Genomic DNA, 131321 nt, shown 5'->3' with positions numbered 1-131321 from the left:
TTTAAGAACTATGCTGTTGGCAGAAGAAAAGAATCAACAGTTTCAGTTAGCAGTTCACAATTTAGCCAAAGAAATTCATAGCAGAGGTCCCTTGCAAAAGCTTGTCCCTTTGGATGGAGGTAAGACTTCTGGATACATGCTCCTACAAAATACCAGCTCTTACCTATACAACACATTTGATTACTGCTTGGATTGAAAAAAAAAAAAAATCTTTTTCCTACTTTAGATGCTTTAGTTGAAAGGGATATGTAATTAGATACTTGATTTAATTGATTTAACAATCTTAGCTGTAGGGTGCAGCTCCCAACATTGAAGGTTTTTCTGAAGTGAATTCTCAAGAAGTGGGAAGCAAGGAATATGTTTTCCACACTTCTTTAACCACAGTTGTAGGCAGTTAATTCTTTATGAACTATTGTGTATCAGTTGGCTGCAGATATATGGAGTAATTAAGGTGCTTGCCTTATTAAAAATATTTTATTTTTGTCTTTTAAATGAAGTGAAATAGCTTGCTGATAAATTTGTGTAATAAATAGCTTTATGGAAATACAGAAAAAAGCCATCTTTGGAAGTATCAATGATTGAAAAGGCATGAAAATATATTCCTACCAGATGAAATCACGTGGCTGCGGGAGAAGGAGGTGACATTGCTGAGGTATGGATATTTTCCATTTTTTATATGCCATCTGAAGCCTACATGAAGCAGACTATAATTCAAAGTGGTAGAGATTTTACTCTAGCTGAAATCAGGAAGCCATTACCTCAAAGGTGTCCTAGCCCTTGTAAGCTATTTTATATTAAACATAAGAGCTACATAAGAGGAATTTGAGATTTTTTTTAATAATTTGATGATTCCCAGGAAATTTTCACAGAAACTTTGAAATTCTTGGTAAGACAGCATGTTCAGACACCTTCAGAAAATACACTAAAGTGATTAAACCATAAGTAGCACAGGCCAGCAAACTATTTTTGTTTTCTAACTTGAGGTTTCATCATTCTGTCCTAAGCAAAGTCTACCTTCCCACTTTCATTGAAAGGAGAAGCTATTTTCTCTTGTTATTTTTCTTTCAGAAGAGATTACTGGTCTTAATCATAAGTGTCTGATGCCATATTAGACTATTCAGCATATCCCATTTTTTTCCTGAAGGCTGGAGTTCTCCCAGTTTGTCCTTTGTCATACTGTAAACCCTGCCTTGATGAATCACACAGCCAGGATGTCTAAAATAATGTCATATGCCTTTATTTAAGGACTCATAGCCTTGATGTATTTGGTGATCTAGGAGGATGTGAATGAGCTTTGATGCTTGATCCTGCTGGGTCTGTAGAAACCAAGGACTCAGTCTTTGCATCAGTGTTTAACATTTTGAAACTCCATTTTTAAAGGCCTATGGAAGGAATTAAAAGACTCCTAGGGAGGGTCTAACTATCCCCTTGTTCAACTTAGGTTTTAAATAGAGCAGAACACAAACTACAATTACAATTAGAAATCAATTTTTTTTTCTCCAATCATCTGACTCTTTGGTAATGAAAAAAGAAAAAAGGAAGTAATTTTCTCCCCTAAGATCAATATTCTATTACTCTGATGAAAATTGTGCTTCAGCTTCAAGCCAGTTCCATAAATTGCAGAATCTGCTAGGCAGTTTGCTGCTAATTAATGAGTAATACTCCGTAAAAGCAATTGCGTGTGAACTCTTCCCTTTAAAAACACAACCCGCAATGGGAGTTGACTTCCTTACTCTCCTTTGAAAATTCCATCCCTGGTATTTCTTATTATATTAGTAAGCAGTTATTATTCAGAAATTGTTACTGGCTAATTACATTCAGTGGAGAAGGCAGATAAGAAGGAAACCTCATGACTAATTACAGTAAATAGCATGCATGTCTTCTTAATGATGGGGATACAGTGAGTTCTGCAAGAAACTGCTTAGGAGCTGAAGAGGATGCAGAAATAAGTAATTTCTTCAGAAGACACGTACCCTGCTGAAAGAGCTTTTCATTTTTCACATGATTGCACTTGCATTTTGTCTGAGGCTATTCACTGCCAAAGTCCTACACTATTGAGAGGCTGTGTCTTCTGAGTACATTGCTGCTCTGAGGTTGTCACAATGACCAAAAATGTCAAATTCATTCTCAGGATCTTGTTTATTACAGGAAGAAACAGTACTGCTTATATCACCCGGACATTGGAGTAAATGCTTTTCTCTACCAAAACAAACGTAACTGGTCAGAATTACAAGATACTAAACCATGGCAAATAGGCTCAGCCCAGTCAGGAGGACCTGAAATGTCTTAAAAAAGGTCTCTAAGTCCCATACAACACAACAAATGAGCGTGAATGGGCATTACACATCCTCAGAATATGCTTTAATGTTGTTGCTCCAAACCTCCGCTTGGATATTTTTCTGATAGTTTTTGGTAATTTGTCTTGGCATGGGATCATGATCTATGTTGAAATGATAAAGGAGACATTATTACAATGGAGTCAGTGGATCTGAATCATAACCTGCTGCATAATTATTTCTCTCTTTTACTGGAACTCACTAATACTTTTGCATGTTTATTCTCGGTTACCGGGGTATTTACCTTGTGGTAAGAATTCTCATGGAACAAAGTCTGAAAAAATGGTGTCTTTAAGGGACTTAACTTTGCTGTCTGGGGATAATAGACAGGTAAATTAATTCAATCTGCAAGTTGAAGTATGTCTACAAGCCAGTTAAGTGCTGTCATTCTATCTTTAAAAATAGTTCATGGCACTATTGATGAATGCTGAATTAGAATATGAGAACAACCATAGTAGGTCAGATCCAAGGCTTCTGCAGCTGAACATGCTCTTTCCTGTTGTGATAAATAACAAGTGATATTACTCAGAAATGTATGAAAGGGAAAATCATCAAATTTGAAGGTCTGGTGGGCATCATCCTGTATTGTGATAGGCAAACAGAAGAACATATTCTATATAAAAACCTTTATAATCCAGGTCATGTTGGAGCATGTGGCGTGTTCAGCAAAGTTTGAAAAAGAATGAAACTCAATATGGCATGACAGACCTGCATACCAAAAACGTATGTCTGACCTGGATTTGGGTCATAAGTTTAGATACACACTTAGGGGTTTTTTCCCTCCTTAATTATTTTCCAACCTGCCACAGGAATGTTAATTCACAGAAAATTAAGCTCAGAGCTTTAAATTTCCAGCATCTTTTTCTAATACATGGACAATTTTGCTCCTCACTGAAGGACTGTTAGCCTGGTCATTATACTAAGATAGGAGAAGGTAATGAACAGTCAGGCATGATATAAATTTATTGAAGGTGAATCCTTTCATGTGCTATCTCTTTGATATATAACTTTTAAAACATCTGGTTCATGCCAAAATCATTTAAAACTAAGAACAGAAAACCCTCCCTTCCACAGCAACCTTGTGCTCTCTGAAGGTATTCCCTAGTTGCTAAGAATACACAACATAACATGAATTGCAGGCATGAAGTGCATAAATGTTATGTTTGATTTACATTAAGAAATAATAGTCTAGGTTTTAAAATATATCAGCATTGTTGCGTAAACTTAAAACTTGATGCTTCCAAGGATAAACTAAACTTCCCCTACACAAAAGGAGGGGAAATAATTCCTTGCAAAATTAATTTTGATATGAACATTCATAAACACTATGGCTACAGAATTCTGTAGGGGAAAACAAGGGCTTGATACTGTAGTGATCAAACCTTTTGCTCTAATACATGAAGTTCTTTATCTAAATGGATTGCTACTCATTTAAGGATCAATGCATATGGATGAGTCTTTGTATCATCCTCAGGAGGTCTCCTTTCTTATACATGGAAAGTATAATTTATCCTATTCTTGAGCTATAACCTGCACAATGCAGCACCTACAAAGTTATTGAGCTTCCAGTGTTGTCAGAGATGAGAATACTTTTTACCTCACTGTAAATTTTGTGAAAGACAATGGAAAGCACTAGCCCAAAACACTTATCTCGATGAAGATATATCAGGGTAAAATTCTCACTTTGTTTTCTCTAAATAGGTATCAAAATATTCTACTGTTGTCTTTTGAGACCGAAAGTGTCACCCAGAATCTCTTAATAAAGGGTCAACATGTTACTTGCTTGATTCATAGTTTTTAACAATATGTTATGCATTGTGCACATCCAGAGAAATAATTTTATTTCAGCTACCACATATTACACCAGCAATTAACCCACTGTATTTTAGAGACATTTTAATCCCTCTCCGTTTTATCCACAATTTCTCAGCATTAAAGGTAGTATTTAATGTAAGTAAAATTAGCTAATAGCATTGAAGTTTGATTCATAGTAAGTTGAATTTGCAGGTGGATCTCACTCAATGAAAGTCAAAAACAGATTATAGAAATCCAACTGTCCGCTGAGGTAAACTGATAAAATTCTGACCAAATCTGTTTTTCTCCCTGCATATGCTCTCTGTTTACATGGAAGCACACGAATTTGAAATCAAAGGAATTATGTATGTGTAACTAAGAACAGAATTTAGCCCTTCAGCTGTCTCTGCACCTCTGTTGTAAAATTTTATTTTTCTTAGCAAATGATTTAAATATGTCCAGCTCTATAGTTGTCCAGCACAGATATCTGCTCATTAGGCATCTGTGTTGTGGGGTAAACTGTGGATCAGCAGTTAAACTTGAGGTTTTAAACAGTCTTATAAATCCTGCCTTGTTTTAAGTCCAGGGCAGATGTAGAGCTGTTCATCTTCATTTAATAGCTAGTATATCCATGAGGTTTTAGTATTTAAATGGCATAATTTTCCCTTCTATACCTCACAATCTTCATATTTCACCTCTTCATTAAATATTACTTCCAGGCCAGGATACTGAGCTTACTGTTGTTTAAATTTCCTTAATTTTTTTCCCACTACAACTCTTTCTTCAGAGCCCAAATTGGAGTGTTCTTACAGGCTTAGATCTTGGTGCAACTTGCACTGAAACTGGTGCGGCCAATGTTTGGTGCTCTGTTTTCAGAGCAAACTTCTTTTTATGGCACACATTTAGGAAAGCTTAAGGCACCCTTGGCCCCTATGTCAGTCACCCCAGTTAAGACAAGGAAAAGAACTCTGGGCTTGGCCCTCTGTGAGTATTTTGCTACTACTTTTTTTTGCTAAGCAAATTGCTCCAGATAAAAATTTTCTGCAAATGCTTTGTTAGCACTCTGTTTCCTCCCTTTTGGTTCAAATATGATGACGGGCTTACTTTTCAGAGCACCTTAAGCACAATATAAACAGTGCTTACATTACATATTTTCAAAACAACGTTAAATTCTCATGACATTTACCCAAACCACTGGTCTAGCACTTGTAAATTGTACATTCCATATGCAAAAAGAATGGACTTTATTACATTAGTGAAAATAGGCCGAGCTTTTAAAAGAAAGTAATACCTATTCCAATTCAAAGTAAACATATACAAAAAAACAAAATTAAAGATGGTAGTGTTTGGATCTTGGGGATTAGGTGGAGGGGAAAAACAACATGAATGTGAAAAAAAGAAGAAATTAACCTTAAATTTACTGCTGGCATCCTTAGCTTGCACATGTGTTTGGCAACCATGAAATACCTGAAATATGAGACCTGGCAGTGTCGTGGTGCCAGATATAGTTAGCATTCAAAATATTCTTCCAAATTATTAAAAAGTGCTCTGAAACTGCTGCAAAACCGATGTTCCTAATCCTGAAACATACTCCTTACACTGAGCATACATACGTATTACTGTCCTTTAACATTAAAATAAATTGAGGTACATTTACACACTCAGGACTGATTATCCTCCATCAAAAGCAAGTATGAATCGGCTCCAGGTTACAAAATCACTGACAATTTGGCTTTACAAAGCTTTCATTTTCCCTTGTGATGCCATCATATAGACAACTGCTAGGGGGGTAGTGGCCAATAAAGGCTCTCTTGTCACTCGACAAGTCATCTGTGCTTTCTCTTGCCAGAATTTCTTTTTTTTACATTGATCATAAGAGAGGGAGTGAGGTCACCATTCAATTTCCGTAATCTTATCAAGTTCTAAATGGTGCTGATAAATAAGGTATACTTCTTAAGTGATTAAAGTACCATAATTATTTTAAATTTATTTCAAGTTTAGATGATGTCAGTTCCTCTAGAATAAGTGTGTCTGTCCAGAATGTGGTGATTACATTGAAAGTCTGAAGGGCACTTAGAGATAAATTTCCCTCTCTTTGTGCAGGATTTATGTGTAAGTGCATTCCCATTTGCCTTCTGCAAGAATAATATGGTTTAAGGAAAACTACTGCTTAAATCAAGGAAAATCAAAAGGCTGGAAAAATGTACTGATTTGGATGAAAATTAAGTTTGTTTTAAAAAAATATAGGTTGGGTAATCCAAAAGTGACAAATTCGCTTTTTAGTAATATCAAAAAATAAGCTTCTCTGGCACCTTAATTGAATTATCCCTATTTTCCATTAAAATTACTATTTAAACTAAGAAAATTCAACCCTTTTAAAATATTAAAACTGGAAATATTTAAGATGTTCATAACTGGAATACAGTGCCTTATTTTTTAAAAAATCAGTTGCCTTAATATTGTGTGGGTTTTTTCCCTGGGGGCATTCCAGCACAGTTTATGTTCTCTTTCAGAAATCAACCAAATAGAAGAGTTTGTCAATGAAATGTGCAAGCTGGTTCCCACCCAGATTTATTGAAGTGTAACTAGAGATAGGCAAGCTGGGTGACTTCCAACCTTCCATTTACTGGTAATAGTCCACATGCACTTCAAGAATTCTTCAGCTAAGACAGGCTGTAGAGAGAGATCCATCATATACCTGTGCCACAAGATGCTCAACATATTCTACAAGAAGTTAGTACTAATAGCATTGAACAAATAGAAGCCTACACTAAACTAGGATGACAGTTTCCACAGTTATAAGATCTTCAGTATGAAAAAGTACTACGAGTTCCTGATATAAAGATTATTCAGTGTGAAATGGAAATTCCTTCCTTCCTTCCTTTGGTGCTTTCTGTAATTTTTAACCTGCCCCTCCTTTGGCTCGTTCACTGGGATTTGCCTGTGCTATGAATCCTCTGATGATTTTAGTCCACAGTCCTGCTCAGCTTGGTCATTTTCTGACAAATGACTGCAGCTGTTAACCTGTGTGATTCCTGCAAGGGAGGATGAGAACTGTGCACACTAGCAGCACTGCTACCTGCATGGCTACAATAACATGGTATTTTCATAAATCAAACTATGAACGTCCCTTGGGAATACAGGGACATCCAGCTTCAGGGAATACATAAGTACATGTTCACCTGCTGAGGTTACAATGGTAGAATTTTGTGGGTCTTTTACAGTTAGTCTGTTGGGATGCTGGCAAAACAATTCTCAGGTCAGTGGACCACTGTTTTGATGATTCTTCTTGTTCCCAGAGTATTAGTTATATCCTGAAGTTGTGATATTTTGGTGGTCTGTACAAGTTCCTTTAACATTCCTGTCATGATCTCCAGTACCCAATGCTTCATGTTGTGACATGTCATGTTTTCAGTTTCTTTGAGTAAGATTCTTCCCTGTTTATAATCCTCTTTCTCCTAGACCAATAACAAATATGGTAGGAAGAACTTATCAGCTGATAATGGATTCCCTACCGTGACTTTCTTTAGAAAACTGCTCAAGGTTCTGGCTGTCATGTGTCACTCTGTAGTGGTCCTGGTTAGCTATACCCTGGTTTTGAACATTCTTTTTCCCTAACTGACTTATTTTTAGAAAATTTGTTTGAGCAAGACATAGCCCAAGTTAACTGTGCACAAGCTGTCTGGAATGATGTACATGGAAAATGAAGATTAAATGCACAGTATAGTAATATAAAGCTTTTGAAGCATAGACAAGTAAGAGTGGGAGTAGCAGAATTAGAACTTTTAGGTACAGAGAAGTACTGGAAGGAGAGGACGAGATAAGAACACTGTTACACTACATCAACACCACAGAGTTGTCAGCCTAACTCACAGAAATTCCTACACTTCAGAAATCATCTTATCTGCTCTACCCAGTTCTATATACTTGTACAGCTGTGGGAACTGGTGACTGACAGACGTGGTCACTGAATGCCAGAATCAACAAAAGTCCAGATATAACCCAATTCTCACATATCCTTTCTGTTGAGAGACCAGCCTTCAAGTTTTCATTTCTGACAGGGGGATATGTTAGTGTCAGATTGGACACAGGTTGCAGGAGGAAAGACAGTATTCTTGAATGTTATATCTGGGGTCAATAATCAGCAATTACTCTATTCACAATTGATCACAAAAATAGAAGAGCAATTAACTCTATAAAAAGACATACAAAATAGCATCAGAAATTTCTTGTTCTGCATGTTTTGCATTTGTAAATCTCTCTAAGACTGTAAAGCACTTGTTGTATTTGTCTAAAATGTTGCTAATTTCACTGGCAAGAGGCCAGAACATAATCTGTGTAAAAGTAGTTGGTGGTCTCTTTAATTTCAAATTTATTACACCCCCCTTCTGGTATTTTTTCCCATACACCTTTCTTTTCTAGTTCCTCAGAGTGTGATTTTCAGCAGCCAGAATTTTAACTAAATCAGTCGGATTTAAATTGTTTGGGATAATGTACATCCTGAGAGTTGGAGGGACTTTTAAGACTCTTTTAGGCTTACCTAGAAACTTGGCACTGAGTTTTAAGGTCAGGTCCTCAGCAAAGACCTCATGAAATACATCTATTTCTTCATCTTAATTCAATGACAGACTCTTAGACTCCGTGGAAATTGTTAGCTTTTAAAGACCAGTCTGCCTTTAATTATGCCAATAAACTCTGTAGGTCTATCTGTCTATTAGGGAAAACATTGCTGGCATTGTTTTTAATACAGTGTTTTTAATTTACTCAAAGGATAGGAAAATAGAGTTAAAATCATTGTCCTCCAAGCAGGACTTGGAGGAGAATGAAAAATAAGTGCCGGGTTTGCCAGTGGCTGAGAATGGACTTTCAGCAGCCTGACACAATTTTTTACTTCTTTTTCTGCCAAAATAGTGTAACAAAAAGTAGATACATAAGTGAAACACATGTTAAAAGCAACAGGACATGGGCCACATCCTAGAATTCCTATTAGTACCTAACAAGTTCATAAAACTGGGAGATGCGATCATGGAGCGCTTGGATAGGAGCTCACTGCAACGTACAGGAAGACACAGGCAGGATTTGGGGCTTCAAACTGGAGAAAAACAAGCACAAAGGGCCCACCATGAGCAAATGCATAACATAGGTCTCCAAAGAAAACAGAAAGAGGTTTGTGTCATGTCTGTTGTCACCGTGTAGTAGTTGAGGAGCCCCTGATGGCTGGACACACATGGAGTTTGAGGGAGCCTTGTTCCCCTGCCTGTACCCTGAGGGAAGATAGGGACCATGTCCTCAGCTGCCCATCTCACTTTCCTACTGGGGACTTTCAGGGCTGGCTTGGGGCAGACCCAGGCTGTGTTTGTGCATGTGTGGCATGGATGGGTGATCAAAACGAGAGGAGGGGAGGGACGGGCAGGCACTTCCCAGGAGTCCACCATCCTATTAATGAATAGATTCCACCTCTTTCAGCATGGAGCAAGCCTTCTGCAGCCCAGCCTGCCCAGGAACCTGCCCTGCCCAGGAACCTGCTCTGCCCAGGCTTCATCCTAGAGAAATGAGCATTTGTCACTGAAGTTCATAAGGAACTGTGACCAGATGACTTACACCTATTTACAGGGCAAGAGGTAGGGTGCCCTGAGCACAATCTTTTACTCCTTGGCATTTTCATGATTTTTTTTTCTGTTCAAAACTTGGTTTGTCATTAATTCAGTAATTAATTCTCAAGAGTTTATACTTTTAGTGGGAGCAGAGTATGCAAATGATGTGTTGTACTAACAACACATCTTTTCTTTAATAAAAGATACAGTTACTAAAGAGAACATCTTGAAAATCGAGCCTCCTGGAAGCTTATTCTGTTTGACACTAGTAAAATACAAAAGTCCCAGTTAAAATAAAATGACAGTTGTTTATATAAGTAGATCCTAGTTACTTTAATTATTGTTTTTGGCAGGATCCTAGAAGTTTAATCTTTCTTAAATCCCACAGTAATGTCTGCTGGCTAAAGGATTTAGTTACCATGAAAAAATATTCAGCCACTACCTAACCTAAATAAAGCTATTCACTAGGGCAATATTACCCAAGGTACTTTCACTTGGATGAAATGGAAAGATTGTTCTCATATACTAATTCAGTTAGAAGACTGAGGAACATGAGATACATCTAAATCTAATTTCTTTAGCATAGTAATTTTAAAAGACTTTGGGTCTTTGAAGTTAAAAGATCTTATTTATATTTCCTGATGTTGGTCAGTCACTTCAGAGCAATTTGCTCAGTCACCGTTTCTTTTGTGAAGCCAGTTTTATAAGAACAAAAAAGAATGCATTCATAATATTGATACAGGAGTAAAAATGGTCTGTCAGGTGGGAAGGAACTATCCCAGGGTGCATCAAAGAAGATTTCACTACAATTGCAGTTCCACACCTTCAATTCGTTCTTGAAAACATCACAGAAAGCATCAGAAAGCTGCAGTGGGCTGTGATTTCTGGGGTTGCTGCCCAAGGGGTTCGGTTTCCTGATGGAGAGGGTAAAGTCATTCTTTGACTAGTGCTGTTCAAGCCGACTCCAACACCCGTAGTCAAAACCAGCACCAATCATGGCTAGGCTTCGCGAACAAAGATTTAGGAAGGCTCTATCCACGTTTGTTACAGCACCAATGGTCAAAAGAAAACTCCTGCTCACTTCAGTGAGATTTCTTTAAAGTTTTGACCTATTACTTTGAGAATTTATTTTCATTACAGAGGTAGCTGAAATAAGTTTTCTGTACAAGGGATGGCTTAAAGCTGTCATTTGATGGTACTTTTTCTTACAGTCCTTCAGCACTATCAGGCCTTAACAATCTTTCCTATTCTCCTGGTCTTGTGATTCAATACAGACCCACTAATTTAAAGAAAACTAGTGCCATGACACTTGTGTTAGCTGGTGATAAAATTCTCTTTTGTTTTTTTATAGCAACTCAAGGTGGAATAAATCTCTAATTCTAGTTCTCATAACCCAAATAAAATATTTCTTTGAGACTTTAATAAAGATTGCACATGTATTTCACTTCTATATATTATTTCTATTAGAGCAATATTTGTGTTTTGCAAAGATGATTGAAATATAAAGAGCAACTTAAGGTAGAGTTTCACCTGTTGTTAAAACGCAATGAAATTTTACATTGGACTTAAAAACATTATATCAAAATAAATTATGAGATAAAAAAATATAAGTATTTCTGGAAAGATAGAAATCTGCCTAATGGAAAATTTCACTTCTGGCAAGTCCTTATTTTTTCAGCCGAAGGTTTCAGTTAAAAAGAATCATCCAGATCCAGTGGTCACACTATCAGAGTATCCAATCATTCAACAGTGACTGTATGTGGCCAAGTCACATTCACAGGACAATTCTGTTATCAGTCAAAGGAGCTGGTCTGTATGCAGCTATGTTACACTGAGACCATGTATCACCAACAAACAAGCATTTAATTAGTTTAACATAAAGAAGGGGTGACATCAAGAGAAAACAAATGCCTGCAACATGTGACCCTCTGTGAACAGTAGTTTAATCCCAAAATGACTTAACCTACTGCCTTGCTATTACACTGCTGAGAATCTTTATTCTTGGAAGAGTTATTTTTCAGATAAGGTGTAATATTCATGCACTCAGCACTAGTGATAACTGAAGATTCCTTGATAAAAAAGGCAGAAAAATAGAGAAAAGCATTATTTGAAAGCACAGCAGTGTTTATCTATAGCTGTTGTCTAGAATGAGTAGGTGTAGCACACAGACAAAAGTATACATTGTTATGTATACAACATAAGGTACATTTTACAAAAGCAGTGATTTCAGATACATTCAGGAAAATATAACTCTTGGATCAAAATGTTAAGTGGTTCATAGCTACTAATTAGGGTTTCTTTGCATTTTTCTGTAATCTAGCATTGAGTAAAGCAGCCCATAAATATCTCCTTGTTCTAGTACATGTTTCCTTGAATTATTTTAGTGAGATCTGACATAAGAGAGTAAAGAAGTGCAAAGAAAATATATTCCACTCACAGTTCTATAACAAGAGCCCGTGTGCTCCAATGACATTAAAGATAGTGTTGAAGGTATTTTTGGTAACATAAGGCAAAAGGATAAACGGTATGGAGGTTAAATGAATTAATAAAACAGACTAAGCTATTTCTTTCACATTAAAAATGCTTTTTGGGCTATTGGATATAGATGTCCTGACAGCTGTAGATGTAGTCACAGCAGTATTACAAAAATAGAATTTTTTTTCCAAAGTTCAAGACCTGAGCACTGCCTAAAAAAGAAGACATGCCTTCAAGCATTGAACTTCTGATATTTTTCTGACTTTAATGCATACCAACACTTGGAGTTCAAAGCATGGATTTAATAACCCAAGGAAAAAAAAACACATTAATTTCAACTGTGATTACATAAGAACACACTATACAACAAAACTTTCACCTGGAAAACCCTGAAAATACCTGGCTGTTGTTTTGCTTTTCTTCTCCTTTTGGGGTGAAACTAGAGCAGGGAAAGAAAAGGGTGTTATTCAATTGTGTGAAAAATTTCAAAGTTAGCAAACATTTCTGATATATGTAAAAGCAGAGATCTGTAGTGGGTAGCAACACGAATGCCTTCAGCAACAATATTATTTAGTTCCAGGCTGTGAAAGATGGCTATCCACCCAGCAATCCAGACAAGCTATTTCATTTGGGCCCCAGCGGAAGTCAGAGGTGTTTTCTGACTGGGTGGCAGTCTGGAATATTGTAGGAAAGTTTTAAGGCCACTCTATGTTTCAGTGAATGCCAATTTTGCTACAATTGCACTCATAGAGTTGCTTTCATCCAGCCTCGGTGCAGGTTGCTGGATTTGTTTTGTCTTTGCTTTCACCAGATCAGTTTTCAAGCAGACTGAATCCGTGATCTAGTTCCTGCAAAAACCACATGAAGACTACAGCTGGCATGGAGAAGAGCTTCAGTCTTCCTCTCTGATTGTTGGTGCAGATTGTTGTTAAATTGACAAGGCTACAGGAGGAGAATCTAAAAGAATCTATTCCTGAAAATGAAGATTTGAGGACGCCAAGGGACCAAAGATAGACCTCTTTTTCAAGAAAAAAAAGGTCAGATGAAGAACTGCTGTGTCTCACTGCAGCCACCAGGTATTTCTATCGAACAGAAAAGTTACCAAAATTTTCAGATTCTTTATCCACCTTGCCCACCAAAAAATTTAGGCATAGAGAAGTGTATTAAAATATAATTGATGGCACCTTAATGTTAATCATGCATTTAAAATCTCTTAAACCTATGATCATTTTACAGAACTGAAACAAATGTCACATCATAGAGTTGTATATATAAATTGTCGTTAACTCAGAAAATTTTCCTTGGTCAGTCTGAAAGAAATATACTCTTTCATGTTTTTAAATTGGGCTTACAAAACTTGATGCTTTGAAAGTGGAAAAAACCCTAAGGCATTCTTTGTAGCAGTAACTGAAGGAAAGTTTCACAACAGGAATGTGTTGTTCAGCCTCCCTTCTGGGCATGAAAATATTATTGAGACAATTTGGAAGAGTGTGGTCTGTTCTCCCAAAAGTACTAGACCCAATATTATCCTTTTTTTTTTTTTTTTTTTTTCCATGGGTGAAAATACCTTCCTTCAGAAGAAATCAATGAGAAAAGTTTACAAGTAAACTGATGTCAAATGGAGTCCTTATCTAATGTAAGAAATGTTCTCAGGTCCTGGATCACAGTCAAATTCTCGTCTCACTGAAGTAAAAAAAAAATACTGTTGATTTCTAGTGAGCTAGTTAAAATTTAAAATTGTGTTAAAAAACAGTTACCATCTAAAATATACTTGACATTTGACACAAGAGGAGCTTCAAGGAAAGTGTAACATGAAGCTGGTAGAGCTTGGCTTCCAGCTCTGCCACTGACCCTGCTGGCCACATTCACAGTTATAATTAGGTTCCTTTTTCCTTGTTTGGCAATATAACGGTTCTTTGAAGTCTATATTTCCTTCCTACATTTCTCTCCGAATCACTAAAGACATGGGGCTCCCTTCTAACCTGGTCTCCACACCAAGCCATTGCTGATGTGTCACACACTCTCCTCTGGTTGTCAGCATCCACCCAGCTGAGGCCACAGGGTCCTGGACATGGCAGCAAAAGGTGGCTGAGAGCCACTGGCTCTCCATTCTTGCCACAGGTTCTTTAATCTACTCTGGGGATGGGCAAATCACCTGCTTTGCTTCAGTTTCCCGACAAGTTAAAAGAGAGTGTGCAGTAGACCATGGAAAGACAAGTCGGGGGAAGTGAAGTGTTCTGCGTCTGCATCCAGCTTCAGTCATTAGCCCTTACCCAGGCAGCTACGTACTGCAGTGAAAAAGTCAGTTAAAAAATATCTTCTGTCCCCAGATATAGACTATATTCCCTGAAAACTATAATGTGATCATCTTCTAATTCCTTCTCATGGTGCAGAGTCTAACAACAAATGTTAGTTTTACAGGGAAATTTTCTTTCTTATCTATCTACTCTTGCTTATTTTCTTAGTATCTGTTTGCCTATCACTTTGTTATTCATGATTATTACACCTTTTGTCTCAAGTGTATTTAAACACCAAAAAAGGTAGGAGATATTTATTTTCTCAGGTGGTAAACACTGACTGCAGAAGTCTTGAAATGTCTTGAAATGTCTTGAAACATTTTTTTGAAATCTCTTCTTATTTATTTCTGTGTATATATAGATGCATACAAAGATATGTATATGATTACAACCTACTTTTATTCACACAATTTCGGGAAGAGAGAAACAAACACCTCTGTCTTCACTTGGCCCTCATATTTGTATTTTCATATATCTAACAGTTGCAAATATGTACAGCTTCTTATTAACATGCAAATAGATTTTATAAATACCCGTATAGTTCTGTATACTTAGTTTTGATATTACAAAAAATATTGTATGATATGATATTAAAAAGAAAACTTACATAAAATGGAATTATACTCCATTTTCATAGTTCTTGTACCACAGAATTATTCTTTCCATAGGTCCTAGGCTTTGATAGACACCTAAGGATGTTTTAACTTTTAATTCTTGGGGAATTAGACGAACTATAAACAGAAAGTTCAAAATATATTTTTCCAGTTCTTTTCTATTTGTTTCTGACAAGTTAAACCAAAACAGTGTAACCTTAATTAATTCCTAGAACATATTACTCATGGTTATTTTGAATCATAACAGGGTGTTTGCTTTACAATATATTCTTGTTAAGTTCCTATCTTATTACATCCCTGATGTTAAAGGAACACTACATAATTAGCTGGAAGAATAAGATCTAAATCTTTCTTTAGAGTTAAGAATGTCAGTGCTTTTTTGGATGAAACCCACCATGTTTAACACTGAAATGGGTTTACCAAGACTTCTGCCAAAACACATCTTAGTATAAACCAAAAATTTTTGGTTTGGCAAAGAGAAATTAAAAAACTGTTAAGAAGAAGATGAATTTCTACTGAAAGTACACCACAAACATAGATTAACCTGGGGAGTAGGCTTTCCTCTTTTGCTAGAAGATGCAGGTTTTAACTGGAAAATATTTCTAACATTTAATGCTAATATTTATTTCTAATATTTAAATTGGAAATATTTTAATTAGAAAACTCTTCTCGTTGTCTTGAAGCAAAGATTTTGTCTTAGGTCACTCTGAATTAAAAAAGTATTGCCTTTCAGTGTAAAATTTCTAAGCCATAAGTTTGGAATGAGTGCCCTTCCTAGTAGGAAGTAGAGCTTTCTCCACCTTCCATACTTTTCTTGGATTCATTCTGTGTAGATACCAAAAGAGACAAATTTTCTGTGTGTGATGAGGGAATGTTCCCAATACATATCTATCCAGCAATTTGTAACACCCAGGCTTCAGTGAGAAAAGGATCACTGAAAGGCGAACTTCCAAAGAAACTTTGCAATACTGTGATAAGATAAATACTATGATACATAAAACACTGCTATTTAATTTTTTAAAAAAATGTATATTTTATTTTTTAATATTATTATTTTATTCTTCATTAAGAAACTGCTTTTCTTCAACCTTTCTTTTTCTTCTACAGTGATAGACAGAGAGCTGTCTGAGGAAGGCAAAGGAGATCACCAAGTGATTCCTCAGGTCAGTCTAAAGTATATGTGGGACTTTGTAAAGAATTTGGAAATATTTTCAGATAAACTGATTTAAAGACAGAAAATATAGGACAAGTATAAAATATCTTTAGCATACCAGGACATAAAATCTTCAGCAAGTCAAGTTGCTTTCTTTGGAGGTCAGTTCAAGCCTAAAAAATTTCAATTAAATATACTGGATGCCGCTTCAAATCCTTACCCTCAGTGCAGACATATCTGGTGACAAGAATGCCAGTCTCACTGGCAATGAATAGGGTAAGGAAAGTTTGCAGTTCATTGAAACTGTTGAAAAAGATTGATTTAATCTCTTTTGAATGTAAACCACATTAAAAATACAAAAAACCCAAACAAAAAACTAAACAAAACCCCCTAACAAATAAACAAAGCAAAAAGCCCCTCAAACCAAAACAAACCAAGAACATTTTTACAAAACAGCAAACCACTTTCAAGTATCTCCAGTTTTAGCTTATTTCTTGTTGAGATGGTTTCAGAAGTCAAGAAAATATTTCGGTAAAAAACCATCAACCTCCTTTCACAATGCAAGATTCAGAGCATGCTATAGTTCAAATGACATAGAACCAAATAAAAGTTTTGCAGAAGACAGTGGAAGCTGTATGTCTTGTCTTTCTTTCCTGATGTGATTTCTGGCTGTCCATTGCTAGCTCTAAGCTAAGAACTTAATGATGACATAAAGAAAACCTATCTTACACAGTCATTTTTTACAAGAAATTAGCATTTAGCAGTCATAAATAGAAACAAAACAATATTGTGGCTTGACATTCTTTTGATTGTAACGATGATGTGGTAGGAAGTGGGTGACAGGTTCCCTTGGCAACAAGTAGAGGATAATGAGACACTCTGAATCACCAATGAATCATTAACAGAGTTCTGCTTCTGATTTTTGGCTTTCATTTCCAGATTCTAAAATTACAACTGTTTTAAGGTGACATATAAAGGTGAACACTTCACAGCATTCACAAGTGTGTGGTAAGGGTTAGATTGCTATTAGAATTCCTAACACCATGAAAACAGCTGTAACAACCAGCATTTATTGTTTCTTTTGGCAAATGTCAGTTAGAGCTAAAGGGTGTCTGGGTTCTTTATAGAACAACAGAGAGGATGAGGGTAGAAGCATGAACTCTTCATGGCTAGCAGCAGAACCACTAAGTTCAACAGAGTTCAGGGAGGTCTGTATTTCTCTAACAAAGTTTACAAGAACTCATGTTCTTTAATCACACACTGTGCTGGAAAATGAACTACAGTAGATTTTACTATGAATAAATATACACATTTTGATAGCTAATAACAATAAAGTGGTAAACTATTCTAATTTGAGAAACTTGGAGCTCCCTCAAACTTAAGACATGATGCCACAAGTGAAAATAAGAAATAATAGGCTGTTAAAGGGAACAATAAGATTATCTACTTAGAGTATGTGTGCCTATGTGTGAGTGCATATACATGTACATACATGGGTTCATTATCACCAGTAGTAATGCTGAAATTATTTTAAACAGAAGTTACAAAAAGTATACCAGAGATCAGATTGTCAGTTCTGAATTGATTTAATTGCATAAATGAAAATATATACTATAAAGATACACATAGAGTTTATTCTGCATTGATTGTGAATTCCTGTGGGAGTTCAGTCTGTAGGATGTGGACCAACTGAAAGTCTAGGCTCTGGTGCCTTATCACACCAGATGGAACTGGATAGACACCGGATCTACCCTGTCAGAAACTTTTCCCCTGCACTTGTTTTGTCCATTCAGTACTATGTGACAAACTGTCTTCATTGAGCAGGCAGCACCAGAAAGAGCCTGAGAAAGTTTCAGAACAGCAAGGGAAGAAATTTATCCTGCAGGTTTGCCATCTGAACATTTCTGGCTATGAATATTTACAGCAATGTTTGGATTTTTATTGGCCATTTTATTGGCTGTAGTTTTGTTTTCTGTTACTAAGTGATAGCATTGAATTAGCAATAATCTAATAATACAATCTACCTCTGTCTCTGTGATGGTCGAGTTAAAATAAGCAAATGATGATCAAGAAAAAAAGCATTTGGATTATCTAGGACTATGACAAAGTGGCAGTGTAATGGCTATGATAAAAATGAAGTGTGCCTTTATAGACTTACAGCATTATATGCTCTGTATTAACGCTTGCATTTCTACCAAGAAAAATTTCTTCAGAATTGAAGCACTGTGCTGCATGTTGGTCTGATTTATTTTTTTTCATCAACTAAACTCTAATAAATGCTTTGTGAAACGTTTATCTCAGTTAAAAGAAAATTAACAAATTTGAAACTGACTGACATCCCAGGACAAAATAAAGAGTAGGTTTAAATCAATGTGTCAGGTAGTATTATCTTTGGAACACCACCACCACTACTTTTTTGATTTTTGAGTTTTCTGGTGCATGTTTTAAATTATAGAAGCACATTCAACTGTGAAAGATCTTGTTGGGCCATTTTCTAAGTTGAATTAAATCATAAAAGTTTGCTTCCAGCGAAAGCTTTCAAAGCAAGGACACAATGTTCTTAACTATTACTCTCTTTCTGTCTCATGAAATTGTACATACATCCTGCTAACTTGGAAAACAATGTTTTAGGGAAAATGAAAGGATTTTGATGTCTTTACTGGAGCTAAGTAGCTTCTTCTTCTATACCTGTTACATTGAATAGTGTCAATAAATCTCTCTGCAGAGGTGAAAATTGAAATACAAATCTTCCATAAATTTTTCCCAGCTGTAAATATGTACTTGAATGTTAAGGCTGTAGAGTCAAAAGCACAATGTAATCCACATCATGAAAGTTTGTGGTGTTGTCAGTAGCAAGTAGAAATTCTTATCATGAGAATAAGTGGCCCAATTAGACCAAGACTGACTCTGACTTGATACAAGGGTCTTGTCCACTTTGATTTTTGTAGTATCAGACTTCAGAATAAAGCCTCCTTTACCACATAGAAAACTGAAGCCCATAATTATTGGTAAAGGGCCAGACATCTCCGTGCTTGACGAAAGTGCAGTTGTGTTGACTCAAAGGTTGAGCAAGAAAGGCTGACTATGGTTAGCTGATGATAACTAACACTGATGCCTCATATATATCACCAGTTACTCAGCACAGCTTTATGTATGTTGTAGGTTATTCAGAGATTACTTCAATGCAGCTTCACCAGGTGGTTTTTATGGACTGCTGAGCTTAGTTCTACCAAGTGCAGGTAGTTCCTCCATGTGCTACAGTTACCTACTAAACCTTCACAGAGCAGAATCCTGGTAAAAAAATTAATGCTTGTGTATGTTACAGCCTCTGTTTTTCTTTCTATCAGTAGCAGTATCCCAGATGATCCAAAGTATTTAAAGTCTAAAAACTGTTTCACATTGACTGAGTCATATTAGAAGATAGATTTAGGCTTGTCAAGAGAAAACTAGGTTAGTTGTCTCATGAAGAGATTGATTTTTCTAACATTTTTCCTTATATCCTCAGTAGAAGAGCCAGATATCTATCTAAAATTAACAGGAGAAGATTTTATAAATTGCCTGTGCAACCAAAGAGGTAGAAAACACCTATGGTAAATGGTCTGTGTTTTACTCTCCTGGTCTCCAAATACATGTACATCTTTCTATTGACTGTACAGGAAATGAAGGACCTGTGTTAGTGGAGCACCCTCCACTACAGGTAAGTTCACCGCAGGTAAATAAAACTATAACAAGGAAGGACTAAAATGAGACTCTGAGTTAGGAGACTGATTCCCCATAAAGATATTTACTGAAACTGCACACAGTTTGTGGGGGTGATTGGCACCATCTATCTCACCGTGATAATAGGCCATCTGAACAAAGCTGGGGAGCCCATGGTTGCCCCAGTCCATATCAAGGTAAAGTTTCACTGATTCTGGATCAATAGTGAGAAAAATTCTGTGGTTTTGATGAACAAACCCAAACATGCATATTCAACATCTACATGTTTTCAAATATAATAAGTGCTTATACTGACATTTAAATTTCATGAGTACAAAGTTTCTGCTTTCACAGGCTGATCTGACCCCTCTCTAAACCAGACATAGTCTGTCCTTTGTGATGTTGTGCAATAATTTTTCTCAATTTTTTGGCTTCCACTTCCTTAGTTAAGGAGCAAAATAAACAGTATACCTTGGGAGTTTAGGAAGTTATTAAGAAGAGAAACTTATTCAGGAAAGGAACTTGTTTTTTCTCATAGATGCCAAACTCAGACAGAAGACATTTCTTTTTTATCTCCCCCTGCCCCCCCCAACTACAACATACACTGTTGCTATTTGACTCATATTCCTTTACAGGAATCATTACTGAGCACTGTCTTTTTGTTAATCTTGAAACAAAGTCCTGTGTCTCAATACACAGTCTTTTTCAGACAGATGCTTTTTTTTTACAGTTGCAACCTCTACAGTTTCACCTGGCCAGCTCCACCTCAGTATTTCATCAGGTGTCAGAGGTGGAGATCATTTGCTATGACTTCAAGGTTATTATTCTTTCTCTTGGCAAATGAGAGAGAGCAGATAAGCTATTATTGACCCTGAGGGGAAATTGTTTTCTCTTGTACTAGCAATGAGTCAACAACATGTTATGATGGATGTGATCATCTCATTGCATGAATTTTCAGGTAACTGTATACAGAGTGTGAGCTCGTTTTCTGTGCATTGCCTTTTTCTTATTGAGATATTGCATTCAGAGAGTCCTTCTGGGTTGAAACATACTGTGACCTATACTTTGGAGATAGAGAAACTTATCCATGGAAGAGTTTTTTTCTTCTTTCTACTTTCCTCTCAGATTGACATGCAAACTTTTAAACTAAGATCCTTCATCTGAAACCATGGGGTTATATACTTCACAGAGTGATCCTTTAATGTGCATTTTGAAGCTGTTTTTATTTGTCCATTTATGATCACATGAGAGTCAGACACACAGTGTAATTACACCAGCATGTCAAAGTAATGCAGAGCAAAGAGAGAAAAGCAGCAGAGGCAATGCAGGTATTTGTAGGAGAGCCATTAGCCTGTGATATGCATAAAGCAAAGGAACTTGGTGAAATTCTGTCAATGCTATATTGTACTTGCAAGCATTTACTCTCATCTTTTAAATGCTTGATGATAGATTTTGGGGGCAAAGGCTGTTCCAGATCACTCATGTAATAAAACAAAGCAGGGGTCATCTGCCTTATCTTCCTTTTTTTAATTTCACTGAAGAAAGAATGAAGAAAATATGTTTAGCCAACACTTTTTGAGGTATGCTTACGTTTTGAAAAGTTGTGATGTCTGACACAACTGTATTTCACATACCTGCTGTAGGATTTATAGCTAATAAGCATTAGTTTTCTGCAGTAAATATAGCCCTTGAACAACACTTACCATAACGCACCAGTGAGCCTTTGGATAACTGTAGGGCATACTGGCAGCAGTGGGATGTTAGGGTGAAAGAAGAGGGGCTGGAGAAGGAGATTTGGCTGGAAGGAGAGCTGTGGTAGCACATGGAGGGGATCCCCAAGAAGTCACCTGTTGATTATACTGTGCAGATGTTATGTTGTCTGGAATGCAAAAATTAAAAGAAATGACAGAAGAAAAAAAAAGGAGGAGGAGTGACATTTCCTTCAATGATGTGAACCAGAATAAGCAGAGTTACTTAGGCCATACTTTAATCTGTGAACAGGTCTAATGTGAACAGAATTACCTGTATTGATTGTCTCTGGAGTGAAAGAGCACAAAGGCAAAAAAAGTCGGGCAGCAGCAGCTGGTCCCAGCCAATGCCTGCACTCACTGTCAGTGGGAACATCCTGGGCTTCGCCAGGAGCTTCACGGAAAGTCTCCAATTGGTTTGCATAGTGAAATGGTAAATTTTATTTTTGCTACTTTTCTAAAGATCTTTCTTGTCTGACGGTTTTGGGGATTTGTTGGGGTGAATGATTAAGTTAAAACAACGTCACCTGTTATAGAGAGACTGCCATTGCTGACAATTTAGAAATATCTGGAAATAACCTTTTTTTTTTTTTAATTTCCCCTTGAGGCACTGTGTACTTGTGTCCCTTGGATACATTTGTAAAGTTTGTTGTCTTTTGATATCAGTTCCCATTCTTTATATTTCCCCCTTGGGGAAGAAAACTTCTCTTCAAATGAAGAGTCAGTCTTAAACCAACAGAAACAAAAAGCAGGTGGACTACCTATTTTAAATAAAAGGCATTATTCTTGAAAGTAATTTGGGTTGTCTGTTTCTTTTGCTCATGTCAGGACCCATTTAATTCACTTGCAGGAGTAAACCGACTTCAGTTATTTTAACACTTTGGGCTGAAATTCTATCAAAATACAAAAGTGCAGATGTGCCTACTGCAACTTGCACCTCAAACTTTGTAATAAGGTCAGCAAATCACTGTGTGGATGTGTTCACCTTTCAAAAAGTAAATTTTTATCTCTTTAAGAATAAATGTTCCAAATTTGCTTCCTAAATTAGGAAGAACATAATTACAAAATAGCTAATGAAAACAAAATACACTCATAAAGTTTCCTCTTAAGGATGAGGACTGGATACTTTTATTCTGGAAGATTACAAATACTTGGTTGTAATTTCTTGATTCTTATTCCCAAGCAAAATAAAAAAAAAATTCTATTTTTTTTGCCTTCAGTGGAAACATTCTCCTTTAATGTAAAATACAGACTGTTACTTTCTCATTGCAATACCCAAAATATATTACCTGATCAATGACAGATAATAATTGTGCCACTGAGAAACACATTTTTGGGATGTTTTCTTTAGTTGAGTGTGTATAGAACTTCCTCTGTGCATGAATCTCTTGCTTCTCATAATTCTGGAGACTCTAAAGACAAATTACTTGCCTTTCATCTCTCTGCTAGAAGGGGAAAAAAGGATTACTAGAGGAAAAAAAGGCTTAGTAAGAGTTTTTGTGTAATAGAGTTGGAATGCGAGACAAAGATAGATAACTATTTTGGGAAGAAAGACTTTTTAAAAAGCAGAAGAGAAAAGGAAGATGAGAAGATAACTTATGACTTCTTTTACATTTACCTTTAAACTTTCTATCTTACTTTATAAAAGTCTTTATGTTTTATTAATAAAAAGTACCATTTATTAAATGTGCATTTATTAAATGTACTAATGTTACTATTAATCTTCTAGTAGATGAACAAGTCTCAGGAAAGAATTGTAATTTTCCTGGAGAAGAAGGAAGGGAACATATTAATCTGTTTTTCTTTCTTTTGAAGTAAATTAGAGAAGTGTGAAATTATGGCATAGGATCTGGTTCCTCTTCTTCAATACAAGAAGGACTAGCCTTCGTATCAGATGTGATTAGATAAGGAATTTCACAATAAAGTAGAGCAGAATCTGCCTGAATGATACCCAAAAGAAGATCTGAAAACTTTAATTTTACTTCATTCATTTCAGGGACTGCTAGACCTTGAATATAACATTCCTAGATTAAAAGTTTTGGAATTTTCAGATCTTCTCCCCCTGCCCCCCCCACTCCCCCCATCATTTTCAGCTTTTCAGAACAGTGGCTGTACTGGAGAGAGCTGCTTTATCAAAGTCTTGCAGGAAAATCTGAGAAATTTGATGCGAAGTTAAGTCTGATGGGAGTTGATGCTTCCATAGGAAGTGGGTAGCACCAGACTCTTCAAACTGGAGAGAATTGAACCTGAGGTCTTCAGTGTCTCTGTCCTCACAACCAGGCTAAGTAGTAGCCTTAGTGAGGTGCTGCTCTGGTAGTTGAAACTGATTCATCTGTGCTGCTGAGAACTGAGGTGTTATGGGGTGAAAAGGAGAGCCTAGTCTAGGGGTTGAGTACCCTGTCATCGTGGGTTGACCGTGGCTCGATGCCAGTTGCCCACCAAACTGCTCTATCGCTCCCCTTCTCATTTGGACAGGCCAGGGAGAAAACAAGATGGAAAAAATCTTGTGGGTCAAGATAAAGGCAATTTAATAAAGCAAAAGCGAAGGTCATGCATGCAAAAGCAAAGGAAACCAAAATATTTTATTCTCTATTTCCCATCGGAAGTTGATGTCTTGCCACTTCCTGGGAAGCAGTGCTTCAGTACACGTAACAGTTGTATCAGATGAAAAATATCGTAAATAACAAATCACCCATATTAGAGAGACGCTGGTGATGCTCTGTGAGAACTGTTCAGCAGTAGCCAAAACACTGGTGTGTTATCAATACCTTCCTAGCTACCAATACAAAACACAGCACTGTGAGAGCTGCTATGGGGAAAATTAACTGCTTCTCAGACAAACCAAATACGCCCACTAAAGGGCACAACTAAAATGCCATGTATGCAATTATGTTAGATCATCACTGACTAAAATGAAACCATTCCTAGAAGCAGGAGCTACATCTGAAAGAAGCATATGAATTAAAACGATTTCCATTCACTACTGGATTCTCACTTGTGTTATTGGAAATCTTAAAGAAATGCTGCAAAAATGTAAATATGTATTTAAAGATGAATGAATAGAAAAGCAGTAATTTTCTTACCAGTGTCACATGCTAAACCGTTAAGTCTTCAACGGTTAAAAGATGAGACAGTCTAATTTCTCTGTGCTTTATACTTGCCTTACCTGCTCCAAGCTTTTTTGAGAAAACAATTGCCAGAAAGCTGTGATTTGTTTGTCTCAGATCTATATTGCTAGTTACTTGTATCATTTGGTGATGTTGTCAGATTCCAGCACTTACTTATGTGACTCATCTTTACTAAAAGAAATTACCAATTCCCCTCCAAATCTACTTAAAAATCACTTGCCTGGATGATTAAGAAATGCAGTTCCACACTACCACAGGAGGAGTTTAATGCTTTCTTTGCCTCTGTCTTCAACACAGATGACGGACCAAGGGGTCTCAGTGCCCTGAGCTGGAGGACCATGACTGCAAGAATGATCAGCTCCAAGTGCAGGATCTGCTGCTCCAGATGGATCCCTGCAAATCTATGGGTCCTGATGGGATTCATCCCAGAATCCTCAAAGAGCTGGCTGATGTCATCACAAAACCTCTCTCGATGACTTTTGAGAGGTCTTGGGAATCCAGAGAGGTCCCAGCTGACTGGAAGCTGCTGAATATTGCCCCGATTTTCAAGAGGGGCAAGAAGCGGGACCTCAGAAACTTCAGGCCTGTCAGTCTCACTTCAGTGCCTGATAAAGTTATGGAGAAGATTATTCTGGGAAGTACTGAAAAACACTTGAAAGGCAATGCTGTCATTGGTCACAGCCAACACTGCTTCATGAGAGAAAAGTCCTGCTTATCAAACCTGATCTTCTTTTATGACAAGGTAACCCATCTAGTTGATCAGGGGAAGCCAGTTGATGTAATCTTTTGGGATTTCAATAAAGCTTTTGATCCTGTCTCTCACAGGATCCTTCTGGACAAAGTATCCAGCCTGCAGCTGGATAAACACATCATGTGGTGGGTGAGCAATTGGCTCACAGGTTGAGCACAGAGAGTAACAGTGAATAAGGTAGCATCAGGCTGGGGACCTGTCACTAGTGGTGTTCCACAGGGCTCCATTTTGGGCCCTGTGCTCTTCAACATCTTTCTAAATGACTTGGACACAGGACTGGAAGGGATACTAAGCAAGTTTGCAGGTGACACAAAACTGGGAGGACCTTTTAACTCCTCCAGAGGCAGGGAGGCCCTGCAGAGAGTCTTCATCAAATTACAGAACTGGGCAATCACCAACCAGATGAAGTGCCAGATTCTGCACCTGGGATGGGCCATCCCTGGAAATATGTACAGACTGGGGAATGATATTCTGGAAAGCAGTGCCATGGAAAGAGAGCTGGTCGATGGCAAGTTGAATGTGAGTCAGCAGTGCCCTGGCAGTCAGGAGGGCCAACTGTGTCCTGGGGTCGTCACGCAAAGCATCACCAGCTGGGTGAGGGAGGGGATTGTCCCGCTCTGCTCTGCTCTGGTGTAGCCTCACCTTGAATATTGTGTACAGTTTTGGGCACTGCAATATAAGAAAGATATTAAGCTTTTAGAGAGCATCCAAAGGAGGTCAGTGAAGATGGTGAAGGGTCTTGAGGGGAAGCTGTATCAGGTATGGCTGAGGTCACTTGGTCGGTTCAGCCTGGAGAAGAAGAGACTAAGGGCAGACCTCATTGCAGTTAGAACTTCCTCATGAGAGGAAGAGGAGAGGCAGACGCTGATCTGTGGTGACCAGTGACAGGACCAAAGGGAATGGTCTGAAGTTGTGTCAGAGGCAGTTTAAAAAAAGGTTCTTCACCCAGAGGGTGGTTGGGCACTGGAACAGGCTCCCCAGGGAAGTGGTCACAGCATCAAGCCTGTCAGAGTTCAAGAAGCATTTGGATGATACTCTCAGGCACATGGTGTGAGTCTTGAGAATGATCTTGTGTAGGGTTAAGGGTTGGACTTGATCCCTGTGGGTCCCTTCCAACTCTGCACATTCTGTGATTCTATTCTGTGATTCACAAATTCTCTTTCTTCAAATACCATGTCCTGAAGTTCCTTTAATGCTGTTCCCAGAAAGTGACTCATGATTCTTTATTAATTATGAAATATGTTAACTTAATGACTGCACTAAAAATGTGTTTTTCTCTTCTCACCATAGCTTGAAGGAAATATCATTGCCAAGGCATTATCTCCAACACTGATCTCGTACTAGTAGCATACATGTAACTTTTTCATGATTGATTCTTTAAAACCTAGCCAATTTTTTTTTACCATGTTAGTGTAGACCTGATTTCATTTCTATAGACATGTTTAATTGCATGAATAATTGTAGACATATAAGGTTAAACATTAATTTCATTGAAAATGAGGACAAACGCTCTCCGACTGTAGGGTGGCCAGTATTTTGCTCTGTTCATGCATAAGTTTATTGCTGATATAGCACATTGCCTTTTTCTTATTATTGTTTTTTGCACTGCAATAATCTGAATTATAGTACGTTGAAAGGAACCCATTTTTGTGAGTTTTGATGGATAGGTTATCCCAGTGTCAGGAAGTAAATGGGAATATTCCAGTGTTAGCTTCAGATACATTCTCCTGGTATCATCAAGAGCATGTTTGGAGAAAAACCTTTTGTTTTTACAGAGATGGTAAGTGGAGCAGTTCATATTCTTAGTTATGTTGTGCCCTCTGGCAAGCCTGCCAGGAGAGTGCTGTGCTTGTTTTGTGAAGAGAAACCTCCTCCACATTCCAGCTTGAGCATATCTATTGTTTTCAGACATAAACAGATGTCTTCCTTACCTAAGGGAAGCTCTTAGAAATATGGAAGTAAAACAGAAGAAACTGTTGTGAAACCACAACAGTATTTGACCTGTCTGCGTCCATTAATAATCTCAACTTTAGCTGAAGGCACAGGTCTGTTGCATTCAGTTTTATTTATTTGCTTCATTTCTGCCCTGCTGTATGGAAGAACAATAAAGGGTATTAGTATTAAATTATTTTTTTTATTTCAGTTAGGACTTTTTTGAATTCATACATGCTTATTACATCATTTGTATTCTTTAAAATGCAGGATAATTCAGAATTGCTCAACGAGATCTGGGAAAAGGGGAGTAAACACATTTTTCTTCCTTGTGACAAAATGTCCTTTATTTCACAGGTCAAAATATCAAAAGTTTTCATGAGATTAAACTGTAAAACCAGAATAGAGCTTTTTCTAATATTTCTGATAGAGTGGATGAATTTTATTTGCGTGCATCTTGGCTGACTGCTAACAAAATGCATATATTTTAGATTCTTTTACTTTTACACATTTACTTTCTGTGACATGTTGATCTGTCTTTTCTAGCCTTAGATAAATGTCTGTAGGACATTCAGATGTGTTAGAGTTTAGCTTCTGAGGGAGGTAAAATGATAGCCCCCAAGTACGACAGGTTTGCAACTCCTTCATGAAGACAAGGCACACCAAATTTACGTAGGTACTTCATGTAGCTTCTTCTCCCTTGAGTGCTTCATCTCTCTTTTCTCTCATCACCCATCTGTGCTACAGTTACAACACAACCTTTATGATGAAATTAAAACTACTCTAGTATTGAGTAACTACTTCTAGTATTGAGAAAAAAATTCTGTGTATTCAAGGACTGCAGGATGAACATATCAGCGAAGGGGAAGAAAGGGAAGTGATGAACACAATACAAGTACAAAGGAGGTGGAGAACTTTTGGAGTGGGGTACAGTTCCCTCAGCAGAGCACTGTACTGGAGCCAGCTCTACACCTGCTGGGAAAGCTATACATCATAGCACAGCAATGGCCAATCCAGCATCTCTCCAGCAAACCATACTGAGTTGATACTGGTGCTACCTTCACTATCTGTGTCATAGTGCAGAGCAAACACAGCTGACCTGGGTTAGAGACCTCCCTGCAAGGTTATATTCATTTGCAGAACTAGCAGCTTGGATATAACAAACCTCATATAAAAGCAAAGATGCCCAGAAACTAAGATTTTTTAATTATCATTTTTTAGTCCACAGACACCAGATGGTTGTGACTCCTGAGTCCTGGAGTGATGAAACTCTAGGGCTACAAGAAGAAAACAAAGAGAATCTAAAACATGGTATGGCAAAAGAGTGATGGAAGGATTCAAGAAAAGGAAATCAACTTTATTTTAATTCTTGTAAAATTTAAGTGCAAATAGCATCTCACATCCACAAAGCTCAGTGAGACATAGTTTAAAATATGAGAATAAATATAAACTATAAATACCCAGAGACAGAAGAATTTAATTGCTCTCATTCATAAGTAAGCTGTAGTCTTTAATTTGTTCATAAAGCACACAAGATTTCCAGTAGAAATTCTTAAGAATTACAGTTATCACGATAGACTGCTATCTTTGATTTTGTTATTTCTGAATGTGCATCATATTCAGATCGTGGTTTCCACACTGCTGCAGTGTGATTCATATCTTGTGGTTAAAAAGACTGACTTTTTGTTTCCAAAATTTCTGCTTTGAGAAAACATCTGCTGAAATGTAGATAGGTTGTGGTCTGTGGATGAAATATATATTCTTTATAAACTCTTCTAGTAAGAACAGACTCATCACAAGACAAGTGACAACACTATTCACACAGCTGACTCGAGCTGGCACATTACCCACTAATTGCATGATCAAATATTTTTCTATTTAGAAAGAAAAGTTTTATGTGATATTTACATGTATATGATTTGCATAATTTCCAGGGTTTAGATGCATACATTTCTCTTACTGCAGGGCAGACTATTTCTATAATTTAAAATTTTGTAATCTAAATTATTATTCCATAAAATAAAATTATTTCTACTGCACAGACTAAAGCCTCCCTACAATACCAACAAACTCTTGTTCAATCAAGCTTTAAGTCCTAAGAGCAGAGAGATTTTCTTATTCAGTTGCAGTTTCTGAGGCTGTAATGGGAACTGTCTACCATGTTACAACAGAAGTACTCATTGACAGGAGCTCCCTATTGGTGGTGGCATCTCTCAAGATTTCTAGACCAGAGCTTTTGCATCCCTACACTTCTCCACCCCGTTTCACAACTGAGGACAGCTCCCAGAAGGAGTAGAAAATCTTCAACCTTTCTGTTACATGTTCCATGGCGGCTAACACATAGCCTCCTTACCTTCCTCAATACTCAATACTTGATGGGTAAGCAATTCTCTTGGATAAGAAATGAGACCTCTTTCTCACCAAATTAGAGGTGCACCTTTTATTTCCTATCTCAAAGCAGCCCAGGCCTGCACTGTTTGCAGATCACCTAGAAGTGCGCCCATGTTACCTAAGAGATACAGAAACAGCACTTCCTTGCTCTGTACATACAGAAAAATAAATTATTTCCTTTGCAAACAGAATTATTACTCGATTCAACACTATCTTTCTGGAGAAATAGTATTATTGTTCACACTACAGAGTGTGTATACAGATGGGCTTCCTGGAATCCCTCTGTGGCAAAGACAGTGTTGTCATTGTGTATTGTAATATGGAAGGAAACCGGAATTCCACAAAATTTTGCTGCAAAAAATTTCATAGAATCAAAGCATCATTTAGTTTGGAAAAGATCTTTCAGATCATTGAGTCCATCTGTTAACCCCACACTGACAAATCCACTACTAAGCCATGTCGGCCATGTCCCTAATAAAAGATAATATTTTGTGAGAGACAGAAAACTTTTGAGGTTTTTGAAGTTCAGGCTGCCTTAATTGGATCACTGTATTGAAATCATGAATACACTGTTGTCTAGCATTTTTTTAGCAGTTAGATGAGGAAGAATTTTAAAAAGACAAAACTTGTGGCTTTCTTTTGTGTGTCACAGTATTTGATATTAACAACTGTTCAAAAAGCTTCTATTATTTTCTCAGTTAAGGGCTTTGTCAGAATTTGGTTAAATCAGAAATAACTCCAAAATGTTTTTATTGTCTACTTCAGTACTAGTTTTGAGCTGCCAGAAAAAATTTGTCTAACAATTGCTATCATATAGGAAACAGGTTATATTTTACTTCTGTTTTCAGTGTATAAAGAGTACAGTACAGCCCTGACAGACCTACAGATAAAATGACCCCTTCTGTGTCTTTTTAGCTGTCATGCCAGCTGTAAAAGGTGGATGAACAGGGAAGAATGAGCTCTGTGTTCATCCACAAAAAAGTGCAAGCACCATGTAGAGAGGCATGTACCACTCTCATCTGTGTTAACACCTGTTATATAGACAAAGATGAGCCTCCATCTTTCATCGTGGTCAAGACGTACTGCTGGTGTACACTAGCCCTGATTGAAATCCTGATTGCAATGGTGCTGAAGAGGGTTTTCACTCTAGCAAAGAGAAACACAGAGAGTCATTACAAAATGCCAGTGTGACCACTTCTTACCCCCAGGTTTGTTTTGGCTGAGAAAGGTTGGACCTGATGATCCTTGAAGCCACCTTCCAACCTGGTATTCTATGATTCTACATACACATACAGTCCTTGGGGACATACATTGTTCCTCTAAATTATTGGTACTTTATTTTAATGGCACAGATATAAATAGATTGCCTGGCTATCACATGGGAGGGTATAAAGAATAATGAGTTTCTTTAAGATTATAATTTGTTCCAATGAAATCTGAGGGTTGTGACTTTGATGATAACTGCATTAGGGACTTTAACTGCATTAGGGAAAGCACCAGGTATGCAAACTGGTAATGAGGAGAGGAAAAGATTTGCTTCTCTGAAGTGGTTATAGTCTAAGAAAATCTGTCTGAGTTTTCTGGTATTATATACCTTTATTGGCTGTAGCTACTTAAGATGTTAAATAGCTATTAAGCTATGTAGTTTACTTATTTAATCAAAAGACATATAACATTAAAGAAATGTGCTTCTTGCATAGTGAAAGTGAAAAGAAAAATGGGAAAAGCTAAACATTTTTTTAAGGACCTTTATCTTCCTGCATAAAAAACCACAGCTAGCAGATGCTTAACCATTTCCTAACCATCTCACTCTAAGGGTAAAAATACCTCTCTACAGCCTTGAGCAGACAATAGTTAGATAAGCTGCCTACAGGAGATTGTGGTAGTCCCAGTCAGTAACAGTCAGTACTGTATAAATCCAGCCTTCTTCTGTGCCTTTTCCAAGTTTAAACAATACAAAAGCAAATCCATGTGAAATCCATCCTCATATTTAGGTGGCCCCCTTCAAACTCTTCATGTGATCTAGTCTGAGTGAATTCTCAGACAAAAGTTACTAGTGTGGTATCCCCTAGCACAGTTATAAATTTCCCTAAGTATTCCTCAGTTACTAAGGCCAGCATTTCATCTGCTTTGTTAGGTGTCCCAAGCAACTCCACCTCAGTTATCAAGAGCAGAGGGATAATGCTAAAATATTTGCAAAAGACTTCACTCTAGATAAATATGTACTCATCCAGTCAATGTACATACATGATTTCATACTCAGCCCTCTCTTTTTCCTGTTTCTTCATCCTTACACATTTAACAGAAATTTCACAGATCCTCTTCACAACCCTCACCCCCGAAAACCTCAGGTGCAGATGCTCTCCATGCTCCATGGAGATATATCATACAAAATACAATTGAAAATAAATTTTCCCCAGTATCATGTTAATGTTTTGCAACACAGGAAAAAATTACACTTCTTTTGCAAGAAAAGAGAAAAAAATAGGGTAGCTGAAAATAGCCCTTTACTCATATTTAAGTAAGTTTTAAAATCAACGTTACATATATATAGTATGCTCACTTGTCCATAGAAGAGCTCAACTTAATTTCTTAATTATTAAAATTAAACTGAAAACTGTTTGAAGAATATGAGAAATTAAATATGTGCTCATATATCCTGGCTGGTTCTTTAAAACACGTGAATATATATTCCCACAGCTAATAGTTAATGTAACAGATGTTTTACCTCCCCCTAGACTGATTTTTTCCTTTGGTTGCTTTCTACTACCAAAAGGTAGAGATATGTGTTATGTTTGACAAGCAGCATGATATTCAAAGGCGGATGCATTCACCTGTGATCCTAAGAAAAATTATTTCATCATTGGTTCAGTTTTCCTCGGTGGTGTTGTGCCATCATTTTCTCTCATTATTTTTCTTAGGATTTCTTTCTTTTCTTACAGTTTAAAATGGAGCACTTTTGCACAGTTTGTAGGCGTATCATATATGTTTTCTTGATATTAGCCAGCACTAAAAGAATGCTTTTGACTTGAGATGCTTGAAGAAAGTAGTCATGGAGTAAAGTGGGTGTTCCCCTGTTCTCTGACATTTTAATAAGCTGAGCTAAACTTTACAATCATATATTCCTCTTACCTCAATGGGATTGCTCTTGCATGGAAGTGACCAGATGCTCTTAAGAGGGAGCCTCCCTTGGATAGGGAACTGCTGGTCTGATCAGCACAACAATGTATGCTGTCTCTATATGCAACTGTGACCTCATTCAAAGTCCTTTATGGAACTTATGTCATTGGTGACTTTTTGAGAAGTCATGTTTCCTTGTTTGCCTGTCATTTTTATAAAAACCTGTCCTGGTTTCAGCCGGGATAGAGTTAATTTTCTTCCTAGTAACTGGTACTGCTGTGCTGTGCTTTTTCATTCAGTATGAGAATAACATTGATAACACACTATTTATTATTGATTTAGTTGTTGCTAAGTAGCGCTTACGCTCAGTCAAGAACTTTCAGTGTCTCATGCTCAGCCAGAAAGCAGGTGCACAAGAAGCTGGGGGGGAGCATAGCTAGGGGAGCTGTCCCAAACTGGCCAAAGGGTTCCATACCATAGAACATCAGTCCCAGAATATAAAAAGGGGGGAACTGGCTGAGAGGGGCTGATCGCTGCTCAGGAATGAGCTGGGCATCAGTCAGCAGTTACTGTGCATCACTTATCTTCCTTGGGTTTTATTTCTCTCTCTTTTATTGTTGTCTGCCTTTCCATGACTATTATTATTATTATTGTTGTTGTTGTTGTATTATAGTCTATTTTATTTCAATTATTGAACTATTCTTATCTCAACCCACAGGTTTTGTCTTTCCACCCCCTCCCACCATGGGTGGTGAGCAAGTGGCTGCATCATACCCCTTAAACCATGGCAACACGACATCTAACAGTCCAGTTATTGAATTTAAAAATATTTTCTTTTTTTCTTTTTTTTTTGGTAGATATGGGACAATGGGAAAATGACTCGTTAGTAGCTCTGTGTAGGTGTGTAAGCCTACAGATTAAAAATGCCGGAGGAGTACAGAAAAATACAGTGGGAGTAGAAATTGCACTGAAGATTTTGTCAGCTTTAGAAGCAATGGATGTAGTTTCAGATCTATATTTCACTATTTAGTTGTATCAGTGAGAACTTGGTATTAGAACAAACACATGAATTCTCAGTCACATTTGAATTTCTGTCATTTTATCTGATTAACTAGTAATGTCTTGTCTATCAAGTGGTTTAATATCTCTGTGGTATAAACATCAAGAAATGGCAAACGTTTTCATTTCTGAGCTGGCATGTCTGAGTATTTAACTCTGCTAAAAATCCCAAGAGGAAGCTGTAAAGCATTACTAGGCTGCTTTGGTCTGAAATATACCCAGACAAATGCACACTGTGCAGTGGTAGGGGGTGTACTAAAGGGAAATGAAGGGGGGGTGGTGTTTCAGCCACCATTTTAGAGACTTTGTAGATCCTACCAAAATGCAAAATTGAAATGTCAACACCAAAAAGAGTGCTTTTCTGCAGTACAGCAGACCCCAGTGTCAACATGGTGTCACTGAACACAAATCTGCCTTAAAACACTAATGTTTTCTGCTCACTATACATCCACTCAAGCATAATTTTTAAAGTAACAATAATGACCATCCTTCCACCCAAACATGTTTTTTTAAAGATGGGAACTTTAGAGACAAATGCTGCTCTCTCTTGCCAAGTCTGGCAAAACTGGGAGTAATTGGAGCTATTCCTGATCCTTGGCTCCATCAAGAGGTCAAGGAAGAATATCCTCAGTACTGAGGTAGGCTTCTGGCATAGGGAGTGAGGTCTGACCTTCCCCCTCAGGAAACAGATGATGCCCCCAGCAGGAACACCCTGGGAGCAAGGGCAGGTAAACCAGGTTCTTGTACTATGAAGGACTCTGGCTGCAGAAAACTTCTCATAAACATCAGCTAAGGGTAACTTCTTCTCTCTTTGAGGTGTAAACAGCTTCTTACCTTTCACTGGGGACTACAGTGCCTTTTAGCACAAACTAAACCTGACAACTTGAAAGTAGCAAAAACGCTCTGCGCTCTGAATCTTTTGACCTGGCTTTTTACACTGCAATGTCCCAAGGCAAAATTCTTTATTTCTTTGCCACTAGTAAATGTTTGCATTTCAGAGGTGTCTTGGAGGCCTTTCAACCTGTACAGAAGCTGTGGATTTGGAGAACGCCTGAAGAAGACTGTCTCCCCACACCATCATTCTGTTTTGGCTTTTATATTTCTTGTATATGCGAAGCCACACTCTTATAATCTGACAAAACAGCAATGACACCTTCTCTTCTTGTCAGACAGGTGGACTTCTGAGACGAACGTTAGCACCTATCCAGTACAAACGTGCAGGGCACTGTTCATGTGCTAATGCTCAGAGCCCACTGATGAGTGCAGTAAACATTTTCATGAGAAGCTGTACAGATAAAGAAAACAAGCGATCATTTGGTTAAAAGACTAACATTAAAATCAGAGACTGAGCTGAAGAAAAGCCTAGAAGGAAAGAGGGTAGAGAACTTCCTCCTGCTAAAGGCCAAAGGATCCTTGCAGACTCATTTGGTACGTCATAGGTACATGTGCATCACCTCTTACGGTGTGGCAGGGGAAGAAACCCCAAACCAATGTGGCCACAGGACTTAAAAAAGGGGATTGTGGACCCAGTCTCATGCCTGAGGTCAAGGGTTCTCTAACAGAGATTTAGGAGCTCACAATTATAAGCAGGTCAGGTTCTGTAAATTTTCAGTGCTTGCAGTTAGGGAAAATATAAGGTCATGTTTTCAATTTACGATTCGCTCCTGGCATTGTTGATGATACTTAAGTAATGGCTCTTAGAATAATTTAGTAATCAGGCTCAGATTTGTCTCAAGATTTCTTTTGCATTTTTATACATTTAGAGTCACCCACGACTAGGGTTTGTTAATTATAGTTTTTGAATCTGTTCTACCCAGAGTTACAGAGATCCTTTTATTTAAAATAACAGTAGGAACATAATAAACAAAGAGAGGAAAATAATCAAACATAATTGCCTTTAAGCTGATCCACATAATGCTATATTGAATACCCCAGCAAAGTAAAAAACATTTAGAAATGATTGATTACTTTATGGCAGTGAAAACCAAATGCTTCAGCTTCTTATTGGAAAGAATAATCAAATTGCATCATGTTGCTGCCTTAATCCCATTAGGGCTTAAAGAACATTAGTTTATTCACAGCCTTCTTTCATCTAACACTAGACAGAGCCCTGTATTAAATCATTATTCAGAGTTGCTTTAATATGGTACTTCCCAGTTCCATGTTTCTCACTCACACTGGAAATGGCTCATTTTAAGAACTGACAGATTAACATTAGTATTTCTAAAAAATTAAAAAGAACATTTCTTTAACTTGTCATGTAGTTAATTATGTATTAATAATCTCAGTTGTTTTCATTACTAAGAGAGACTTGGGTTTAGCTTATCTGCAGGCTGATATTTTAGAAAATGATATTTAGTTCTGTTCAGTCATATTCCTAGTTATGTCTCTTTTGTGGTTCACCCTTTTCCCAGGAGCCTCATATTTTAGCTTTTCCATATTGACATCAACATAGAATCTTTCTCAGTTCCTAGAAGGCTTCTTTTAAGCTACTTGTTTCCAGTAAGTTTCAAATCTTTTCCTACAATATCTTTTCATACAGAGGAACTATTCACCAGATGCATGAAGTACTCTTAAATTGGTTCCTTTCCTCAAAATTACTAATTTCTAAGTTTTTGACTTCATAGATGCTGATTGTGCTGTTTCCTCAAAGCAGTTATTGCTGGAAACAGTAAGGTTTCAGTGACTACTGTCACAAAACTTCCGAAAAATTTTCCTAAATAACATTCTTTCAGTATTTCCCCCCAGATATTAATTAAATGTATATGATAATGTAGATATATTCCATGGGAATTAATTTCTTTGGCTACCCTATCAAGCCCCCTTGGCATTTTATCTCAGAAGATGAAAAATGCATAAAACTACATCACCGCTGCAAATATTTTTCCATAGCTGAGGTGTCTTGCAGCTGACATCTTGAGGGCTGTCCCAAGCATTATGAGTTGTAGAATTGAAATACATGAAGATAGAACTGCTTAGTGTAAACTGCTACACACTCTTCAGTCTAGAGGACAAACTCTACAGTGCAGGAAAAGATACCAGTAGCTGCATTTGTATATACCTATTATAACACTGCCTTCAATTACATGATCATGTGCCATCTTATTCCATTGCATTCTATGTTTATTCTGATGTCTCAGGAATTATATAAAAAAGAAGTTGTTCCCCAAACGACTGTAAATCCTAGAATTTTTACTGCTTTCTTTACAGTAAGCTAAGATTTATTATATTTTTGTATGTAATAATGGTAGACATGGCAGAAGTGTGTTTGGTAGTTTACAAAACTACGTTCAAGTGTCATATTAATACTGCTTATCCATTTTCTAGGATTCATTTTCTCCCTTATTCTTCTTTGGGCCTATCAAAAGCCTCTTTTTTCTAACTACTTCATATCCTACAACAGATGTTTTGCTGATCCTTTTCTCAGAAAAAGAAGAGAACATAAAAGCAACTACTCCCCAGGAGCACAATCTGATCCCTTTAAGGGCTTACTTTAAGCCTCTGGTCTGAAGGATTTTGTGGGAAAGCACCTGAGGAGTGAATACTTCTGATTTGCAGGAAGCTTTCTCTTGAGAACTGATGATTACAGCAAGATGCTGGAGAGCCAGTCATCCCTCCCATTGTTCCAGTCACAGGAACAACACAGAAGGACAGAATAAATGCCAGAATATCATATTTGACAGTATTCATGTAGTGAAAAACCCACACAGAAGCCCCAGAGGTGATTTACATACACACGTGTGTTGGGTGAATCATTGAATAATCCCTAAAATAAGGATCAAGGTAGAAGTTGTCAAAATTACCATTGTTCATTTTCCTTTCTGCATTTCAATTCATTTTACAGGAGATACTCTTGATGTATTAAATGTATTTAGAGTTATTATAGATATCTTATTTTTTTTATCTGATACTATGCATTAACATGGAGTTGCATCATCTAATCTATAACCTTTCTGTTTCTAAACACTATGATCAAATAAAGTTCCTTTAGTTTATATGCTGACTATTCTGCTTTAGAGTCTAGTTTCCTCAGTGCTGATGGGACAGTTACAGCTGTTCAGTCTTCTCACTGGCAACTATATTCACTCTGAACATGGACAAGAAGAGAATTTATCCTCTTTGTATTGTTTCTTATCAAAATACAGAATGTTCTTGGGTGGTGGCTAAGGAAATAATGTTTTGGGTTTTACATATTCTCAGGAATGACAGACAAGTTAAATGCTAATTGAGACATTGCATCTGCTGGAGAAACTCCTGACAGTCTTCTGAAATCCATCCTCATTTAGGAGTGTAAGTCCAAATGTGGGTGTTGGGGTTTTTTAATTTTTTTTTTTCTGAAAGGTAAATATATGATCAGTATTGCTGAATGGAGGTGCTGTCTTCATCCACAGCTTTAGAAAGATCTCCTGCAAAACAAAAATGTTAATAATTTAGATTCTAAAACCTAAGATAAGGATAATTAAATTCAGATCTGCCTCAGCCATTTTGCATACCAGCTTTTTTGGTGTGAGTGTTTAGGTTTGGGCCAGTAGACATATAGATGTTTTCATACTTGGATTTGAATGTGTACAAATCCTGAGAGTGTTCGAATGGCAGGTTTGGATCTCAATCTTCAGTCTTTTCCCATCTTTCTAAGTAGTATTTTTAATCATGCTGCACCAAAAAAATAAAAAAAAAAAAAAAAAAAGAGGCCTTCTTGAACCACTGAAGCTATAGTACAAATCTTTTCAAAGTTTGGAGAAAACTATGACTATAATTTAAAATTGTATCGTTAACTTTATTTTATACAAACCAGTCACAGATATTTGTTAAATTTCTTGTGAAACTAGTGGCCTGGAACATCTTTGTTATTCTTGTTACCATTTTTATTATATTAAAGGGAAAAGGGAAGTAAACCTGAACTGAGTGGACTTGTCAGCACTATCACTGTGTTGCTGTGTAGATTCTATGTGAAAAAGACAAAGAAATTTTGAGAAAAAAGAAGTCTGATGAAGTTCAGGAAACACTTTTCCTCACTATTCTTCCTCTTTTTATTTTTTTTTCCAAATCTTTGTTTGGTTTCCCTTGTTCTGGTAAAAATAATAGAATGAGCAAATGTATCAAGTTGAATGAAGGAATGACTATTTATAGTCATGCTTTTTTTTTTTTTTATTTTTCTACTCTTCCTTGTTAAGTACAGCAGTTAAGAGGACTGTCTTAAAACAGTTAGCAGCATCTGTTGGACACTACAATCTCTGTATATGAAATACAGAAGTATTATGATGGCTAATAAAGTGAGGTAGGCAAAATTTTCCCTTTGAAAAAGAGGTAATACCCCAGTATAGTGCAAACCTTTGCTTCTTTTGCCTTAATCCTCAAGAGAGCTGACACCCTTATGCAGGACATTAGCCTTACACCCTTACACTGGCCTTAGGACTACATTTTGGTTCCTGCCTTCATTCAGTATCTTCCCAAGTGTATAATGCAAAAGAGGGATTAATTTCTCTGTTGCTCTGTCTGGAACAATCTTTAAGCTCAATATTTCCTCTGTACATTAGATTTAGTGTCCAGTTGTTACAATAGCAACAGAGACAACTGGTGGCTTGTTTGGAGATGGGAAGTGGTTGAAATTGGTCGCACCACCTAGTCAACTCAAAAGGTCTCCATGGGTTTCTTCTTTTGTGAACTGTGAGAATCCAGAAGTTTTCCCCAAAATCAGAGACAGTTTGAGTCACATGTATTTTTCAAATGTCAGTTCAGCAAGTTGCATAACCTTGAAAACCATATAAATGGGTTTCACTTTTCTGCAGAATAATTCACACACACAAACCCCTACACAATTACATCATGACACAAAATCCTGAAATGTTCAGGTCTGTTTACAGTTTTTCTGGTGTTTTTTCTTTTCTTTTTTTTTTTTTTTTGTTTTTTTTTTTTTTTGTTTGTTTTTTTTGTTTGTTTGTTTTTTAGGGTTTTTTTGGGTTTTTTTTGGTTTTTTTTGGGTTTGTTTTGTTTTGTTTTGTTTTCTTTTTTTGGTTTAGTTTGGTTTGGGGTTTTTTTGGGGGGTTTTTTTGTTTTGTGGGGGTTTTTTTTGGTTTGTTGTTTTTTGGGGGGATTTTGGTTTTGTTTGTTTGGGGTTTTTTGGTTTGTTGTTTTTTTTAAATTAAAAAAGCAAATAGCAAATACCACAGGAGGTGAACTGTGTACCTTTATTACTAATAATACAAATAACTGTGTCTATCTAGCAAAAATAGCAAATTTTTTTATTGCAATTTTAAATAGGTCTACCAGAACTGATCCTTTATAGTAGGAGAGGAGGTGGGACTCTCAATTTAAGGAAATTTAAGAAAAACTTTTACGAAAAGAAATTCAGATATAAAAGATATTGTAAGTGTATCTTAATAATAGTAGCTATACTCCAAAAGAAACTGCTAACTTAATCATATGATATCAATGCAAATATTGATTCTTATAGTTAAACAAGATTTTAAAAATATATTTATATGTAAAATATCTTTCTATATTTTAAATAAAAGGTTGGTTGCTTTTCCATAGGAGATTTGTCAGTATACTCAGTAGTCACATTGGGTTTAAAAAAAGGTAAACAGACCTCCTGATACTTTGTCTTTTTTTATATCGCATACCAGCTACAGACATAGCCTTCAGCATTACGATAAAAAGTGTCTATGAGCTGTCTTCCTTCTCCCATCTCGCTCCCAGAAAGCATTATTACTCAGAAATTTTCACAGCTGGTAGGAGAGTAAGGAAATGTTTGAGTGCAATTATTTTCAAGTCGTTGATAACTTTAATTAAAATATTTCTGAAACTGCATCTGAGTGTTTAGTGTGCGTAGAGTGCAACACTCCATACTGTGCTATGTTGTGGGGTCTTGCAAAATAAAAAGAAATGCACCCATAATTTGTAAATACATTTTTAGTGGCTGGAAAGTTGTCTTGCACAAATAGTTTTGTGTTGTTCCACGTACTGACACCTCTGAAATCTTGCTCGAAGTAGTTTATAGCTTTGTCTAAACTGGGGTAATTGCGCACGCTGGTTTATACAGTGACGAATTACTCTTCGCATTTACAGGACTCTGTACAGTTGTTGGGTTTAGCACTGCTATATAAAGCATTAAGCTTATTACGCCCAAAAGAATTAAATTATGCTGAGGCAATTTGATTAGTTGTGTCCAAAGGAAGACACAATGGTAATGAGCTAAAAGCTTGAAGTGAACACAGTTAACAGCAATACATCATAATTAAAGAAAAATATTCATGTAAGCATTTTCGTTTAATCTGTTTTCCCTTTTATTCAGTTCATTCACCATTCCTGTAAAAATGTTTTTTGACTTCCAGATGATTCAAAGCATTAAAGTTGATTGAGCTTTTTAATTTTAGTTCAATGTTTATACACACTACACGTAACCTTGTGTTCACAATCTGTATCAGAAATTCTGGATTTGTTGGATTTCTTTCAAAATGTTAAATGATAGGCATCTTAATTTAAATTTTTCTTGACACATCCAGGTCTGTTTATGAATTGTGATACAAAAAAGACAAGAGCACCTACTCATTTCAGTATGGCAAAATTAGACCAGTCATACATGGAATCTGGTTGATATTTCATTAGCATTATTTTTACTTGAAGCAAATGGAAAACCCAGGGGCCTCATAGTGGTCTGCTAAATGCTGGAGAAGAGAGAAGACTACTGTAGTAGTAAGGCAACATTCTGGGAAAATCAACAGATTCCTGCAGAAGCAGATCATTCAGCACCTTGCCTTCAGAAGCAGGTAGTGTGATTCAGTGATGGCAAGTGCTGTCTCATGGGCAGCCTTCACAGCACAGCTATTTTCAGCAATATATAATTTGATAAGCATTTTCAACTCAGCATAATTTAGCATATTTATTCCTTCATAAGTTTTAATTCCGCTTAAGAGGAATGATCCTATCAACATAAAGAGGTCATAAGGATTGCTGCATGATCAGATTAACCTCTCTTCGACTTCATTGCCTCAAAGCTTTAGATCAGTTCTCCTTGATTTTGGAAACAATTTTTGTGCTGTTTCCAGGTTAGTCTTTCCAATTTATTGACATGATATTATGTTTATTTAATACTATCTATTGCTTTATTTTTATTAATATTTATAGGCACATTCCCACCATGTAGCCTGATTCTATGAGGATAATATTACCTAAACACTGTATTCTAGGATTTTTCTCTCTCCTCATTTTCGTAACTTTTTTTGTAACTATTTAGTTGTACCATATATAAACATGAAATTACACTGATATTAATAATGACCTCTTTCCTTCTTCACAAACTGAGGTGAACAAGCACCTGTTAATAGCTGCTGCTTGCAATACCAGAGCCATTGGAACTTCACCTTAAGACTAAGGCCATATGGATTTGTGAGTCTCAGCTCACTCCTAGTGAAGTTGTTAAATGATTGCTACAGTGCTTGATAGGATAGATGTGAATTTTCTATTGCCCTCTGAAGTTGCTTAAAACAACCCTAAACCCCCCTGATTTCTTGCTACCTCTGTTGATCTTGAAACACTTGACTCCTGGAGGTTCTGTGGGGAGAACTGAGAGAGATGGTTGACTTTGTTTCCCTCCAGGATGAAAATATGGAATGAAAGAAAATAAGCTTGACTTAGGGTTTTGCCTAGTCAGGGTTTATGCAGTACTTTCATGGTTCAGAAACTTTTATGGTTTAATAGTTATTTAAATTAGTGTTTTGTTAACTGTATGTTTGCTTGCAACATAACCACATAAGAGCAATGATTCCTTTAAAACACTTCTCTGAAAAGTCTTCTTCTGCTTTTTATTGTTTTCCACACAGTAACAGCAGCTCTTCAGAAGATTTGGTGACTGGGCCTCAATAAATTGCTCCTGGGTTTTGGTTTTGATACTGCTATTACCTATATCATCTGTTAATTGTGTTATTTTATTTGTAATATGATATGTTAAGGAATGTAAGGTATTCCATAATTGTCAGATTTCAGGAAGGATATTCAATTTAATTCTGTTTTTTCAAGACTCAACTTCTCATGATAATTCAAATCTATGTATTAATTATTATGCAGAATATAACCTGATGCCTATTTCTTTACTCTTGATAGCTTGTGGAATAAGTAACGTGGGAAATGTGTCTGAGATTCCATTAGAAATCTGAGCCTGAATTGTGCTGGAGTCATTGTGCATGGTACTGTATACACTCATGGCAAAAAGCAAATTTGTATCCATTTTGAGTAGAGCTGGATCCAAGCAGTTTATTTATTGTATGTATGAGATCACATATTTCAGAGAATCCACTCAGCACTAATCCTGACTTTCTTTTCAGCTGACATTGAAAAAAGAATTTCAGTGCTTTTTAAAGTGTTTACTCCAAAGGTTCAAAATCTTGACCCATGCCCAAATGGAGGAATTTTCTTCTGTGAAAGAAGCTTGGAGATACGGAAATGTTCATTTTTCTAGCAAGTCTGAAACATTGCCACTTCGATTCAACCCAAATAAATGATTCTTCTGATTCTCTCCCATCTTTCTTTCTCATCTCTAGAAAAAAAGAAAGAGTCTATATTTTGGAATAAGCCTAAACTTACACACTACATCTGTAATTTTACATCATGTTTATAAATTAGAATTATTTATATCTTCTAATTTCAACCTCTGTGTTTGTTTCCTTATACAGTAAGTGTCACAGTGGGTAAAACTTCATGTAAGCATTTTCATAAGAACAATTACATTAAAAAGTACTTGTTTTCATTCCATGTAATATCAATTTCCATTTATTTAATTTAGACATATCAAACATTTTCTTGGAGAATATAGTTTAATTTCTGTAAGAAAGCAGTTAAATGGGATATTTCTACTTCTGGATTTTTTACTTGTTTTTCTCTTGTTGCTTGTTTTCCCAATGCCTTTAAAATAACCAAAGTTGTTTGTGATTTCATGAATGTGTCTGTGCAATATACAGCTGCAAAAGAAACAAAAGAGATTCTGATGAAGGGTGAGGGAGGTGCTTTCAATGACTAATGTGTTTGGCTTTGTCTTTTTGACTGTCTGCTAAACAGCAAGGCATTAGATAAGAGAAAGCAATAAAGAAAGAGTTTAAAAAGTGAGATAGAAAGGTACAATAATGATGCTGGCACAAACTTCCTCTATCTCTTCAAAACTATCGAGAAAAGTGTTTGAACATTGGGTAGGTTGGGATAAGGGTGTTTGGCAGGAATACAACCTAGGTAAATCAGTAATCCTTGGATCAGGGGAAACTACAAATATCAAAAATCCTTCAAATAGGTGGAAGTTTCAAAAGAAAGATGTTATCAAAAATATGCCATTGACATCTGTTCAAAAAAAACCAGGCTGATTTTTTGTTTGCTTTCTTTTAAGTGGTGGGATTTGCTCACAAAGAGGATTTATTCATTTATTACTTTTCCTAAAGGCTTTTTTATCTTGCAAAAAGTAATATAAATTACTTTGTTTTCTAAAGCCCTCTGTCAGCAGAAACACGCTGTGACAAGTTCCCTCAAGAAAAGTCCTGTAGGGTCAAATCCCAGCTGAAATTCCTTAGTGAGCCATGCTGAATATTTGCTACCTCACTGCTGGTCAGAGTGACTGGATTGCAGAATACTGACTTGAAAGGTAGAAAAGCCTGAGGATCTGTACATCTGGCAGTACAGGTGTCTGCTCATCAAACCAAAGAGCACCACTGGATGTTTTTTCCTATTCGAGTGAATCCTATTACTCCTTAAAAAAGTATGATCACTTCTTTAAAAAAGTATGATGAAATTGCAAAAGTAGTCATCATTGGTTATCTTCTGTTGATTTTATATTCAGTAATATCTCTTCCTGGATCACAGTTAGACTACCAAGCTCAAGTAGTTTGTAATTGATTCTGCAATTCAGGTACCTTGATGCACAGCACACACTGACTAACCTTCCTATTGATGTTTCTTCCAGTGTAAACTGGAGAATAGGAAATAAGGAAAGAGGAAGAGAGAAAACTATATAAAATTGCAGCTCACCTTATCCCAGCCAGCACCTGCACCCAGGCTCAGGGTCGAACAGCACCTGCAGTTTGGATGAACCACTAATTTTAACAGAAGCAGCATGATGCTCAGCGTTGAGTAGGACAGCCACTTCTTCTCTTGAACTGGATTCTCTTGATTCCTGGGAATGAGATAGGCTGAATATTAAGTAACACACACCGTAACCATAGTTTTCTAGAAAATAATATGCTTTTGCTTCCCATGTCACCATTGCAACAGTTTCAGTTACAAAGAAGACAAGGAATAGTGTCGCTAGCTTGCTGTCCTGATTATTTTCTTGAGCACCAAGCTTGAAAAGGACTGATTTGTTTCCATCTGTGTGCCTCTGTACATCTGTTAAGCTAAATAGATTGAAGGGATTGGGAAATATTATCAGACTAAACACCGTGATTTCTGTGCTTTTTATAGATGGAAATGACCTAGCTACTCAAAAATAATGTTTTATTTCATAAAGAAGACACAGGTGAGTTAGAATATGGAGTACTGTTCAAAGCTTATTCTGTAAGTTATGTTACTTTTATTGAGTATTTCAGAAAACATATATTACCTCTGCTGTTTGGATACATTCAAATATGTTATCAGTGTGAAAGAAGCTCAAGTAAATGAATATAATATATCAAATATTACCAATACTGGATGTTCTTATGCCATGTGAATACCACTCCATTAAAAGCTGACTGTTAATACTAGCAATTCAACAGCAAAAAAGATGTTATTTCTTTTCTCTCCCCCATAACACATCTCGGCTTAAACCAGAATCATTTATTCATTTGTGGAAAATTCGACTGTAGGTTTGCATATAACTTGATGTAAGAAATTATTGGTTTTCTGACTGTATGTAAGGCACATACAAATCATTGAATGAGAGTTTGATGCATATATATATATATATAATGCAGTTTTCACTGCTTATGGGCTGCAGCTGTAATAAACTTGGAAGGATCCTAGTAGGTGGTTCTAGCCACCACAAGCCTAAACTATCTACAGCATCATCATCACATTTAACCTCATCCATCATACCTGTGTGAAATTCCATTGTGGTAGCAACTATTTAGCTGCTTATGGATAGAATGTACATAGATGTTGAAGGAGCAAACTCTCAGAGTGTCAATAACCATAACAAGAATAGAATGGCACAAACATGTCTGAAATTCTTGTTATTCTTATTATTTTTGTCTTATAAAAGCAGCTCAGGTGACCCACAGCCATTATTTTAAGACAACCATATTTCCAACCACCAGGAACTGTACTATTTTAGGCTTAAAATCCTAAACTTGCAATTTTTTTTATTCTGCTCTGCCTACGATTAGAAAAATTTGAGATGAAGGGCAAAAAAACCCACTGAGCTGTGTTTCTTCCATCTGTATAGCTACAAAGGGAAGGAAAACAAGGGGAAAACACACATAAGGTAATTACCAGGTTCTGCCCTGATGAAGATAACTGCCTCATTGTGTCCATTATAAATGTTGTCATGACTTTAGTTCAAACTTTGGCCTTAAACAATGGAGACCACAAAATACATATTTGCTACATATTGAGAATGTTATGGGAATTACAAAAATATTTTATACAAGGGTAGCAATACTTCTTGAACAAACTTTATCTAGCCATAACATTCTGGCACATGGACTGCTGAAACAATTGTTGCTGGGGAGAGGTTCTGAGAGGAAGACTAATACCCCAAAGTAAATTTGTTTTCAGGTCTCCTTTTAGAAAGGCTTTCTCTTTTCAGTTTACTGCAGAAGGACTGCATGGTGGGGGAGCTGGAGGTTTTCCTGTGTATGCCCTTCCCTGAGGGCATACACTTCCAATACTGTAGAAGAATTATTGTAAATTCACAAGATGCTCTGTGGAGCCAAAAGACAAAAGTAGGCTCTATGGGAACAAGCTGAAGATTCTTCCTATATTGTTCCCTTTCTTTGTCCATTTTTTGGACTGGCTAATTCTAGAACGTGAGTGTAAGAGGCAACATCTATACAGGAAATTAAGTAGAGCTGAGATGTTGGCAATGACCCAGATACCGCAAACATACATATGCTGTTAAATTCGTAGAATTCCTTGTTTGGTTCTTTGCCACTTTAACTACCAGCATGAAAATCTCTAGAAAGTTCTTTTTAATGTTACAATATATTGATCACTAAATCCTGGGTTGACTTTCCTAAATGAATTATTACAAGATAATAGCTTCCATGGCTCTATGAGCTACTAGTGGAACTCTTTGGTTTTCTCTTTTGTTTCTTTTTATTTAATGTCTTCTTTTTGGTCACAAATTTCTCCTTAGCCATTGCCAGTTTTTCTTCAATAACCACCTCTTTTCAATAATCATCTCTTTTAGCTCTAGGCCTATTACTATTTCTGTATTTCCTTATCCATTGTGCTTATTCTCTTTCCTTTTCATCAGTTTTATCTTCCCATTCAATTCTGGTTGCATTTCTAGGAATGTACTGTATGAATTCCACTTTTAGAAAGTAAGACTTACACATTTCTGGGACTTTGATAAATTGTCACAAGACCTTTTTTATTGTTAAACATCTTAAGATTGTATAGAGATGCTTAATTACTTCTATCAGATAAAGAATTAATAATTGCACCAAAAAAAACTTGGTATTGTCTTATTTAACATGCACAAGATTATGCCAGATATTCTGATCTGATGGAAATAGGGAACTAGATGAAGCATAGACTCCATTCACTTCATATTATTATACTATTTATATTTTTGTAGGGATAGTAGGAATGTTTACTAGGAAATAAAAGAAAAAAGAAAATTTGACTGAGTTGCTGCATTTCATTCAATAAGTTAACTTCAATAACTGAAGTAATCTTCAACTGCAACGCCTGATTTTTTTAGGCTTGAGGTAGCAACAAGAGCAGGAATTACTCTTCCATCTCTGGAAAGCGTATCACACCGGTCTTGGGACATTATGCAGACCACAGGCCACCCTCAGCCAAGCCTGAAGGTCAGCCGAAAGGCTCATAGTCCAACATGCAGCTGTTTGTCTTTCTTAACATAGATCACCTCACCCAATTTCTGTTCTTACTGTTTGGTTTCTTTTCAAATCCCACTCTACTTCAAAATATTGTAATGTGTTCCTTGAAAGGACTAGCAATCACTTTTGAAGGATCATCTATCGCACTGCCCATTACTAGAGAAACTTCATCCTTAACTTTGTAAGCTGATAGAGCCCAGATTCAAATTTACCAAGTGTGGACTCAGGGAATTCTTATAAGAGGAATCCTGGATGAAAAATTCACGTTTGCTGGAGTTTTGCTGCCTCTAGAATATCTCTTTTAGTAAGTCTTCCCTATGAAAGAAGCTGTGAACTGGCTCTAGATATATGCCCTCAGAAATAACAAGCAATATTTTATAACTCTGAAATGAGCAACTTTTTTATCTCTGGCAGATAGTCTAGACAACAGCTCCATTGACTATTCAAGGAAAATGATAAACTTCTAAAGCTTGATGATTCAATCTATTGTAGCTGCAGGGACACAGTAAGAATATTTGTGCAAAACACTGAAGAACAGTTCTGAACACTAACGTGCTGAGATTACTAGAATTGCTAAGACCACTGACATAAACAACTGGCAATGTGCAGGTTTCAAAGCTGTTTTTTCTACTGTTTTTTATAAGATTAAAGACATACCTTAAAAATAAGCACTTCTAAAAATAAAATCTTCTATTGCAAAGAGTGTCCATGATATTTTTATCCACGCCAGTATTTTATTTGTCAGGGACATTAAAATGTTATATATATAATATAGAACACAAATTGTAAAGGAGGCAACATTCTTTAGAAGAAACAGAAGAACAGCTTTTTTTCACTGCACAGATAGCTTTCTAATTCAGTATCTTCATTATTCAGTATCTTTATTATTGTGAATAGAAAAATATTTAAAGGACATTCTGCACTGCAAAAGAACACTCTAGACATTGGTCTGTGGTTCTTCTATATGTCTATAGCACAAAAACATTTAAGAGACAGCTTCTGCATAGCTGAGATTGTTAAAATCTTACTTTTCAGACAACACCCGAGGCTCTACAGGGAAGCTGATGCTACGTAGCTAGTTGTGAAAAGTAACATGCCAGTTACTATAATTAAGGAGCAAAATATTTATATTGTATGCAGGGCACCTTGATTAGAAGGTTTTTAGAAGACTCACTACAGGCAAGTGTTAAATACTACAAGTTAGTTCTGTGAGCCAGACAGAATTCAGACAACCAGAGATAATGAGACTATAAAGATAATATGTAGCTAGCAACAGTTGTGGCTTGCTTAGGGATACATGTAAACAGTCTGGTTAGAACACTTAACAGCATAAATGTGGAAAAAAATAGAAAGGATAAAGCAAACAACACATCAAATGGTTTGTGGGCAGTTTTCAGTACATGCATGTTCTCTTTTAATGCTGAGAAGAAATAACATGCCATGACTACTATCTGCAGAATAAAAGCATTCAAGTTTTTCCCACAGAAAAGATATCCATTCCTGCTACTCTTTCTCCAGTGTTATTGTTTTCTCTATGTAATGTGGTAGCTGTCTGGGTTCATGCTGCCTTTAATTCTTCAGAGGCAGTTCCTTCCCTATTTTCCTGCCTTAAACAGAGTCACTGTCTTCTCTCCTCTCTTCACTTCCTCAGGTGTCTCAGTCAGAGTTGAAATCAAAGAAAATTAATTGTTGGAATGATGGAAAGTCGTAGTCAGTCTGGATGGGAAAATGTTAGACATCTAAATGACAAAAGCTATAAAAATTACAATTGCTCCATGAGAAACAGTCTCTAGGAGTAAGCCCTGAACAGGTTACCCAGGGAGGCTGCAGGTTCCTTGCGACAGAAGGCTCTAAATGATGGGTAGAGCAATTAGCCATCAGGGGTCACACAGGTACAGCACACCGTGCTTTCGAGAAGTATGAACTCAAGGAATGACTGCATTTTGTATCACGTCAATGAAAGTAATTTGAATGTAACTAACACAGTCCTCATTTTTATTTCCAAGCAGGCTATTTCCTGAGTAGGTATTAAAATCACTATGTTTGGACTTTCTTGTTTGCTTGTTTTAGTCTATTATTAATTATACATTATGTTTGTGGAAATCTCTCTGTGTAGTCATACAGATCTTGCGTTGGTTTTAGCCTTGGCCTTTGACATTTAGATATCAGTGTATCTATTTGTATTTTTGTCATATTCTTCTCTTCGTATACCTACTGGATTTGATAAGAAGTCCCACTAAAATGACAATTACAATCACAATTAATACAATACCTGTAGCTTTTCTTAGTCATGGAAAGGCTTCATAAGGCTAAATTAAAATTCATTAAAACTAGCTTTATTTATTAAAATTGGCTCAGGTTTGTTGGTACAGAAATTAAACTTTGGCATGGCAACTGCATTGTCACTTCTAATTTAGATAATTTTTTTAACTCATTAGTCTTACTTTGTGTATACCCTTTCCTCTTAATGAGAGCAGAAAGAAAATTTGCAGCCTACTGAGTTAGCCATCATAATTGTAAGCTTGTTTCAGGGCCTCTCAAACCACAGGTTTTGTTAAAATTATAAGCCAATTTAGCAACAAAGCCCTGTTAATAAATATAGTTCAGTAGTGTTTTTAAATCAGAAGTAAAATGATCAGCTCTTTATGTATTTGTTATGCATATAACAGAACAGAAGGTCTCAGTGCAGCAAGATCGTATCTTGGTGCAGCTGGATCATATGCTGCCCACATTTGCTGATTGTCATGGTGATTTATTGTTATTACCAAAACTTTCCTATTTCTGCATACTGGTAATTGTAGGCTATTTGTAACATTTATGGCCAAAAGTACTGGAAGTGTACTCTGAGGTTATATCTGTACTAGTAAATTGAAGAAGTAGAACTTTCAGGATGTTAAAACTCAGTTATTGGTAGTTTTAAATAGTTAGAATCAACCTTTAGACAGTTTGGGCATGTTTCCACATGATTATCAGGGGCAGTTCAGGCAAATGGCCATTGGCCATTTGCAGTTTGCGTGCGGACACCTTCATTTGGAATCTAAGAAAATATAATAGTCTGGATCTGATTCATTGTGTGCCAGTGAGCCTCAATGGCAGGGAAGAATCCTGGGAACATAACCTATTTGTCGATCCTGGTGGTTTGAGTATAGAAAATATCATACAAGATATGCAGAAGCAGTATTTTTCTTTAAATAGGTTTGTAGTTGTAGACATAACTCTTTGCATATTCATGTAGCAAATATAAACTTACTCCATCAACAAGGAAGGAGAGGAGAATGAAGGAGTGGCAGTTGGTCATACAGGTATCTAACTGCTGCTGTCTTGCTTAAGAGGCTCTGCCAGGTCATCCTGACTTGCCCTTGGAAAGGGATGACTTGTGACTGATTGCTTTATGTCTCCCAGTACTTGATTGGGAGTAGATTATGTTGGATTAAAATAAAGAGCGGCTCTTTATTTTACAGGACAAAAAAGAAGCTCATTGGGAATTATAATGTAAGACTATTTTAGCTATACGATAAAGTTTACTTTTAATTCTTGTGGGAAAAAAGGTTTCCTGAATGTTTTAGGCAGGCAAGGTTCATTCAAGTTTCTTGCTGTATCTGTATAGCTCTTCTGAACTTTTCAGTTTCAGATTAAAAAAGGGAGCTCTCTTGAACAGAGAGGCAATTTCTATATAAACTTGTTCTCTTCTGCTTGTTTCTGCACATGAGAAAAAAACTGAAAATAGTAAGCAATGTACTGACTTTTATACGTACTCCATAATAATATTGTTCCTTTATTCCTATGCTTACAGATAAAATATGCTTTTTGCTCTACATATCATAAGATCTGAGCAGAATCATGATACTGCCTTACAGATAATGCTTAGTAATTTCTCAAACTTTTTTCACATGAAAAAATCTTGAGCACAGTCTCTAAATGTGTTTTTTTGTCTCCTCAAGAATTTTTTCCTCGGCTCTGTTGGAACAATTAAGACTATAGATTTCATTGGATTAGTGCAAGTCAATGAATTTAAAATAATTAAAATACCATTATTAACAAAGACCTTTCAGCACTAACCATTATGTGAGGATTATAGTCTATTTGCCCAAATACTAATTATGCTTCATATTTTTCATCCTTTATATGGCTCTTCCACTTCTGGAAATGCTCCCCAAACTAAATACTCAATAGAAACCGGGTGTGATTTTAAAGCACCTGCAAAGGTAGTGGGAGTGGGGAGCCAGGTGCAGGGATGGGAGAAAAGAAAAAGAATATGCTGGTTCTGTCCTGTGTTGACAAAAATACAAATAGTGGGGTGGGGGAGGGGGAAGTTTCTTGTCAATCTGATTAAAACTGTACACAGTACAATTAGTACCTTCAAATGAGGCTTCTGTACTATTAGCCTCATTGCTGAATTTCTTTTTTCTCTGAATAATTATTTCTTCTTAAGTCTTAAAAATTGGGGTAGAATTTTCCTCAATAATCCTTGTTTCTCTCAGTGATATGTTTATGTGACCTTCCCAGTCAACAAAGAATAAGTATGTAGGCAATTCACTGACTCTGATTCAACTTCCATAGATGATTACTTCCCTGAAATGAGCAGGAAGAGTAGCAGCTCATCTGAATTGCCATAGATATTCTTTCTTAGCAGAACAAGGAAAATAACAGCTAAATCAACAGTAGTTCTGTATATCCCCAAAATCTGATATGCATAAATAACACCTTTAAATCACAATCTTCTTTCCTTGTCTCCAGAAGCAGAAAAGGAAGCAGAAAAGAAGTCACAGATAACCAAATGAGATTTCTTCTGTGTTATTTGCACTGCAAACATCTAGAAGTCAGCACATAGAATTAAGCTGAGGGAAGTAAAATTTTGGACACAGACAGAAAGAGTAGGATAAAAGCTAGAAATGAGTCAGAGATGACCCTAAGATAACAAGCAGTGTTTATAATTCTTATAAATTCCTCCCAAATGACAAGATTTTTGTTGGTCTCGTACTGACCCTGTGAAACTACAGCCCACTCAGGAATTTCTGTCCATTTAGTAAAAGTCCTCCCTCTTCCAAACAGTCCCTGCCTTGTGAAATGAGTGCAGAGCCAGGAAACAGATCTTAGGAGGGGACTTTTCAGGGCAGGAGAAGCAGAAATGGGACAGGACATGGAGTTGTGTGGAACAAAAGTGTATTGCTCATTTTGGAGTTAGGGCAGCAGGAGTGACTGCTGACAAGTAAGAGCTCTGGAAGCTTCAGAGGATAATAACCACAAAGGCTACTGGACCTCACACATGCTGGGGACAGGTAACACATTTTTCCTAAAAATCTCATCCTTGGATGGCATCATGATTCACGACTGGAAGGGAAAAAATGCTGGATTTGAGCATGAGGAGAAAAGTGATTGCTATCGGTTTGATAGAATTTATTTTATGTTCTTTAGACATAGTAAAACACCTGAATAGTAAAGTTAAACCTGACAAAATATTAGTTCAGAAAATATTAGTTCAGAAAAGAAGAAGTCCAACAAAAATCTTATACTGTAGCGAAGGTTCTAAGGTTGCAGTTTGTGCTTGTTTTACACTGAATATGAGGCAAGACATCTACTGTACCCAAATTACCAAATAGAAAATACTGAGACAATGCATTAGGCAAAGAGACAGCAAGAACATCAGATGAGGACAGATTTGCAAAAGTTGTGGATAATGTGATACAGAAATTTTTAGGTAAATGTCTAAAAGGCCCCAGTGACACATAAAGACATTCTCTGTGCATTCTGTGGTTCTTTGTGCACTGAACATCTGAAATCCCCTATTTGTTGTTAAAGGTGGCTGATCCATAGGAGTGGATTTCTAACAGCAGGCAGTGGATTGCAAATGCACAGAGGATGCAGTATCTGCCTAGCAGCATGAATTTACTTTACTCCCTATTTCCAAATCAGGGAGTTGAAGACTAACCACAGTACCTCACTGGCACCATGCAAGTCCCATGGCCCCAGAGGGGAACTGGGAGATGAAATCTATCATGGGAAGCTAAAGCCTACTGCCTTTTTCATGTAACCCCCAGTACATTTGGAGCTGGCAAATAAGACAGCATACATACAGGTGTTTTTCTGCTACCTAAGTAGCACAAAAGATCATGGAACAGTTGGGATCTTTAAGTCTAGTGAAGAATAAGAAGTCACTAGAGACTTTGTTCAATATCAAAGTGAGGAAATAAAAGACAGTGTGAAAGAAATTAGATTTAAAATTAGGAGAGGAGTCTTGAACAATGGCTGTAAGCTTTCAACACAAAGATAATGTGGGTGAAGAGAAGAACGAAAGTAGAGCAGGATTTTATGTTGTATGGAGTGATCACAACACACTTGTGATGACAGAGAAAGAAACCAGTGAGCAGGGAGAGGCTAGGGCTGAAAAGAGCACTGAAAGCAACAGGGAAGCGTAGGCTGGAAGAAACTAAGTGCTTGAATAGATGGATGTGTTTGGATTGAAAAAAGTGCGTGAATTTCCAGTTTCAGCCCTAAAGTCAAAAGAAGAAAGGGACTGGAGAAAAGAAGGAAGTAAGACATGTACAGTATTGCCTGCCTGATTTTCTAGGATGCTGGTAGGATCTTGTGAAGAGAATCAAGAGTGAAGAGGAAAGGGACTGAGGAGAGATAGCAGACAGCATAGAGTTGGCATCCTCTGCAAAGATGTTTGGCTGGGAATGTGGCAGGAATGTGACTGCAAAGCATTGACCTCATAAGGCATAAAGTTGTCTTACTATATTTTTTCAAAAGTTTTGTTTGCTGAAGACATATTTTTTCAAAACATAATTTGACGAACCCCTGGCACTTGACAAGTGCCCACTAGCATCGTTAAGGCTTAGGTAGTTTTAATTTTATCTGCATATTGTGACTTCAGAGTACTTCGCCTCTGGGATAGCATCCCAGGAGACTAAAACCGAACAATTAAGCTGGTAACGAAGCGCGCGTTGTGCTGCCTAATGCCCGCTGCGAGCGCCCGCGGAGGCGCCCGGCAGGACGGGATGGCCTGTCCCGAAGAGACCCCCGGGATTCCTGGACGCCGCCCCAAGGAAAGCCGCTGTGCCTGAGGGCCAGCTTTGCACACCCCCACGTTTTTACCGTACGGTAATACCGGGGCCTCAGTTATCGCCTCCGTCAGCAGAGCGGAGGAGAAACGCTTGTCTAATCGAGGCTCCACCAAACAGCGAGGGAAGGGGCAAGCCTCCTGCCGCTGGTGCGATGCTGACAGCCCGGCCAGACCCTGCGGACGGGCAGCCAGGCCAGCACCACGGACACTGCCCCAGCCTCCCGCCCGCTGGGCGCGGTGGCTGCAGGGGGGACCGAGCCCACAGCTGCGGTCGCGCTCCGGCGGCGGTGCAGGGCCGTCCCCGCGGGGCGGGGGTGCGTCGAAAGGGGAGGAAAAGGGGAGCTCCTCCCGGCTGTCGTCTCAGCCGTGACCGCGAACAGCCCGTGTTTACACAGGGCGACTCCCAGGCTCCCAAGTTTAGCGCTGAGACAAAATTTATTGCGGTTATTCCGGGCGAAGGAAGAGTTCTTATGCTTCTGCGGCGGCGGAGGCGAAAGAGACCGGAGGGAGAGAACGGGGCGGGGGGGAAGCGACGGCGGGTCAGAGCGGCACCGGGCTCTCCTCGGACGGTGTTCCTTGCCTGCAGTTCGGGAGTAACTCTTTACGATGCTGCTTCTTTCCTTTGGAACAAGTGTTTAGCCGAAAATGCCAGTGTAATAACCCAGGGATTCATCCCCTAATGAGAGATGAGCAGCGCCCTCGGTCAGCGAGCCCCGCCGGTCCTCCGGCGCTTGACGAGGGGCAGCCTTGCCCCCAATGACTCCCGTTCTGTCCCCAGGTGTCATGCTGTCCTTGTCCTCGGTGGAGCCCGGTGCCTTTCCGCTTCTCCCCAGCAACCCCCTGTTTTGGGCGGTCGCGAGTTATTTCGGGTTTATCTGCCGGGCGACCTGCGGCTATGACGGTGTCAGCCCCGGGGAGGTGAGGAGGGGGGAAAAAGGGGGCGGAGGAGTGACAGACATGGGCCTCGCCGTGCCGCTGAGCTGGTGTCATTTGTCTTTCAACCTGAACGCTGTGATTTCATTTTTTTTTTTTTTGCCACGATTATTTTCTGTTATTGGGGCTACGCGACCGCTCGGGGATGACCTTCCTTCTCACTGGAAGCGGGAGCCCCCCGCGCACCCCTCCCCGGCCACCAGAAGGTCGGGGGTTTTCCCTCTCCCCAGCCCATCCCCATCCTGGAGCCCTCCCAGGTCTCCCCCCGCTGCCGCGCCGGTGCTCCCTCTCCTCGCGTGACCTTCCCAACATGGCGGCTCGGCCGCCCCCTCCTCCCTCCGCCCCGCCGCCGCCGCGAGGGGCCTCCCCGGCGAGGGGGCGGTGGCGCTGTCAGCCGGGCGGGGCGGGACCCGGCCGGGAGCGGGCGCGGGGCAGGGCCGGGCCGGGCGGGGCGGTCCCGGCGCCGCGCACACTGACAGGCGCTCGGCCAGCAGACGGCGGCCGCGCTGGGGTGCAGAGCCGGCCGCGCACCCTCCCGCCGCCGCAGAGGGAACCAGCATCGCCTCGGCGAGGAGACGCGGGGCGAGCGGCGCTGGAAAGCCCCGACCGCCCCCGTACCTGTGCCCTCCGGGGGCGGTGAGTGGGTGTAGCCGCCGCCGATCACCTGGGATCCCGCCCCGCAGCGCCTCCGCCTCCCGTCCTCGCCCGGCCGGGGAAGGCGCCACCGCCACCGCGAGCGAGCGAGTGAGCGATCGCGCTCCGAGCGGCCGCGGGCAGCAGGACCGGGGCCCGCGGGCGAAGCGAGGCGACCGCTGCGGCGCCGGTGGGGCTCGCCCGCTCTCGGCAGCCGGGGCGAGGCGGGCGGGAGGGGCGGCGGCCCCCGGCCGGCGGTGCCCGCGGCGCGGGGCGCTACAGCCGCGGCAGGATGAACCCCAATGTCACCTACGCCAGTCGCAAGCGGCGGAAACCTGTGCAGAAAACGTAAGCGGCCCCGCGGGCGGGCGGGGGGCGAGGCGGGGAGGGCGGTGGGAGCGACGGGCTTCCCGGGGCCGCGCCGTCCTGCCGTGGAGGCCCGGCGGGGGCGGCCGGCGGCGCCGTGCGGGGCAGGGGCGCCCGGGAGAGGGATTGCCGCGAGGTGCTGGCGGGGTTGTTACTGTTTTTAGGGCTGTTCCCCCCCCCAAAAACCCAAGGGAGTGCCAGGGCGCAGAGGGTCGAGGCGGGGGAAGCAGGGAGCGGTGCCGGCAGCGCGGCGCAGCCGGCTGACCTAGATTGGGAGGCATCTGAGGTGACGGCTCCGCGCGGTGGCTGCTCTCGCCCCGCCGGAGCGGGTCCCGCGGGTGGTGCCGCGGTGGCTGCCCGCTCCCCCCTCACCGCTCCCGCACTGCTCAGGTGTCTCTGCGGGGAGCGAGTGGTCGGAGCCGGGAACGGCTTGGCCAGTTCCGATCGTTTAGGGCTGAACCCCCAGCTTTAACCCTCCGGTATTCCATGAGATGCGTTTATTTGCCAAAGAAACCCAAATGCTGTAGACCGGTCGAAAGAGGGGGGGAAAAAAAGTCTAGTGTATGTTGGCTTTTTGTTTGTTAATTTGTCACATTGAAACTGTGGGAACAGCTTACTGTCTGAGTAATTTTCTACGATGCACCTGCTTTAGGTTTGCATCCTATGCTTTGTATGCTCCACTAAAAGGCTGTTCTCATGAGAGGGGCATTTTCAGGCTAGAGGAGATGCTTAACTTGCACTTTCGACCGAAAGTCAAGAATCTATAGGTCATAAAAAGTAGCAAAGCTAAACTACTGAGTTGCAAGAAAAATAAGGAAAGCTAAAAAAATCTTTGTGAATTTCTGCGGGGTACTTCTGTAGATGTAAAATAACTGCCATAACTACAAAAGCATTAAAGGAGAGAATGACAAATATTTAATGAAATCCTATTGTGAATGATGTGTTTTTAGATTCACAGCAGAGAACTGTCTTGGGGGGGGAAGGGAATTAGCTTGAGCACTTGCTTCTTTGTGGTTGGAATTGTTAGAATGAATGCATGTAACCCTACAAGTTAGCACAGAAAGTCTAAAAATGTATCCTTTTCTTTTTTTTTTTAATTCCCTTACTAGAAAATGCTTTAATTATGAAAAGAGCAGTGCTTTCTTCTTTGACCTTTCTTTTCCAAATAAAAATGTAGAGGTACCTAGATAAATTTACACTGTAGATTTGGACTTTTAAGAATGAAATCAGTGTTTTTTCATGAGGAAATGACATGTATTTGTAGGCTATTAATAGCTAAAGGCAAATAGTTCTGGTTGTGAAAGGGCGAGGTATTCTGCCTTGCCTGGTAAGATAGCTTAATGTCTGGCTTACTATTAATTTCTGGTTAGCCTTGGCTAGAGGATGTGAAACCTTGTATTTTACCATACTGTAGTGTCTACATAAGTAATCCTTTTCCCTGTATCTACTCGTTATGTAAGTTGTCTGAGCTGCTGTGATTAGTTGAACTTGAAGCCTTTTTCTTTTTTTTTTATTACTAATAGGAACTATTTATCTATTGAGGGACTGTGCCCTTTAGGACCAGAGGGAAAAGTTTCTTCTCAAAATAAAAGTATTCATATTGAAATAGTATGCTCACCCATAATTGAAGCGGAGGCTGATTATTAACCTACCTTGCTTGGGTTACTGGAAATTATTTTTATGCAACACATCTCACATGTAACATTTACGTGTTTCTTTTCTTCTCAAAATGCCTATGCTCTTTGGCTGCTGCTTCTGTTAGGCCAGCCTTGCAGAACATTTTTAGTGGGTCAGAGTGCTCCAGTTTCTCACATAACTAGTTACAGACCACACCTTTAGGCCAAAAAAAAGTGAGACAGGTAATAAGTTTTTTTTTTTAACTGATTGATGGAGGGAGGTAAGATGTACTTGGTGCTGGTTAATAAAGCTTTGACACCACTGTCATTTTAATCTGTTTGAAGTTGATAATGATATTTCCTACCCTCAGTAGAATTCACAGCTCTTCAGAAAAAAAAAAAAGGTGATAAGTTACTGGAACTAGTATCTTTATAGAAGAGATTGTTTCTGTTGATAGTTCTAATGTTTTGTTTGCCATGTATGTAACTCTGAATGGCACATAATAATTGGTAACCTGTGGTGACAGGCAAATAGTCTTTAGAAATGGAAGAATATATTGCCATAGTTGCCATTGAAAAAAAAAATTAAATAGAAGAAATACTTCTTACTTCAGGTGTAAATAACTCATGAAAGCCATGGTGGTAACTCAAAACCAGTTTAAGAAACATGCCTCCTGCAACTACCCCTTTTTATTATCTGCCATGTAAAGAACTGAACTTGAAAGGGAATCACAGGCTATTGCCTGACAGTGCCAAGTGTTGAAATGCGCTTTTTTGATTCAGTAGGGAATTACAGTATCACAGCTGAAAAAGAAAAGCAATCATGGGGGAACATAATAGGCAACTGTTCCTGCAATTCATCTTATCTTGTCATGTAAGAAAGAAAAAAAAAAAGAGGATGCTAAACATGTGCACTCCAATTGCTTGTAATATGCTACAGAAATCACTTTCTTAATACCTTGGAGTCTTTCAATTTCCTCCCTATTTAGTGTTTGAGCCCTGCGAGTCCCCCTGGTGGTAGCAGGGCTGGGGGGTTCTTCACTCCCCACTGAGACTTCGGGAGCAGTGCGTGGCCCCTGCGTTTTACTTTGGTCTTTTTTTCAAGACTTAAATTTCTTTCATCTAGCGATCGTTAAGTGAATTAATATACTAGGATTGTAGTAGGAAGGATAAAATGCAAATTTTATGGAAGTGGGGCTTACTGCAGATAGATTCTGACATGAGGTGAAGGGTATTACATAAGTACAGATCCAACTTGCAGTTTTTATGTCTTTCTACTTACTAGCTCTGATTTGGTTTGTTTTTGTTTTTTTTTCAATGTTTGGATAGGAATTGTTTTGTATAACTGGATAAATGTAATAGACAAAGAATGGGGTGGGGAGTTCTAAATGTTTCATACTATGCAGATGCAAAAAGCATAATGTCTTGTTTTTTAGTAGACTGAATCAAAAATTATGATAGGATTTTGTTCTGTGTTTATCTTGAATATATTTATGACTTTAAGTACTTCACAGGTTTGACTCAATCCTTAATGATGAGTAGTCCTAATAATGTTAGAAAGCAGAGCAGAGATATTTTCATTTAAAACATTGAAACAGTTTATGTATTCTTTGAAGGCAAACAAACAAGAAGTGCCAAAACAAGCTTTCAGAAAGGAAGTTCATCAGAAAAGAAAAATAATCATTGAAATATTCCTTTGTGTAAAGCAGTATCGGCTACAAACAGCAGTTTGCACCTTTTATTTGAAATGGAGGCAATAAAGCTGTTATCATATGTAGAATAAACTTCTTATATTCACTGGCTTTAAGGTTTGATTTTGGTTCTTTTGGTTTGGTTTTGGTCAATGTTTCTTGCAAAAGCATACTTTTTAGAAAAGAATCTGCAACAAATGGAGATATAGGTATGTAGGTAACATGGTCAGTAGACAGGAACATAGTTTTTTGTTTGTTTTTTTCAAGTAACATTGGCTTGTTATCTTAAATAATAGTGAAATATTTTAAAACTGAGTGTTAAACTTTCATTCTCGATTGGTGTTCTGGATGTCTCTATTACTCTGGTTGAGTCCTTCATGCACCAAACAAACTAAAACTCTGTTTACTACTAGAGGACAAACAGTAGCCCAGCATTGGACAAGTAGCATGCAACTGCTTGAGTTTTTTTAGTAAAACAACGTTATCCCTTCAGCAGCCTGAATCTTTGCTGGTTTCAGTCTCTGCTGAAAGAGCCACTGGAAAGAATCTCTTGCCCCTTCAAGATTGGTTGATGACAACTTTAGTTTTTAAGAGCTTGATAGTCCATGTCATATCTGTTGCTTCCAAAGCAATCATCGGCTGAATTTTCAGTAATCATAAATTCGGTGTGGGAAATAAGAGTAAATGCTTAGAAGTATTTTTCAGTTGCTTAAGTAAATAGAGAATTTTTTAGGACTGTAATACTTGCTTAGTGATAACTGATGTATTTCATATACCTGAACTACACTGAATTAAATCATATGCGCATTTACTCTTAAATATGAGATGAAAAATATACATAGCTGAGAAGATTAAATCCATTAGCTAGGTGACTTGTATGTTCTTTCTTATGTCCTTTTTCCTCAGCAGTAAAACTGTTCTGATGAACTTCTAATTAGTTTTTCTTAGAAGAATTATGTTTCTTTTAAACGTGTCACTGTATCTTTAGTGCTCTTCTTGCACATTCTTTTATTCTCTTGAGTTCATTTCACAGTTCAGTCTTGTTAATAAGGTATCATGCTTTTCAGTGCTTAGTTGTTTGTTTTTTTCCTTTTTTTCCCAAAGTATATGTTGTCATATCATGAAGAAAATAAACTTGTGCTTTCTTTGCATTTTCTCAAAAACTGCTTCAACTTCCCTTTAAAATGATAAAATTAGCATGTAAATATTGAAACTTAATTTGGCCTTTTGATAATGATTAAGACTTGGGTATTTGTGCACTTTATAATAATTTATTGCTGTTAATGTCTGGGAAGGCACACATGATAAGCATGATGATGAAAATTTCTGATTGAGTAGGCTGTAGAAGACCAGTAAAAACAGTAGTTAGCTAGTGCTGTGGTGGCAAATTCTTTAAAATTGTTAAATTAAAAATTAAGTGTGCTTGCTTGTCTTGTAGCTGTTGGATGATAAGGGTTGTAGCTCAGTTCAGAGGTTCTGAGTGTACATGGACCTCTGGCCTTTGATTAGGGAAATCAGAAGGTAAAAGATTAAGAACTGAAAGATCAGCTTAAAATACATTACCTCCTTTAGTACTTTTTTCTTCTTTTAAATAAAACACATGCATGGATTTAATCTTGACATAGGACATAATTTGCCTTGGAGATAATTTTCTGCAGTGAAGCTAGGGCTGTCTTTAGCATCGAGGGTTTATATAAGTGGATGGAAAATGGTTTAGCTTGCTGCTTATGCCCCTGGCACTTCCGCCCTTATTCCCTTTGTCACTGAAGGATCCATTTTTATGTAATGGATTTTAGTTGGGTGACAAAGGGGAAAATTAGGGATAATCAGTGTTTGATTTGGAGGGAGAAAATATGGCAAGATTTATGCTGCAAATAGTAGTAACATAATATTAAAAAATGCTTTCAACGAGTTAAAAGTAAAAAAAATCATTAGAAAATCAGTGTAAATTAGAAAAACAATCAACAACTGATAACCTGATGAGATGACTGCACAGTTGCACATAATTTCAACTACTTTGTCAAATTGTGAGTTTAAAGTAAACCAGAGGGCATTTGTTAAAATAGAACAGTCTGCTATTTAGTTTGAAAAGTTTATGTGTGTTGAATGGTTTCTATGGAGTCCTCCACTTTTCAGGAGCAGACCAGTTTGATTTGATATTAGTTGGCCGTTCCCTGATTGTTATACAACTGATACCTGCTTATAGTTTGGAATTTATTATTCAGACACTTATGGCAGTCTAATATGTAAAAAAAATTAAGAAATAACTTTTAATTTACTGCTAATGTTTGGTGATTTTGAACTTTATTTTATTAGGGTTATATTTAAATTGTGTAATCCTATGGCTTGTACAAATTAGTATTCTGCCAGCATAAGAGAATATGAAGAAAGCTTTGCTAAATTATTCAAAGTTTAATATTCACTTGGGATTATGGTGAATTGACAGTGTCAAACTCAGGACTTGTGACCAAAGCACACGCATCTAACCAAATAGCTTGTCATCCATGGCCATTGATGATAAAGCTATGGGTTTTTTTCAAAGAGAAAGAATTTTCATATTTCTTGATTCATTTCTTTTTCCCACTTTTCCAATATTTTTACGATAAAGCTCTACTAAAACTGTGTCCTAGACAATATTTACCCTGCAGCAAGTTTAACTTTATCTGAGGAATAAGTAATTGCTGCTGCTATGTTATATTTTTGTCTATTAACAACATTTTATATTATGGCACCTTCACGTTTCCAGGCCCTACATAAGGCATGTGCCTCCTTTAATGTGCAAAAGTACAGTCATAGTGCTGGGGAGCAGGCAGCCAGACTTAAGTGCAAGTTTTTGACAGGTGACACTTGAATAAGCAATGGCTGTAAAAAAAAGGGCTTGAATTTAAACTAACAAGAAGTGTAATTGAAACATAAAGTAAAAATAAGCTAAAAATAAGAATGTCCATTCCAGCAGTACTTATTTGGCTGGAAACACAAGATGAAGTTATTTTACTGTATGGTTTACTTTAAGCAGTGGCAAAAATAACTATTGATGCTTTTGCATTTTCTCATTGTAAAATTGATATAAGTATGACAGTTGGAAGCAGACTAAACAAAATACTGAAGAAATTAGCTGCTGAATGTCTTTATGCTCAGTATTTTTGAGTGATGAATATTGCAGAACAAACATTCCTGGAGAGGAGCACGAACTGATAACTGATGCAGATCTCATGTAGAACCTCAATACTGGAAAAGTGAGAATGAATCACTCTTTAATTAGAAAACTGTTTAATAAAGATCATAAAATCTACTATGACTTGTGCAGATAAATTATTTTGTTTAAGTATTGGCTAATTGTAATTCAAAGGAGTAGGGGCTTAAACTTGTTCCCAGACTTCTGCGTGCATGGGGAGGTGTGAGTATCCAAATAGCTGGAATTGAAGCTCAGGGTGAATATGAATGGAAAATAGCAAGTTTATAAAAACTTCATTATGTAATTCATAACAAGAAAAGCTTTTGAAATGATTCTTTGTAAGGTACAAAGGCACCTCTTTGTCATGCTGTACTCAAATGAAATGCCTTCAGCTGAGAGGTGACTTAAAGGATGAGCTCAGTAGTGTTTGCTACAAAGATTTTACATGCAGACTAACTTTATCTCATGGGGATTTTTTGTGCAGTTTTGGATCCTTCATTATCTAGCACATTACTAAAACTTTTGTTATATTCAACTGAAAATAACCTAATCCAAACATTGACAAAAATTAGGGACATCTGTGAGAAATAATTATCGAAGCAAAAAAGTATACTCTCAAGTGTATTTGTACACAAATACCACTAAAAGTTACCAAACTATTTATTATAATAATTATTATTTATTATAATACAAACATTTGGAAGAATAAGTGACTGAAAATGTAGGAAGCTTTTTATAAAATTGCTGAATCTCAAAGATTTCAAATATTCGTTGCATGTTCAAATAGACATTGTAGCTCAAACTGCTTCATTTAACAGTGTGTGTGTGTGTTGGAGGGGAGGTTAAGCCATCTTAGGTTATTTCTTTTTTTTCTGATGGGAAACAAAATCACTTGGGAAAACATTTTGGTTGTTAAAGTTTGAGACAATTTGTAATCTTAGCCTTGGTGAGTATTTGCCTTCATTTTGGAGAGGAGCTTCCACTTACACTGTGTTTGTTTTATTGCCACAGAGTAAAGCCGTCCCCAGCTGAAGGAGTCAAGTCCAATCCATCCAAGAGACACAGGGACCGCTTGAATGCGGAGCTGGACCGCTTGGCTAGCCTCCTGCCTTTCCCTCAAGATGTTATCGCCAAATTGGATAAGCTGTCTGTGCTTAGGCTCAGTGTCAGTTACCTGAGAGCCAAAAGTTTTTTTGATGGTAAGTGTTGGAAATTTATTTGGTTTTGAACTGCTTGTAAAATTCAGTTTACACTCCATGTTGATTTCAGCTGTTCAAGTACTTAAAACTGTTACATTTATTTTAATGGAATAAAATTAAATGTATTTCAATGGAACCTCCAGTTTTGTGGATATATACAATGTAGCTGTATAAAGTAAGCTTTCCAGTTTCATGAAACCAAATGTAACTACTTATATTTCACTTAGGTCACCAGGCTTTCAAAGCTTTGCGTTTGGAATTGATATTGCCTTTAATGAGTCCTCCAGTCCTTTTCATCAGACTATCAAAAATACCCAAGAGATTTCTCTTTTTCCCCTCTGAAAATTGCCTTCATAAAACTATTACTATTCAAAACATGTCATGTGAGTTCCCATCAGCTATATGTTTTGCTTAATGATACATCAAAAATAACTTTGCTTTGATATAAAGTAATTGCTACTGCCTCTTCCTATAGTTTATTGCAAAGGTGATTTGTAAAGAATAGAGACAAAGTCTTTCCTGGGTCCAAGCCCTGATTAATGCAGGACATGAGGCATTAAGACGACATCTAAGGTTCTCCAGTTGTGTGGGCAGGTTTTCACTGACCCCAGCCCTGACACGGGTAATACAGCAGCACTTGGAGTAGTCATCAGGCCAGAAGTGGGTGTTCTTGGCCACCTCAGAGCTGGCCAAAGAGTCCTACCCCACTCTATCACTACCTGAGCTGTTCTGTAGGGTGAGACAGGCTGGCTGGCTTCATGCCAGTTTTTACATAGGCAGAAATATTCTTTTCATTGCTGGAATGAAGAAATGAACTTTTATTGAATTAATTGTCCTTTCTTGAACCAATCAGTCAGATTTTACAATATTATATTAAAGATTAAATTCTGTTGATCAACTGTAGCTAAGGAATCTTGATTACAATGGAGTTGATATTATAATTTTAAGCTGTTTTTTAACTAAGTTTTTTGGACATTAAAATAAACTCTGTCCTCATTAGTTTAAGATTTAGTGTTTCAGCCTTCATAACATGGATGAAAGAACTCAAGAAACCTAACTAAGATAGTTTCACTTTTTTCTGCAGGAATACAGAATTATTTTCATTTATTGTGTCAACTGGCTTCAATTTATTAATGCTCATAAATTCACATTCTGTGTTTTATTGCTTGAAGAATATATGCAAGTGTCTTGATTTCTGTGCTTGTTCAGGACAATTCTTAATATGGAATCCAGTCTAAGGCTAGAGTTGGGCAAATACTTCTGTCAGTGTTTTTTTCACATAAAAAAGTTTTCTCCCATCAAATGAGAGAAATCTTTTAGAATGTCAGTTTCATAAAAATCTTTGCAAGATATCTCAGGTAGGTTGCTTTAAAAGAAATTATTTTGCTTGTCTGTGTTCTCTTGCTGAACTAAAGTGTAGTTCTAGTCTCAATGAAATGTGTTTTGTTGTGGCTTTTAAAATGGTGTTTTCTGAAATAAGCCCAAGATTGCAAGGTTCTATTTTGCTTGGGATGAAGTGATAATAACAAATCTCAATTTCTCATGCAATGGAAATGCTTTTTATTCTTCCTGCCCCTTCCCTCCAATTTGCACTTGAAGGTCCTGTAATAAAGGGGTTTAAGACTATGATTTCTGTATAGGAAAAAAAATTAAAAATCATGCCTTTAGCTGTAAAGAGACAGTTGCTTGTTTTTAATTTGAACATATGGTAGCTTTCAGCCATTTAGAGTGGTGATGAATTAGATGTGCATTAGTGGCAGAGAAGTTATATTTGCATTTCAAGTTGCAGTTTAACTACTGTGGATCTGGAATTGAAGCAAACAACCTGTGTTTTTAACTTAGTTGCATAGCACTAGGTTTGTATCCATTTCAGGCAAAGGTTTGTAGCTAATGCTACCATACTGGACAACAGCTGTAGAATATAGAACATTTAATTGCATTATAATGAATTAAGGAGCAGAATTTTGATTTGCCTTGTAGGAAAGCAACAAGTGTGTATACTAGGGTGCATTACAAGAGAATATTTTTCCTTTAGACTCCATAATATAAAAAAGCCTGATAAATTTGAAAAGATAAAAGATCTGATGTTGCTTACCTTGTGCAAGACATTTTTAATAGTACAAAGTGAAGCGAGTTTAATTTATACCTTCAGACAGAATAGCTTCAGTAGAAGTAGTCTTAACACTTTTTTAGCAGAAACCTTTTTACTACTTCTTTTCAGGCCTTTGAACTGTAGGACTACAAGTCAGGTTAGTCATTAGTTTCCATCTCAAGGTGTTTAAAGACTAACATCAATGACTTCAGTAAGAGTGACCAATTTATGACCATGACAGAGACAATAGTGAAAACTTGATCTTTTATACTAATGTTCCTAAATAACATGGAAGCTATTTCAGTGAAATTCAGCTTCCAAAAGAAAAATTAGTGCTTTGAATGAACAAAAGATGAGAGAATGAACAAAAAACCCCTGAAAACCTCTAGTTTAGATTTGCACGATCAATCTATGCAGTACTTCTCAGGATGGCTTTTTTGAAGGCATATTTTGTGTAATTGAAGATATGCGGAAAACCCTGTAGAATAAATCTGACAAATGCAAGAGTGAGCACTGATTGTCACCTTGAGTGCCTAGACTGAGCCAACTGCTCCACTTTATTAACACAGCATGCTGAAGTAAAGGGAAACGCTAAATGAATAACAGGATGCAAATGGGGGGTGTGTAAATTCCTGCGGAAAGTAAAATATAAATGCGTAATCATATGATCTTGCTTGAAAGGAAACCCAAGTTTTTTCTGTAACAATAGATATTTTTTTCAAAGAAAACACTTGCATTTTTCCAAGTTTAAATAATCTAGAGTGAATGTCTGTTTACTGAAGGCGGAAGTCTGGGGTGAAAAAAAGAACCGTTTTGTGAAAGGCATTTCTAAAAGTTACATCAATTTGAATAAATGTGCCTCACTTAAGACACATTTTTTTTGTCATTACTTTAAAAGCTAAGGGGTCTGTGTGTGTGTATATGCACACATATATGTGTATATATACATATATATCCCCACCAGTAAAAAAAGCATATTCCCCTGACCCTACTAATTAAAATGGTACAGAATGTTCTCCAGAGCTAAAGACAGGTGAGTGTTTCTCTAGCGTCTACTGAAATGTGGTAGACTTCTGCATGCTTGACATATTTCAGGTTGTAGGAAGTAGGTGCACGTATTTTTTTCTTCCACAACTTCAAAACATCTTATTTTCTTGTGTTGGTGATTGTATTCTGTTAAGCAGTTGCTTTTGATTGTTGTCATTTGTTAGTAAAGTTACTGTGCTGTGAAGGGACCCTTTAGATACATTAGTTTTGTGTGGTCAGGTTATTCTCAAGTCCACATGGTGTCAGAAGCCTTTCTGTATCCCCTGTCAAGCATTCAGGCATGCTTTTATATGTATGAATTTGACCTTGTACTCAAAAAGGAAGTTTCAGTAATGGCTTAAAATAATATATCTCAAGTCTGTTTCTTTATAAAGTCTTATGTGGTGAGTCAAAGCTAAGAAGTGATTTAGAGTGGTGTTGCTTCTCGGCAGTGCAGTACTACCTGCCTGTACTCAAGTGGATTAACAATCCTCAAAGTCAAGCAGGTTAGCTTAAATCACCGCTGGAGTGTTTATTTTGTGCATGTAAGATACTTTCTGAAAGTGGCTTAGGGGAAGCTTTTTATTTTTAAGAGACTAGGATAAATCAGTCAGGTGTCTGCTGACAATCAGTAAAGACTTTGTGTTGTCCTGGTATTATTTCAGTCCATTTTGATGCTAAGTGCCCATGCATGTGTGCATTCAGCAGTGAAAAACATAAAGTGGAATATGGGACAACAGCTCTTTGTGCAGATGCAGGTTAGTGTGAGCTCAGCATATGGAGCACAACTGGACAATCATTTAGGCATAGCCTGTGTTCCCCATGCATATGAAGGGAAAAAGCCCTTTTGCTTCTAGCTTTGGTCCTTATATGAGAACTGATAATCGCTTAAATACTTTACTGCAGTAAGGAAAAACATCTATAAATATTTTTCTTGGGGTTTTGGCGAAACAGATTAAAGGGCTAAAAGTAGAGTTTGCATGACTAATCACTTTTTTAGTGTTAGGGGCATGATTTTTCTTTTTAAAGGTAAATTGAGAATAAAGGAGAGGCTTGCAGAATCAAAAATGAAGTAGCTGTGCTATGTGTGCATATCAATACATTAGAAACAAAATTCAACATGTTGCTTGTTAATTATCCTTTCATCCATTTCACTAAGAATTCCTGTGGTTTAAAGTATGGAGTTTTTTTCCATCTTGCTTATTGGGCAGTATTCTGCATTTATAGAAGAAAGTTTCTGTTCAAAATTAGTTTACAATTAGTTTCTCATGTTGTATGCAAGTGATTCTGGCAAGCACAACAATAACAAAATAATTTTTTTCCCCCAATAAGTTTGCATTGCCTTTTTTTACTTTCTAGTATAATTAACACACATTCTTTGGCATAGCATATCTCAAATTTGCAATGCAGCCATTGTCATCACATAAAATATATTCCTTGACAGTGTATTTTTCCTGTGCTGCCCACTGTTCTATCACTCTATACTGGAGAAAACAGACTGCATGTAGTTCCTGCTCTGCAAAGCATGGCTAAGGTGTACAAATGGGAAAGACAGGCAAAGTGGGAGACAATGTATTTATTCTGTCACGTTGAGAAGGCCAGCAACATATCTCCAAACTAGCAGATATAGATAGCCTTTTTGCCAAGTGTTAGGTGGACAATTGATTTGAATCTTATCTGAGAGCTGGAGGAAAAAAAATTGGGGGAAAAAAACCAAAACAACCCAAACAAATTAATGTTTCCTTCTGCACTGGCTTTGCCCCTGGCCCCAATCCAGAGTTATTACAAAATGTGAACCTTGGAATTGTATAGTTATTTCAGATTCAGACTACCATATTATTCAAGTTATTTCCTAATCTATGCTTGTTTTGCTACTTGTGTTTTTTTTGATGTGTTTTGTTGTTGTTGTTGGGTTTTTTGTTTGATTGGTTGGTTTTTTTCCTCCAGACCTCCCCCACTGCCCACAATCCCCCAAGATTCATACTGAGCATTTCTGGCTGTCTGCTACAGGCTATTTTAGCCTGTATTTTACGTAACAGAAGATAAACAGGGATTTAGGCTTTGAAGTCCTAAATTCTGATCTTCAAAAATTATGATTAAAACCATGTAGCTATGACATCACCTTAAATCTAAAAATGTGTATGTTTTCGCTATTACATGCTCATTCTTAGCTTGCTCAGAAAAATTTTATTTTTAGGAGTGCTGTGTCACTAGGCATCTGGTGCAGCTGGGGCAGCCCTGTACCCCTAGGGATTGATGCAACTGAGATTTAATATATCCCAAACTGAACATCTAAAATTGAAAATTCTGTTTATATCACTAGGAGCCTAACATGTCAATGCATTTGTCAGATAAAGAGGAGAAACTAGGTACAAATGTTAATAGTGAATGTGTTCTTTGGATTTTCTTTTCCTGTTACACTGTAGTATTTTAGCGATGGATGTTAAACATTCTTAGAAGTCCCTTTGCAAGGAAAAGAATTGAAAAGTTATCTCTTCTTCTCTCCCCTATGTGTATTATTTAATCAAAGGCATATGGAAAGTCAGTGTAGGAACCTCTTATGTTTCACAAAGCTGTTGTAAAACTTGTTGAAAACCCTGTCCCAGTATGCAGAGCATTTGTTTTTTTCTCTATAGCCCTTGTTAATAGGGAGATTAGTTTTAAGCATATGGTTCTGGGTTTTTCTCTATATTCCTGACTCTCTTGTTTGCAAGATCAGACCCTAAAATACAAACTAGCCTATTCTAACAACGTCTGTTTTGGAGTTTGGCACTGTTAGTGTTAGACATTCAGACCCAGAACAGGTAGCAAGATAAAAGCCTAGCCTCAGGAAGTGCCGCTGCTTCTCCTGCATACTGTATTCCGAGTCTTGTAATCTTTGCTAAGATTTTTATTACTATACTGTAGCACCTAAAGATAATGAGATTTGGAGCTTTTTTGGTTTTGTTTTACAAATCACTGTAACTGTTGATCCCTTCTCCAAAGACAGTTTGAGTGGAAAAGTATAATTAGAGGTAGCACCAGGCTCTCAACATCTGTCTTCCATGGACCTCATGATTCATCCATCTGAAGTTGTAGAAGTATAGTTTGCTTGGCCTTAAAAGTTATTTAAGGCTTCAGTGTGAATGCACATTAGAAATGTGTACAAATAATCTATTAATACTGGTATAGCTTTTACTGCTGTCTATGCCCTTATGACTCAGCAGTTTTCCTCCTGTACGGGCTTTTCAATAGGAGACATGCCTAAGTTTTTCTTTATTGGAATACAGATAAAGTCAAACAGGAAATAAGACATGCTTGTATGATTAGGCTCTGTAGATGTTTACAGTTCTAACCAGTTATAACGCTGTTCATTTTTCCTGAGTAAACAAAAACTTCAACTCTATTAAAACAGTTTCTGTTCCATACATACTTTGATAGAGCACTGACTGCTTAAGAATGATTACTTTGTGAATTGTCTTGGAACTCTAGCTAGATAATTAGAAGCTAATTCTAGTTACCAGAGCTTGGTTGTTGTAATTGATTAATTTATGAATTACTTTTCTTTTTAAGAGAATCTGGAAAGGTAAAAAATTACTAATTTCAAAATACTCTTCAAAATTTCAGGTAATATATTGATAAATGTTTCCTTGGAGTTCCTGCTCCTCAGTGCAGTGATGGGCTGTCCTAATTGTATGTTAGTGATAAAACTTACCATAGTTATTCTAGAAACTTAACTCTGTTCTAGTTCTTACAGTTTACTTCATTTATCTGAAACTGCCTTAAGAAAATGTAGGTTTGCTGCCTGCCAGCTGTGAACATTAAAGGGGACCTACAAATAGGAATTAGTCGCCCTCAGTGATGCATGCTAAACTCTGTTTTTAATTGAACAAAGATATGCTTGGTTTTTTCCACTGAATAATTGCCTCTTGAAATTCAACCCATGTGCCTTTTGAATTGCACAGTACTGCACACTTTATGCGTGGCATTGTATAATATCTTATAAGCTGAAAGACATACATACTTGGCCCCTCAAGACAAATTCTAACTGATCACATAAAGTAGGAATTTACTGGAGTAAGTCCATGGCCTGACTGGTCAAATATTTTGGCTTCCCCATCAGACTCCATTGTCACATCTTCAGCAGTACAATTTCTATGGCCCAGCACAAGACACTAGCTTTTTGTACTGAAGTATTCAGTTGTAGTGAATTCTTTTTTCCCTCTTGGTGTCTACGTCTGAGTTACAAATCAAAGGATGATGTCTTTCCTTTATTGATTATTTTTTTCAATGTGCCATATTTTGCATTTTTGGAGGAAAAGATCAGGGTAGCTCTGTCTCCTCCTTGCTTATACCATTTGTTGTTTGGTGTACTTTTATCAGACAATGGTAAGAGATGTGCCTAGAGAAAACAATTCCAGTATTTCCTTCTTGTCCTCACAGCTGCTCTTAATTTTGCTTTGATATCATTACGCTCTGTATGGTCCTATATGTAGTGTCTTACCAGAGACCAGGCTGTTGATTTGATCACATTAAAGGATGTTGAAATGCTTCTGATATAATACAGCACACTGATACTGAAGGCTTTTGTTAATATGCTTTCTTGACCTGTTTAATGGGAAACTTTTTAGACAGGTGGAGCCTAATATATATATATATATATATATATATATATATATATATAATTTTGTGGTTTGTAGCTGATCCTTCAGAAGGATAGCAATGCAAATATGAATTCCTGGTCCATAAGCTATCAGGTGGCATAAATGCTAATAAGTTATACCTAGGGATATGAAAGGAAAAAAGGTTGCCCTTCTTCATGTACCCTATCAGCATTTGAAGGTAGAACGCAAGGTTTATGGTCTTCTGCAGGAAGGGTTTGAGCCCCATAACTGTAAGAGTTTTTGGGAATGTACTAGCCTGTGTATTTCCAGAGTGTCCACCTTCCCTCTGCTTGTCTCGAGCTGTATTAGCTGACTGAGAGCCCTGTGCTGGAATCCTTGCAGTTCATTACCCTCAGCATTAGGAGCGTCAGCTACACTGGATCCCTCAGTGTTTCTTGTAACATGGATTTACTACTCTGAAATGGCTACTGTCTTAGTTAAGTGAATAAGTTCTTACTTGGCTTTCATCCTGTGCGAATACCTGTCTTATTCATCTGTAGACAAATCATGCCTGACAAACAACTGCCTTTTGTGAAGCGTGGCTGGGTTTGTGGACAGTGGGAGAGCAGTTAATATTGTTTCCTTCGACTTTAACAGTCTTCAATGTTGACTCTTGTAGTTTCTGTAAACACCAAGCTGGTGAGTTAGGGTATCTCCAGAGCATCCTTCAGGTTCTGTCCCAAGCAATCTTCCCTCTCTCTAGTACAGCTGAGGTCTAACTGTCAACCTCAATGGCTGACAACACACTCAGGGGCTGACGAGGTTTCTTCAAGGGACAAGGAAGGAATCATCTTCCAGACTGAGGACATGCATGTGGCTTTTAAGAGGATAAGTCCATGGGCTTTGACAGTGAAATAAGCTTGGAATAAATCCCATATCCCAAGCACAGAAGAGACAATCTTGGTCTTGAAAGGCAACAAGCCTCCAGAAGCCCACTTGACTCCCTTGCTATACTTCAATCATTGCAGAAAGTTTTCTGTTAAATTGCTGAAAAGTTTTGAGTTGGTATAAAAAGTAGGGCTTCATGTCTTTTGGTGGAATGTGTGTCTTTTCCCCCTCAATATAAATAAGAGATTTCTGTAGGAAAGTACGTATTCATTAATACCTTTACATAGATAACAAGGGTTGGACTTGAATGGTCTTATAAAGAAACCTTCTAAACCCATCTCCATACCCTTTTAATACAATAGTGGCAAAACTCTACGTTTCATTTTACTGGTAAAATAAACTGTCCTGTTACATACATGGAATGTAATTGACCATTTCCCTTTCTTCCAGTTAAAATTGTAGGGAAATTCCCCAGGCAAAAAAATTTTATGAAGCTGCTGTTGAGCCATCAGTTTAGTGAAGAGAAAGTTAAGGCATCATTTCAAAAAAAGGATTTGAGTTAATTATTGAGTACGAGGTCCATGTTTGAGTGAGATGAGTTTGTCAATGAAAATGAAGGGCAAGAAAAAAACTGTGAGCTGTAAAGGGGATTTAAAAATCACTTTAGATTCCTAGACTTTATAATAAAAACTATGATCAATGTATAAACCAGATGGAACAGTTATTTCAGAATGATTGATTTTAGTGAAGAGTTTAACCCATTTCAGAATTGGTGATTTAATTAAAAAAAAAATTAACTCTCATTTTTTACTCATTATTGACCTGTCTTTCCTACGAATCAAAAGCATAACAAGCAACTGATGATTTTTAAATGATATATAATGTCTGATTAGCTTTATGCATATAAATGTTTTTCTTTGTTCTAACATATGGAAAAAGTATGTTATAGGAAAACTCTGGTTTAGGAACCAAAGCTTCAAAAGTAGGTAACTGTGAATCTAGGCTTAACTTCCCATAGATCTTGTTCCACAAGGAAATAAATTGCTTTACTTTTTTTTAATTTTTTTTCATCGCTCAGCTCAAAAAAAATTTAAAAGATTTTCTTTCCCCTCCCTTTTTTGTGGCTAAAGCAGTATCATATCAATAGGTCTGAGAGTAAGTTACAATTTACAAACATGCATCTCTTGCTGACTCTTCCTCTGTAGAAGCAAGGAAAATGCATCCAGACAAGCAACTGAATGGGAAATAGAAGAAATGTCTGTGTGCTGAGATATGGTTTTGGTAATTCAGCAGGTGACTGTTGTCTCTGTGATAGTTAGGGAATGAGAGTTCATTGCCTCTAAGTCTTGAAACCACAAACAGTATATGGTTTGGTATGTGGTTGTTGAGCTTCAAAGCCCAAATGAGAGTTTAGAAATTTGAACAACTGCATGTTTCCTGAGATTTACTTTTCTTTTTTAAAGTACAAGATAAAAGCAAAAGTAAAGTTTTATTCCTTATCTATGTTTCAAAAAAAGAATTTAAAAATCCTGAACTAAAATTCTGTTGTCAGGTGAATAGGTACAATTGGCTAACCATAAAAGCACTGCACACTAACTGCTGTTCTTCTGCATTATATATTTGTCATGTGCAGTCATTCTTCAGGGTTGTTTTTTCTCAACTCCGGGCTCTGCTTTAAGTTGAACAGAACTGTCACTGATGTATTGGAAGCTCAGAAATTGCCACCCAGCATATAGATACCATTGACCCTCTCTGACAAAGACATAATAGTTTATTGCTGGTTCTACACTTCATGGTCCTGTAACCTTCTGCCTACTTTTTGCTCTCAAAAATGGCTACTTGCCTTTCAACTCTCATATAAATCTCATTTTGTATTCCTTTTACATTCTCTAAATCTGGGAGCCTGATGGGGATATTCTGAGCAATAAGCACACACATGCTTGTAGGCTTTAAGGGAATGAGCATTTAGTGTGTAGTGGTTGCAACTGCTTCTGACTCTTTTTTATTTTTCTTTCTTTTTTTTTTTTCCTTTTCTCTCTTTCCCACCCCCAGCTCAGGAGGGGTGGCTCCTAATGCCTACCACACACATAAAATGACTTTAAAGTGCCTTGAATAGCACAGTTTGGGAACATCTGCTTTAAGGAGTGCAACTGTTTGTGTGAACAAAGACTTGAGTCTTCCAAATGCAGTCTCTGAACTCCTGGTTTTGTAGGTTGGCGCATGTTGGCTTACTGTGGTGTTTCTAGACTGATTAATTATCATGCTGTGAAATAAGTTCAGCATCACTCAGTCACTTAAGAAAAAAAATAAACAACTTGGTTGTTGGTTTTTCCTTCTACTTAAGAAAACATAGCAATGTGTTAAGTACCACTTTGTGGCAACTGAGGATATGTCCCCCATTTAACGGAGACTACTGCATAAACACTTAACATTCCACACTTAATAATGCTGCTAACTCTTTCTTTAAAGAGCAACATTAAAAAGAATAAAAACATATACAAAATTCTGAGCTCAGCTTATCTGTGTAGCAGAGCTTGGGTTTGTTTTAATCAGTGTTGTGGAAAATACAGTGGTGTATAATGTTTTTTCAACTCTTTAAAAACAGGTATTTTATTTGCTTTAATCTTTTAATGGTCTTATATGAAACACCGATCCGCTTCAACAACCAGTTCAGGGCTTGCTGAGCTGCATTTTGGGAATGGCTCAAAAGAAAGTATACTATGAAAATTGAGGTAAAATTCCATACACAACCTGGTTAAACTTCAAGTTTTTGGATTATGTACATGTTTTAAAGCAGGGTATGGTATACATGTTAGGCAAATCTAGTAAAATCTAATGTCTTCATTCTGTAAAATTTTATTAAAACCAGTAAGTGTATTACTTCAATGTTATAACTTCAGCCAAGTTTAAGAATGTCATAGCTACTGTTAATGCTCTTAAAAGTGGGTGTGATACTACAGGTAAGAGTTCAATTACTCTGTAAGTAATATTTTGCTCTAAGCACGCGGCAGGCATGTTTTTATTCATTACTTTTATTCATAATTTTTCTGTAGTTGCTAATGCAAATTTACTGTTTTGTAGTAGTAAATTTTATAGACAGCAGGGGCCATGACTTCAGGAGTGGGATTTAGCCAACAATTTATACATTTGTCGGGGTGGGAGTAGAAAACGGCAGTAAGAGCTCAGGCATTTAACTGCTGATATTCATGCTAGTTTTCCATTTTAGTGGGTCTAGCACCAGAATACTAGATGTTAGGTGTGGCATTTTGAGTAAGTCAAAAGTCAAGAGATCTCTGTCAGGAATTTTTTTGAGGATAGACTGCTAATGTTATCAGATTTGTGTATTTGACCTGAGTTAGGAAAGGTTTAACAGAATACTGTCAGCAGGCTTTCCCATTGCATTTAGCCTGATTTGTATATTTTGAAAACATTTTAAAACCAGCTTACATATTTAACTCGCTTCAGAATTCAAGAGGCTAATGGACATTTGCTTCTCTCAAACCATATCAGAAGAAAAGGTTGCTAGACAGTTTCAGTTCTTGGTCAGTTATGATGTTTCTATTGTTTTAACATTTTCACATTAGTAATACAGAAAGGAACATTGATTCAGAAAATGTTTTTAGTAGAAAAGGTGGTTAATTGCCTGGACTTCAGAGTATTATGTTGTGCAAGGTGATTTCCTTCTCAGACACAACTGCTTGTTTAATTGAAAGTGCTTGCAGTAGTGGAAACAACCCTAAAAAAATAAATTATGTTTTGCAGGACAGGCCAAGTAATTAGGTTAACTTTTGTAAACAATAAAAAGACTCAGTTTAGAAAAAAAATATTTCTGAGAGTGCGTCTGTGTGTTCAAGCAGATCACCCTTCACCAAATGGATCTCAGCTGCCTGCTTGTGAAATCTGAGTTAAGGTGTGTTCAGAATCAAAAGTTGGGGCAAAATTTCAAGAAGTGATGAATGCATGACATGGATCAGTTTAGTGTTTTTGACCTTTTCATAAAATGCTTTTCCAGTAAAATATAGACTGTAAAAAAATATGAAATTGAATCCAAGACTGGATGAAAGTAGAGAACACTTACAAAGTCATTAGGTTACATAGTCGGAGAATTAAATAAGACAGACACCTGATAAGAGAAAGCTATAAAATGTGTACACAAATGAGAAGTTTAAAAGCAAAGTTAGACCAACAAAAAGGAACATTTTACATTAAGCAATAAGGAAGCCTGAAACAAGATGAAATGGTGGAATATTGTAATAACTGTTATAAGCTATATAGGGAAAAATAATCAAGAACTGGATTACTAGTAATGTAAAAAAATTAGTGAGCCTTACACTGCCTGTTCTAACTTAAGAAAGTATTGGAGATAATAATGACAGAAGAGGAAGTGCTTGAGCAGGCAAACTTTAAAAAATAACATGACATTAGGCTCTACCTGTTGAGTGCAAGAGCACAGGTGGAATCTTCTAAGCTTGTTTCTTCCAGGATTTGAATTCATCTGAATTACGCCAAAACAGAAGAATGTGACAAAAAGCTTGCCTGAAATTGAGAAACACGGCTGTGTTTGAGAGGAACCTTAGCAAGTGTTTTCATTTCATGCCTTGCAACTTCAAATTACTTTGCCAGCATTGTATGTCACCAGCAACTTCCATTCCACTCTGCAAAGGAGATGTTTCTTGTGCTACTATTTACTTATGTTTCCATTATGTTTCCATTCATCAGATCAAGTAGCAGTCGTGCCGGGCAGCTCATGTTGTGAAATGCATCTCCTCTCTGAATAGTATAGCTCAAATAAGTTGCTTCATCTGTATGCAAAGATATGTTTTTGGGAGGGCTATTATATTTTAGAGATTGCTACAGCATCACCTTTTCTACATACATGTCTGAAAATAAAAGTTGCTGTCTACTTTCTCAATATGATAATGGACTACATGTTTCTCAAATTGAACTTAAAGATTGCCACCTCACTTGGAGCTTCTGTATAAGAAAGTTATGTGCATAAGATAAATGGAACTAAGAGATGCAAATAATAAATTATTTTATAGAGACTGGTTATTTTTGTATGTTTATGCCATGCAACAATGAAAGTTGTAATCAGTTGTGATTTTTTTTGTTTTATGGGCTGGATGAATTGTTTGTAGCAAAAGTTTTTGCTGGTGTACTTGCAGAGTAAGTTGCTTCCAGGTTGGATGTGAAGTATTTGTCAATTGAATTTATTCTGCAAGTCTGGCAGCTCTATGTTTATGTATGCATTGTGTAATACTGCTAAATGTTTGGAATGAAAGAGTAGATTTTTTTGGCTCTAGGATCTAAGGATGGAAATACCATTTGGTACATAAAAGCAGAAAGCTGTAAATTACTACAGTACTAAGTAGACTAAACACCCATTCCTTTCATAAGAAAGGAATTCCCTATAGTTTATTTATGGCAGTTATCCTTGAGGAAAGAGACAAGTATTAATAGTTTTCACAGCCTTCCATGCATAGAGCAGGAAAACAAATCTGATATACTGTAGACACTATTTTTTAATAACTTCTTTGGTTGCTAAAAATAGAAGTAGGCTAGGAAAGTTCATAGCAATATAACTTTTTGTCTTCCTTGGAAAGCCAAGCTGTCCTGAAGGAGAAGCGCCTGACGATTTTGTCTATCTTTTGTAACAGTGAACAAGATCAGTTCCATTTCAGAGATTATGTGTATGCTTTGTGCAAAACAGACCATTTTTATCGCACCTGCTATTTTATCTTTGTACATGTCAGTACCATGCTCTGCTCACACACTAGTATAGTCATTACTAGTGATATGCCGCCTTAATTTCCTTTCTGCACTTGAATTTTTGTGTTTAAACATACCTGAGAGACCAGTCATGCTTTTAGCAGGGTCAATTTAAAATTATTTTGCTCAGTAGATGATATACATATATACCACAAAACTGGAAACACTACAGGCTCGTTTCACTTTTCCTAAATTGGTAAAATAGCATAAATCATGAGCTTTTCAAACGGCCTTGCACAGCCTAGTTGTTTTGTTTGAATATTTCTTTCCATCTTATTACTTGTATTTTGCTATAAGAATGAGAGTCATTCAGCTTAATATTCATTTGGAATGCAGATATCTGAAGCTGCAGAATTAATAAACTGTATCAAAAATTTATTTGTTTGTGTGATCAAGCTCTTCTCCAACAGAGATGAAAACTGCTTAGAAATGGAAACATACTTCTATTTCCTTTTATAAATTTATGTGATTTATTAAATCCTTAAGTTGTGATTTGCAGTTGTGTTACAGAAATGGTGATGTGCAAGGCAGTAATGTTGATGCATCTAAACTTTTGCCAAAAATTCTCCCGTTGCTGTTCCTCCTTTAGTACTGTAAGGTTATGACAATTAGGATGAAACTGTGCCTGGAATCAATCAGTACTCATTTGTACAAAACACTTCATAGTGGCAATATATTTGAAAAAAAAATATTATCAGAATACGCTGTAATTTACAACCACTAATTAAAAAAGTCTTGATGAGTTCAGAATCCTCCTGCATAAAGGGCTGGGATGCAGGAAGGAAGTGGTGTTCCTCTCAGTAACCGTCACCATCTGAATCCCACAGAGAGCTCTGTGTCATCTCGTAATCTGTCCTATATTCATCTCCCTCACTAACATGTTAAAGCTAATAATAGATTCTCATTCTGTTTTATCAAAGCTAGTCTTTAATTAGATGGATTAATTTTAGAACTAAAACAAATGTCTTAAACATGGAGGCAAAATTTAGTTTCTATTAAAAGATTAAACAAATATGGTGAATAGCTGGAACCGGATTATTTTATATAAAAACATATATTTTCATTAATGACAGTTGTCAAAGGGATATATTTGTAAATGTTATTAATAATTCAAATGACCTAGTAAAGCAGATGGAGTGAATTGAATGAAATTGTCAACAACGTATTTCAAAGTATTTTTGCACTGGTTTTGCTTAAATTTTACATTGTTAAGGTGTAAATGCTTATATTTCTGTAACTATGTATCGGGGGTTTTTTCTGGTGAACATAGTAAGCAGAAACAGTTAATGTAAATCTTTTTACCTAAGAATCAATTGTACAAAGATAAGTTGATGCATATTTTAGGGGGGAGCTGCTTAACTACCAGAAGTGCTTTTGCTTTTCTTCAAGACTACATCACAAATATTCTAAGCATATGGAACAATTTAGCAGAAAATACATAATTATTAAACAGATCTGTCTTTGCCACCTTGAACATTATTTCTTGTGGCAGGGTAAATGAAACCTCATGTTTAGATTTTATTTCATTTGATCTTCCGCTGCTTTGGCAGCAGAATACAAAAAAAATGACAGATGGCACCATTAAAGTATGAGTTAATTTGTGCTTACTCTAATATGAATCTTGATAAAGGCATGGCACAAACTTCTAACTGAAATTTTGAAGCAAAGTACATTTATCTTGGTAAGAATGTGAAAAATCTGTGTAACTGTAAAAACAAATTTAATATCACGCAGGTGTTCATAAGCAAATATATGCATATTATTCCATTCATTATAAATAACACTGCAATCAAATTTTGGCTCTAAGCTTGTTTCTGTTTGTTTTTTCTATGTGGAAGCCAATATCAGTGATTGCCAATTCTCTGTTGCAGTGTCCACTTTGAGGGCAGATATCCTTACTGGTGTTGTAGCCTTACCTATAAAAACCACCTTTTACAACATAAGAAATATGCTGTCAAGATTAATTCAGTATGCTGCCTTTTATATGATTTCTGATTTCTCTTTATTACCTTACTAGATCTAAAGTCTTTTGGAAACTGAATGTTCTAGACAAGGTTATGCATTTCCCATGAAACATCCATGCCATAACAGAGTGGAATGGCTGTTTCAACAAGGACTGGATCAGGAATTGACCTTGTATTTTGTAGTCAGTGCCCCAGATGTGAACCTGCTTTCTGATTTTTAACTTTCAGACTTGAGAGATGGTTTTGGTTTTTTGGGGGTTTTTTTAGGGTTTTTAAATTCTTTTCTGTATGATAGTTAATTTTCAACAGGAAGAATAGTTATTACCTGTAACCCCAGCTTTAAGACTTCTCCTACAGTGGAAAAGAAAGGAGTGGGAACCACCTGTAGCAGAGGAATGAATAAAACCTGGGGTTAAATCCCAATACTGTAAAAAAGAGCTATGTAATTTTCTCCAGACTTATAAAAGAATCAGTGGCTGCCAGCTGTCAGAAGAACCTGGATTTATGCCATATGGGGGGAGAGTCATGAGAAATCCAGTTTCTGCACAGTGCTTGGGGTCAGAATGAGGGGGGTGCCAAGCCATTCCTTACCATCCAGAGAGAGTTATGGCAGCTATGCATGGTGGGGCTTACAGTGGAACTTAGGAAACTGAAGTACGTATGGTATTTAGATTGTGATTATACTGGGTATAGTACCCCAAATTTCATATATCAGATCCTTCATGCGGATCTGGCCTTCTGTCGTTGTTGTACAGTACTCTGGCCTATAGCCATATCCATCTCCACTGCAATTGTCCATGTTAAAACAGTATTTCCTATTATGTAACTGTTTTCAGAAGTCTGGGAGCCAGACAATAACTGGCTAAACTAAAATGTTATGAATGTTTTTCACTTCAGTAGCTACAGTTAATAAATACCGATAAAAGTATTTTTGTAAACTTGTAATTGTTCTTGTTTCAGCTTTTCTGGTGGGACTAAAATACGGTGATAGGGAGGATTTTTCATTAAGTAGGACTTAGCTGTCTTTTGTTTCTCCCTTCTGAAGATTTTGGTAGATTTTTTTAAGCAATCTTGGAGATAGTGTTGACTGGTACATTCCTGTAAAGCATGGTTACTCCATTTATTAAATTCAGTTTCAAAAAAAGAGATTTCCGGAAGATTTGAGAGAGAGATGTCATTCAGTTTGAAAAATCAAGTTAGAGTCTTATGTATATAATTCTAACAGGTAGAAAGAAGACCCAGAGAGTGTATATTACAGGAGAGGACTCTGAGTTTCTCACAGTTAGCATGGCCTAATGCAGGCCAGGGATTATTATTCCTGCCTGTGAATATACCAGGTAGGTTAACACTCAGAAGAGAGAAGAGCTGTTGAAGTTAATGGGCAGTGTTGCCACAGGAGGACATAGGAATAAGCTGGACACAATAAAATGATCACTGGAAATGTGAAGATTTCTATTATCAAAATAAGCCCTACTAGAGTTTCAGGGAGGGGTTAAAGAAAAAGGAGGAACTAAACATTCTTGAGATTTAACTAAATATTTACTGTGGTGATGTGGTCCCTCTTAAGTATAACAGGAGTTATTGTCTGAAAATGTTGCATCTTCCAGCTTAGCTTTCTAATGGCATTTCAGATGTGGTGAAGGTTGAATATACTTAAAAAAACATTTTGAAAGGAAATGGTAATTACTTCTGTACTACCTTTCAAATATCAGTTGATTTAGAAATAAGAATATATGGAATTCCTAGACAAGAAAGGAACGTATGTAAAATCAAGAATCAGTGAAATGGGCCATTCGTTCTATGCATCTAGCAAAGTATCATATTTTCTGTAAAACTGTGGAATCAAGTTATGTGGAAACAGATGGAAATCCCTTTTAAATTGTGGTGATACAAGGTACTGCAACAACACATCATCGATCCCCTATGAGCTCCATGGCTAGGTAGTGTCACAACTCTAGAAAGGTCCCTTGTGCTACCACAGTCTCAGAAAAAGTTGTATTTATAAATAGTTTAAAAACAAACAAAAATACCCCACCACAGGAAAAAAAACCCTAAACCCTCGACACCCCCGAACTCCTCCTCTCCCCAACCAAAAAAATTCTGCAAGTCCACACGAGTCACATAGTCACTTCTGGTATCTGTCTTGATTTCTGAGGCAGTTTATTAAAAGTAGAATGGAAGTATTAAAAACATTAAGACAATATTATGTAGCTTTTGGTTTACTAAAAAGCTCATGCTATGAAAAGAACATATAGTTTCTGTATTATTGGGAGTAGAGCCTTGACTAGAGTGATTATTTAAATACTAAGTAAAACTGTATTTTAGAATCTTAAAAAAATAAAATATGTTAAAATACTTTTGTGATATTGAAAAAATGTTCTGTCTGTGAGAGCTGATAGATGACCCTGGTAATGCATTAATCAAAATAATAGCCTTTTGCTTTATGTTTACTGTGTCTGTCTTCATACATGTCCAACTCAGTTAAGCAATTATGTTTCTGAAAGATGAGTAAAAGAGTTGTCCCAGTATCAGGCTTGTGTTAGTACTCGTTGTATCTAAGGTACATTTTCGTAGTTAGTATAAAATCCTCTAATATTAGAATTAATGGAATAAAATTTGTAAAACTTAAACCCATGATTTGTCTGTGGTTTTATCAGACCACCTATGTCAGGTTCACTTGTGGACAGACTAAAACAGGCCCTCTGTGAAATGAATCCCTATGGGGGAGAGCAAATGATAGGGGCAGAGGTTCCTGTTTCCCCCCAAGTCCTCTTCTTCTAGTTTAGTCTATTTGCTCCAGTTTCCTTTCTTTGCAGCATTCCTTGCCTGTCTCTTTCCCTCCTCCTAGGGGTCATAATGAATAAAATATAGTTTTCCTTTGCGTCACAGTCTAACCCTTAGCAACATAAGTTATATAATGCTTGCTGTTGCTATTTCTGTTTTCTGATGCTTGATCAGAAATACAGACCTCTGTCCTGTGCGACCTCCTAAGCACAGTGTTCAGTAAAAGTGCCAGTCCAACCTTTTTTCCGTTTTTTTGGCTCCCTGTGCAGAAATCCATTGAAATTTTTACCTTGTTTATTATATTGAGACTATAAACATTCATAGGTCTTGAATTCATAAACTTTACAGCTCAGCATAGCAAACCAAAACTGTCAGGAAAGATGATATTGAAATACTGTGCAATTGTAAGCTTTAAACTATTGGTTATCTAATATGATTTTCAGAGGGGGCACTAAAATCTCTTCCAAACTGAGAATCTGAACTTCTAAATCTTAATTTATCCTTGCAGTGCTGCTGGAGCTAAAGTGCACTTTTTCCAGTTTTATAGTTCAGGAATTGAAATGTATGATGCCTGTTTGATTTCTACCACATCACATAGGAAGACGATGTCAGAGCCACAAAACCATCCATCCTCTCAACTTTTAGGCATATTTTTGATAACTTCCTCCTTCAGTCCTTCAGCCTTTCAGTCTTTCTCTTTTCTGCCCGCCCACCACCTACTCTGCCCCATATATACACTGTAATGTATCTTACAATCCTATATTTATTTGAAAAGTATAATAGTGGCTGTTACCACGTGAAAAATATACCTAAGCCATGGATGCTGCACTGTTTATTGCCTTTCTTGTTTTTGGATACATAGTTCTGCTGTCTAAAAATGCTATCATGACTAAAGCCGTGGGGAAAGACAGCTGTCACTTTTGCATACTGTTGCAGTTAAAACATCATTCTTTCAGGATATTTAACCATGAAGTTTTGATGTTTCTCCAAAATAGCAGTGGAAACCCAGTATCTTGTGCAAATTCTGGCTCAGGAAGTTGCTATACATTTAGCCCATCACAAATAAACTCATTAGGTAAGATCTAATTCCTGTCCTGGTTACCTGCTGTTACCTATTCAGCTTTCCATAGGAGGGGGAGGTTAAAGTTCATTTCTTCTGATAGGCTTTCTGCTGGTATAAAAATAATGCTAGGGAAAATTAGAGATGTTTCATACAGGCTTCCCCATATTTCAGGTGCTAGAAAGAAAGCGTTTATGGTTTTCTTCCTCCTGTTTGGTATTTACACGTGTAGTTATGCACTTAGCTGAACAATGGCTTGTTAGCACAACCAACTATTTAAATATGTCTCCTTGTTTTATTATAAACGAGTTTTTATGATTTAAATTGTGGCTCATTAGACACGTAATTTTACATTGGTATAAAAAAGCAAGTTGCCAGCTTGCTGGTTCACCTTGTGAATTTTCAAGATATTTTAAAAAGTGGCTGATATGGGTTTGTTTCTTTTTTTCTATATATATAATTTAATAAAAAAATTAAATGGCAAATTTAAATTAAAACCTTATTCTGTAAAAGATATGTATTCAAATACATACTATGTTCAAATAGAAAATATCAAAACCGGACTAAAGGCGAATTAAAATAATGTGCTACAGTATTCCATATGGTGGTTTATCAACAGCAGTTGTACAGAAGTGTTTTGAATTTTTTCAAAGTTTTTTTTTTCTGCTTCTGTTTGTTGTTGGTGTTGATAAATTTTACCAAGCAGCAAAATTAGATTCAAAAAAGTGATTTTTTTTCTTCAGTGGTAGAACTGTGTGCTCATTTACTATCTCATAAATAATCTTGTGATCCAGAAATGTAATTTCTGGGAAATTTGTGGCTCCATTTGAGTCTTGGCCAGGGAAATTTGATTGAAGTTTAGGTACAAAAAAAGGTCTAATCCTGCCAAGTTTTTGTCCGTTTTATGATTTATAACTCTGAACATTGGAAATGTATCCTTGCCATAGACCTGGAAAACAAGTAAAACTGATCTGAACTCACAGACATGTCAATTTTGAAAGGGCAAGCAACAGACTTCCTTATGCCAAAAATAGCTTTTGTGCTAAAATATTTAAGCATAGTATTTGATCACAGATAAATGAAAAATAATATTTTGCACTTTGGACCTTTTTTGTATAGTAGCGGAAACCCAAGGTCATTTTAAAATTAGATGGGTTTTGTTGGGTGATTCTCAAATATCACACATTCAGAAACCATGGTACTTGGCATTGAGAAAAATGCTGTGTCCTGTTTTTATTCCTCATGTATATTCGTTATATATTGATTGCAATGAAGAGACTATTTTAGACTCCTGCAGCAGTTCAAGTAATGTGTACCACTTCTTGTGCTTTTCTCTTGTTGAGTGTAAAATATGTATGAAGACATGTCTGAAGTGTAAGTACAGCAGGGCCCTTGGGAAGTTCTGAAGCTGTACCTTGAGTAATTTCAGTCCAATGCTGACAGAACAGTTTATTTTTGGTTTGTATTTTCATCCACGGTCTGCGACATGTTAGAGTTCTTAATAATAGAAAGTTTCTTAATATTGAAAGTTCTTTATCTTGATTATACCAGAAGTATAAATATTTCTCTGTAGTCTAGCAAACGTATACAGACTTATTGTAGTAGTGCTTTGGTGGCATTCACTAAAGCTTCCTAATAGTTTCTGTCAAAACCTTTTGTATTAAGACACATTTAACCTATGGAATCATCTGCTTTAGAGATGAAAATTTCCTTTTTCTCCTCTTCTCTTGAGCCTAAGCATCTTTGGGCAAATCCTACATTTCTTTCTCCTTTAAGTAAAAGTTATTGTATACTTGAACATCCTCACAGCTGGGTAGACTTGTGCTCTCTCTGCCATGTCTGATTGTGTAGCTGATGAGTTTGCATTTTACTGGGTTTGAATTTGAGTTATAAAGAAAGTGGAGAAGTGCACATGCGCAGAAATTGCAATATGTACAGTGCAGGTCTGTGGCACCGTGGGGCTCTGTTTTGAGTCACTTGCACAAAGTCTGCACACATAGAAATTCTTGATTTCTAGACTTGTAGGTTAGTAGGCAATCTATATCTGTACAGAAGTTAAGTTATTGACTCTCAACTGCCCAGAACCTGACCACTTACTTTTTACCCTTGTTCCTTTCTCATTTTTTGATTAGTGAAAATTAATTAATTTTAATCTTACTTGTTAAAACTTATTCTGGCAAAAGTGTTATTTCCCCCCAGTCTCTTTTTTATTTCCTTCACCAACCTACATAACCTACTAATATTTCTTTAAAATATTCACGGTGGGATGATTTATCCTCTTGTGATAGGTGCTTCTTGGCAGTTTCTCTCTTGAACCATGAATGATTTCTTTGAGGCCAAATCAAGAAATACCTGTCATTTGTGGCTCAATGGTTCTTTCATTTGCTTTCCCTAAGTATGTAGACATGTTTATATGTCTCCACATTAGCTGAAAATATGCTCATAAATCAAAGTACTGTGTCTTCTGAGGCTGAAGGTTGGTTGTTACTAGTTTTATAAGCTATTTTGGCTTTTTTTCTGGAAAACATAGGCAGCTCCTGCCTATGTTTTATTGGTAACTTTTCTGTTTTAAAATATATTATTAGTGTTATAAGAATTAGTATGACAATAATTAATATTGTCATAATTGGTGCATTCACTGATGCTTAAGAGGAAAAAAGGTATCTTTTGTTACTAGTCACTTCCAAATGTACATTATCACCTTCATTTTTCTTATTTTTACAAAATCTGGTAATTCAACTTCCATGACTACTTTTGTAAGTTGTTTTCTGCCGATATTGCTCTGGACTGTGTCAGAAAAGTGATGTATTTTTTACATTTTTATTAATGTATTTACATTTTGGAGGTTTGATAGTAATGGAATATGCATGTTCTTATACATTTCTCCATCCACATGACCCATTGTAAAGCTATCTTGAAAGCTACTCAGAATTCATAAATGAAAAATAGTAAATGGAAAATTTAAGTATGAAAAATAGAGTGAAAACTTGCCGCCAATACATGTAACACATTTTATTTGTACATGCAGCCTACAGAGAAGTTCATCTTGCCTCTTTGTGTAGCATAACTAAAACTTTAGAGCTACAGGTATGATAATTCTGAATTGTATTTATTTTCTCTTGTATCTCTGAATATGAAGCAATCCTTCAGAAGTTTTATTAGTGAAATGTAGAGTTTCTGCTATATAGAAATGTAGCTATTTGCAAAATGTGCAGTCAATGCATCTTTTATCTTTCTAGAAAACTAATTGCATTTTTTCTTCATGTCACTTAACTTCTATAAACATTTTTGCCTTTACAGTGTCAGAGATTGCAGGTGCAAAATGTAGGTATATATAATATTTTTTTCCACGTAAAATTGATCTTTTGGCAGTATAAACAGTTCATCTTATGTTAATGATTAGGCAAGAGTTTAATATTAATCTCTGTTTTCTCAGCAGTGCCCTCCTTGTCTTGTTTTGGCTGGTGAACTTCATGTTGAGGGTTAGCATTTGTTGCTGAAGTGAGTAAGACCACCCCCCTCAAGAGAACTGTTGGTTTTTTTAAAGTAATTCAGAACAGACTAGTAGAATTTATAAATCTACTGAAAAGGTTATGAAACAGTCTCAATTGGCTTTGACTGCAAACTTTGACCTGTTTGGCCAAATTGTGGAAGCTGTGCCAAGATTAGGTATACAGCAGTTCTGTGAACCTTTTTAAGATTAAATTTCAGGACTGCATGACTGATGTGCTAGCAATATACTTGTGATATTAGGCAAGTGTTACTTTAATACAGTTTTAGCCTAGAAGAGGTCATTCACCTAAAAGTAAAAATTATCTTGAGCCAGATTTAAAGAAATTTGTTGCATGTCAATATGATTTTAAAAGGTCTGGTTAAAGCTTACCATTTTGATTTTCCATTCTCTATACCTCTCTGCAGTGAGCTACTCTGGCTCCTCTAAAACTATTTACTATGCTTTTGCTTTGGTGAAGAAAATGTAGCAAAAAGAAAAAGTTCTAACCACAGAGTATCTTGGGATGGTTTCTGTGAAGCTTTTCAGCCAGCAGTTGCTGAAACGGTTTATATTCACCACTCTAATAACACGAGGCAGGTTTAGATGAATTTTGAGATGGAAAGTTTAATCATACATTTCTTCACTCCTTTGATAATAAGAAGAGAGATTTGGTTTGCGAATGCTCAGGTTTCAATGGAGAATATTATCTCCAGACTCCACGGCTGAGCACTAGCAAATGTGTTGTATTTTCTTGATTTATGTCAGAAAAACTTCTTTATTCACTCAACACAGAAAAAAACCCCGCTTTTATTATTTTTTCTTGTTTATTTTGTTCTTTCTGATGCTTTCAAGCAAAATGTTTGTTTGGGGTTTTTTCCAACTGTAGTAGTTTCTGCATTTGAGGAAAACGGTATAATAAACTTGGTTTGGATGAGCTGAGTATTGACAGTGTCCTGATATATGCTGTGATGAATACCACTCTCTTGTTCTATGGACAGACAACTGACTATTGCATAAGGCATTAGTCACATGCATGTTAGAGGCATTTTTATTAGATTTCATTTTTACTGATATGTCTTTTGAATATTTGTATAAGTATTTGTAGGTTTGTCACTTCTTTAATGAAAAGGGGAACTGGAACAGTTTTTAAATGCCTCTCTATTACTTTAAGCAGTTTAACTGTTAATATTATTCTCTTAATGTAATAGTAAAGTCGACATCTCAAATATTTGTGTGTTAAATCAGGCTTCTGTATAAATGCCCATCAGAAACATGGCCAATAGTTGCTGACATATACCTTATGCTGAATTCTCTGCATCTCCAGTTACTTTATTAGGGTTGGAACAATTAGTACAGGTAGAGGCCCGCCAAAGAAATCAGTAGAGTGTATTTGCACTTGCTCTGTGACAGAGTAAGGAATCGTCATTTACAAGATTCCTCCTGAAAGTGCTCTGATAGGTACAGGTGGCTGCATGGTCGTTGATTTTGCAAGCTGAAATGGGTGAAATAGTGGAGTTGGGACTTTGGAGCAGCTGGCTGTCAAGTGAGGAAGTCATGACAAAGGCTCTCATTGAGAACCGGAGTTATAGCCTGGAAGCGAGAGGACACCGGTTGTGAGTTGAAGCTGGGGGAGGGGAGCATACCTACTAAGTATAATCCCTAGAGATCAAGTTTTTGAAGGTGAAAAAGGCCTTTTTCATCCTGGACTAGGACCTTTCTATGAGAACAGCGTGGAGGTTAAATGAGATGGTGCATAGACTTATATTTTTAATAATTTTCCTCATATTAGATTAACTTCTGAATATCTCGGCAGATAATTCATTAAATTAATCTATCATGTATTATCAGTTGATTCAGCCTGCTGTTTATAATTCATTCGTATAACTGACTGATGTTCCCTGGAAAGAAGAAAGGTTGCTTAATACCTCTTGTCCTTAGGTATTGAATATAATTTTGTTGATGGCTTTTGGCAGTAGATGGAACTCAGTTGCTGGAATTCTCTTTCAGACCTGAAGAAGTAGTTGTATGTCAGACTTGGGTTTTTTTTTCCCCAATACATACTGTTAGTCTAATAAAGTACACTACATCTCCATACAAGTCTCTTATCACCTGAGTGTAACAGTTAGAAGCAGAGATAAGAAGCTGGTAAACATTGATGTCAGCATTGTTATTTAATTTATCTTTATAGATAAAATGTAAAACCGACTGTCTTTTACATTTGCTGGTTTGGGTGCTAAAGCATTTCACAACTATGAAGGAAATGTACCAGAAAATACAACGTTGTTTTATGTCTAAAAAAATCTATCAAAGGTCACTATCTAGTTTTATTGTCTTTGGGATTCAGCTTGTACTTCTAATCAGGGAAATCTAGGCAATGGAAATGATGCTTATTGCTGGACATAGGATTAAATGACAATCATTAACTTGGAAAGCAGGTGCTTACAATCCAGCCCTCCTGCTAGAATTGTGTAACAGATATGTTTTGGTTTGGGTTTGTTTTTGGTTGGTTTGGTTTTTTACAGGTATGAACAACTTTGATTTATTTTTGTTGATTTAAAGTTATTAATGGGAAATTCTGAGAAGTAATTTGATTGTGAATGTATTCTAGAGTATGTATACAGATTTTTTCTATTTACTCTGTGGGAGTATTCATGTTTTAATTTCCCATGGCTGAAAATTAAGAGGGGATAGGCCAAAATGAGTTGTACTTAATTCAAAGATTCAAAGATTACAAAGTAATGAACCATTGGGATTATTTTGTCTGACGACATGAGTAACATAGACTGAGAACTACCAGAACACATGGCTTGTTTTAAGCTAGGTCATGTTGACTGTAATATTACCTTTGGATAAGTTTTGCTTTTTAGATTTAGTTCTTGTTTTCATTACCTGTTACTATATCTCCAGCTGATGTTTCCGAGGCCACTTCATTGTGTGCTGTGACCACGTCTGTTCAGAATTACTGCCTGGCAAGGTGACCCTACCTTACTGTGAGGTCCCTTGTTTCTAGTAGCCTTCAGTTTGACTGTATAGAACCACACATTGCTAGTGTGCATCCACATAGCCAGGGTTGTTCAGTGCCAGGGACTTGGGCGGCTTGTAACAGGTGTTAACAGGCCTGTGATTTATCTGTCAAAACAAGGTAAATTTGGATTTGTTGCCTTTTTTTTTTTTTCAGGAGCTATACACACCCAGTGATGGATACAGCTCTAATTTCCACTGTATCTTCCATTTTTATTAATCCAGATTGTCAGCAATTTTCCATCTGCCTCAGTTTACAACAGCTTGATTCCACCCACATTCTGATTTCTGCAAAAGGTGTAGGTTCCAATTCAGGAAAATGTTTAACTTCACGTGTACCTCTTGTACGCTTAGAAAGTTAGGAGGAATATAGCCACCAGTGCATCATCTGTGTTGGAGCTCTAGAGCTCTGTCAATTGATAGATTTTATCTATCAGATTTTATTCCATAAGACATTATAAAAGATAAAGAAACCACCTGTATATAATTATATATGGTATTTTTCAGAATGGTAAGTGTGATAGGCATCTTTACTTGCAACTTCCACAGCTGAATGGAGCTTTTTCAATAATCATAAAATATAAAATAAAAAGATAATAAGTTTTCTTCTGCTGATTGTGGACTTTGTTAGTGTTTAGTGAATATTCTAGGTATCCTTTTCAAATAATGCTCAGGAAAAAAAATTGGCTACATATCCCATTCACTTGAATTCAAAGTGAATTTGCAACTACAACTCTGTGTGGTCTGTTGCAGGACTTTTTAACTATCTGATAGGAAGAACAGGATTAAGGTTTAAATTTCAAAGCAAACCCTTAGATAAATTCTGATCTGATTATTCAGTTAATGTCGTTTTAGAACACGTTTTTCATCTACACTGCCTTTGAGGGATATTTTAATGAAAACTGTCTGGCTTGAAAGTTGTTAGCTGCAGTGATAGCTTAAAAAAACCTGAAAGGCATCATTATAGGTAGTGTAAAATATCATTTAGCATAGTTTAAAAGCAAGTGAACAGAAGTTCTTCAGGATTCTTGACTAAAGTTCTGAGCAGTGGAAAAATGAAAGTTTTCAGCAGGTTGAAAAATTGGTTGGAATTTAGGGTGGATATCTCATGGCTGTGAGATAAACCATGGTATTTTATGGAAGTGCAGTTGTTTTTATAAATTTCCATTGCTTTGCAGCTTAGAAATTTTGGGGTTGGGGCAGGTGGTGACCTTTAGCTTTATGGTAAAGGTTTAAGGTACAATTGCTCAAGTAATTTTAAGCTGTTTAGGCATTGCAGACCTACTCAGACTAATTTCAGATTTGAAGACTTTCTTTCTTTCTCTCTTTTTTGGAACTATGTAAGGTAGGTAAATTCTGAGTTATAGGTGATCTGCTGGTAACTAATTTTACTTGATAGCATCTTGTTTATTGGAAGGATGCAGAGATGGGAAACTTTTAGCAATATGGTCTGATTGCCAATCTCTTAGTTGCTGAGTAATTTTTTTCTTTTAGTTGGATGTATTTGTGTCGTGAACAATGATGATTCATGGTTACAGTATTTTATCTGAAATTGGAAAGTTTGCTTAGTTGTTTAAAATTTAACTGTGACAGAAAAAAGAAACCCCAACCCAAATCTTTTTGTTTGAAATACCTTTCTCTGTGTTCTTTAGTGTGTAATGCGCATTTAGGGTTCACGTTTCTTTCCTTCCTTTCCCTGAAGGGAGCTTTATGTCTAGAGCAGGTTTATGTATCTGATGAACCATAGTTTGATGTCTGAAATTAGAGAAGTGCAGCTGTTTTCATACCTTAATACAGAGCTGTTGTCAGGTTATAGGAGGTTGGTGTATGAAAACAAGTGTCATTTGTTTGTCACAAGAGTGACAGACTAGAAGTGAGTCTTTCAGTAAAGACAAGAAGGAAAAAAAGAGGTATAAAGTAATGAGATTTGGATTGATTTCAGTAATACTGCTTCTGTAGTGAAAGTATTATAGTATAGAATGGAGAAGGAGGACAAATTTGGAGGTTAGCTCTAAAGGTAAGGAAAAAGTTTGACATGGAAACAGAAGTTTTCATTAGATTGACTTTATAGGCGTCTTTTAAATACATTTTTTCTTACACAAAATAACACATCATTATGTAAATTTCTAATGAGCCTTTCAAAGATAGCTCAACGTTTTTCTTTCTTTGTTCTAGTTGCATTAAAATCTTCTAACTCTACAAGACCAGAAAGAAATGGCATTCAGGAAAACTGTAGAACGGCAAAGTGTGGAGAAGGGATGCAGATCCTGGAAGGAGAACTCCTACTGCAGGTATTTTTTGCAATGGATATATTGTACAAAGATTTACATTAAAAAAACTATTGTATGTAGCATACTATATTCACTGATGAGATTTGAAAAGTAAGTTTTCTTATTGTAAAATCCTTTTCTCATTTTCTTTAAGGTAATATTATACAGCTCTTGCACTTTTTCTGGTAGTGATGTAGAGTGGTGTTAGAATATGGGCTCCACTTCAATGTTTCCAAGTAATTTATTGGAGGTTTCTTTCCCAGCTCTTTGCATCTATTGTTAATAAAGATATTAATATAAAGTAATGGTCTTCGTAAGGGTCAGATAAGTTAGTAATTGACTGTAAATTTGGTGACTAATTGTCTAAAAGAAACAATTTCTCTTTGAAAGACCTCAGGGTTGCTGAAATATCTAGCTTTCTTGGTAGTTTGAAAGAACTCAGTGGTCCATAGTGTAGGTTCAGGACAAAATTTAAAAAACACCTCAACTTTCAATAACTTTCAATATTATGAACAGATAGAAAGTATTAATAAAAAAGAGTATTGGTGATTTTTTTTTTTTTCTTAAATTCTTTAGCCTGTTTTGGTGTCCTAGAGTGTCAAAACATATGAATAATGATATAATACTAGATCCAGATTAAACTTGGGAAATTACTAATAAAAGTATTCCAATGTTCTAATTAGTTTCACAAAATAGATTTTACTGTGACTTGCAGCTTCATTTGAAAAATGCTGATAATCTGTCTTCTTCCCAGGTTTCCCACTGATGTATCTATTAGAAATGGCAAATCATTGTCAGAGCCAATTGTTTGCTTAGAGCAAAATTTATTTCAGTGTTCAAAGAGTAGAAATGAAAACAAGTTCTTAGAATCCCACAAAACAATTACTTTAAATTAATACTAGTTGAAAATTGTTTTCTAACCAACTAAAAAACTAGGACATGTATGTAATTTTCTAACCTTAATAAAGTATAATGAAGAACAGTTATGGAATTACTGCAGGTGAACAGCTTTCTTTATAAACAAGAATTATCTAAAAAGGTAAAGTATAAGGTTTATATTGGAGGCATCTATTTTATGTGAAATATAGGGGGGGTTCTATGACTTCCAAGTGGAAGTGATATGAGGGAACTGTTTTTCAGTATGAAAATTAAATGAGTAATATACTTATTTTACTGTAAATTCTGCCCATCTTGTGAATTTTCTAAAGGAGTTTGTTTTGTAATTATTTTATATATGTGAAAAAAACCAGAGTTATCTTAGATAATGTAAAAACTCATGAGAGATGAAAGTGGGAATTTTCTAGAAGATACTGGGAATCAGTAAGATGTAAATATTGATAAAATCCTTCCCTTAAAGTATAATTGATGAATTTTTTGGGGTTTTTTTGCAAAGGTGGTATGAATACACATCATATTGTTTGTATTTTTTTCTATTTGTTCATCAGATGTTTTCTCTTGTTTCCTAACAAACAGGAAATTGTCTTAAATTGCCAACATAGCAACTGCCTTACCAATTCAATATACTGTGGAAGTAGAGATCAAATACACAAATGTGCTTTCCTTAAAATCAGAATTATGTCCTTCATAATTTTAAAAATTATTTCCAATTCATGATCTATTAAGGTCTAAGCAAGTTTATGATAAAAAGTGCAAGGCAAATGATGACCTCTAAGAAATTTTTAGAACTTCTCACCAGTAATGAACAGTTTCGTAATTGCCTTTGTATTAGGAGTATTGAGAGCATTTTTTAGAGGCACAAGTTTTATCTTCAGTGCTCCAGAATGCTTCCTGAGAAATTTCACTATTTCTTTAAAAATAATTATTTTTGGATTGCATTTTGCAAAAGCCTCCATCAGAACTTACCTCTCATTTATTGATATATCCGGATACATGCATTTTACAGTATTTTTGGCTTACAGAATGCATATGATTTTTTTAGTAGCAATCCTGGTTCAAGGTGAACTGTGTACCAGAGCCACAGTAAAATGTAGTTGCAATCCAGGTACAGGAGGTGTACGTAGCTTTATATGACACAGACCAGAATAACCAATTTTAACGTTTGAGACAGAGTTAGATACTGGGCAGCTTGCAGACTTTTTATATCCAGCACTTGAGGCGAAATGCCCTGCAGAGAAGGTCAGCAGAGGACACAAGCACCTGCCATTGCGGCATTCTGCTCTCTTGAAATTACTGCAAACTTCAGCAAACCCAAGGATTCTATGTAACAAATAAAGATTTCTTGGATTGGCTATGCTATTTAATTTCAAATGATTATTAAGGCTTTTTAGCTCATTCTTTATTAATGTAAAATTCACTAAACTTGTATAAGGAGTTTTTACAGAGCTCACAACTCTATGAGAGTAGATTAAGATGTGTCTACACATTAAATAGGAGTGGTTCACAGCATTTAAAGGCCAGTCATTTAATCAGATATTTAACTTCTATATTATTAAGTTGTTACAGTAAGATATAGCATATCCTTCACTTATTTAACATTTTCTGTGTTACAATTATTTTGCATAATAAAGTTTTTAAAAAATGTTTTGAGTATGCTGGCCAAATTTCCCTTTGAATGCAGTTGAGGAAATTAAGTGGCACAATGTACTTAATCCAGCCCCTTGAGACAGCCTTTTGTTAAATCTTGACTGAAATCCATAGAAGTAAATCGGCACCTTTCAGATGAGCTGCCAAGTCACAAATTTACTGTTTGCTATCACAACAATTGCCATGAACCGTATTGATTGGGAGTTCAGATAAATGCCCTTTGCGTGACTTTGAGTGTGGAGCCACCTAGTCTGCTGCTTCATGGAGGGGGAAATCTCTTCAAAAACATTGTTTACTTGCAACAGTCCACTTGTGCAGAGGTTTTCTATTTTAAGTAAGCTATAAAATGTTTTCTTGGACTATATGGGTGATCTTGATAGCTTGATTTCCTGTTCACAGAGGCCTGCCTGCACTATAAATAGAGTGGATTTTGGGATGGGGTTGTGGCATGGCTCTTGTTTGTGCTGGTGGGCAGCTGGGGGTACCAAAGGGCTGAGCCACGCAAGCATTGTGAACTGTGGTTGATATTAGAAAAACTTATAGTTGTTCATACTGTTGTCCCTCATCCACAGTCAAAAGTATTTAAAAGTCATCAACAGGGTTTGGCTTCTCCCCTGAATTTTCCAAAAGAACGGTTTTATTTTTTTTTCCATTAGAGCTAGTTTTCTTCATTGTAACAGGTAGAGAGAAGCAATGAAGAATCCTTCTGTTTATGCTGTTAGATAATGATATGGTTTTGCATGCCTCACATTTTATTGGGAGAGTAGAGTATAGGCAGACTTACAGCCACAATAATTGTCTGGAATTTTGTCTGTGAAGGTGACAGATTGGTGTGTTTCCTCCCCAGGCATTAAATGGGTTTGTCTTAGTTGTTACAGCAGATGCTCTGGTTTTTTACGTCTCTTCTACCATCCAAGACTACTTGGGCTTCCAACAAGTAAGTTTATTTTTTCCTCTTTCTTTGCAGAGGTTTTACTTACTTTCAGAGAACATCAGTGTTTGTATTTAGGGTCTGATAGTTTGTGTAATAAAAATCTCAGTTAGGTACTTTGGGTTGGATCACTTTGAAACCATATTACTTTTCTATCAGCTTACATAGCCAGGATGTCAGGCCAAGCACAACAGGAATATAATTTCCAAAGTTGAGTTAGGCAAGATAGGAAGTTTTCACACTTAATTAGTCTTCACTGTAACAACTGTTTGAAATTTATACTGTGGTGTTACCCAGTTTATGATGCTGAGTGAGACATAATTCAATGGGAAGGTAATTATTTTAATAGAAACCTTTCATGCAAAATTATTACCATATGGCTTGAGATTTTAAGTATCAAGTGAGTAATTTTAGTATTTTTAGAATTTTAGTGTTCTCTTGGTCATGTTTATTTATTTAACTATTTCTTTCAAAACAAGCATTTTTTTTTTCCTTACTATTTATGGTGCAGATCACATATGGCTGACTTTAGTGGGCTTTCAAGCCAGGTACCAAACTAGTAAAGACCAAGGCATAATAGGCAAATGTTGCCTTTGTTACAGAACTCCTGGGATTACTTTATGTGGAGATGATAGAAGCTTAGTTATAGTTATCAGTGTATATCTGTGGATGCTGATTGTTGATAGATTCAGTTGCTGTCTAAAAATAAGAAGAAATTCTGGTTGGTCTGCAATTTTAGATAACTATTGAACTGAGGAATGTTTGTGTAAAAGAAAGTATTTCAAACAAAACGTCATTATTCCTGGGGATGCATATTCTTTCAGTGTTGGGGAATGAAAAAAGAGAAAAGCTTGGGAAACAAATTGGGCATAAAATTTATATAGTAATACTAGTAAATCAAGTGCATGATATAGAAGTGAAGTCTTAAATTTACAAAAACTAGCATTTCTGGCAATTTGTTCTGGAAAATACTGATTTTTTTTATTAAATTCATCAAAGCCAAATTTGAGTAAAACTTCTGCTTTTGCCAGTTCACCTCAATTACTTTAGATCTATGTTTCATTTTAAATATATTCTGTTTATATAATGGCTGGGTCTTTGAAACATGCTGAAAACAGGGAACTTAACTCCTCTCAGTCGACTGAGTCTTATCTTGAATATTTTGGGTGCTTTTTTCCCCCTTAATTTCCTTCAATGACTGATCCTCAGTGTTGTACCTTTGCCATTTAGATTACATTCCTAACAACACAATTGGCGGTGATATAAGAGCTTAATAATTACATGTTTTACACATCCTTAAGGAGTGACAAAGCTTTCAGGCAAACAAATGCACTGTTCATAATCTGCTTGGCTTAGTTTTGGAAGTTGTTTGGTTCAGGGTCTTTGGCTTCTTTTGTATTATACTGTAGCACATATAATGGGTCAAGTCAAGTCCTAGCTGGCAAGTACTTTATTTACCAGTATGTAAAGTTAAATTACTTAAACAGAACCTAAAGTTCCAACCTTTCTTAGGTAAAGAGATAGTTGACACAGTGTTATTTTTTCTTCCTTAGAAAATATATTTTATTATTGTTTCCCATGTTTGCAGTCATGGGTGTAGCTGAATTCTCTGTGCTGCTAAAAACTGTTTTGTGAAGCTTTGCCACGTGCATGTGATTGTATTTATCCCTGAGGAAACTGGATTTTCCCATATCCATAGCAGTGTTGTCACTCAGACAACTTATATCATATTGTCATATAATTTTCTTCTGCTTGTTCTTTCCCACCTTTTTTCATTTGTACATAGTCGGATATTATACACCAGAGTGTATTTGAATTGATTCACACAGAAGACAGACCTGAGTTTCAGCGACAGCTACACTGGGCATTAAATCCTGCCCAGTCAGCAGATTCTGGACCAAGTGTACAAGGTAAGAATGCAGCCAATTTCTGTGTTTATCTGTCTGATTAGCTGGGTTTTTTTAATTTGTGTATGTAAAAAAGTTTAGATAACTTTATGTGAAGAAAGGAAGGAATAACATCTGTTAAACTTAGTAGAATTTTATTTAGGCAACAGTAAGAATTACTGTATTTTGCACTTTAAATAAGCACTGCTATTCATAGCACAGCATCATAAAAATATTAATTATATTTTAAATTGGAAGATTTTAATTTGGAGCATAAATGACAATGTCTTACATGTCTGATCAGTCTAAGAATGTGTTAGTGATGGTGTTAATATAGGGAACAGTGCATTCCTTGCCACATAGACCAGCACTTCTCTTGGCCATAAAAGGGGTAGAGGAATAAAAGATAAAATAGATGAGCCATTAAGATCAAATAGTATGCTTGTTAGAGCATTGGGTTGTCACGTTATTGGCTGATGCTTAAGTGACCTGCTATATTGAGAAAAAAACTAAGGGGAAAGGCATTGCCTATATATCGGAACAAAGATGTGTAGGTACAGATAGTTACATGTAATACAGGAAGCATGTGCCTGCCTTATAATTGCAATAACTGCTCTATTTTAATTCTCCGTTTTACACAACTGCTAATGAAATATGTAGGTAAAATTCTCTGTTACTGTGACCTGATTATAGGTATTTTTTTTTAATCTGTAAGAAGTCCATAGTGTTTTTAATAAATCTACCATTCATAAAGTAACTTGATTTTAAACTCTTAGCAGTTTCATATTTAATATTTTAGAATATGGAAAGGCCATGATTTGATAGAGAAATTAAAAACAACAAATGTGATGTTTGAAACACAGCTCAGTATATTTCATTTTTTCATTTAGTGGTCAACATTGCTATATCATCTATGAATCAATCTAAACAGTCCTGCTGCATATGCTGCACAAGTAGTTAATAGTACAGTTTAGTGTAGCAAACAGCTGCTGGCACTCAGAAACCAGATTTTTATGTGGTGACTTATTGTTTGCTTTAGAGTGAAATGGTGTTCTGTAGTGCTTAAGCAAGTGCATATGAATTTATGAAAGGTTATGTTTAAAAAAGTACAACACCAGGTTGAATTGACATCAGATTTGACTGAATCACTGAAAGCGCTGAGCAGGATTGCAATTGTTTGTTTCATATCTTGTGTTTCTAGTTTACTAAAAGCTACTAGTTATGCCCCATTTCTGAAAGTGTTCAAGGCCAGGTTGGATGGGGCTTTGAGCAACCTGGTCTAGTGGAACGTGTCCCTGCCCATGGCAGGGGGCTTTGATTAGGTGATCTCTGAAGTCCTTTCCAACCCAAACCATTCTGTGATTCTATGATGACATTTGAGCCTTGGGTAGCATAAAAGGTTTGGATGTTGAGGATTTTTAAACTGAATTCAGATTTACAACAAAGGATAATGCTATGATCATGAGAGTGCTCTCCATTTTTGCTAAGTTAATTAATTTCCTTTTTAATACATTCAGCTAGCATTATGTAGATATTTATAGATATACTATAATTGTTCTCAGGCTTCAGCACAGATTCCAGTCTGAGTCTGGGAACTAATACTGCTTCAGTTAGCCTGGACTGGTTATTTCTCACTCACTACTCTTGTATGCCCCTAAACCACTGGTTTCCTCAGCTGTTACTGTACTTCCCAGACAATCCTCCCAGTCCTGTCTTATTCCCAGAGAAGTTTGCAAAATCCTGATTTTTCAGTCCCCAATATCTGCTTTGGGGCCTTAAGTCTGGATTATCTTTTAAAGTTCACATGCTACACAACCATGTATGGTCTTGAGCTTAAAGACAAAGACTTAATGCACTGCATGTTCTGGGCATCGCTCCATGGTATTGATGAGATCCAGTGTGAGCTTCATGAGAGATATGGGTTCTAACCCCTGCAGTGTTAACTGGTAGTTTTGCTCCAGGGATTGCAGATGCTCTGTAAGATTCTTTGCCCTCTTACAGTGAGTCACTTCACCAAGGTCCTGGCAGTAAAGCATCTCTGCCTCCTACCTGCCTGAGAAAGTGCAGCATTATTCCTTTCTCAAATGTAGGAGGCTTGGGCTTGAAGCCCATTCCCTCATGTTTCAGTTCCTCTCGTCTCAAGAGCTACTTCTTCCACCAAAGCTTTGCTCACCCTTGGGAACTGCCCATTTTACTATGAAAGTTGACAAACACTTCAGAGAACCCAGCTGAACCTGCTGAGCCTATATATTTCAGCTCTCTATTTACCAGAAGAATAACACCGAGTTTCTCCTGTGGCAGAAATGCTGAAGAGCATACCAGCATACCAGGGCCAATGATGCCAGCAGAAGGACTTGCACTTCTTGTTGAGTGCTAGAGCTGCACTCAGTCAGAGTTGATATTTTTGAATTATAAGTTAGGATTTGCAAGCTGTTTCTTTGCTCTTTCTTCATAATCATTGCTTCTTCAGGGAGCATCCAACCTGTCTTAGAAGTGTTGAAAATTCTCACCAGCATTTAGGAAATTAATAAAAAAAGAAAAAAATCTGCAACAACAGAAAGTAAGGAAGTAAGTTTGCTTTGTTGAGAACCATTCATATGATGAGTGTGGGAATTTGTTATTTTATAGTATCAAAGTTAGCTGGTAATTATCTTGGACCACAAGGATCTGAGTTTCTGGTCCTGTGGGATTAGCTCATAATGGTGGCTTTGGCCAATGCACAGTTTTGCAGATGGCTGTAATTTCAGATTATCCCTTTTTGTACACACTATAACCTAGAGCCCTTTTTCTTTTTCTCAATATGTTGAAGTTTGTTCAGAAAAAATTGACCTTGCATAGCAGTTCTTTTAAGGAAAAAAAGGTATCTCCTGATTTTATCTGAAAAGCTGGATAACTCAACATTTTTTGTAGGATTTAGATGGCCTTAGGTTGCAAGGCCTCTTGGTGAGCCATCAGCAATCTCATTTGGCTCCAGTTCTGACCCTGAATTAATAGCAGAATAAACTGAACTGGCTTTTGGTAAGGATTTGTTTTCCTTTGGGTTTGGTTTGCCATTGTGCAAACCACTGAACCTATCTGTAAGTTTTTCCAACTGTCCAAGAGACAAAATTATGTTCCAGAAAACATAATGTGGTGCGTTATGAAGTGATATGCTCTCTCCACCTCATCTCCAACTCTGGAAGGTCAATATGGGTTCTTAAAATCTGTACTATTCTTTTGTCCATACATGACAATCAGTTCTCTCAGAGTACATGGACTATTTTTTTAAATAACAGAGTATTTAACACTTTACAGTAGCATTTTAAACGGTTTTTACTTAATATTCTACATATATAAATTCCTAGGGAATTACCAGTTTGTGGGGTTTTATATTTGCTGTGAGTAGACATGCTCTGGTATTTCTGCGTACGTAGTCTCATGCAGACTATATGTATTCTGTCGGAAGTTTTTGATTTACCTTCTGTTTTTACTTTATATTCCAAATGTTTAAGTCTGTTTTCTAAATGCCACTTAGCAGCAAATGCTTTTCCTGAAGGGGTTAACTGTGTTGTTATCCTAGCTGACAGTCGTGATTTTTAGTATTTTTTAAAACAATCCACAAAACACAAGTACTCCAAGTACCTCTGGAGAGGTAACTAGGGTGTTTTGATCAGCAGAGACCAGAAATATTTTCACTGTTTAGCAGAGTGCTTTTGCATCCATTAGAGAAAGTACCCACGTTTATTTATTGTGGTGGTTTCTTAAAGATGCTTATTTTTATTTATTGTTACAGCTTTCACCTGGCTGTCTGAAAAGTAACCATTTGATCTCCTGCATTTTTGAATACCGAGTTCCTGTAGTTGCTACTACAGGGACCCTTTTTGCAGACTCTACTGTTATAGGATACATGGATGTGCTCTCTGCTGAGAACTCTACTCTCTGCAACTGATTCAGAATCTAGGTTGTTGACAAACATAATGAATAAATTAAAAACACAAACAACAAAAACCCCAAAGAAAAAATACTTAAAGATAAATTGTATGCAGTTTTCAAATACCATAGCCTGTAAAACATAATCCCATCAGAAGAACTGATAACTAACCAGTGTTGCAATCATTATAGGTTCTGAGGATGTTTCCAGTTTACATTGTTCTTGCTCTGGTCATGACCTGATGCTTTGTTTATGAGACGGAAGATTGTTTGTTATAGATAGCCTTCACTAGGTGTTCTTCTAAAAATAATCCTTATAAATAATCCTTTCCTGCAGGAGATAATGGCTTTTCACAGCCAGCAACCTATTATAACCCAGACCAACTTCCTCCAGAGAATTCTTCCTTTATGGAAAGGAATTTCATCTGCAGGTTACGATGCCTCCTGGATAATTCATCTGGATTCCTGGTGAGTATAGAGTTACGTAAAAACTTCCACATACGCTTAAAAGTTGAGCATCTGCATTATCCTAACAAGATGTACAGAAACTTATTTGTTAAGTCTCCAAAGATATCTGAGCTACTTGAACCAGAATGTTTCAGCTAGTGACACTGAATATGTCTCCTTCAACATGTTGTCACGACCAGGTGCAGGTTCTCTCATTTCTTATGGCTCAGTTTCCTCAGTGAAATGCAAATAAGCATCTGCTTTTGTAAAGTACTATGTGATTTGCAGATAAAAAAGCATTACAAGATTATTTTCTGTTGGGTATCTTGAGATGCACTAAGTTATAGTAACTAACAGGACCATAGTTTTCCCTTATTATGCTCTTTTTAATTTTTTTTGTTAGTCAGTTGTGTAGATTTTGGAACAAATATGTTATCATCCTCTTAGTGACTTTCTACAAATAGAATTGTTTGCCATTGCAAAATGAAATATATACATCTGCAAGATAAATGTTGTTATAATTATATGGATGTATAATGCTATGTTTTTTAGAATATTAGAAGCCCCAGTTGACACTTGCTGTTACCTGTTTGGAGAGTTTTTTACAGAACAGCCTTTCATTAATTCCTTTTTGCGTTGATTAGTTGATCTTGAAGTGTCACACTCAGGAGTGTAACAACAGTATTCTATACTTGCTAGGTAACTTTTATGTGTGCCATGCTACAAAGTTTGAATCTGATGAACTTAGAAAAAATAAAAATATATGTTTTATTTCAAAACAGAAATATCTTACTCCTAAATATCTCCAACATATAACAATTACTTTTTTCTTCGTCCTAAGGCTATGAACTTTCAAGGACGGTTAAAGTTTCTCCATGGACAAAACAAGAAAGGGAAGGATGGTGCTACTTTGTCTCCTCAGCTTGCTCTGTTTGCAGTAGCTACTCCCCTTCAGCCACCATCCATCCTTGAGATACGAACCAAAAACTTCATCTTCAGAACTAAACACAAACTGGATTTCACACCTACTGGTTGTGATGCAAAGTAGGTGTAAATTATTCTGCATAATAGTCTAATAATTTGCTGATGAGATAGGTTTCATGTATGTATTTGAAATATAAAGCAGGCTACTCTTTCAGTATATATGCTGATTCAGTGATGATTGCTTAGAAACTCTTATGGTTTTTCTCTTCAGCCCTCTTTAGTAAGTAAACAGAAATGGGATTGTCGTAGTCTACTTCCTTGAAATGGACTACTGCTTTCTGACTTTCAGTTGTTTAAAAAACAGAACAGCACCACTGACTCCCTCAAAAAAAAAAAAAAAAAAAAAAAAAAAACACGAAAAAAACCAAACCCACCAAGACAAAACCAAAAGCAAAGAAGGCACAAACCCAACCCAAAATAAAAAGCCCAAAAGGCAGAATACTACTGAGTTAAGAAAAGTTTCATATTTAAATCTGGTTTAAAATTCGGTTTTAGAACGGATAGAAAAAGTGTTTCATTTTATTCTACATGCATATTTTCTCATTCAGTTCAAATAGATGTAAAATACAATGGAAATGTCATTTTCTTCAAAATAAACAAATTAAGTCCTTTTTTATATTACTACTTTTACCCATTTGCAAACCATTCTTTTCCCTATGTGAGATTTGGAAACACTAGTGCATTACTAGATCAGAATAATGTAACAATGCATCAACATGGCAAGAAGCCCATTAAGATGCTTCTTTATCAAAATAAAAGCCTCTGGCCTCCTTCCTTCCTTCGTTCTCCTTTCCCTCCTATTTTTGACTGATAATGCTTTCAGATGAATTTTCAGTGGAATCTCATATGGATTTCTATGCCTACTTGTAGAATAGAATCAAATTACTCAGTATTCTGTCTACTGTGAGACCAAAATGTTTTACTTGACTTCTGTAAACTGATACAAGTAAAAGTTAGCAAAATGTTAACACAGGCACCTCTTTCTTCTGATTTTTTTCATTCACTTGAAACCTTCAATTTTTGTAACAGTTTTTACTCTTACATATATTGTTCCCCATCCCTACTTTTTCCTTTTTTTACCATCCTGTCATTGACTCTCCATTTCCTTGTTCCAAATCCTGTTTAAGTCTCTTTTTGACTATTTTATCGTGTATCTCATAGAGATCACATGAATGCTGTTAAGTTTTTCATCTCCCTGACCTCTAGTAAAGTACTCTAATTTTAGCTACCAGGGTCAAACATGGCTCTTGACATTATTCCTCTGAGGTGTATCTTGTTTAAATGCAAATGCAAGGGTCCCAAATCAGTAAAGTGGATACAGTTATGAGATACACCCTGTTTCGAACTTTAAGCTACTAAAAATACTGAGTTAGACAAGATTTAGATAGCTAAAGTTAAACCCCTGCTTAATTCTAAGAAAAGTGTCTTTCATTGTAACAAATGGGAGCTGCCTGCTAGAAGTGAATGTGTTCAAAAGTATGGAACTGAGAGTCCAGATGTGGGCATCCACATTTTTTTTTATGATCTAACAGCTTTTGAAACCATTTCTAGTCATTGAAGGCAAACTGGTAGACTAGCTAAGATTTTATGATTTGTTAACTGTATTTTTTATTACAGCTGCCCTGCTTCCACATACAATTGATATTGCAACAAAGTATAGTTAGCACTTGTGTCTGAAATGTTCTAGCCATAATTAACTTGCTTGGCATTTATTCTGTGACTTGGTTCATCAGCAGTGTTGCAATTTTTTGTTTTTAACTTCCAGAGGAAAAATTGTCCTGGGATACACTGAAGCAGAGCTGTGTATGAGAGGAACAGGATACCAGTTTATTCATGCAGCTGATATGCTTTATTGTGCTGAAAATCACATTCGAAGTAAGTTTTGTTCCCCAAGAAAGGCTGAAAAATCGAAGTATGGAGTATTTTCTCAGTATGAATGTAATATGAAGTGCTGTTTAAAGAAAAAGTTAACAAAAAGAACACTGTTTATTTCATGTAATCTTTCCCTCCCTATAAAAACTTATAGTGGTTGAAGAAATATTTACTATTCCTATGTAGACCCTTGTAGGATATATATTCCAGTCTCTGTCACATCTTGCTCTTCTCACTTTCTTCTCTGCTCAACCCAACTTCTGCTATTTCAACAACTTGCTTTGGGCAAGGAGACTATTTCAAAGATAGCTTTCCTGTTAGCAAGTTAAATGAAGCATTTTCTTTTGATACTGGTATAAGATTTTTACCAGAAATTAATCTGTGATTTAACATGCTAGTATCCTACCCATTTCTGGTTTTGGTTCTTGACAGCTTAATTTGCTTTAACTAACGTTTTATGGAGAGAAGTATGATGTTTTAAGCTAAGGAAATAGGTATCAACTACCTAATCTATAACTATTTAGTGGACTTTGGTTTTACTTTTTTGTTAGTTGTAACATATTTGTCTTTGGAATTTACAGAGTCATCTTCAGGACATTTTTGTGCTTCTTCTTTTCTACTGACTTCTCTTGAAAGTGGTTTTTTCTTTTGTCCCCTTATATAACGTTAAATAGCTCCCTCAGTATGTTAGTTCTCAGCCTTTATTAAGCACATTTGCTTTTTCGGGTATAGCTCAGTCACTGTTACCTGTCAGTGGTTTTGTTTCTTTCATAAAGAATAAGGAAGAAATGGTTCCAGAATAGAATGGGATGAAACTTCAGAATGAATGGTTTGAAATTTTGTCTTAAAACTGGTTTTGCTCCACTTAGGATGCTAAGATTAAAAAAAGAGGTCTTGTATCCAAGATTATTTTTGGTTAGGATTCTTAAGCTTCTAATACTTTTTATTTAATTTTTCTATCTAGAAATACTTTTTTTTCAACAATATATAATGAAAATGTAATATGTTTATCAAGCATTGTTAGTGAGGTGGTAGTGTGAGTGAAAAATAGATTTTGAAGTACCTCTGCATTAACCAGTCAAAATGTGAAAGTACTGGATTCAGAACGAATGTGTTTTCTAACTGCTTAAGTAATAGTCACTTTCTGGAAACAGGAGAGTCTTAGGCTTTTGTCACTTACAAGTTCTAATATTTATTAATTTCTGTTATTGAAGAAATAAAGGATGAAGCTCAATACGGAATGCTGCCAGTCTGTAGTGGATATCCTTCAATTGCTTGCACTTTTGACTTTTATTTTACCAGTAAATTAGACCTAAAGTCATCAATCATCCTGTTTCACTGGAAATGCATTAGTGCCACACAGAATTGGGTGATTGAGGACATGAGATTTGTAAAATTGCTACATAGATGGGATTGCTTTCATGACAGTCATAGAGATTTTCGTGGTTTTGTTTGCTGGACAGTAAACAGTATGCTTACTCTTTAACTCTAGTGATGAAGACAGGTGAGAGTGGAATGACTGTATTTAGGCTTCTAACCAAAGAAAATCGATGGGCCTGGGTACAGGCAAATGCTCGTCTTGTCTACAAAAATGGAAGACCAGATTACATCATTGCCACGCAAAGACCTCTTACGTAAGTCATTACTGCATGAAGTGGTATACTTTGAAAACTGAAACCTTTTGAAGCTGTTTGTATTCAGAAAGGATTTCTTTGTTTTTAATAAACACCCTTTAGATTCTGAATTCCAAAAAGAAAACCTTTAAATTTGCTAACAAACACTTAAAAAAATTCTGATATTTCAGTACTTATGTGGCATAGTCGTTTTTGAGTAAAACTTTAGACATTGATTTCATGTAGAGAGTAAGGGCAGTGGTACGAGGACAAAGTTATTCCATCCACCCTATTTTTAATTCGGTATCTTCATTAGCAAAAATTGAGAAATCCAACTGCAGTTGGATTTCACCAACAAATAATATAAAGAAATTCAGTCCTTTATGGTGTTGAACTGACTTCTAATTAATATAGAATTCAGCATTTTCATACAGGTTAAATAATTTTGCTAAGGAGTCTGTAAAAATGGAGAAAAAGAGATACTTCAAGTATTCATTTACTTGCTACACCAGGAAAAGCATAATGCATGGAACAAAGCCCATTTATTTTTATTTCAGCCCATAATGCACAGAAAATGGTGTATGCTATCTAGATTTAATTAGAAATGTAATATGTAAATGTGGTATTACAGTTATAAGCTCCTTATTTCATAATCTGCCTGTTGGTTTAACTCAGGCAAGTTGAGCTAGAATAGGCAGGAATTTGAAAAATGCCTACAAATAGAATAGTTCAGGTTTTTTATATTAATTCCAGAGGACAAAAAGATTATGGTAACTGTTTAGTAGTGCAGTATTATAGCACATATCTGATTTATTTTCAGAGATGAAGAAGGGGCAGAACATCTACGGAAGCGTAACATGAAGCTGCCCTTCATGTTTGCCACTGGTGAGGCTGTGTTATATGAGGTATCTTTCCCTATGTCAAGCCTTATGGATCCCTCTCAGACGAAGAGTAAAAGCACAGCGGGAAAAGGAGCCAAAGCAACGCTGCACAATGATTCCGTTGATCCAAACTCCCTCCTAGGTGTCATGTTAAGGCAAGATGAGTCTGTTTATCTGTGCCCTCCAGCATCACATAAACTTTCCTTTGAGCGGAACTTCTTTGCGGACAGTAGGGATGAACTGGGCGGTGTTGTTAACACTGGTTGGACAGATAATCTCCTACCTGCTGGAAGTCACAACATTCTCAAACGGGAGCTGATGGAGTGTTCCCAGGGCAGTACTGTTGAACTTCCTGAAGACAGTGCAGCACTCTTTCAGGATAACAAAGCCAGTGATTTGTACAGCATCATGAAAAATCTGGGTATTGACTTTGAAGATCTAAAGTGTATTCAGCAGGATGAGGAGTTCTTTAAAACTGAATTATCTGATGTGGATGACATTGGGGACATCAACATAACTGATGAAATCCTGACTTATGTTCAGGATTCCTTAAATAAATCTGACTTTTTATATTCAGAGTGTAACCAGCAGCAGCCATTGGTCCAGAATGAAGGCTGCTTGGTACAGCAAGACTTAGATCCACATCAACTTCATCAGCAGCAGAAACAGCTCATGGAGCAGCAGCAACAACGGCAACAACAGCAGCAGCTCTGTCAAAAGATGAAACATATGCAAGTCAATGGGATGTTCACAAATTGGAGCTCTGGCATCAGCATGCCTCTTGGCTGCTCTCAGCAGCAGCAGCCCCAGCAATACATGTTCCCTGGCATGCATGCCACTACATCTGAGTTCTCTTACAAATCAGAAGTGAACACTTCTCCTTATGAGTGTAGGCAAGACTTTATTCCTTACAAGCAACCCACAACAATGGTGCCACAGCTTTCTAATTTTGCTCAAATGGATTTCCCTGCATCAGCTTTTGACAGATCGACCTATTCCGCTTCTTCCAACTTTGAGGATTTTCTCAGTTGTTTGCAGCAAGTCCCTGAAAATCTTGAGTGTGGGATAAACTCTGAGTCGGTTATGCTAACTCCTCAAACATGCTATGCAGGCGCTGTTTCTATGTACCAGTGCACGCAGGAGGCACAGCCCAGCTGCGTGGATCAAATGCAATATGATCCTATGATGACAAATCAACAACAACAAACATTGGTGAACAAGGTATGGTAAACAGCCTTGCTGCATTGCTTGCATTTTGAATCGAGTTTATATTGTTTTGGGTGGCTAATAGGGTGCAGAGTTTGTCATGAATGAATTGCTGAGTTTGAGACAGATGGGTTAGCAGTGTGTGAATGTCTTTGCTTTATTTGTTCATTATATTGGAGAGTTGCATTTGATCAAGTTTATATGTATGTGTATCTGCAGCCTGATAGCTCTCGTTGGCCGTATTAATCAAGAGTGAATGAACTGGTCTGTTGTACCTACCAGTAATTTTCCTGGTAGGAGCAAAACAAAAGTAGATTGATCAAAAGCTTGGAATTTGTTTATACACCTTTTTTAGAGGAGTGGAGTGATGTCAGTAATATTGCTTGGCACACTGATTTTCATTAAATATGTTGTAAGTATGAAAAAAAAATCTTGTTTTTAGAGTGTTAGTATTCTCTAGCTACTCAGGTTCCTCAATGATTTTAGGATTACTGAAAGTATTAGATTATAATGTATGAATGGCATGAAATATGAACTACTGTACTCCTGCACACAATATTACTGCAAAAAAAAAATTATATATTGCTCTCAGTGAAAGTCAGCTAGTTCCTCAAGCTGCTGTCTAAATTATCTGAAGACAAGAGTGTAGGAAAAAGTTATATTTACAATAAGTTAGACCTTTTTCACAAAGGAGAATGCACAATAAAAGCTTTAGAAGAGAGCACCCTGGCAGTAGCACACACTACAGTTTTAAATACAGTACTTCATAGGTAAAATTAACTTGAAAATAAAAAAATAATTACAGATTCCTGATACTGAATAACCTTTGTTGAAGTACTTTCAATTGTGCCATTTATTTCTGTTAATGCTGCTCCAGTACAGAGCGACAATTCTTTGTTTTTCCTTCCTCAATGAGTTAATGTTCTGAAGTCCTGATCCTGCAAATGCTTATGCACATGCATAAGCATTTACAGAATTAAAGTATTAATTGGCATTTAACCTGTGCAAGGCAAAGGTGAGGAATGCAATTAGAACATATTCAGGTTTTTGATATGCTTAATACAAGTACAAAACATACCCTTTGAAAACTGCCTTGCTACTGGAAAAAAAAACAATTGCAGAATTGCAGAAATTTACCTAAAATATAGAATAGTTCAGCAAGATGAATAGCTTCTCCCTGAGTGCCCAAGGGCTGAAATAGCATGAAGTGACTTTGATGAACTGCAGTGTGTGAACTTGAGCACTGCTTGGCTGTATGTTGCCTGGCTGTATCAGTGTTATTAGTCGTTCATAGTGCTTGATAATAGGATTGCAGAGCAGTTCCAGGGTCATCCAAGTTTGCCTGTATAACAACAAAGAATTGCTCTTTTCACAAAAGCTATACTGGTGTGATGCATCAGTTTTGAACGACCAGTGCATTCACAATTCCATTTCTCATTTCTTTATTTTTAATACTTGGTTTCAATTACATTCATTTTGCAGATTATTTTGTTGTTACACTACCTTAATCATGACCCCTTTTTATTATTTTCTTCCTTACATTTTCTTCACATCTACCTGTAAAAAGTTTAATGACTAAGACAGCACCTCTGAAAAAGATACTGTCTATTGCTTCATATTTACAAGAATGCTGTGCTGCAATAACAATATTGCATTTAGTTTGTTGTCGTAAAAAATGAACAAAGGCCACTTTGTGAAAAATTATCTTTATTTAAGTTGTCCAGAAGCAAATTCAGCCCTTTTTGTTAGGGTATTCCTGTGCTTTGTGGGGCTGCGTAGCACTGCATAAGTAGAAGCCTCATGCGACTAAGCAGATAGGATACTGCTGTCTGAGCCTGTGTTCACACAGCCAAACCAAAGTAGGACAGTCTTTGTGGCTGGATTTAGCACACTGACATCCCTGTCAGTGGTTAGAGTCTAGAGAGAGGACAGATGTTGCTGCACAAGCCATGATTGCTATCCTTTCCTCAGACTTCTAACTCCCATTGATTTCTACATGAAAAGACTAGAGGATTAGAAAGGCAGAAGGGTCTGTTGTGGTCATCTGCCTTCTGCCTAACTTGTAATTGTGGTAGGATCATATCCAATGTAGTCTAAAATCATTTTCAGTGATGGATGTGGACAGAAAGGCCTAGTTTGGCTGCTTGTTTGGGGTCAGTATTCCTTTATTAAGCAGTACTAGTACTTCTTAAGTACTAGATTCTGTGTCAAGAGTGTTCTTAAAAATTTAAATGAGCATGGTCATCTTGTTGAAGAATATTGAAGTGATCTGCTTCTGTCAAAAGTAATCCTAATGTATGCTGTCGTAGCTGTCTTTAAAAGTATGTCAACTTTGACTAAAAACTTAATTCACATGGCTATAGTCTTGTTGTTAAAAACTTAGCAGAACTGTGCACAGTTAGTCACATTTCAATGCTTATGTTGAAGGAAAAAAAGAACCAAAACCCAGCATATTTTGATAGATGAATGAATGAATGAATCTGTAAGACATGTTTTCGAGGACAAATCTTGAATGAATGAGTACTTAAGATATAAGCTACTCTTGAAGAGATGATGGAAATGTTTAAAATACTTTGTTGTATTTTCTTTGCATTTGTCTTTTCTTTTACTGAAGGGAGTATTTTGTAGATAAAGTGACTTTTCCATAGCATGACAGGAAGCATTACATCAGTTGATTAAAATAATCCTATGAACAATTATGTTAAAACTGATGAAAGCCATTCATTGCTCTTACTTGGCATTGTCAATATGAAGACCCTTCATCAAAAAAGCCCACCCTGCAATAGTTCAGCCAGTGGATTGAACACAGTGCACTTCAGCTTACCAATAGGACTGCATGTGCATTCCTGGAAGAGCTGTAAAATCTGGATGCCATTGCAGACATGGTGTAAATAGGTTGCTTTTAAAATGTAACAGCTGAATGTGACAGTTAGGAGTGCTCAGTCAGACTGTACTTGCTAGAAATGGAAACTATATTATGCTTTAGATAACAGAATTGTTTCTTTACTTAGCCAGAAGTAGGACTTCCGCTGACTTCAGCATGGGTAAGTTTTCATGATGATTCAGTCCCTGCTTTAATGCAAATTAACTTCTCATTCATCATTTAAAAAAAAAAGTTTTACAGCTAATCAATGTATTTTAAGATTATTTCATCCACTATGTGTCTTTAAGAGGACTTTTAAATACTTATAAATAAATTGGTTTCCCACACTAACCATTTATATGCTCTTTTTTCTCCTGCCAGTTCCCAAACAGTTTCAATGGAGGAAATGTAAATGAATCATATCCCTCTCAGTTAGATGTGATCAGTAATGCACAGACTGCCACACATCTTCAGCCTCATCATCATCCGAAAGAACCCAGATCCTTCTCAGATTTGGCATCTAGTGGATTTATGTGATTCACATCTAGAGCTCCATCTGTGATTTTGTCTGGGCATCAGGCTGCTCTGAGGAAAAGCTTGATAAGTCTCTCTTTGAGCATCAGACTTTAACAGCTAAATTACATTTGGAGAATATGAGGTTGGTTGCACTATATACTGGTGGATATGTAATCTAAGACCTGGGTTTTTAGTGTGACAGGTGGAATTAAACTTCTGACTAAAAGTATGCATGTGCTGTTTTCCATCAGATTGACTGTGTCATTGCAGTATGGATTACATATGTACTACAGAGTATGTCATGCTATACAACATAAGATAAGGCAAATGGTTTTGTTGTTTAGAAAATAATTGGGCACTTTACAAATAGCATCGATGGCACAAGGAAGATGATTTCACACATGGATTATTTCCAAACTTTATTTTTTAAAATCTATTAAAAAGCTCTAAATTCATAAGAATCAAAAGCACTTCATTTTAATGCATACTAAGCTCTTTAATCACTTATTTTGTATTTAAATCCTTTTGTTTTAAGTCTCCATTTCTAGCACTTTAATAGAAGGCTTAATACAAGGATATGATATGCAACTTCAGGTTTTCTATGAAACAGACCCCTTGCATTCCTCCTTTTCATGTCAACCTTAAGTGCCTCACAATTTAGCTACCTTGTTTCTGATGGGAGCTTATTTTAGCAAAACTCACTATAAATGTCATCCGTAGTCTGTGAACTTTTAGCTAACATCTACAGTGCTACTGGCTGTATCTTTTTTCTTTCCCTCTAACGATAATTTGTTTAGAGAGTGACTTAACTCTTTATCTGTGGATTTGTTACACTGTTATCAGGAGTTGTTGATGTTCTGAATTTAGTTCAGCTAAAGAGTTTGGGTTTATTCTATACTGTTTTTCTGCTTTCTTCAGGTAATACAGGGTATATTAAAAAAGCAGATTTTGCTGAGGGGGAGGAGCAGATCCTCAGGATTAGTTTTAGATTATTAATACTGAAAAACATGTGCCTTATCTTGTGTTAAAACGCTCGTAATGTTCTTTAGAAATAATACAAGGCTGCTCTATGCAAATATTTTCATTAAAATGGATATTGAAAAGGATTACATTTTCAATGTTACTAGTGGGGAAAGAGTCAGTTTTGGTTTAAACTTTATCTCTGGCAAATTGCACTGCAAGAGGTTATTCTTTTTTGTGTATGTTGATCCATTTGAAAAACTTTGTCCAAAATATGAAATTGGGGAAAGAAAAGTCATTAGAGAAATTCTCCTTCTAATATGTTTTATTTTCAGGAAAGAAAAAACCTAAACACATTCACTAAACATTCTGAGGTTTTGTTTTGCTTTTATCTGAGAGGATTGTTAAATTGCTGACACCAATGTTTGGTGCAAAATAATAATCTACATGAAAAATACAGAAGTGTGTATATGTTCAAAATATTTCATACTCTTGTGTGTTGTATAGTTCATATATAATAAAATGTCTTTGTAAAATATTTTAAACAGTTAATTTTAAAGTGTTACATCACCATATGTTAAGAACAATTGTATTACATTTGTTATATGTAATATAAAATGGCAATTTAGCCAGTTTGTTTTAAACAGGCAAAAGTAAGTTGACTCTCTCCAGACAGTTGTTAATATTGTTTAATAAAGGACAATCACATAAAACTGGAATTCTTTCATAGCTGAAACATGCTCCTTTGAAGAAGAGCTTATTTTCTTCCATTCTGTGTGATATGATATGCTAGGCCAAACTTCTAACTCAGTTACAAATGTTCAGATCAATAACTTCAGCAGTTCTTTTAAGTTAAATTACCATATATGAAAGGGACATTAAGGAAGCAATTACTATTCAGGAAAAGCCCGTAAAGACATTGTGGGTTGTATTACGAGGTTGCTTTTTTCTTTTAAAGTTTCAGAATTTGTTTTCAGCACAAATTACATCAGTAACAGTTTTACTTAGTATCATTTGAATTAATTTTTGATTCTGTAATTTTTTTTTATTGAAGGTCTTGTTTTAAGCCAATATCTGAAACGTCTTCCATATCTAGCTAGTGTATCATGTTGGCATTTGAACTTGAAAATTAGAATAATGCTGTAAAACTGGAAGGTTCAAAGGGATAATGTATGTTTTCCATCTTACAAAACCAGTATATATCCTGTTTATGAATTTAGTTAAACCAAATACATGTTGTCCTATCACTAAGTGCCAAGGATGCAGTACTAAAACTGTGCTGCTCTACTTAATGTAAACAAATTAGTTGTTTATATGCATATCAGCGTATTTTGTGCATTATCTTAAGCGTAAAATGTTGACTGTATTAGTGCACTCTTGATCTGCACCAAACTGTACCTACAGTGCACAGGTGTTTCTGAATTGGATCTCTATTAGCCCTTCAGGTCTGTTATAAGTAAGATTATAACCCAGTGTTAGTCAGTATTACTGTCCATTTTTGTACAAGTTTTCTTACCTTGTTTTTCTTTCCAGTTCTTATCTCTCCTTTGCTATGCCTGCACATACCATGCAATACACCTCTTGCATTAACGTATGGTTCTGTAGCGCTCTTGCTCATCTCCACTGAAGTTTGTAAGACATAATACATGGTAATAAAATAATCACTTGAATGTAGCTGAAATGTATGTTCTTTTACTGCAAAAATGTTTGATTTTAGCAGTATACAACAAAAGTACATTATCATACTGTTACTACTATCTTTTGAGAACTTGTCATCTAATAGTTTACAAAACTTGTTATTTACGTCACTGTGGACTTTGCACTTCTCTGAATATTAGATGCAAATACAATGTATATAATTTAGAGTGGTGAACAAATGTGTATTTGTCCATGGAATTAGTATTTTATACTTGCATGAAAATGAGTTTATAAATAAAGTTTGTAAATAGTAAGCCACAATTAGTAGTTGGAAGGCTCTTATATTCATTGCTTAGTCACAGTAAATTCACAGTTGAACAGTTTTGAGGTAGGAATGATTTCTGCATAGATGCTGCTAGAAGGAAGCATGTTCTCTTTTGTGATCTGTAGCTGGCGATTAGTAACCTATTCACTGTTTACTACCGGTTCATAAATAGTGACTTTAAGTTAAGAAAACAATTCTTTTTGTTTCTTTCTCTTTACTAATATTGCTGTTTTCTGTGTGCTACATTGTCTTTGCATGATGACATTTTAAAATCAAGTGTAATGCTGAAGCAAATGTTTCACTGTAACCCCCCCACGCAGTTTACCACATTTAATGAGAAGATGAATTTAATTGGTTTCAACTACACTATTGTCTTGTAATGCATTGACACGTCTTATCCAGAATCCGTACTAGGCTGTGAACTCTGTGTGTCAGTCCTGTGGCTTACTGTTCTTGCATAGTACAAAAAGACATACCAAGATACTGGAATAATTCAACAAGACTTCAAATCTATTAAGTAACATCTGGAAATAATCAAGCAATAATATAAGCAACACTGGTCATACTTTTTTTGTAGTCTGTTGCATTTGTTAAAAGTTTCAAGACACACATCAGCCTATTCCCAGAAGCATAGGACCTCACTGTCCAGTTTTGTTTGAAGGAGAGAGATGCTTTCTTCTGGAGAAATCCATTTTCTTTATGATTAATGAAGTTTGGTTCTATTTCTAATTCAACATGAAAGTTAACGACCATGGTGGTCCCTAACCTGCAGTAGGCCACTGCATCAAAAGCTCAGTGATGTTGGTAGAGTCAGGCAGTTTGTTGGTAGAAGTCATCAATTTACTCAAGGCTCTGTCAGAGGGAAGCTTTCCCAAATAGTTCTTTTGAGCTATTTGAAAAGATTTTGAAGGTTTGGAAAACTTTTGAAGATTTTCCTAATGAGCAACTATTTTTAGCACTCACACACTTAATCTGAGAGCTGCTTTATTTTCAGGTGATTTTGTTCATCTGAGAACTAGCTTAGTAAGTTAGGTTAAAGGTTTTGTCTGGAGTAAGAGCCTGATTCCACTTTTAATATTTTTATTCTTTCATTGATGAATTTGACAAATTATCTTCCTACCTTTTTCCCTCTCTGCCTAAGCATCCTTCTCTATAGCTGACACTTGTAGTCCTAAATAAGTAATAATAGACCAAAACAGCTTTAAGCATCTAGAATAAATGTTGACATCTAAAACTAATACTGAAATTCCACCCACTGTACACTTTACAAAATCTGAACATGTAATGAGTTCTAGCATGGGGCACTGTTTGGTTTCCCCTATTTCATTTTCATTCTTTCCAGGGACCAATACTCACTTGGATTACTTACCAGGGAATCTGAGCCAGCTCTATAGAGAAACACCCATTCTTCCACTTTAGCAAACTCTTGAAGTTTCTCTTCCTGACAGGTAAAGAAGAGCCATAATAGTAAGCCATCAACATCTAAGTGAATAATTTTTAAAGGCTCAACTGCGTATGTGAAATCGAAAATGTGATCAGTCAATGGGATAATGGAGTTTCTTCTCCATAACCTGACCTTTCTATCCAATGTCCAGCACAAAAGGTTATTAGCATTAAATAAAGCTATATACACTTTAGTTTCCAAAGCAGACAGTCTTTGAGAAAGAGTTTCTCGACCCTAAATATTTTTATGATTTATGCCAAAGCCAACAGGCTCTTATCTTCTCTTGAATCCAGCCTGGATGTAAATAAAATTATGAACAACATTCAGGAATTAATAACTTCAGCAGATATTTTAACACTGTTTTGAAGGTTATGTATGATCATAATTGTCTGGATGTGCCCAGGGCAGTCTATGACCCGGCAATTAGACACTTGTTCAGCTCTTCATCAGCATCTTTTTTATTCTCTAGAGGGTAAATGTAATCCATTTTGGATGGAGGTTTAAATGTAAAAGCCCACAAATGAAACAAAACGGCATGACTTTCATACTTGGTTTTACATCTGCAGTAGATGAAGAATCTCTGCAGCTGAAATATGCTATAAATGGCCTTATCAGAGAGTTTATTCCTTTTGATTTTAGCTGTCCATGCTGCTATATAGGTTTTTAAAGCACATATTTTCCAAGTTCTCATTAAAACATTATAATCATAGGTGTCTCTGAGACCTTTTTCTGCAAAGCTGCAAGTTGCACTTCCAAGTTATAAATAGAACTGTGGAGTAAGAGCAGAATTACTTTCTACTTGTAGAGCTTCAAATACAATGCCAAGAGCTGGTAGGAGTTCACAGTAGTGCCAATCATGAAAAATAAAACAGTCCTTTGCTTGCAGAAGTCCCTAAAGTTACTGAACAAAATGGTATAGCATTTGTGAGTCCATGGTGTGTGGTGGTAGCATTGCTGCATAACATGCACATGCATGCACACAAAGCAGCCTGTGATCATGAAGACACATAATAAGTGCCAAAGAATGTTCTAATTATACTGGCATCTAATCAAACCTTAAAAGGATAATAAGAGGCTGTGATGCCTCATTCAGTATAAAGAAGGATCTGCGTTCAACTTCAGACCTAGACTTATTATCAGTATGTAAACTTTTATGTACTTAGCTTTATGGCTCAAATCTATTTTCAGTCCCTCAATAGTTCTTAACAAAATAAATAAAAGGAAATTCTCAGGCAAAAAAAAAATTGCTAACTTTGTATTTAAATTTTATTATTACAAAGTAAAATAAAAATCACGGGATCTTCAGACCAAGAATATTATTGTTAAGCAGAAAAAAATGTGGAAATGATCAGTTTAAAGAATGTAGATAAACCTCATCAACATGTTTCTGAGCTCTTGCTTCTCCCCTCAAATACAGCTGTATGAAGTCACACTCATCAAGTTTGTTTCATTCCCTCCTTGTTTTGCAGACATCTAAAACCAGCATTTAAAATCTTTCTTGCTACACATGAAAAAGACACAGATTTTCTGACTCAGCTGTGACTTCAAAACTTATGAAAGTTCAAAGTGCTTTGAAGTCAGCATGCCCATTGCTCTCTAATGCTAGAATCTGGACAAAAGTGAAACATGTGGCAAAAGATCCAGAGTTGAGTGGATGTACCATTGGAACATTTTTCATTGCTTTTATTTATTTTTGGAACTAAGATATTTGTATATTAACGGAAACACTTGCCTACGCACTCTCAGGGGTCCTATAAACCTTACACAGAACCTGCTCCAATAGATAATAGTACAAGAAGATCAGTTTAAGCTTAAGGCTTAGATATTACCAATGTTGTTTGTAGCCTCTGCTGCTTCTGAATGAGCACAACTGTGTAGCTTCTGCAGAAGGGCCATAATATGAAAGTCTCTTCAAATCACTTTGGCAGATTGCTCCCAGATGGTAAAGGCAGATGAGTTTAGCCTATGGGAGTCTGTAGAGCAGGAACAGTTGCTTCATGGCTGGAGCAGTTGCCCATTTTGTCAGGGAACAAGGTAGCTAGACTCCTGCCGCTACGCTGCACAGCAGCTGAAGTCACTAATAGGATATGCAAAGGACAAATATGGCTCGGAATTGCTGCCAAGGCTCTTAACTCCTGTACAGACAGTGCGGGGAGATCTAGAGTGCTAAGTAATGCTCACACCACAGGGCCCAGAGCCAACTGTAAGCTCCTAGACCAGACTTGTCTGACTGGTGACTCCCTTTTATGCAATAGCCTTGTGGTTCTAGTACAAGCTTTCTGCCAGGGCTTGACTGGCATCAGGAAGGACTGCATTCAAATGTGGAGCATCACAACAAACACACCAGTTAAGCTTCCACCCAGGAACTTAGAATAACAGATCTGAATTGATGTTCAAAATGAGCCACTTGCAAACACAGATCACTTAACGTTGTTATTTAAGGGTGGGGGGAAGAAAGAAAATTCCAACAAGTTAGGTAAACAGGATGATTTACAACACCTAATGCCTAAAGCAAATACCAAACTATTTTAGAATCGGTTTTCTTCTAATGTGACAACTGCTGGGTCAGTTCTTGTCTACTTTGAAATATCATTAAAGTAGCAGCCCTCAATTGATAAAATCTGTTGGGTAACAGGACCTAATCTGAACAGTTTCTAAGTTGCTTATCTGCTTTTTTTAGCTTTGCCACACTGCTACTGTTCTTTGCAACTTCTCACTGGGCTCTGTTCCTTGCTTTGCTGTCTGCTCTCTTTACCATGGCAGAGTGGTTCCTGCTATAGCAACTCAGAGCTCTGGGAGTAACACAGACACCTAACATATATGTTTATATGTGTTAGCTTAAACAGCTTTTCCTACTTTGCAGCATAAAGGGAATTTTTGAATAATACTTCTTTATTAAGCTTTAGAGGAGAGATTGATTTGTTTGGGTTTTTTTTAGACCTTGGCCATCTGTCTAACAGCAGAGTTGGCAAGTAGAATACCTGTCTTGGGACTGCCCCTTGTCATCACTGTTCCTCCTCTGCCCCCTCCATGCTGGGAAAAGGGACCTTGCCCCTGTGCCAAACTCAAAGCAATAGTTCAGCTCTCGCTTTGCCAATTGCTTCTGAGTAATGTCTTCTCTCAAGTAATCTTTCTCAACTTTTTGGCCTGTCAGTCTCTGAGTCAATTCTTCTGCCGAGGAAGAACCAAACCACTGCCAGCAGGGAGAGGTAGGTAGCAATTCTCTGGCTAAGATAAACGTACCCAGCCAGGTATTACAACCCACTCGTATTCACTCATCATTCTCCACGTTAGAGGAATAGAACTTGTACATACTTCTCCCACCCCTTAAGTCTTTGAAACCTTTTATAACTTCCTAGTTGTAAACCAGAATTTGAGAAACACTTCTTTAGAAATTGCATGCAACAAACGATGAAGGAATCTCCTTCCATCCCTCAAAAGCCAGTACTTGACCTCTCATTTACCAGACTATATTTTTAGTGGTATAATTTCAGATACAATTATCTACACTCAGCTTCTTAAATCATGCATGAAATGCTTTTCCAGGGCCACATTAACAACTAGCTGCTCAGCTCGCTGGAATTAGAAACCAGATATGTTGTTTTATTTACAATATAAAATCAGACTGTGGTTTTGGTGTGGATTGCTATAATAAAGAGGAAAGGTCTCTTTGGTGTTCTTTAATTTATGACACACTGTAAAATATCCAGGCACATTTTGCCTAGTAGCAGAAGGAGAAAATATAGTAACTCTTGGCTGGAGATTAAAAAAGTCTCACCCACCATGAATGTATTTTGAGATCCTGCCCCTTTTGGAGCAAATCAGCTACTTATCTGCTTCTGGGATCATACTCATTTGTAACCACAGTGCAGGCTCTGTGCCTTTTTTTTTGTTAGTCTGCCTAAACAAAATCATTCACATCAGATGAATGTCAGTACAGTGCCATTAAGATCACATTAAAGAAATCTTTAGGCTAACATTGTTGGTCTTGCAGGATAAATTGCATCCTGTTCTGATTTTTCTGATTCATAATGTTTCAAAGCCTGTTTTTAGGCACACTAGAAACTAAAAATAGTCAAGTGCTTTGAATTATAGCTATATTGTGCTCTTTACCCTGCTCGTATAAAGTCTTTTCATTGGTCTTCTAAGCATTTTCTGGGGAGCAGCATAAACAAACTATGACCTATGGTTTTCTACAGCTTGTGATCAGACTGTTTAATTGCTGCTTATCAGCAAGGAACCTTCAAAGTGGCTATTTCACAGCAGAGTATTTAATAGAAGTACATCACTTGACTAACTTTATTCAACTGATTTATTCAAATCAGTAAACAGAAACATTACTAGTGAGTCACAGAATGATGCAAAGACCTCTTACATCATCTCTCACTGACAGAACGGGATTCCTTGTTGTTGTATAAAAGCTTCATCTGTCTGACTAGGACAACTGTGGTACCTCCTATTCACTCAAGAGCCCAGCAGGCCTGTATTAGCTCTCCCTTGGGAGAAAGATTTCTCTTCACTCATCCTGTCTTTTTCTGCTCTTCATTGCTTCCCTCTAGTCTCTTTTTGTAGTTATCTCAAGATACTGCCTTCCAGACAGCCACACAGCAAAATATTTCTTGAGTATTACCCTTAGTCAATTTGAACAATATGTATTCAGGGACTGGTATTTCCATACACCATGCTATAAAATAATTGGTATGAAGAGACAAGTAAAAAGAAGTAGACTGATCCAGCAGAAGTGACAGGTGACAAGCTACTATTTTTTTCTTGGCAGGATAATTCTTCAATAAAAATCCCCAAGCCTTCCCCTTCTAACATTTTTATTATTGTGTTTCCAAAAGACTTTTGTTTCAGCAAGCTGGGTTTTTTTTTGAGGGGGAAGGAGTGGTGGTTTTTTGTTTGTTTGTTTTTCTGAAAGCGAATACAGTCTGCTATGTCAGTGCTGGACAAAGAGACATTAGTTGAATAGACTGTTCATCATATTAGAGACATACACACATGGGAAAATCTCTTGCCTCCTTCTTTATATGAAGGAATTCCTTATGCATGCCAAATTTTTATTGGTTTGGTTTTGCTGAATATTATGTTGCAAACTCATGTCAAGTGCATATCCAGTGTCTCTTTCTCCATCACTAAGAATTCGTTTTTTTTCTTCATACTTTGAAAGAGGTGAGAGTCTGCAATTCCAAAACAATCAAGATAAAAAGGTGAGGGAGATTTGTTCTGACAGAAGAGGATGCAGCAGGGAGCTGTTAGATAACATCGTGAAAGAAAGATAAAACACAATATTAAGGAAGCTTGGGGAGTAATAAGACATCTAGTAATGGTCTCTTGGGAGTTAGTTAGAGATGCCATTGTGTAAGACACTCGGACCTAGACTGAGCTAGCTTGTACTCTGGGAACAATTTATATGACTTAATGGGTTTCTCCCATCTTTAATTCATGATTCTGCTTAGTCCATGACTGGGGCCTTTCATTCTATGGAAAAAACATGTGTGCACAGCCCAAGAGTGGGTGCTTGCTTGTGTGCTTTTAAAAGGCTCATAGATTCCTGCCAAATTGCCTTTGCTTTGTGGTTTCATGTATTTTTGAAATTCATACAAAACCTTTGGAAATTACTCACACAAACATTTCAAAATTCATCCAGAATAATTGGAAAGAGAAGGTGTTTACTCCCTAGTTGACAGCCTTTGTGTGTCATGTCTCAGCCTGCAGAAGGTGTTCTCAGCTATCATCAAAATGCTCTATAGCAGCTGAACATACATCTTCCTTTGCTTGTGATATTATTTTACCTCGTGGAACTTGACAAACTGCAGCATAAGTTATCTGAGATTCTTCACAAAAATTGCATGTAAATCCTATATTTGCCAGTTCTCAGTATTTCAGACAATGTTTTGCGGAACCCTTTTGGCCTATAGGAAAAACAAGCAAACAAAAAGATAAGTATAGATTTACCCACTGACATTCTGTGTTCCACTCTATCCCTGCCAGTGTCTGTGCCGTTGACTGTTCTTCCTCACCTGGAGGCCCAGTCACAGTGGATTTGGTTCAGTCTGAAAAGTAGGAAAATTACCTTGTTTAAAGCTGACAGGTGAGTTTAGAAGTGACCTACCTTATTTAGGAAGTATATGCCTCAGGAAAGAGATCATTTCTGCCTGCCCATGTAGAAAAATACAGAACATATTTGTGAAAATAACTGTACTGTCCACATGCACCTAAAACAATTCTGGCAGTCTCTGGCACTGAATGTCACCTCTGGGTCTCCTAACTTTGTTCCCATCCCAGCGGTAATGGTTACTGCCTCTGAAGATGGAGATGATTGTCATTCACGCAAAACAGAGAAAAGCTCTTATGTTCATTTAAAAAATGAATATATATACCTTGGAAAACACTGACTGTGGTAATTTCTTAACCTTATTTTTCTGATCTGCGCTACAACTGTTTCAGCATCAAAGAAGGGAAGATAGAAACTGATGATAATAGAACAAAACCAGGGCTCTTTCCAGATTTCAGTCCTGTCACTCCTTGGCAGATGTTTTTCATAAATGATGATATACTATTTAAAGAGGTTGAGGCAATAGAAAAAAATGTGTTTTATTTTCTAAACACCTTTGGAAGATTATCTTTTCTACAGGTGGAGAAATCAGCTTTTGTGTTGTTCCTAATTTCTGGTTTTTTTCCTCAGCCACTCAGCCTTTCCTCAGCATCTGTGTAGTTTTAAAGAATGTAGTCTCTGCCCTTCACTGAGAAATTGAACCCTTTGCAATCTACTGACACAGCAATTAGCAATCTCCTGACACACTCTTACTGGTATGCATATTTTCTTTCTCGCTCAGCAATAATGTCATCATCCATTTTGCTCTTAAGTCTGAGGAATGAAAAGTGAATATTTGAAATACTTCACTGTTGCAAAGGGAAAGGACCTGTTACCAGATGTAATGCTAGACATACCTTTCTTCTGTATTTTTACAGAATATCAAGAGCATGACTTAAGGTATAAGCTGTTTAATTACTTAGGGTGTACATAGCTAGTGGTTACACAAATAAATCTTGAAATTCTGAACTCATAAATTCAATCTCCTACTCACATTGATGAATGATGCATTGGAAGATATTCAGGTACCTAAACACAGGCATCTAGTGCCATTTTAGCTATAGGCTATACAATGTATGTACATTAGCAATTTCCCAACCTTTTACAGCAGCAGTTGGTAGGCCAGGAGAGATTGGTGCCTATTCCATGTATATGAATCACTGCCACATTGTGGCATCTACACATTGTTGAGGAGCATTAGGAAAAAAATTATTAAATAAGTACATCTCTTTTACATTCTGACATGATCAACATGTGGATTTGTTTAAGATGTTGATAGGCAATCAGTTTGAGTTAAGTACCCTCTCACAGAGATGAAAATCAGGAGGGCAAAACTGAATTTAATAACATCTTTTTAATCCACCTCCAGGTCACAGTTGTTTTGTGTTCATAATTGGTCTATGTTGTACTGATAATTTTTTTTTTTTTAAATTTGAAAGAGATAATTGTATCACCAAGGCATCTGGAATGCAGAAGCAACTGACATTTTTACATGCAAAAAATTGACAATCTCATCTCATCTCATCTCATCTCCCTGATGTCCAAATTTGACCACCTGGTAGCACATCAGTTCTGGCCTCTGGTGCTCAGCCTTCAATATAAAACCATTCTATCAATTATCCAACATATTCAACTAGGGTGCACCCCACTTCTAAGTGTTCTGGGAGCAAAAGGCCTTTGGAATCATCCATTTGTTGCTGCTAGTGACAACTTACCTATTTCCCTCTCTGTGACAGGGAATAAAAAAGTTGACCAGAAAGCTTTTACAGTGCAGAGTGTAGGCTGTCTGTCAGTACCAGTGGGTGTTACAGCAATTGGTCCAGGCTGCCTTAGGCAAGCACAAAAGCCAGATAAAGTGAGCCCAGCACTTCAGCTCTGCTGAAACTGCTGGCACTCAGCTTAGTTTTCTGTGCTAACTCTTTTTTCTCCAGGTCTCTGCCCTGGTAAGGAGGAAGAACATTTCTGAAAAGATATGGTTGAAGCAAAGTCTTTCAAAGCTCCTTGTGATTCCTCAGGCATATCCTTTGCATGTTTCTGGGTAGCATCAGCTAGCTGGAACACTGCTGGATATTTTTCATAGATGATGCATCCACTTCTCCAATAGGAGCTCTGCCATAACTGCTTCACTCTTATCTCCTATTTCTTGTTCTGAGTAATCTTTCAGTTTGCAGATGAGGTAATTGGCTAAAGACAAGTTTGCTGACCAGGCCAAAAAATTCTCTGGACAATGCCTCACAGTTCTACAAACTGGCTGATCTGTGACTGAAAAAATTCAGACAACTCACCTGGGACATGTGCACAATGTAAGCCCTCATATTAGCTGTTGCAAGTGATTAAATTGTTTAGACTATATATCCAGGAGAAGATTTTACTCTAAATAAAGTTAAAATATGAGCAGAGAGGTTCCAGGAAGTTTACTGAAAATCTGCATCTCCCCTATAAAGTGAATAAGTCTGACAACTCCTATCATTCACCAAGATCTGGGCTCATAGGGGAATCAGGGAGTTTTATATACATATATATATATATGTATATATGTATAAACACACAGGAACCAAATTCCCACTGAAATCATCTTGTTAGAATAGATGCAGTAAGAATCACAAATAAAACCCCCCAAAAGATTGTATTTTCTAATCTTTAGAAAACCCTCCTATCACTTCTGCCTATAAATATGCTCCTTTTATAGATTTCCTCCTGGCCAAATGTCTTATCGTCAATAAAAGGTATTTTATTTTCAAAATACATGCAATTTACTTGATGCTTTAAATTACCTTTTAAAAAGTTTGGCTTCAAAGAAGTGCAAAACAATTATCCCACACCCATGAAGTGAATAGTAACTTCACTTTCTCTGAAAAGGGGTGGTACAACATTTTTCTTTGGCTTTATGCCAAATGCAGGAGCATTCATTAGGGTTTTACTGCCTTTTTTTTTTTTTAAGCACTGTCTGATTTACCTGAAATACCAACATGGTCTTTATCAGAAAGGTCATTTACTTAAGGGGTTTTCTTCATACAACACATTTTGCTTGGGGATGACTGTCCTTTGAAGTCATACAGCCACTGACCACTTGTACCAGACTCCGAACATTACAGATATGTTCTGACATCTGGGTCCCGACAGATGTCAGGTAAGGTCGGGTCATCAGACTCCTTTGTGTTTAGTGTAAAGACAGCATAATATTTTGCTTTATCCCCTTGACCCACTTAGCAGTCCTTCCCCATTGCTTTGACTAGTTTTGTTAAAGCCCACTCTCCTATTTGAATCTATGTTTATCATGGTTTAATTGGATTCTGCTGTATGCCGTGACCCACTGAATTACACTGAAGTAGAAAAGAATATCTACAATGCCATGTCACACAAAACTGATTTCATTTAGTTTCATAGTCTTCTTTTAGGTACCAAAAAGGGAACTTGAATGTGTGGTCACTGCCTACTGCAGTGAAAGACGTGTGCTTTGTCCACACACATGAAAAATGAAGGCTTAGGGTATAACATGATCGTTTATGGGCTCCTTTCAACTTGAGATACTCTATGATTCAATGATCTCCTCATCAGAATCGTTTTCAGTCCCAGGTTAAAATAAAATGTAAAGTAAGAAATGTAAATGTAAACTATTTTGGGGTTCTCTTACCTACATTTCATGTTTTGCTAGGCATTTCCTGTTTTTTCTGTCTTCACAAATATGTCAAAATAGGTTCAAAGAAATGTAGCTTATTTGATGTACTCACAGAAGAGCTCAGGTATTCTCTCTCCTGACAGAGTCAGGTGCAATCATAGAACCTGCTAGAGATGGTCCTTTCTGGTTTGAGCAGGGAGAATTAGTGGACTCCCATGCAAAAGATTACCTATTTTCCTTTTATTGCATTTGTAGCAGCAGATTCCATTCCAAAGTGAGCTGTTCACTTTCTCTCATAAGTATGGCTAGCTCTTGATGGAAATGGGGAATCTGCATTCCTGGTTGCTTACTTGTGAAGCACTGAGTCATGTAGTGGGGCTCACTCAAAACACGGGAGATTACTCCAGTGATAAAATGTAACTACTCTATAGAACCCCATGTAGACGTGAGGCCCTTTAATTAAAGCTGAGTAAAAAAAGTGTTTGCATATTCCACGTATGCAGACCTCAGCATGTGAGACCATTTTACTGAGCATTTGAAACTCCTTTTGACTTACAGACTCATGGATGAATCAGAATGATCAGCGCCAGCTAGTCTGCATGGCCATTACTTAGTGCTGTCTTGACTCATACAATTGAAAAAGACGTGCAATAGTAACAACAGCAGAGTGAAAGGGTGGGGAGTAGCATCAGTCTAATTTTAGAATCTACATGTGAGCTTAATGCCCATACTTCAGTTATTATTGTCTGCAAAGATCTTGACGTACAGTCAAGTGAAGTCTGGAGAGTGATTCAGATACTGGAGTCTGGTCTAGTGTAAACAGAAGGGCTCTCCAATATCAGTTGAGAAGAACTGCTAGGTCACCAGAGCTAGACCTTCAGTGTTAAAGGAATATGGTCATACCATCCCACACACAAAGTTATCAAGCACCATTGAATTTTTCTGATGGCTAGGACAAATTTTCTAATTACTCACCTAAGTGTGGTTGGTCAATGATTATTTATCCTCCAAAGCAGGGGAATCATGCAGTGACAGAACAATAGGATTAAAGGGCTTACTCCTCACATCATGCAGTCACTTAAGTCCAGTTCAGTATTGTTTTGGCTGCTACTGAAAGAGCATAATAACCATGTATGTCACCCCATGCTGTAGATAATGTTTGCACAATGATATAGCTTGTGTAACATTATGCTCATCGTCACATCTATACTGCTTTTCCAAAAGTTCCAGATAGTTAGATTTGCTTCTGTGTCCAAACAGGTTACTGCCTTCTTTTGCAAAACGCTTGCAAGCACTGTGCTTTTGTGTTTGTTTTGGGTATTTTATTTTGTTCTGAAAGTCCTATTCCAGAAAGCAACCTGACAACTTTTTCTAAACCCAGCTATTTGTAAAGCCTAGAAATGTTTTCTGCCTTAATCTATTCTTGGAAATCTGAAGTTCCCTAATTTTTTTCCTTAGTGTTTAAGTAATAACTTTCTTCTAAAAAAAAAAAAAAAAAAAACACAGGACACATTCTGCATTTTTCATGTTGCAGAAGATCAATATCTCTTCTGAATATAATACAGTATCTCTAAAGCAGGAACAAAGTGAAGGTTTTGAATGAATTTTTTCAGTGACAGCTGAAGATAGCCAACCATCAAAATGGACAATAAAATAAATAAAAGATGATTAATATCATTCTGAATCATGCTTTCAAAATGCATTTTTGCAGTTATTCTATTTCATTCTTGTTGTGTTTTCATACCTTTAAATATTATACCAGTTGTTATATTCTTAAAGAAGTTATTTGAAGAATGGTTCACAGTCCATTTATTGTTATGCTGTACAGAGATGTGATGAAATCAATGTACTCTGCACCACAGGCATAATGTAAAGCAGATGGTTTTTCCTCAAGCAACGAGTACATTAAAATCAAAACTATAATACAATGTATATAGTGCTTCTAGATTAAAGCTCTTGCACGCCAGATTTGTAGCTTTGATTCTTTCTGATTTTAGCGCTTAGCAGGATTTATCCCAGTGATTCTGCCCTTGGGCCAAAGTGAATCAGCTTTTATCTGGGATGATCATATATTGGCTAAGCCTTGTAGCTTTTCTTTTAATAAACATGTAACTTTAACCTACCATTACACGTGCATAAAACATTACAATTCAAGCTTGCACACAACACTATAACCAAACCAGAATCCATTAGAGTTCAAAAGGTGGTTCATTTGCAGCAAGAACACTTCTAATGTGTGTCCTTTTAATTTCTTTGATTTCCTTCTAGTCAGCTTTCTTATAATCAACTTCATGCTTGCCCAAGGTTAGGCTTATTTGTGAGCACCATAGAAAAGCATCTTCATGCTCCTGCCTTCAGAGTGAAAAGTCTTCATCAAGTTACAGTTTTTTACTAGGAAGTGACATTGTCATGTGTGCAAAGTGACTCCATGGTTTTCTTGGTAGCATGAGCAGCAACTTTCAAGAAATGTTTATGTATCTGGCTTATTTTCTTAAACCTCTTTGTTCTTCAAGATTTTCAGGGTTTTTTTCATACTCTAAAAGATTAAATATCTTGAATCTGGAGTTATTTTTATTCTTTCCCAGCTCTCCAAAAATACATTTCGAACTTTGAAAATAGTCAAGTAGATTCTCTTGTCCAACATATCCTTTTACCATTGTTCAAGAGCAAAAGCAAAAATCTGTAACTAAGGTTCCTGCCTGTCATACTTGCAAGATACATACATATCAAGTACAGAGTTAACTTCATAGGCTCCCATCTCTTTGGTCATCAGTGCACATGCTGTGATAGGGACATAAAAGCAAGAGGGCAAGTTGCCAGTCTGCTCTAGAACATTTTGATTTTCTCAGTACATGGGAAAATCCTGCAGGGTCATATTCAGGCTGAATTTGGAGGGCAGAGGGTCACAAGCAGTCCTTGCCACCAGTGATGTTTTCAGTGATTCTTTGAAAGTATCCTAAGGTCTCTGGGAATACAGGCTGGTTTTGATTGGGAAGATATTTACAGAATCTGAAGCTAGAAGAGAATAAATGAGTATCAGGCATACAGTTCAGAAATTTAACTGATTAGTTCCAGGATAATTAGCAAACAATTCCCTCTCACCCCAAATTGATTTTACATACCCATCTGCCTAGACTGCTCAAAGAGCCAGATGAGCCTGACCTGAGCTGTCTCTGTGGCATTAACTAAGTGCTCTGGTTTTACAAATTTAGCTCATTAATTCAGCTATTGCCTGAGCAGTCCCACAGAGAAGCTCTCAGTAGGAGGAATAGCATCTAGATAGAGCTGAGTGATTCAAGATCTTATGAAAAAATTATTTCAGTCAGTCTACTATGTTGAAAGCTATATTTTACTCAGACAGGAGTCCTGAGCCTGTTTGCACAGTGATGTGTGCTGTTCCTGCCCTCCCATCAGCCACCCTTCTCTTTGCCTCCAGTTTTGTAGATATGCTTAGATTCACTACAGTGCATCATTTCCAAAACTGGAACAACAGCTCCTCAATGAGACTACCTCAAGCACTGTGCAAAAGAGAAATACTATAATTCACACAAACAAATTAGAGGGATTTTCCCTCCTGCCTTTTTCTCCTACATGCAAAGCAGAGGTCTACTTATCATTTCCCATAAGTCTGGCAGCTCTGGGGTTGGTATTGACTAGAAGCAAGATTATTTACACTAATAAAGAAAGAAGGCAAGTCTTTCTTTCTAAATTTAATGCAGACTTTTTCCTTACTCGTTCAAATTCAGAAACAAGCAGTATAAGGTTCTCACTGAGTGTTAATATAACTCTCTTACAAAAGACAAACCAACAGGAATAGTGCAGAAGGTGCAGATAAAGCAGAGTCTTCC

The 131321-nt window shown here is 36.8% G+C and overlaps 1 protein-coding gene and 2 long non-coding RNA genes across 3 annotated transcripts; 1 reads left to right on the top strand and 2 right to left on the bottom strand.

The window, feature by feature from the left end:
- Positions 1-43316: 43316 nt before the first annotated feature.
- On the bottom strand, positions 43317-53545 carry LOC135424525 (uncharacterized). Its single transcript, XR_010435260.1, has 2 exons — positions 45099-53545; positions 43317-43626 (listed from the first exon to the last, which is right to left on the bottom strand). It is a non-coding gene; the product is annotated as an uncharacterized LOC135424525 (long non-coding RNA).
- Positions 53546-55591: 2046 nt separating this feature from the next.
- On the bottom strand, positions 55592-56798 carry LOC135424523 (uncharacterized). The gene is made up of 2 exons (XR_010435259.1): positions 56727-56798; positions 55592-56015 (listed from the first exon to the last, which is right to left on the bottom strand). It is a non-coding gene; the product is annotated as an uncharacterized LOC135424523 (long non-coding RNA).
- A 159-nt stretch (positions 56799-56957) lies between these two features.
- AHR (aryl hydrocarbon receptor) lies at positions 56958-116309 on the top strand. Its single transcript, XM_064675828.1, is given in 12 exon segments — positions 56958-57089; positions 64601-64788; positions 93644-93759; positions 97130-97219; positions 99000-99123; positions 103346-103476; positions 104297-104499; positions 106205-106314; positions 107804-107945; positions 108745-110026; positions 113256-113336; positions 113338-116309. Coding segments are annotated over 12 exon segments (2622 nt in total). The 5' UTR covers positions 56958-57033; the 3' UTR covers positions 113437-116309.
- The last annotated feature ends 15012 nt before the right edge of the window (positions 116310-131321 follow it).

Source organism: Pseudopipra pipra, chromosome 1, assembly GCF_036250125.1.
Source record: "Pseudopipra pipra isolate bDixPip1 chromosome 1, bDixPip1.hap1, whole genome shotgun sequence".
Taxonomy (NCBI): Eukaryota; Metazoa; Chordata; class Aves; order Passeriformes; family Pipridae; genus Pseudopipra; species Pseudopipra pipra.
The sequence above is the reverse complement of the archived record's forward strand: the minus strand, read 5'-3'. Positions and strand labels throughout refer to the sequence as shown.